Source organism: Myxine glutinosa, chromosome 1, assembly GCF_964187855.1.
Source record: "Myxine glutinosa chromosome 1, kmMyxGlut1.1, whole genome shotgun sequence".
NCBI lineage: Eukaryota > Metazoa > Chordata > Myxini > Myxiniformes > Myxinidae > Myxine > Myxine glutinosa.
Window position 1 is genome coordinate 327,506,662 of NC_136261.1, and position 144,179 is coordinate 327,650,840.

A 144,179-nucleotide genomic window follows, 5' to 3' on the forward strand; every position below is an offset into this window, starting at 1 on the left:
CGCGCCCTGGCCGCGTCCTGGCAGGTGCAAGGCAATTGTGTACATTCAGCGGGAACCGCTACACACGCCCCTCCAGAATCGACCTGCACCGGCAGGGTCAATTTAAGGGGGTCCGGATGACCCGGCCGAAGCGACCCCTGGAGGGTCGTGGGGGGGGGGGGGTCCGATCTGGTGGTGGGTGGTCAAGCGGGGGGAACTGTGGACGGGGGGCGGCCTCGCCGCGGAGGAAGGGCCAACCGTGGTGGTCGGTCGACGTCCACGTGCGCCGGTTTGAGGCGGTCCACAGAGATCCGGTCCGACCGGCCGACGACGTTGACGACGAAGGACTTGTCGCCCCGTCGCAGGACCCGGAAGGGCCCGTCGTACGGCGGCCGGAGTGGCCCCCGGTGCGCGTCATGACGCACAAAGACGTACTCCGCTGTGCGAAGCGCCGGGGGGACGTAGGACTGGGGGCCACCATGGCGGGACGTTGGCACGGGGGCAAATCGTCGGGCCTGGTGTGCGGTCCGAGCGCTGGTGTGCGGCGGACCAGGGACTGGTAGCGTCGGGCACGAACTCGCCCGGGACGCGGCGCGGCTGGCCGTAGACGAGCTCGGCGGCGGACACCCGGAGGTCCTCCTTGGGGGCCGTGCGGAGGCCCAAAAGGACCCACGGCAGCCGGTCGGTCCAACCGTCGTCCTGAAGGCCGGCCATGAGTGCGGCCTTCATGGAGCGGTGAAACCGCTCGCACAACCCGTTGGCTTGGGGGTGGCAGGCCGTGGTGCGGTGCAGCGTGACCCCCAACGAGCGGGTGACCGCGCCCCAAAGTTCGGATGTGAACTGTGGGCCGCTGTCGGACGAGATGTCCGCTGGTGCGCCGAAGCGCGCGACCCAGGTGGCGATGAACGCCTGCGCCACGTCGGCGGTGGTGGTGGAGGTGAGGGGCACGGCCTCCAGCCACCTGGTGGTCCTGTCCACCATGGTGAGCAGGTGGGTGAACCCCCGCGATGGGGGCAGGGGACCCACCAGGTCCGCGTGGACGTGGTCGAAACGCCGTGCAGGCACGGTGAAAGGTGCTAGCGGGGCCTGGGTGTGGCGGTGGACCTTGGCCCGCTGGCAGGCCGTGCAGGCGTTGGCCCAGTCGCGGACGTTCCGTCGAAGGCCGTGCCAGACGAAACGCGCCGACACCAGCTTCTGAGAAGCTTTCCGGCCCAGGTGAGAAAGGCCGTGGATGGAGGCGAAGATGCGGCGCTGCCAGGAAACGGGCATGATGGGGCGAGGCTGGCCCTGGGAGACGTCGCAGAGCAGGACGGTGCCCGCGAAGGGGATGTCGGCCAGGCGGAGGCCTGTGTCCGCCGCCCGGAGGGCCTGCACCGAGGTGTCGGTGGTCTGGTCGGCCGCCATGAGCGCGAAGTCCACGCCGAGGTGGACCGCGTTCGCGCTGGCCCGAGAAAGACAGTCGGCCACGGCGTTGTCTTTGCCGGCGACGTGCCGGATGTCCGTGGTGAATTCCGACACGGCGGAGAGGTGGCGCTGCTGGCGGGCTGACCACGGCTCCGTGACTTTGGCCATTGCGTAGACCAACGGCTTGTGGTCGACGAAAGCCGTGAACGGGCGGCCCTCCAGGAGGTGTCGGAAATGGCGAACGGCCAGGAATAGACCGAGCAGCTCGCGGTCGAACGTGCTGTATTTTAACTCGTTCGGCCGGAGTTGCCGGCTGAAAAAAGCGAGTGGCTGCCAAACCCCGTCCACCCATTGTTCATGGACGGCGCCCACCGCGTAGTTGGAGGCGTCTGTAGTGAGGGCGATGGGCGCATTGAGCACCGGGTGAGCCAGCAGCGTTGCGTCGGCGAGGGCCCGTTTTGCGCTCGCGAAGGCCGCGTCCATGGCCGCAGACCAAACAATGTCATGCTTGGCCGGCTTGCCCCGGACGGCCTCGTAAACGGGCCGCATGAGCTGAGCAGCGCGGGGCATGAATCGGTGATAAAAATTCACCATGCCGAGGAACTCTTGTAGGGCCTTGATGGAACGGGGACGCGGGAACATGGTGATGGCCTCGACCTTGGTTGGCAGCGGCACGGCCCCGGTCTTGGTGATGCGGTGGCCCAAAAAGTCAACGGTCGTCGTGCCGAAGTGGCATTTGGCCGGGTTGACAATTAAGCCGTGCTCGCTGAGGCGACCGAACAGTGTTCGGAGGTGGAGGAGGTGCTCGGCGCGGGACGTGCTGGCGACGAGGATGTCGTCCAGATAGACGAAAAGAAATGGCAGGTCGCGCAGCACGCCGTCCATTAAGCGCTGGAACGCCTGGGCCGCGTTCTTGAGGCCAAACGGCATCCTCAAAAATTCGAACAGGCCGAACGGCGTGATGACGGCCGTCTTCGGGACGTCGGCTGTCCGGACAGGTACCTGGTGGTATCCCCGTATCAGGTCAATTTTGGAAAATATGACCCGTCCCGCCAAACGGGCAGAAAAGTCCTGGATGTGCGGGATCGGGTACCTGTCGGGGGTGGTAGCGTCGTTGAGGCGGCGATAGTCGCCACACGGGCGCCATCCGCCCCCCGGCTTTGGCACGATGTGCAGTGGTGAGGCCCACGCGCTATTGGAGCGCCGCACGATGCCGAGGTGCTCCAACGCGTCGAACTCGGCCTTTACCACGGCGAGCTTGGCCGGGTCGAGGCGGCGGGCCCTGGCGTAGACCGGCGGGCCCGTAGTGGGTATGTGGTGCTCGAGCCCATGCCGCACCGCGACGGCCGAAAACGTCGGCCGCGTGAGGGCCGGGAATTCCGTGAGCAGGCGAGCGAACTCGTTCGCCGTCGGGAGGGCGCACGCCAGTTCGGTCGGCGCGGAGCTGCTCATCGTGCACGCCAGGGAGCTGAAGGTCTCGGCGTTGACAAGGTGACGTCGTTTGACGTCGACCAGCAGCCCGTGCGCGCAGAGAAAGTCGGCGCCCAGCAAAGCCATGGGGACGCAGGCGGTCACAAAGGTCCACTGAAAGCGCTGGCTGCCGAAGCAGAGGGTGACGTCGCGTGGGCCGAAAGTGCGTATGGCCGAGCCATTAGCAGCGACCAAAGAGGGGCCGCAAATGGCGTCCCGCCTGTCCTGCTCGGAGGCGGGTATGACGCTCAGTTGGGCGCCGGTGTCACAAAGGAAACGCCGCCCGGACGCTTTGTCCCGAATAAAAAGCAAGTTGCCCGAGTGGCCGGCGCTCATGGCTGGGAATGAACGCCGGCCCGGCCGTTTCCCGACTTGCCGAAAGTGCACGGGGGTCGGCACGTCCGAGCCTTGTGTCCGAACCTGGCGTGGTAATAACACCACGCCTGGTCAGGTGGAGGCCCCGGCCGTCGTGTCAGAAGCGGTCGGTGCGGCGTGGCGGCCGCCAGTCGCACCGGCAGTTCGGCCTCCAACCGCGCAGGGCGCTCGGGCGTCGCCTCGGACGGCGGCAGGCTCCAGGTAGCCGCGCCGGTGTTGGCCCGCCGAGGAGATCTTATCGGCTTCCCTGGCGAGGGCGCGGGGATCGGTGATCGACGTGCCAGCCAGGGCGAGGCGTACCGGGTGAGGCAGCTGGCGAAGGAACAGCTCACGGAACAGAAAATCCGGAGAGTGCTCACCGAGCAATGAGAGCATATAGTCCATGCGCTCGGACGGGCGCGTGTCGCCGAGCTCGGGCAGGTCGAGCAGGCGCCGTGCGCGTGCCGCCGGTGAGAGGGCGAAAGCGTCGAGGAGGAGCGTCTTCAGCGCGTCATACTTGTCAGCAGCCGGCGGGTGCTCGAGGAGGCTCAGGGCGCGGTCCGCGGTGGCGGAACCGAGCGCTGCCACGACGTGGTGGAAGCGGGTGTCGTCCGCGGTGATGCCTCGCAGGGCGAACTGGGAGTCCGCCTGGGCGAACCAAACAGCCGCGTGAGCCTCCCAGAAGGTAGGCAGTTTACGAGTCACTGCCGTGTCCATGTCGGTAGGTCACCAGTGAAGGAGCTGCGCTCCAATGCGAGTCGAAAGAATTGACGCGACCAAAGACGGAATTCGTCCGAGTTGCTTCATTGAAACAAAACAGCTCAGGTATTCTGACAAGCCCGTTTATCGGGCAGCAATATATATACACATTTATGCCGGGGCGTTTGCCCGGGAAAACCGAGACCGGGCGTGCCCGAGCGCTCTGGGCGAGCCCTGGAAAGGCGAGAGCGGGCATGCCCGGACGCTCTGGGCGAGCCCTGGAAAGGCGAGTCTGGACATGCCCGGGCGTCCTGGACGCGGCCTGGAAAGTCGAGGCTGGGCGGGCACTCTGGGCGAGCCCTGGAAAGGCGAGAGCGGGCATGCCCGGGAAGGACGAGACCGGGCGTGCCCGGGAGGTTCGGGCGTGCCCGGGAACAGTGAGTCCGGGCATGCCCAGGAGAGGCGCGTCTGGGCCCGTCCGGACGAGCCCGGCATGGCGATCGCGCCCTGGCCGCGTCCTGGCAGGTGCAAGGCGATTGTGTACATTCAGCAGGAACCGCTACACTATGCCATATATTCTTTTCACTGGTGCATTTTGACATGAAACATCAAAGGGAAATCGACTGACATGGCACTCCGTAGAAAGGTCAACCGTTACGGAGATATTCTCCATAGAAGTGAAAATTTCTTTCACATTTTCCATTAAATTCAAATCTTTGACATGCAATGTATGGCTTAATATGATAGATATTGGAAAATCTTTTTTTACCACTGTATTGAATATTAAAAATAAAACAATTTCTGTGAAAACCTGAATTTTGCACTTATTTGACCTTAATTAATGACCTAATTAGGCAATTTTGGGAAACACAAACAAGATATTCATATTCAGCACAAAATTCCCTTTAAGAAAAACCTATTTGTTTGCTTTTCCTCAAAAATGCCTCATGCAATCACATTTGCTGGAAATTGAACCAGTGTACTGTGTGGCGGCACCGAGTTCACTCCAAAGAATGAAGCATGCACATCTTCCAGTGGGAAGAAAGACCAACTCACAATTGGATAGAGATTGGCACCAAGACAAGAGGCTGTGGAGGTGCTCCCCATCTCAAAAACTAAACTAATGAAAAGGAACCTTGGAGCATAAAAAAGAATTATATAAAGATCTTTAAAACGTTCCCTGGGAATATTACAACAAACAAACTGCAGTTGGAAGCTGTTAGGGACTCAGTGACGATCCTCAAAATAACTCTCGAAATAAAACAAGATCCTTCAAGATCAAGAGAACAAGAAAACTTCACAACTTTGTCCGTGAAAATGGAAAACTGGATTATCATGACATATGGTTTTATATGCATGGAGGGCATGATTATCTAGGGCACGATTATCACCAAATTCGTCAGAATCCATCCATAATGTTTTGAGATATCCTGCTCACAAACAAACAGAGGTGAAGACATAACCTCCACCTACCTTTAGTGACAGAGGTGTAAATATAGAAATAAATCACAGAACATAAAGGTTACTTCTTGACATTCTATGTTGAATTAAAAAAATACGTCACGTACCAGACTTGGGTGTTAATCCATCATCCTGAAAATGGAGACTGCGGAAATCATGGAGCCCGATTCCACAGAAACCAGAAACGTCCCGGTGCACATTTTGCGATCCGAAAATCTTTTCACAGAAACTGGAAAGTTCCCGAATTACATTCTCTAAGGTGACGAAAACACTTCCCAAAAGAGAAGAACCTGCAATCTGGACATCTTGAGTCTTCGAAAAAGAATTCATAAATGTACAGAAGTCAGCATACATCGCAAATTGTAATTTCTCTTTGGAGAAAGAGAGGAGCTCGGTCCGTAATGGATCTGACTCAGTACAAGCACGAAGAACCTTCTCATTCTCAATTCCGAGCTTATCCATCACTGCTTGGGCTGTTTCTGCCCTCAGGCCTTGGGACTTGAGCCATTCAAAGAAATTCTCCATTTCACCGATGACCTGCCAAGGATACAATGTTTATGTTAATCACAGAAAGGTTAGACATGTTATTTTCTTTACTCACTTTGGAATGTTTTGCGAGTATTGCGTTGTTTTGCGAGTATTGCAAGTATATTGTACAATTTGATCACGTGTCCAGGTAAACATATCCACCTTGAACAACACATTTACAGACAGTTTACCTAAGAGACACCCACACTCACCTCTGAGCTGTGAAGTATGGTCACAAATAAATGATTTACCAGCACGTTATCCTGACGAGCCCAAAATAAGGGTGTAAACTGGATCGGCCGCTCCAATTCCTTTTGTTTAATACACACGAACATATAAAACCTGTTTTATTTTCCTCTCACTGCAATTATCTCACACACATGCACCAAGGAGTCTCCAATTTGCAACAAGGGGTCTCCACTTAATTATTTTTTTTGTATACAAGATCGAGGCTCGTGTAAGAGCTAACATTAATCACATTAAACAAAATGGACACACAAGACGAAATAAAGAGAGCGGGAGACAAGATGGGGAGAGAAGGGGAAGCGCACAAGTACAACATTTGAGAGCAGGGACATCGGGAGATCAGTGGGAGGGAGAGGGCTTGGGAGGAAGTGGGAGAGGTATAAAACCTATGGACACTGCAAGGACTTCCACGAAAGAAGTCGGTATTTCAGACACACATAATCCTGTCATCTCAGAAACTACGCCAGATATGGATCTTCCATATCTGCACGAAGCAGATCACTCTGTGCAGGACGATGTCACAAATTTTCGAAGCTCCACACGGTCTCCACGTTTTCAAAGTTGTCTGTTCACAATTGTATTTTGTCGTAACTGTATTTTATCTTTCGGCGTGTGAACTTATAGTGTGTCCCTTGGATGTTTCTCGGTGTTTATCTCGGTGTTTATCATAAATTAATCGTTTGTTTGCTGCGTGGCGTGTGAGACCATCAGCATCAGGCATCAGGCATCAGGCAAAGTTTGTTTCTTCCTTCGCTGGTTTTGCTAGGTTTTTTGATTTTCCCTTCTCCCCCAAACTTCACTGACCATCTACTATTTGTCTAACGTTGTAACCCCCACACCACCCCCCCCCCCCCCCCAAAAAAAAAAAAAAAAAAAAAAAAGTTTTATTTCCCTTTCTCGTGTGCTTTTGTCCCATCGTGTGCTTTTGCCTCTGCCCACATTTGTCCCATCTCGCCCCGCCCCCATTTCCCCTTTGCCTTCCACCTTTTGCCCTGTTCAAGTGACTCGTGGTCGTCCCTCTAGGCTCCCTCTCACCATTGGTATTTTTGTGAATATAAGATTGTTCTTCACGGTTCTGCTTAAATATGTTTAAACTTTCCCCTGAAATGTTTTATTCAGTCGTATATTACAACACGCTGTTTTTCTTCCTATTTAAAAGGCTCCTTTCAATTTCCTCAACTCATTCCATTTCAAAAAAATATTCAATCTCTAATGATTCCAAATCACTCCATGCTCTAAATTCTCATTCATTCCACCCCTCCTCCATCGTTCTTAAACGGATCGCTAACTTGAAAATCACAACAAACACAATTTGTTATAAATGTTCATCTTTCTTTCATTAATCATCCACTTTCTAAACTCCCCCCTTGCCCCTCCCCTCCAAATCTCCCCACTTGCCCCTCCCCTCCTAAACTAACCCCTTGCTCCTCCCCTCCTAAACTACCCCCTTGCCCCTCCCCTCCTAAACTCCCCCCTTGCCCCATCCCTCCAAATCTCCCCCCCTTGCCCCTCCCCTCCAAATATCCCCCTTGCCCCTCCCCTCCTAAACTCCCCCCTTGCCCCTCCCCTCAACTCCCCCCTTGCCCTTCCCCTCCTAAACTCCCCCCTTGCCCCTCCCACTCAATTCTCTCACACAACCCCTCCCCTTCAAATCTCCCCCTCCCCCCCCCAACCATCCCTCCCAAATTCTCCCTCCTCCCACCTCCTTCTCAAAGCAGCCTCCACCCCACTTCGTCTCCCTTCTATCTCATACCTCCACCTCCCCCAACCTTCTACTTTCCTCTGCCCCCCCTCAAACAACCCCTCACTGTGCCTCATCCCATCACCATCAAACCTTTTGTCCACCTCATCCTTCCCTTTCTTGTAACTCTTCTGTAATCTCTGACTCTTCTGAATCTCTTCTGTAATCATCTCCGTAAATGTTCATTTTGGCGGCCATATTGAATTTTCACTTGTTGCATGATGGGAACTTCATTGAAAGAGTGCCACGTCAGTGTTCCATGAGCAGCAAATCGGATTATTCGTGTTTCGGGCATTGATGGCGGGGGAGAAGGGGCGTTGATGGCGGGGGAGAAGGGGCGTTGATGGCGGGGGAGAAGGGGCGTTGATGGCGGGGGAGAAGGGGCGTTGATGGCGGGGGAGAAGGGGCGTTGATGGCGGGGGGGAAGGGGCGTTGATGGCGGGGGAGAAGGGGCGTTGATGGCGGGGGAGAAGGGGCGTTGATGGCGGGGGGGAAGGGGCGTTGATGGCGGGGGAGAAGGGGCGTTGATGGCGGGGGAGAAGGGGCGTTGATGGCGGGGGAGAAGGGGCGTTGATGGCGGGGGAGAAGGGGCGTTGATGGCGGGGGAGAAGGGGCGTTGATGGCGGGGGAGAAGGGGCGTTGATGGCGGGGGAGAAGGGGCGTTGATGGCGGGGGAGAAGGGGCGTTGATGGCGGGGGAGAAGGGGCGTTGATGGCGGGGGAGAAGGGGCGTTGATGGCGGGGGAGAAGGGGGATAAGGGGCGTTGCCGGGGGAGAAGGGGCCTTGATGACGGGGGAGAAGTCCCGTCTGCGTTTGGCGGCTTGATCGTCGGCGCAGGACGTCTCTTGTAGGTGGCATACACCTGTTCTCCTGGTGACTAAGTCAAGCAAAACACTCTGTATTGTGTATCATTCACACCAGGTACCGAGTCTTGACCGTAAACATCACAAACGAACCTCTCCAATACGGTCTCCATTTCGGTTTCTGTCAAAATGAAAATCTGCCCCGAGATACAATTGTAATATTATATCGATTGTATCGAGATATTATCAAACCAGCAAAACGTCATCATCATCTGTTCACTTCCGGATTCGGGAACATGATCCGTGTCGATCACATTTCAAAATCATAATTGTATTAAGGAATATCTGAAACCTCCTACCTTACGGCTTACCTTACGACACCTGCTGGGACCCCAGAAGGTTTTGTTTCGTTTTATTAAAATATGAAACTATTAAATGGTTACTAAACCCTGTCCCCCATCATGTGACCAGTTCCTCAGCTTTGATTGGTGGACGTGTGAGGGACAATCATCCATCCATGCAGACAAACACTGTTCGAAACGGCATTGCCCTCGAGGCTCCGCCATTTAAAAAAACGTTTCTGTACACCGCCCTTGAGGCTCGGTTTGAAGCCACCGTCTACATTTACAATAGCAGAGACTTAATTGCGATTTCATGAAAACGTTTTTCAAATCTAGTTTACCTTCATAATAGACCGTAGTGAACACACATTCGAGTTAAAAGATTGGGGTTTACAACCTGCCCTTATGAAGTGGGACAGACATCTGTACAAACACACAAACAGATATGTTTTATGTGGTCGATTACCTCAGAGAACGGACACACATTCTGTACTTTTACCGAAACTACACACAAAACACGGAATAAGCGCGAATTACCTGCGTATTTTGATTTTCCTTCGGAGATGACTCACTTCACCGACATCGAGGAACCGCCATTGGAGTGCAAGCAGTGCACGTGGATACGGCTCCTGATTGGTTGGAGTGATATTACTACGCCGACTCGCCTAATTTCTCCGCTGCTCACAACCCAATGGCATTCTTCCACCGAGACTAATGAGTTCTTGTAACTCGAACCGAATGCGAACACCTGGGCTTTGTTCACATGGAGAACTTCACACACACAGCACGAAATACCATTTTATTATCAGGTAGACAAGTCGCACCTCTTCTACTGAAAGAATGAAACGATAGAGACAGACTGACCACGAACTATATAACATGATGTTGTGGCGGGCACAAGGGTCAATAATTCCGCACACCAGTGGGTGGCGCGAGCGTACAGGCGGGGAACTGAAATACATGCCCGAACTGAAATACAGAAACGTTTCGGCCGATCGGCCACGCCCGGGGGCAAGGCGTGGCCTCGGGACATATATGCGGGCTCTAAGCTCGAGCCCGCCCAGTGCTGATATGCGAGCTTGTAATAAAGACTCTTGTTTGTATCCACGCGTTGTGGCCTCCCTCTCTGGCAATCGAGTCGTGTGTGCACAGCACCACAATGTTTGAAAAAGGTGTGGATGGATTCGGAAAAAACTTGGTGGATGAATTGGTAAAGTAACAACTAGAACGGGCACTCGGTAGAGCGCATACCTTCGCCGCAGCTACTGTTCTGTACTTGGCATGGGAGTGTAGGGAACAGAACAGTGAACAGTTTGGTGCTGATTTCATGCAAATCGGATAAGAATTGACCGAGTTATGACAAAAAACGCACATTTTGCAAGGTCGTGACCCCCCTGACCTTTGACCCCCAACCGCTAACAAGGGTAATGTCTTCACTGGGTCATGTCGTATATCACAAGATCGGGCATTGAATTCTGAACATTTTGGCATTAGTTGCATGCCAATTGGATAAAAATTGACCGCGCTATGGTAAAAATACGATTTTGACCTTTTCGTGACCTTGACCTTGACCTTTGACCCGATTGCTCCCAAAATCTAATCAAATGTGTCCCGTATAATAACCAATCATCCCACCAAATTTCATGCAATTCGGTTGAATACTTTTTGAGTTATGCGAATAACATACACACACACACACACACAGACATACAAATAAATACACAGCGATCAAAACATAACCTTCCGCTTTTGCGAAGGTAATAACAAGCAGATTCGATTTTGGTTCAGGTCCGAATCCAGATCCGACCTGTCAGTGGATACAAAAGGTAAACTGTTCACCTGGTAGTGGTAGCGGTGATTTCGCGAATGAAATTACGAGTGCTGTTGTCGTTTTTAGCGGTTTACGTCAAGTTTAGCAGTTCGCAATTGGAATAAGAAGAAGAAGCAGCAATAGGAGAGGTGGATGAAGAAGAAGCAGGTATTAAGAAGCGGACGCGGACAACTTTTGCATGTTCAGATGTTTTCGGTTGTTTGATTGATCACGTGGGTTGAAGGTCATCTGACCGGGCTCGCGGATGTGGAGGCAACGTGGTGTTCGTGAAATACATCACTTTCTATAGTTTGTTGTTGTGTTGAATTCGATTCTCTGGTCCTCACACGACTTACTGAAGTTTGATTACCATGTCCTTACATGACTTACTTTAGTTCGATTCCCATGTCCTTACATGACTTACTGGAGTTCGATTCCCAGATCGTCACATTGCTTACTGGAGTTCGATTCCCAGGTCCTCACATGACCCTTACTGAAGTTTGATTACCATGTCCTCACATGTCCCTTACTGGAGTTCGATTCCCAGGTCCTCGCATGACTTACTGGAGTTCGATTCCGTGGTCCTCACATGACTTACTGCAGTTCGATTCCCAGGTCCTCACATGACCCTTACTGAAGTTTGATTACCATGTCCTCACATGACCCTTACTGGAGTTCGATTCCCAGGTCCTTACATGACTTACTGGAGTTATATTCCCTGGTCCTCATTTGACCCTTACTGGAGTTCGATTCCCAGGTCCTTCCATGACACTTGCTGATATCGAGTGTTCGATTGCGAGATCTTCACATGTCTCTTACTGGAGTTTGATTACCATGTCCTCACATGACCCTTACTGGAGTTCGATTCCCAGGTCCTCACATGACTTACTGGAGTTCGATTACCATGTCCTCACATGACCCTTACTGGAGTTCGATTCCCAGGTCCTCACATGACCCTTACTGGAGTTCGATTACCATGTCCTCACATGACCCTTACTGGAGTTCGATTACCAGGTCCTCACATGACCCTTACTGAAGTTTGATTACCATGTCCTCACATGACCCTTACTGGAGTTCGATTCCCAGGTCCTCACATGACTTACTGGAGTTCGATTCCCAGGTCCTTCCATGACACTTGCTCGAGTTCGATTGCAAGATCTTCACATGTCTCTTACTGGAGTTTGATTACCATGTCCTCACATGACCCTTACTGGAGTTCGATTCCCAGGTCCTCACATGACCCTTACTGGAGTTCGATTCCCAGGTCCTCACATGACTTACTGGAGTTCGATTCCCAGGTCCTTCCATGACACTTGCTCGAGTTCGATTGCAAGATCTTCACATGTCTCTTACTGGAGTTTGATTACCATGTCCTCACATGACCCTTACTGGAGTTCGATTCCCAGGTCCTCACATGACTTACTGGAGTTCGATTACCATGTCCTCACATGACCCTTACTGGAGTTCGATTCCCAGGTCCTCACATGACCCTTACTGGAGTTCGATTACCATGTCCTCACATGACCCTTACTGGAGTTCGATTACCAGGTCCTCACATGACCCTAACTGAAGTTCGATTACCATGTCGTCACATGACCCTTACTGGAGTTCGATTCCCAGGTCCTCACATGACTTACTGGAGTTCGATTCCCAGGTCCTTCCATGACACTTGCTCGAGTTCGATTGCAAGATCTTCACATGTCTCTTACTGGAGTTTGTCGAAGATTTTAATCCACATGTACAGGCAGACACACACATTGTTTTTACTCAGTAAGGCTGTTACAAAGGAAAAATGTATTTTCATTGGATAATTATAAAGGCGATTGATTATTATTGGAGACTATTTAGTTCATGAATTCTGCTCTGAGAGTGTTGTGCCCCAGCCGTGCTGTTGGTGAGATGGCAGCGTGGGGTGAAGGACAGCCAACTCCTGACTTGGAGTGTTTGCAGGAGATGTCTGGAGCACAGCGGCCTCCGTTTTGAAATGATGAATGCAAACACCTTTGTACTCACATCTCGCAAATGTTACATCTCAAATGCCAAACGAAATAGTGTGCCATTTTAAATATTTCAATAGATTTATTGTGTATGTACACAACAAAAAGTGCATGTAAGATCTCTAGCACCGGAAGTGGCCGAGTTTTTTCGATCAGGCTAATGCAGCAAGTGAAGACCTCTTCGTACATGTTGTGGCCTGCTGGTAATTGGAATTGTGGTGACTTTGACATGTGGTGTGATTTGCTGAATAAAACATTTTGAGATGTATGGAATTTTTTCCTTGTGAAGTTTGAAATGGTGGTGTCCACGTGTGTATTTTAACCTTAGGGTGGACGAAGCGACTTTCATACAGCATATGTTGAGTGTTCGAGTTATCTACATAATTAAATATGCGTGTGACATCTTGTGTGGTTTGGCATTCCAGTCGGGCATTTCTAACCTTCATTCCACCCCTCCTCTATCGTTTTCAAACGGATCTCTGACTTGAAAATCACAATAAACCCAGTTTGTAACAAGAACGGCACTCAGTCGAGAGCATACCTCCGCCTGGTTGGCCATATCACTCAATTGTGAAGAATCACTGAAAAAATTAAATAATTGTCATATCCGAATCCATATTCAGATATTCACCGAAATCGAATCTATTTGTCCTCGTCACACACACAACCTCTTCAAGTTTCGTCCAAATCCGTCCACAACTTTGAGATATCCTGCTATGTATCGTTTTTGGCCCTATCTCCCAATGGTGAAGAATCACTTTAAAAAATTCTAGTAGCCGGAACCCGAATCCGTATCTTCACCAAAATCTAATCATTTCGCCCTTGTAACATACACTACATCTCTGCCAAATTTTGTCCGAAACCGTCCACAACTTTGAGATATTTTGTTCACAAATAGACAGACAGACAAAACAAACAAACAGGCAGTGGTGAAAACATAACCTCCATCCACCTTCGGTGGCGGAGGGAATACATGTTCATTTGTCATTAATCGTCCACTTTTTAAACTCGCCCCTCACCTTCCCAAACTCCCCCTCGCAACTCCCTGCCTAAACTCCCCCTCACCCCTTCCCTCCCCCCACTCCCCCCCAATCCCCTTGTCTTGTTAAGCTGGCCGTCTCCGATCCTGGAACTATCACGCTCCTTTGCGGGGTTGAGATTGGCCAGGGTGATTGGTCAAGGTGGGCTCCCAAATACCTTTGCCAATCTCTCAGCAAAGCAGGGAGATAAGTCCCGCTCGAACCACGGACAAGATGGAAATTGCCGAGCGGTTTAGCAACCCGAGGTTCGAGCCTTTAGCAAAAGACTAACCCGATTCAAAGCGGTTCCTATCGTGCCACAGGTATTCAATTGGGGACAGGACGAAAGCGATCGGATGAGAAGAAACCCAGGGGTAAGGCAGAACAAATATTTATTACAAGCAATAATGAAAGAGGAAACGAAAGGAAAGAATATACAAGAGAAGGAAAGAAAAGACACAGGGCAATCCTTATACAGTCTTAAATATCACGCCCAGGACAATACAGACAGACTTACACGAAAGGGGAATAGCAGGAAGGAGGAGAAGGTCCAGGCAGATGGCAGGGGAGGAAGGTCCAGAGCAGATGGTTCCGGCGTTGAGGTCCGCTCCAGGTTCACGCTCCACTCCGGTCCACGCTTTGGTTCCGCGGCGAAACCCGGCAGGCAGTGCGGTTTGTATTGCCGCGGTATTGTCGGCGCGAGCGGACCGACTCTCTCACTCAACCTCTTGTCTGCGCCACGCCTCTCAACTCCTCTGCCTCACGACTCATCCCTCGACGACTCCGTAAGTAGTCCACGCGCGGCGCTTATATTGGGCTGGTAGAAATCAAGCCGCGCATTTATAGGACACACCCACCGGTGAACTCGCCTCGGCCCTGGTTGGCTATGAGGGCTCATCGGTCCGCCCCTTGATGAGACGTTGATGGGGCCACGCCTCGCTCTGACAACACCTCCCCCTTTTCCTCCGCTCTGACTGCATGGTTAATGGCGTTTGGGGCAAGCGACAAGGCGGCCGCGGCCGACAGAGGCGCGCACCCACCTGGAGGGCGGCTGGCCGCAAAATGAAGGGGATTGAACAATGGGCCTAGGTTTTTTGATTAATGCAACGTAGATTCAAACTATTGGGAACAGATCCTTACCTGAAACACATACTACTGAAATAACTATAGAGAAGGTCCTATGGTGTCCTACGTGTTGTACATGGCCTATCTATGGGTGCGATCTTTGCCTTTTAGAAAAATGGGGATATTTACAGGGGATTTTATAAGGGATTATTTACAAATATTTACAAAGTGGAGAGTTCTCCAAACCGCAACAATATATATATACCACTATATCTCCAACAGTGCAGAATGGAAAAAATTGAGACATGGCTCATTGGAAAGAACTCTCCATGGGGAATAAAATATGTTAATGATGACGTCTTCGGTCACGTGGTTCGGCCGCCATCTTGGAAAAACTGAAAAACTTTACACCTCCATATCTCCGAAAGTGCTGAATAGAAAAAATGGAGACATGGCTCATTGTGAAGAACTCTCCATGGGGAATAAAACATGTTAATGATGACGTCATCGGTGACGTGGTTCGGCCGCCATCTTGGAAAAACCGAAAAACTTTGCACCTCTATATCTCCGAAAGTACTGAACAGAAAAAATTGAGACATGTCTCATTGTAAAGAACTCTCCATGGGGAATAAAATATGTAAATGATGACGTCATCGGTCACGTGGTCGGCCGCCATCTTGGAAAAACCGAAAAACCTAGCACCTCCATATCTCTGAAAGTGCTGAATAGAAAAAATTGAGACATGACTCATTGTAAAGAACTCTCCATGGGGAATAAAATATGTTAATAATGACGTCATCGGTCACGTGGTTTAGCCGCCATCTTGGAAAAACCTAGCACCTCCATATCTCCGAAAGTGCTGAATAGAAAAAATTGAGACATGGCTCATTGTAAAGAACTCTCCATCGTGAATAAAATATGTTAATGATGACGTCATCGGTCACGTGGTTCAGCCGCCATATGTCCTAAATGGCCGATAAAAAAGTAAATTCCGGCAAGTCCTCGGTCTCTGACCGATTTTTCATCTGTCTGTCTGTCTGTTTGCAGCACTGCGTCTACACCGTTGCACGTAGAATCGCCAAACTTTGCACACATATTGGTCTTGCCCAGGAATAGACTGTGCCCAATTTATGACGTCATCGGTCACGTGGTCGGCCGCCATCTTGGAAAAATGGCAAAATTTTACACCTCCATATCTCCAAAAGTGCTGAACAGAAAAAATTGAGACATGGCTCATTGTAAAGAACTCCATGGGGAATAAAATATGTTAATAATGACGTCATAGGTCACGTGGTTCGGCCGCCATCTTGGAAAAACCGAAAAAACTAGCACCTCCATATCTCTGAAAGTGCTGAATAGAAAAAATTGAGACATGGCTCATTGTAAAGAACTCTCCATGGGGAATAAAATATGTTAATAATGACGTCATCGGTCATGTGGTTTAGCCGCCATCTTGGAAAAACCTAGCACCTCCATATCTCCGAAAGTGCTGAATAGAAAAAATTGAGACATGGCTCATTGTAAAGAACTCTCCATGGGGAATAAAATATGTTAATGAAGACCATCGGTCACGTGATTCGGCCGCCATCTTTGAAAAACCGAAAAACTTAGCACCTCCATATCTCCAAAAGTGCTGAACAGAAAAAATTGAGACATGGCTCATTGTAAAGAACTCTCCATGGGGAATAAAATATGTTAATGATGACGTCATCAGTCACGTGGTCGGCCGCCATATTTGTCCTAAATGGCCGATAAAAAAGTAAATTCCGGCAAGTCCTCGGTCTCTGACCGATATTTCATTACTTGCCGGAAAAATTTTCCGGCAAGTATGTTGATCTGTTAGTTTATTTGTCTGTTTGTCTGTCTGTCTGTCTGCAGCACTGCGTCTACACCGTTGCACATAGAATCGCCAAACATTGCACACATATTGGTCTTGCCCTGGAATAGACTGTGCCCAATTGATGACGTCATCGGTCACGTGGTTCGGCCGCCATCTTGGAAAAACCGAAAAACTTTGCACCTCTATATCTCCGAAAGTACTCAACAGAAAAAACTGAGACATGGCTCATTGTAAAGAACTCTCCATGGGGAATAAAATATGTAAATGATGACATCAGTCACGTGGTTCGGTCGCCATCTTTGAAAAACGGCAAAACGTTGCGCCACTATATCTCCAAAAGTGCTGAACAGAAAAAATTGAGACATGGCTCATTGTAAAGAAGTCTCCATGGCGAATAAAATATGTTAATGATGACGTCATCAGTCACGTGGTCGGCCGCCATCTTGGAAAAACGGCAAAACTTTGCACCACGAAAGCTCCAAAAGTGCTGAACAGAAAAAATTGAGACATGGCTCATTGTAAAGAACTCCATGGGGAATAAAATATGTTAATAATGACGTCATAGGTCACGTGGTTCGGCCGCCATCTTGGAAAAACCGAAAAACCTAGCACCTCCATATCTCTGAAAGTGCTGAATAGAAAAAATTGAGACATGGCTCATTGTAAAGAACTCTCCATGGGGAATAAAATATGTTAATAATGACGTCATCGGTTATGTGGTTTAGCCGCCATCTTGGAAAAACCTAGCACCTCCATATCTCCGAAAGTGCTGAATAGAAAAAATTGAGACATGGCTCATTGTAAAGAACTCTCCATGGGGAATAAAATATGTTGATGATGTCATCGGTCACGTGGTTCGGCCGCCATCTTGGAAAAACCGAAAAACTTTGCACCTCTCTATCTCCGAAAGTCCTGAATAGAAAAAATTGAGACGTTGCTCATTGTAAAGAACTCTCCATGTGGAATAAATTATGTTAATGATGATGTCATCGGTCACGTGGTACGGCCGCCATATTTGCCCTAAATGGCCAATAAAAAAGTAAAAGTCCGGCAAGTCCTCGGTCTCTGACCGATTTTTCATTTGTTTGTCTGTCTGTCTGTTTGCAGCACTGCGTCTGCACCGTTGCACGTAGAATCGCCAAACATTGCACACATATTGGTCTTTCCGTCTAATATACTGTGCCCAAATCATGACGTCATCGGTCACGTGGTTCGGCCGCCATCTTGGAAAAACCGAAAAATTTTGCACCTCTATATCTCCGAAAGTCCTGAATAGAAAAAATTGAGACATGGCTCACTGAAAAGAACTCTCCATGGGGAATAAAATGTGTTAATGATGACGTCATCGGTCACGTTGTTCAGCCACCATATTTGTTCTAAATGGCCGATAAAAAAGTAAATCCCGGCAAGTCCTCGGTCTCTGACCGATTTTTCATCTGTCTGTCTGCAGCACTGCGTCTCCACCGTTGCACGTAGAATCGCCAAACTTTGCACACATATTGGTCTTGCCCTGGAATAGACTGTGCCCAATTGATGACCTCATCGGTCACATGGTTCGGCCGCCTTCTTGTAAAAACCGAAAAACTTTGCGCCTCTATCTCCGAAAGTACTGAACAGAAAAAAATGAGACACGGCTCATTGTAAAGAACTCTCCATGGGGAATAAAATATGTTAATGATGACGTCATCAGACACATGGTTCGGCCGCCATCTTGGAAAAACGGCAAAACTTTGCACCACTATATCTCCAAAAATGCTGAACAGAAAAAATTGAGACATGGCTCATTGTAAAGAACTCTCCATGGGGAATAAAATATGTTAATGTTGACGTCATATGTCACGTGGTTCGGCCGCCATCTTGGAACAACCGACAAGTTTGCACCTCCATATCTCTGAAAGTGCTGAATAGAAAAAATTGACACATGGCTCATTGTAAAGAACTCTCCATGGGGAATAAAATATGTTAATGATGACGCCATCGGTCACGTGGTTCGGCCGCCATGTTGGAAAAACCGAAAAACTTTGTACCTCTACATCTCCAAAAGTCCTGAATACAAAAAAATTGAGACATGGCTCATTGTAAAGAACTCTCCATGGGGAATAAAGTATGTTAATGATGATGTCATCGGTCACGTGGTTCGGCCACCATATTTGTCCTAAATGGCCAATAAAAAAGTACATTCCGGCAAGTCCTCGGTCTCTGACCGATTTTTCATCTGTTTGTCTGTCTGTTTGCAGCACTACGTCTACACCGTTGCACGGAGAATCGCCAAACTTTGCACACATATTGGTCTTGCCCGGGAATAGGCTGTGCCCAATTGATGACGTCATCGGTCACGTGGTTCGGCCGCCATCTTGGAAAAACCGAAAAACTTAGCACCTCCATATCTCCAAAAGTGCTGAATAGAAAAAATTGACATGGCTCATTGTAAAGAACTCTCCATGGGGAATAAAATATGTTGATGATGACGTCATATGTCACGTGGTCGGCCGCCATCTTGGGAAAACGGCAAAATTTTGCACCTCTGTATCTCCAAAAGTGCTGAACAGAAAAAATTGAGACATGGCTCATTGTAAAGAACTCCCCATGGGGAAAAAAATATGTTAATGATGACGTCATCGGTCACGTGGTTCGGCCGCTATATTTCTCCTAAATGGCCGATAAAAAAGTACATCCCGGCAAGTCTTCGGTCTCTGACCGATTTTTCATCTGTCTGTTTGTCTGTTTGCAGCACTACGTCTACACCGTTGCACGTAGAATCGACAAACTTTGCACACATATTTGTCTTGCCCTGGAATAGACTGTGCCCAATTGATGACGTCATCGGTCACGTGGTTCGGCCGCCATATTTGTCCTAAATGGCCGATAAAAAAGTAAATTTTGGCAAGTCCTCGGTCTCTGACCGATTTTGCATCTGTTTGTTTGTGTTTGCCACCGGCCCACAGGTCACAATTCTAAACTGATCCTCACAAAATTCACCAAGTTGTCTAGGTCGTCCCAATTGAGAAGCCTATTGATATTGAGGTCAAAGGTCATCTGGAGGTCAAATTTCTAAAATCGCCATTTTTAATCCGATTGACTTGAAAATTGAATAACATTTGTATATTGAGTCAATAAATTGGGAAAGGAACTATTTTTGAGGTCAATAGGTCAAAGGTCAACCCAAGGTCAAACTTCCAAAATCATCACTTTTCATCTGAAAAACCGTCAATTCTCATCCGATTGACTTGAAAATTGAACAGCATTTGCATATTGCCTCACTGAATTAGGAAACCAACTATTTTTGAGGTCAATGTTCCAAAATCATCAATTTTCATCTGAAAACCCATCAATTTTCATCCGATTGACTTGAAAATAGAACAGCATTTGTGTATTGCGTGACTGAATTGGGAAACCAACTATTTATGAGGTCAAAGGTCAACTCAAGGTCAAACTTCTAAAATCATAATTTTTCATCTGAAAAATCGTCACACCTTTTGACCCGAGCTTTGATCAAGATCTTAAATTTTAATCTTCATGAAATGGCCAATTTGCTGTATCAATGGAAAACTTGGGGGGGCGGGGGGGGATTTGCAAGTATCGTGCTTTGCATGACGTCTTGTTATGATATTATTGGGAAGGCAAAATAATAATTTTGTCAAAAGGTCAAAGGTCAAACGTTACATAAAATCGGCAGTTTTCATCTGATTGACCTGAAATTTTAAGAACTAGTGAGGTACACGTGCTACGCATGGGTGGGAGGCCAGAAGCAAACAGAAACGGCGAATGCTAAAGCATGAAACCAATAAATTCCACATTCCTGTAGCACCTTCAGTCACACGTCAGACATGGACAGCAAGTTCGTGAAGCACTTCCATGAAAAACGTACCCGTTCGCAAACACACGGGTACGTTTGTTCCACACCCAGTCAATGGCGAATCTGCATATTGTGATCCGCGAATGTCACGTTTAGAAAGTAGAAACCATCACGGCATTCCGTCATTCACTTGAACTCGATATCTCTTTTTTTCATTCCAAACATTGAGACAATGAGCCATGTCTCAAAATAAACTTTTAACAACATTCGTGACATAAACAAATATTTAAATCCTGATGGGAAGTTCCGTACGGTTGGGTGAATACAATTACGAATTCAAAATCGTAATTGTATTCACTCAATTCAAATCATCAATTGATACTTTAACAAAACGATTAAAACGATTAACGTTTAACAATTTAACATTACGATTGAATGACGGTTGTATTGGGATATTATCAAACCCGCGTATTGCCGTCATCTGTCCACTTCCAGATTCGCTGCAGATTCGTAATTCTCATAAAAATCTAAACAGTATTTGTAGAATTTCAACAAAAGCCACATCACTGTTCATATCGGTAAATATTATTCCATCGTGTTTGGAAAAACTGGAAAATTGGAAAACTTGGAAAAATTGGAAAAACAATATAGCCTACTAGCAGAAGTACCCGGCATTGCCGGGCGGGGGAGGGGAGGGGAGAGGGAAGATGAGGGGAGGGGAACGGGGGGGAGGGGAGGAGAGGGGGGGAGAGGGGGGGAGGGGAGGAGAGGGGGGGGGAGTACCCGGCATTCCGTGTATAAACGTGAGGGAGAAAAGGGGGGAGGGGGAGGGAGGGGGGGAAGGAGAGGGGTGGGAGGGGGGAGAGGGGGGGGAGGGGAAGGGGGAAGGGGGGGAGGGGGGATGGGATGGGAGAGGAGAGGGGTGGGAGGGGGGAGGGGAGGGGGTAGGGTGGAGGGGGAAGGGAGGGGGGGAGGGGAGCACGGAGGGGAGAGGGGGAAGGGGGAGGGAAGGGGAGAGCCAGTCAACAATGACGTTGCAGTTCTCATGGTCGGAGAGCAGCACAACAATCGCGACATCGTCCTGAATCTTCGCAACAGCACGAAGCGGATTTTGGAGACTCACCGATCCTGTGACGCCCTCCAGTACCGGCGTTGCCGGGTGGGGGAAGGGAGACCCGTACATTCCCAACCCGTACATTCGCCCTCTCGACTCCAGCTCACTCGGACAAAAGCCTCGCACAAATTACACCGTGAAGGCCCAATGGCCATGTCTATGCCACAAATCAAGTACGTGAGCGAGTCGGGCGCACTGAATTGAAAATATATAGAACGCTCATACTCCGTGAAAAGTGAAGCTACAATATTTTTGAAAAATTTCATTGGTTGCTAGGAGACGGCAGCATGTAAAAACAGTTTGAATATTTGCAATACAGTTTGATCCAGAGGTAAGTGGTATGGTCTTGCTGGTTGGTGGACACGGTACATTTAAGGGAAATGATTTTCTGTCATTCTTCTGAGTGGTTGCTTCTCCTTCCCCGTATTTTTGTTCATTTTATTGTTTTTTTCCACTCTCTTGAGTTGTGGGCCTTCCTTGAGTGGTATTACATTTATCATCATCATCATTGGAATGTCTGTTGTAAAGATACGGACATCAAGTCCGTATCTTGACGCAGAGAGCATCAAGCACCATCTTTTTATACCAGGCAACGGCAACGGCAACGCACCACGGAGGTATATAATAAACTGGAGAGCCAATGACGGCTGTCGGCTGAAGCTAGCGGAAGTTGCTTGGCGGCCATATTGGGAAGCCGATTGTGACATTCGTCCACATCCATCAGGGCAAGTAATACAATACACCGGACTCGAACATGCAACTAAATTGGAAGTTTATTGTTCAATAGTTGTTATTTTTCCTTAGCTATCTGATGCCAATAACTGCAAATGAGGGTTGTATAAATTACAGCACTAGGTGGTTTGCCATTGCCTTCCCACTTCGCAGTAGCAGTAGGTAGGGCAGGAAGTTGTTCAGGGTCCTGGTACGAATCCCGATCCTGGTATTTCACGGGCAGGGCGACTGATCATCCTGGCGAACGTTAAGCCGGCTGTCTTGTCTGCTAGTGAAGGAGCTGGGGCTCCCACGTCGATCGGGGAATCGGAATCGGGGAATGGAAGCTGAATGACAGTTGGAAAGTGCCTGTAGCATACTTTATGATAAATGGATTGTCGGGGAAGGAACAGGCGAATTTGGTGACACAATGTCTACTAAAATTGCATGATATCGGTGCAGAGGTGGTTTCCTTAACTTGCGATGGACCGTCCGCTCATTTGACAATGTTACGTGAGCTAGGTGCCGACATCACGCCGCAGAATGTGAAACCAACATTTCCCCACCCAGCAAATCCCGAAAAGAAAATTTGTGTTGTACTCGATGCATGTCACATGCTTAAACTTGCAAGAAACTGTCTTGGATCCATGAAAATGATGGAGGATGGCAACAAAAAAGTCATCGCGTGGAAATACATCCAGGCACTCTTTGATCTGCAGAAGAGGGAAGGCTTGCGTCTGGGAAATAAGCTCTCCCGGAAACACATCGAGTGGAAGAGCAATGTCATGAAGGTGGACACAGCCGCTCAGACATTGAGCACTAGTGTGGCAGATGCAATTCGGTTTTGCAGGGACACTTTGCAACTATCAGAATTTCAGGGCAGTGAGGCTACCTGCCAATACATTGAAACATTGGACAAACTGTTTGACATTCTAAATTCTCGCAATCCATTGGCACGAAACTACAAGGCACCACTCATGACATCACGAGAAGGACTTTTCCTGCCATTCCTGGATACTGCCTACAGTTACTTGTCCAACATCAAAAACATGAATGGTCAAGTTATGACCAATACGCGTTTGAAAACCCCCTTCATTGGTTTCATGATCTGCATAGAGAGTGTCAAAATTTTGTATTTCACATATGTCAAACCTGCCTCATCTCCCCTGCGATACCTGCTCACGTACAAAATGAGCCAAGACCACATTGAACTTTTCTTTGGAGCGGTCCGCATTGCATGTGGAAGTGGGAATAACCCAACGGCCCGGCAGTTTGTTGCCGCATATAAGCGCCTCTTGATGCGACATGACATCAAGTCTGCAAGTGGGAACTGTTCTGCACAGGACTCAACCAGAATCCTGAATGCGGCTTCCTTCAAGTGCGTTGCAAAGCAGGCTGTGCCTGACGAGAGTCACGACATGTTGGTGGCCAGACGATACGACCTGGAGTTGAGATCGCCGGCAAAAGAGGACCACGACTATGCGGATATTCCAAATTTTGAGCAACTTTCCATCTTTACAGAGTCATGTGTTGGCTATATTGCCGGCTATGTGGTGAGGATGGTGAGGAAGACTCTGAAGTGTAGCCAATGTCTTTCTGCATTGACCAGTAACAACGAAGAATGGCAAACCACACCAATGTACAGCCTGATTGTTACCAAGAACAGGGGTGGCCTCATAGTTCCCTCGCACAGTGTTGTTCGTGTCTGTGAGGCGACTGAACGCTGTGTCAAGAGGCTCCTGGCTGTAAGCAATGGCAAAATGCCTCGTGAAAGTGGGATAAGAGTGGCAATTTCCACTTCTGTCCTTTCTGAGGTCGGTCGGTCTACATTTGCTTCCTTGGATCGGCACATGTTTGACTGTGAGGCAGACAGCAACCATGTGTTTGCTTTAATACATTCTGTATCACAATCATACAGCAAGATACGTTTCCATCATGTTGTGAGAACACTCGATGATGACATGAAGGAAGAGCGCATCAGGAAAAAATATTGCAAACTGGTCCTGTTTGCTCACCAGTGAGGCAACACCAGAGCAAGCTGAAATATAAGAGCGACCTCATCTCTACATGGTGTGGGTGTGTTTTGTGGGTTAACTGTGAATTGTGTGGGTTAACTACATGACAGCGTTTCATGTCATTTATGTGACTGACTCACTGTTGATGTGTTGCTGACCCATGTCAGTGTAGAATAAACTCTGGTTATCATTATATCTGCGTGGTTTCTAACATCTCGGTAATAGAAACATACACATCTTAGTTACAATATAATGACTGAATTAAGTAACATCATATAACATGACAACACATCAGATCTTTATATTGAGGAATATTATAGAACAAGCCAAAGAATGGCAAACGACGATGTACCTCAATTTTATAGATTTCTAGAAAGCTTTCGACTCCTTGCCCAGAGAAAGTCTGGGTCATAATGAAGAAATACAGCATACCTGGAAAATTAGTGAACCTTGTAAAAGCCCTTTACCAAGACTTTCAATGTGCGGTCGTCGACCAAGGTGAAACAACAGAATGGTTCAAGGTGAAGACAGGAGTTAAACAGGGGTGTAACATGTCAGGATTCTTATTCCTACTAGTGGGTGATTGGGTCATGAGAAGGACGATAAAGAACACCGAGCGGTAATTTTGGGCACTTTTTTTTCAAACAAGCTCTAAACCATTGGATTCCCCAGGAAAAATGCGTCTAGAATCAACTTCAAACTTAATGAACACCATTTCCTTAAAGAACGGGATTCTGAGCCCGAATATCAGTTCAAATATTAGTATTCTATATTAATTAAATAGTCGGCGGTCCTAAAATTCGCTCCAGCTGCATCATCAGTGCGCCACGCCTTTGCTTTGACAGGCTTACGATCGGCTTCCCAATATGGCCGCCAGACTATTTCCGGTGGCTTCACGGCGGCTAATGCTGCGAGGTGGCCAATTGGCTCTCCATATTATATACCTCCGTGCAACGCACTAACGCAGACCTCTCTCGGCCCCGCCCCCAGCAACCTCTCTCGGCCCCGCCCATAGCTGCCTCGCTCGGCCCCGCCCACAGCGACCTCGCTCGGTCCCGCCCACAGCGACCTTACTCGGTCCCTCCCACAGCGGCATCACTCCGCCCGACACGGCACGGCCCTACACGATATATTATTCGTACAATGCCGGGTACTTCTGCTCGCTGAAAACAAATCTATGTGAAACATGCTAAATCATGCTAAATGCTAATCATGCAGAAGTACCCGGCAAAAACGCAATCGCTCTGAAATACGTGCGAACGCGTAAATGAGTTAATGGCGGCAACGAACATTACGTGATTGCTCTGAGCGAATCAGCGCGCTGCTCTGCTTCCGGTCAGATTCCGGTCATAATATTTCGCGCTGAGATAAAAATATGGTAAAAACATATGAAATAAATTTTTAGGTCAGCCATGTTCGTCCCAGGCTCAATGGCCATGTCTGTGCCAAATATCAAGTACGTGAGCCTCTCCGTTTAGGAGTCTATCGGTAACATTACACACACACACACACACACACACACACACACACACACACACACACACACACACACAAACTGTGTTTTATATATATAGATTTTACTCCACGGGGTCCTAGGATTACCCACCCAAAATATCGTTGCGATCTGTTCAGCCGTTTTTGCGGTACCTTCGAACAGACCGACAGATGCGCATTTGGTGAATTATAGTAAGATTTGCATAATGGGTAACTGAATTGATTCACCAATCAAAAGCTACATTATTTTTTTTTAGATCAAAAGGTCAAAGGTCAAGGTTGCGTAAAATCACCAATTTTCACCCGATTTACCTGAAATTTGTGGAATTTGTAGATCGGTTCACTGAATTGGCTCACCAATGAAAAGGTACGAGTCGAATGTGTTTTGAGATCAAAAGGTCAAAGGTCGAGGTTGCATTAAAAATGTCAATTTTCATCCAATGGACCTGAAATTTAAAGAATTTTCATGTTGGGTCACAGAATTAGTTAAACAATCAAAAGCGTGAAGCTCTTTTTTTTTAATATCCAAAGCACAGAGGTCAAGGTTGCATAAAATCATCACTTTCCGTCCACTTGATGCGAAATTTTAAGAATTTTCATATTGGGTCACAGAATTGGTTCCCCAATCAAAAACTAGAAGCTGATTATTTTTTAGTTCTAAAGCTCAAAGCATAAACATAATTAATTTTATGTTAGTAAAGCAGCATAAAATAGTCGATTTTAATATTGGGTTTTTTCAAACGGTTTTCGTTATTTTTTTAGCATATGTGATTTGGAAGAAGAAGAAGAGACGTCTGAATACAAACAGATGCAGATGGACTTTGCATTTTCAGATGCTTTCAAGTTAAACTTGTAATAGTTGAGTCAATTTCCTCTTCAAATATCTCTTCTTCTGGACGTTAAAACATCACAATCCAGGGAAAATGAGGAAGAAGAAGAGGAAGAAGAAGAGCATTCTACTTAAAAGCAAATATTTCACTTTCTCTATTTGAGGAAAAAGTTACAAATGCACCTATTCTAAATTTAGCTTGATTTATCCTGAAGCAATAGACAGTAGCCATCTTTTGTTTGTCGACATGAAGGTGTGCTTGGTAAAATGGCAAATTACCCAAATAATTTTTACATTTGAGGAAAAGCTGAATGGGTGCAGGTAAATAGGTCAAGGAAAATTCCTGTGGATGTATGTTGGTAGGGAATATGTTCTTCAGCTGAAGTGGTCGTGTACTGTTGTTTTCACAGGTTTTGATATTCTTGATGTCGCTTTTTGTTTTTGTTTTATTTATTATCGAAATTTGTTTATTTAGCTTCTTGTTGAAAAGAGAATCTGAGTATTCATTAAAAATGGAAAATCTGTTTCCCTTTTTGGTCTTGATGAGGTCAATATTTTCATTACAATTAATTATTTTTTTGTTATTGTATATCTGTCGTTTCAGATTTGCTGCTGTGAACTCGAAAATGATTTGGTTGTATTTGTAACACTCAATTGGAGAAATTTCAAGGTGAAGGTGATGGGCCAGAGTAATACACTGCAAGTGCGAGTTCCTGCGGGTGGGAAGGAGGGGGCCATTTAACAAACGAACGTAAGTAACTGGTTCTGAAAGAATGGCAGGTGCTCACTGTAACAGTAGAAAGGTGTTAACGTTGAAAGATGTTCAACATTGAGTGAAATCACTTGTTTATTTCAGGAGAGATGTCCTCAGAGGTTCATACTCATGCACCTGACTCCATAAATCTTTCTGCCACGACATGTCAGACTGAGCAGTCTTCAGATTGCGACTTTATTGAGGATTTTGCAACTTCCTTCTTCCTTAAATTTGCCTCTTCCACTTTCACTGGGCAGTATACTCCTTGGGATACCTCCAGCTCCACGGGATACAAAATTCCCTTGATCAACATCCTTGTGAACATAGCTCGGAGGGTTTGTTCACCTTGTAATCTTCCTGCTGAAATGGACGAAATCATGAATATACTTGGTGACAATGGTTATCCGGAGAATATAATAAAGTTCCCAACCTTTTTGTACTCGCGACCCCTTTCTCAAAACCCCGAAACACACGCGACCCCCCTGCCATCAGCCGTTTCAGTTTTACAAAATTTTCTGAGAAAGAAAAGGGAAGAAAGAGAAAACAATCATTAATTCATCAATTTTTTGCAAATTTTACTGCAATATTCCTTGCACATTATAAAATTCGGGTAATTTTAGTTAGTTAGTCAAACCAAGCTCATCATTTTTTTCTCACTGCCATCCATCGTCACACAATCCATGATCGTCATCACTAACATATCATCATCTCTCCAACCTATCTAGTGGGATGGTTGGGGTTGCATCTGAGCAGCGAGTCTTGGAATTCGTGGCAGGGTGTTTGTAAGAGCCAATCATGTCATCCTCGACATCCAATCTGTTCCTGGTCTTCGTTTTGATGTGTACAAACAACAACAGGCATTTTAAGCCCATTTTCCCTGCAAGAGCAGGGGTTAGCCTTGCGGTCCCCATGACAATCATCTCCATTTTTCCCTATTTTCTGCATCTCCCCTTGTTAACCCCCTTGCCCGCATTTCTTCTTCGACCATCTTTAGCCAAGGCTTTCTTGGTCTTCCCTGTCCTCTACTTCCTTCGACATTCATTTCCATCACTCTTCTCAACCAGTCATTTTCATCCTTCCTCAACACATGACCAAACCATCTCAAACTGTTTCTCTTCACAGCATCCGTCACAGGCTTTATTCCCATCATCTTTCACAATTCATCATTTGTCTTCCCCTCTCTCAACCATACTCCACACATCCACCGAACCAATCGCATTTCCACCCTTTCCAGCCTTCGTTGGTGCTCTGCGTTCATTACCCATGTCTCGCTCCCATAAATCATAACACTTCTCACACATGCAGCATACACCTTTCCCTTCAGCTTCAACGACACTCTCCTCCTCGTCAGCACACCACTCAGTTCCCGAAACTTCTTCCATGCACATCTCACTCTAGCAACCGTTGCTGAGTCTGATCCACCTTCTCCATTCAGCATGTCTCCTAGGTAACAAAATGTTTCAACACCTTCCAGCTTCATGTCGTCTCCAAGATCCAACTCAACATTTCCTCCATCTGCAGCTCCCTCTGTGCACACCTTACACTTGAATGTAGCTGCCACACTGGTTAATGACACTCTCAAACCACTACATTTTTGATGAACCCACTCAGCGCACATTGTACATTGAATGGAATTCACTCCGACACCCTTCCTGCACACAGCACACGGCCACTTCCCAGTTCTTTCCATCTCACCACATGCTTTACCACTTGCCATCACCTTCGTTTTTCCGATATGCACCTTCAGACCTTTTGTCTCCATACATTCCTTCCACTTGTTCATCTTCTCCTTCAGTCCATCCATACTTTCTACAATCAACACCAGATCATCTGCATGCAACAACTCCCACAGTAAACCCTCCTTTACGTTCCGAGCCAGCACCTCCATCACAGCTACAAATAGTAGTGGACTTAGTACCGACCCCTGATGCACTCCCACCTTCACCTCAAACTCACCACTGTTGCCGTCCTTCGTCCTCACAGCTGTGCGCGCTCTTTTGTACATTGCCATCACGACTCTGATCAACCATTCCTCCACTCCTAACTTCCTCAATGCCCATGTCACTACTTCACGTGGAACCCTATCGAATGCTTTCTCCAGATCAACAGACCCAAGAAACAACTTCTTCCTCTTCTCCATGTACTTCTCCTGCAACTGCCTCACAATAAAAAGCACGTCTGTCGTACCTCTTCCTGGCATAAATCCAAACTGCATTTCGTCAATCTTCACTTTCTTCCTTATCCTCCTCTCCAACACCCTTTCCAATACCTTTATTCCATGCTCCAATAACTTTATCGCTCGATACGAGCCACAGTCCAGAGGGTCACCTTTCCCCTTGTATAGAGGGGACGAGGGTACTCGGTTCCCAATCCATGGGAATGCGGCTTTTATCGGAATTCGGAATTTTACTGGAATTGCTTTTATCGCTTCCTCAACTTCCTTCTCGGTTATCTTCTCTGCCGGTCCGAAAACTGGGTTACTCTCTCTGTTGCCATCCCATTCATTCTCTGCATTCAACAGTATTTCCATATATCTCTTCCATCTTCCTTTAATTCCATCTGGGTCCACAACGATTTGTCCCACTTCATCCTTCAAGCAACTCACCCCCATCACATCACACCTCTCTTTCGCTATCTGCTTTGCAATCCTGAATACCGCTCTCTGACCCTCTTCCAAATCCAAGCGTTCTCCGAACATTTTCCTACATGCCTCCTGCGCCTTTGCTACTTCTTTCTTTGCAGCCTTCTTGGCTGCCTTATGTTATAACTTTCATGCTCTGCCTTTTCTGCCTCCATACCCTTCGCCTTCTGCCACTCCTTAAACTTCTTCCTCTTCTCGTCAATCTTCTTTCCAACTTCATCATCCCACCGCCAAGTTTCCGAGTGCCTCGGTGGTCCTTCAGGCCATCCACATACCTCACCAACGGCTCCCAACAGACTATCTTTCATTGACATCCAACCACTTTCAAGCTCAACCACATCATCCTCTACCATACTCAGCCTCTCTTTTAATGCCTCCCTCATTGTCACCTCTTTCAACCTCCACACCTTCATTCTCGGTTGGTACTTCACCCGCCGAGCTCTCCTCGCACCTTTCACCCTTATGTCGCAGACAACCAAGTGGTGCTGTGAAACAGCCTCCTCCCCCAGGATCACCTTTGTGTCCCGGAGGTGCTCCCTATCTCGCCTACGCACCAACAGGTAGTCAACGGTTGTCGTCGACCCACCTGATGTGTATGTAACAAGCTTATTATCCTCTTTCTGGAACTGAGTATTACAAATCAACAAATTAGCTCCATCAGCAAACTCCAAAATCCTTTCACCTTCTCCATTTATCACACCATATCCGTAACCCCCCATGAACTCCCTCAAAACCATCCATACTCCTTCCCACATGTCCATTTAGGTCTCCTCCGACCACAACAACTTTCTCATCTTTCACGTTTTCCATCAGCTTCTCTATCACACATCAGAACGTGTCCTTCTCTTCATCACTCCGACCGACGTGCGGAGCATATCCCGAGATGACGTTCACCAAGAGCATTCCAATCATCATTTTCACCATCATCAACCTTTCACTCACTCTAGTCACACCCACCACACTGTCTACAAACTCCTCAGAAAACAGGACACCAACACCATTCACGCCTTCTGGGCACCCTTGCCACACAAACTTGTATTTCTGTCCCTGCCTACCCTTCACCATTCTCACACCACTTCCCTTCCATCTCGTCTCCTGCACACAACATATGTCCACTCTTCTTCTGACCAATACTTCCACCACTTCTGCCACTCCTTAAACTTCTTCCTCTTCTCGTCAATCTTCTTTCCAACTTCATCATCCCTTAAACTTTTTTGTGAACCCTTAAACTTTTAAACCCTTAAACCTTTGTGAACCCTTAAACATCCCTTAAACTTTTGTTGAAATGTGAACCTGCGACTTCGGGCTGTACTTCTTCCACCACTTTCACGAGCCTCGATCTTGTGTATACAAAAAAAAAAAAATCTCCCTGTCATTGTCCCTACATTCCATGTCCCAAACCTCAGAAACCGATCTCCATGTGGGGAATCGGACTTTTCGTCGTCATAAATGGAGTGATTTCCACCCTTGCTTCAATCCCCACCTTGAGTTTTGACGAGAGGGAGTGAGGTCCCCCACGGGGTACTTCGGGCTGTACCCTGCCCATATGTAATTGTAATTGTCATGGTTCCCTTCTAGAGACAATGTTTTTTATATGGCCGGATGCCCTTCCTGACGCCAACCCTTTTTCGTCGCCTCTTACGACACGCAGGGATCGATTAAACCTATTCTAAAGTGGGGTACACACCGGGGAGAGTTCAGTCTTGAGAATAAAGAGATACTGTTTCCTGGCTCTCTTGAGGGTGGACACACACTTGTTCCGGGCTTTGTGAAAGGAAATTAGATTGCCTTCCATTGGATTTGCCTTCCAGGAGGCGAAGGCAAGTTGTTTCAGGGCAACTGCCTCACCACAAGATTCCGTGTACCATGGACGAGAGGAAGGCTATGACGACTGAAGACGAGATGGGATAAATCTGTGCATGAGAGAGAGCAATTTACTTTGGAAGAATTCCCAGGATGAGTTGATGTTAGAGGCAGTAGAGATGGTCTGCTCTGCGACCTCCCTGCTCCAGATAATCAGTGCATTATGCTCATTGATGGGTAGTTGTGGTGAAGATCCATTTGCAGTTGGTGAATAAGTTGTTGGGGGGATCGGGACGACCAAAGTCCAGCAATGCTCTGGAGCATCTAGTGGATGTGGGACCGAGCCACCATCACCTGCTGCGCACCTCTCACTTTGCGGCTGGAAGGGCTTTCCAGACTGTTTGGTGAACTCATTCATCTTACTCACTGTCTGTGGCTGAGTTAAGTTACTGTCTTTAAGCCGTTTCGGGATTTCGAAGGTGCCCAGAGTATAAACACTGCTGTATAAACATTATGTCTCTCTCTCTCTCTCTCTCTCACTCTCACTCTCACTCTCACTCACTCACTCACTGACTCTTCTCTTCTCCATCATTCAGTTATTGCCATGAAATAAACCTGGGTGTCTGTCATCACATCTGATTCTGTTGCGTTTTCTTTCCTTTGGACGCAATTTTGTGCGCCGTGGATAGATAATTCGGGGGAAGTACCTCATGAAGCGGTTTTGCATTATTGTGGTGCGTGTTTCCCCCGGCACACGCTCTGCCTGATATCTTGACCACTGGGAATTACATCACAGGCTGCAGCACTCATCAGACCTTCAGTAAGCTACCCTGGCGCAAATAATTATTTGGCTTTCCCGACAAACAATGAACGGCGTCTGTTGACCATTTGCCATTAAATTGGTGACTGTGCGCGTGGAAGGTTTTGGCCTCGTGTCCACCACCCGGAACACCGTCTCAGCCCTCCTGCCCTTCTCAACAACTGGATGTATCTGTTCTTCTTGTACCTACCTATTGGTTAAAGTGACTCAATCTAAACTGATTGCGCACTACAACACTTTTGTTCCTAACTTATATCACACATCAAACTGCCTTCCCTCGGCTGTGCTATCCCACACCTCCCTCAAGATCATCAGGCAAGCAGTGCACATGCACCGCCATTTCAAAACATGCCTCATCCTTTTCTACAATCTTTGTCACCCTCATTATCCCCTCCTAATCTCAGCATCTATCATGATTGTTTCACCGTTTCTTCTCTCTCGCTCTCCCTTTCCCCTTCTCTCTCTATCTCTCGCTCTCCCTTTCCCCTTCTCTCTCTATCTCTCCCTCCTCTCGATTCCTTTCCTGTTCTTTTTTTTTCCTGTGCTGGTTATGGCAACTTGTTAAGCCCCAGTACCCCACTGTTAATTCTGCCTTCCATGACCTCATTCTTGCAGGGAAAATATATCTCGGTATGAAATGCAAATAGCATGTGAATAACATGAGATCTGGAAAAATGGCTTCTAGAAAGGAAATATCACATGATGTGAGTATCGATATCAAAATCGTAGCTCGTGAAATTGTGACTCCATGTGGCAGATTACAGCCCCACTTCATGTTTCAGCAGGAGCTGAATGCAAGACTGTGAAGAAGGAACAGCGAAACTGGCAATGTTGACAAGAGAAGCGATCGAGGAAGAAATCCACAACACTCCAAAAGTGATGTTGAGTATTTCATGGTACGTTCTCTGTGATAAACGAAAATACAGTGCAGATCTAGCATGGTTAAGAATTGGTTAATGGTTAAGGTGGCCGGCAAGAGAAGCCTGGGTGAATTGAATTTCGCTAATTTCCTCAATTAATTTCACTTTCAAAGAACTTTATTTTGAAGGTTAATCTTTGTGGTTGCCGTATTTGTGTTTGGTGTACTTTATTTGTGCCAGACTTCCAGAGACGTCCGTGGAACAAATGAACCTTTTCTTTTTTTTTTAGCAGTTGGAACTGCTGCTAAACTCAATTCTGCAGTCAGTTTTAAATTTTGAAATTTGCCTCAGGTTGAGAGATTCTTGTGCTTATGGCATTTTAGTTCTAAAACGTGTGTGCAAATTAAACAAGCATTCTGAGTATTGCGCTGCAATACATGTCCCCTACCAAAGTTCAAAGTGCCATAACTTTGTCAAAAATGATCGAATATGCAAATTTATGCATGGTTGATGCTGGTTTTCAAACTTGATCTGAGGTATGCTGAGACACATGTGTGTCACGCCTCACGTCGTTGATAAGCCCGCATGGTCGCTCCGTGGAGCGGCCTGCACGTATTGCACTGTGTGAATTATATAAATTATTACCAACTCACGGTCTGAGGTACTGGCGATTCAAGAGATATCCTTTTTCTTTAAAAAAAAAATATTTTCGTTTAATTAACGATATCTGCCAAACCACGTGCCCTATCGCAAAATTCCAAAATGACATTTTAGTAGACTGACACGCTGAACAGATCTGTGAAGTTTCCCCTCGATTGGATCAAAAATGAGGGAGGAGCTCGGTTTTAACGGTTCATGCTTAAAACCGTCATAACTCTGAAACCATCAGTAATTTATTATATTTTTCGGTTCACGATCAATGATCGATGTGTATATTATATATGTTGCTTAGCTTGGCTCCGCCCCTCCTGAAAGAGCGCGCTGTGTCGCGCTTTTGACGTTCGCGAGATGAGGCTGAGGGCGCGCGTTGCGGCTTGAGGAGAACTCCAGAATAAACAAAGTGCCATAACTTTGTCATAAATGATCGAATATGCAAATTTATGCACGGTTGATGCTGGTTTTCAAAGTTGATCTGAGGTATGCTGAGACACATGTGTCACGCCTCGCCTCGTTGATAAGCCCGTAAGGTCGCTCCGTGGAGCGGCCTGCACGTATTGCACTGTGTGAATTATATACCAACTCGCAGTCTGAGGTACTAGCGATTCAAGAGATATCCATTAAAAAAAATTTTTTTTCCTTTAATTAACGATATCTGTCAAACCACGTGCCCTATCGCAAATTCCAAAAGGACATTTTAGTAGACTGACATGCTGAACAGATCTGTGAAGTTTCCCCTCGATTGGATCAAAAATGAGGGAGGGGCTTGGTTTTAAAGGTTCATGCTTAAAAACGTCATAACTCTGAAACCATGTGACGCATGACATCATGCTCGCTGACATTTTTGTTCGTCATGGGTATGCGATTCTGCCTGCAAAGTTTGGCCTCGATCTGTTCAGCCGTTGCAGAGAAAAAGGGGTTTTCATGTTTTCACGAAAAACTATGGCGGCCGAACCACGTGACCTGTGATGTCATAATTACCATTAAAATATTCTACAGACCGAGTCCCCCCTACGGTGAAAATTAGATCTCAATCGGTCCTATTATTGCAGAGAAAATGGTTTTTAAAGGAAATTAAAACTTTAAATGGCACTGAGTTAAGGATCATCAGAATTATCAGAATTCCCAAAGTTCGAAGTGCCATAACTTTGTCAAAAATGATCAAAACGTCGTGAAGTTCGAACTCTATCTGTAACTTATCATGAGGAAACCATGTGCCAAGTTTGAAATCATTAGCGTTAAGCGTTTAGAAAAAGTCAGGAAAGCTGTTCATTGCGTGACAGACTGAAGGACAGACTGAAGGACGGACAGACAGACAGACAGACAGACGGACGGAGGGATGGCGTGCAAACCTATAGTCCCCTGCTGTGTACACCGGTAGGAGACTAATAAAGGTATGAATATTGCTTAGAGACGTCCATGGACGCCCAGAGTACACTTTTTTGTAAGTGGGAACTGCTGCTCCAAGCTCATTTCCGCAGTTTAAATTGGAAATTTTTGCTCAAGACAAGAGTCTGCGGGTGTCATAACATATGATTCTCATAACATAGCATATCATTCTCTTGGTTAACTTCTTCTCCACCCCTCTCTCCTTTTCGACCCTCCCACCCTCCCCCAACCACCCCCCCCCGCCCTCCCTCTTTCTCTGTCCACTCCTTGCTCTTCCCCCACCTAATAGATTGCAGCACTCTCCTCCAACCTTTCTCGCTCGCTCCCACCTCCTCCCGGAGTTTATAGCAACGTTTGGTGAGGCGTTGCTCTCCCCACCCTTCTTCTCTCCCCCCGCTCCCTCCTCTCTCTCCTCTCTCTCCTCTCTCTCTCTCTCTCTCTCCTTTCTCTCTCCTTTCTCTCTCCTCTCTCTCCTCTCTCTCTCTCCTCTCTCTCCTATCTCTCCCCTCTCTCTCCTTTCTCTCCTCTCTCTCTCCCCCTCTTCTTATTCCTCTCCCTTCCCTCCCTCTCTTCCCTTTTTCCCCTCCCCGTTCTCTCTCTCTCTCTCTCTCTCTCTCTCTCTCTCTCTCTCTCTCTCTCTCTCTCTCTCTCTCTCTCTCTCTCTCTCTCTCTCTCTCTCGCGCCCCCTGCTGGTCGTTGGTGAGTCGTGCGTGGGTGTGACAATCATGGCTGCTGTGTGTGAGGAGCTGTGAGTACTGTGTTGTGTTGTTTGCCTTTCCCATCCCCCATTTCACTCCCTCTGTGTACTTGTACGTGCTTGTGAAGTTTTCCCCGTGTTTTCCTTCTTTGTTGAGACAAGAGAGAGAAAGAGAGCGCGCACGGTGAGTTTGGTGCGAGTCCTAAAGGACCTTGTGTTCTTCGGGCCTGTGCTCTGCTTGCCGTGTTCTTCATCATCGTCGTTTATCGGCTCCCTTATTCTATTTCTTTTCATTTTACCTTCGCCTGCAGGTTTTGCTCGCGACAGGTTCTCTTTTGTTTGATTTTGAAACCGTTTCTTTCGTTTCATTTATTTTTTAGCTATGGCGAACGTTCGTTTGCACAATAGCAGGTATGAGTCATTGACTCGCAAACACGGGCTTATTGCTTGCCCGCCTGACGGAGTGAGCGTCGAGGACGTGGTAACCAGTATTGGTAACATTGTCGGCCTGGATAATGTCCTCGCTGCCTCCAGGATGAACCACAGAATCGTGGTTTTTGTATCAAAGGAACACCTCGTTAATGAGGTGGTGGAACACGGTTTGTCCTTATCCCAGGGCATTTATTTAAGTGTTAGTCCGATGGACACACCGGCGGTCCGAATCATTTTGTCGAACTTACCGCCGTTTATAAAGAGCGAGCACATTGTCTCTTCGCTTAATCGTTTCGGCACCGTCGTGTCCCGGATATCGATGATCCCCCTGCGACTTCGAGCAGACGCCTCGCTCCGACATGTCATGACCTTCCGGCGTCATTGTTATATTATCCTCAAAGACAACGCTCAGACGCTTAATGCGACCATGACGCTGTCGCTCAATGGTCATAACTATCAAATATATGTGTCGACCGAAACGACGACCTGTTTCATTTGCGGGCAACACGGACATGTTAAAGGTGCCTGCACGAAGGTAACTGTCCCCGTGGGCACGCCTAAACAGGCGGCACCGGGTAATGCTGTGGACAATCAGCCGTCGACATCGACAGCAGCAGTGAGAGATACCTGTACGAAGGTAACTGTCCCCGTGGGCACGCCTAAACAGGCGGCACCTGGTAATGCTGTGGACAATCAGCCGTCGACATCGACAGCAGCAGCGAGAGATACCTGTACGAAGGTAACTGTCCCCGTGGGCACGCCTAAACAGGCAGAACCTGGTAATGCTGTGGACAATCAGCCGTCGACATCGACAGCAGCAGTGAGGGATTCCTCCGTGAATGATGAAGGTTTCACTGTTGTTACTGCTCGGAAGAAGCACAAACGGCCGAACAATAATGACGAAGCAGCAACGAGGGATTCAAAAAAGATTGTGTTGACTGGAAGCGACAATGGACCCCTCACTGGGGTGGCTCCTTGTGTTACCGGCATAGCCTTACACAATAGATTTGCATCTCTAACTCCTGATGATGATAAAGAATTAATGAATCAGAGTGAAAGAGCTGCTTGTGATGACAATAATGGACCTACAGAGCCCATTTTAGCCTCCGCCTCTGCGGGGCGTGAGGAACCTGAGGAGGTCGTGCCTCAGAATGGCCTGGGCTGTGCGGACATGGAATGCACAGTTTCTGTCTGTGCGGGGCATGAGGCACCTGAAGAGGTCGTGCCTCAGAATGCCCCGGGCTGTGCTGACATAGAATGTACAGTCTCTGTCTGTGCGGGGCGTGAGGCACCTGAGGAGGTCGTGCCTCAGAATGTCCAGGGCTGTGCGGAATGTACAGTTTCTGTCCGTGCGGGGCGTGAGGCACCTGAGGAGGTCGTGCCTCAGAATGTCCCGGGCTGCGCAGACATGGAATGCGCAGTTTCTGTATCAGCTGGGCATGACGCACCTGAGGAGGTTGTGCCTCAGGATGTCCCAGGCTGTGCCCTCAAGACATATACAAGTTCTGTCGTTGAAACGCCTCATATAATTCCGGAGCGTGGCATGACCATAGCGGGTCATGAAGAGGTGAATCTCGCAACACCTGTTGCATCATTGTCTGATTTGCAGACGTGTCCAAAACCTGCAGACATTCAGGGGATGGCACACACAGCATCTGCTGCACCGGCACCTGCTTTATCGTTAGAGGGTGAGACTCACGCTGATCAATTGGACTATGACTCCGATGGAGCCTCATCCCTCACGTCTGGCATCAGCATCGAGGCTTGGAACGAAGTGTTGTTGTCTCATGGGCCGGAGGGTGACCCGGGCATCACACCTGCAGAAATTCTAAAATTCCTGAAAGACACTTTTCGGAAGAGGCGAGTAAAGGTGAAAGATTTCTTTCCAGACCTAAAAATCTTCATAACATCCGCGAAATATCTCGTCCTGAAGTCCAGCCAGTTCGGAGTTGGGGAACGAGAAGTATTCCGCCTCAAGAAGTACATCGTCAAAGCGAAGGAAGAGCTACAAGTAGACCAACCTTCCGCTATATAACCCCTTCCCCTTCTTCTTCACATGACCTTTTCTGTAGCTACCTTGAATATCAATGGGGGGCGGTCCCCATTGCGCAAGACCCAGGTGAAATTACTCACTGAGGAAAAGCATATTGATGTCATGCTTTTACAGGAGACGAGATGCAGTCCTTCGTGCGAAAGCCAATGGCGAAGGTTGATGAACGGCCAATGGTTTTTCAGTAGCTTGGCTTGCCCTAGAGCCGGGGTAGCTATATTCTTCTCATCTTCTTTTTTCCTCCAAACTGACATTGTTTTTGAAGACATAATTAAGGGGTATCTAATTTCTGTGTCTTTCACCTTCAATGGTTACAGGCACACACTTTTTAATGTCTACTCACCCAGTGACAGCACTGACAGGGTCACCTTCTTCACACAGTTAGAAACATCACTCACTCATGCAGATTTTAATAATCTTGTTTGCTTGAGTGGGGATTTTAATTGTACTCTAGACTCTGCCATGGACCGGAACGGTAAAGAACCTCATCTAGCTAGTACCATCCCACTGGCAAGGGTTTTATCTAAATTCTCTTTCGTTGATGCGTGGAGACTTCACAACCCCCTCATACGCCAGTATACATGGTGTCGCTGTCTTGACGGTCGGCTTTCCTTCGCTCGGCTAGATCGTGTTTACATAAATAGTAACTTTCTTAACATGATGGGCAATGTGCAAATTTTACCAATCGGTTTCTCCGATCATCACATGGTCACCTTTTCTCTTCTCTCTCCGATACGGAACTATGGAGCTGCACATTGGATTTTTAATGTGGACCTTTTAGAGGATCAAGCTTTCCTTAAAGCCTTCCGGGTTTTCTGGGGTACACTGCTTTTGCGGAAACCTTCTTTTTCTTCCCTCAATCAATGGTGGGATAATGCCAAGGTGCAAATTAAAACCTTTTGTCAGCAGTATAGATTCTTTTGTTCAAAAGATGAGTCTCTCTTTAAAAGTGTTATTGAAAAAGAAATTTTAGCTTTGCAAAGCCATCTGTCACCTTCCAACACAATGGAAACGAATCTTTCATTGGCCAAAAAGAAAGCTATTCTCAACAGGCTATGTGTAAAACAAGCTAGAGGTGCCATGGTTCGTCTCCGTGTGGAGAATTTGCGTCATCTGGACGTGCCTTCTAGTTTCTTCTTTCGACTTGAACACACTTCAAAGGGTAGCGAGCAGCTCACCTTGTTACGGACTGTGCAGGGCAATATGATAAAGGATCACAAGGGCATTAGAACCCTGGTTAAAGATTACTTCTCTGATCTGTATTGTAGGAAAGACATTGATGACGAAATGGTGCATTCTTTAACCGCGTCCTTGCCCACCTTGTCAGCTACTGCACGTCAAGAGCTGGACAGAAAGATAACTATGGAGGAACTGTTTGTTGCACTACAAGCCTTGCCGAATGGAAAAGCCTCTGGCTTGGATGGACTCCCCGTAGAGTTCTACAAAGCTTTCTGGGATCTCTTTGGGACGGAACTGTTGGAAATATTTTCTGACAGTTTACGACTCAACCAACTGCCACTCAGCTGCCGTAGAGCGGTGCTTGCCCTAATACCCAAGAAGGGAGATCTGCATCGGGTGGAAAATTGGCGTCCGATATCCTTGCTATGCGTGGATTATAAAATCTTTTCCAAGGCTCTCACCAACCGGCTCAGAGTCGTGATTGGGGAGATCATACACCCAGATCAATCTTACTGTGTCCCTAAAAGGTCAATTCACGACAGTATCTTTATTGTACGTGACATGATTGATATCTGCTCTCTCGAACAAAGAAATGTTGGTCTGGTGTTCCTCGATCAAGAAAAGGCCTTCGATGCCATCGATCACTTTTATCTTTTCTCTGTTTTACGGGGGTTTGGTTTTGGTGAATTTTTTATCTCTCACGTACAGCTACTGTATAATAACATTTTTAGTTTAGCAAAAGTTAACAACATTTTATGTCAGCCTTTCCCGGCTAGTAGAGGCATTCGTCAAGGTTGCCCTCTTTCCGGCCTCCTGTACTCCCTCGCGATTGAGCCTTTGCTCGTTCGTTTGCGCGCACGTCTTCCTGGTTTCGTTCCTCAACCAACTGCGAACCCGTTCAAGGTGATTGCTTATGCAGACGATCTTTGTGCAATCGTTCACTCGGATGAGGACGTCTTGGCCTTGGTCCAATGCGTCCATGAATTCAGTTTGGCAAGTTCGGCAAAAGTGAATTGGAAAAAGAGCAGAGCTCTCTACCTTGGTCCGCAAAATGGCGCCACTCCTCCGACTCTGCCGGAGCAACTCGAATGGGCATGGGATGGCGTTCTTTACCTTGGTGTCTTTCTTGGTACCGAAAACTTCATTTTGAGAAACTGGGAATCTCTCATAATTAAAACTGAGAGGCGGCTGCTAAAATGGAAGGGCTTACTCTGCCAACTCTCCTATCGGGGCCGAACCCTCATTATAAATAACCTTGCAGCATCGATGCTTTGGCACGTTTTTATGGCACTGCAGCCCCCGGATTTTATTCTTAAAAAACTGCAATCTATTTTTATTGACTTCTTTTGGGGGGGGAAGCACTGGCTCAAACCTGGTGTGTTAAACCTACCCGTTGCTGAAGGAGGACAGGGTCTGATTGCCATTACCAGTAAAGTTATGGCTTTTCGCCTCCTGTCGCTTCGTCGACTGCTGTACACAGACGTCCCGTGGAAGGCATTGGCTCACTGCCTGCTTCGGCAGGCAGGGAGACTCGGCTACGATCAGGAGCTGTTCCTTATTGGCAGCAAGAAAGTCGATATGGCATCAGTCCCCCTGTTCTACAGGAGTGTGCTGGAGGCATGGCAGGCGGTTACCGTTCGCCGTGATAACAGTAATTATTCCCTTGAAATGTTCTTAAACGAGCCAATTTTTTTAAACCCCATTTTTGAAGGGGTCTGCAGTGATCGTACTTTTATGCAAAAGTTTATTGATGCTGGATGCACCAAGGTTAAAGATTTTAGAACCCCTCCTCCTTACAAGTGGAAACCAGCTGCTGACGTCGCTGTTGCCACTGGAGTTAGGTCCATTCGGGTCATTGGGAGGATATTCTCTGTGATTCTGCGCTTTTTCAAGCAAACCAAGCTAAAATGGGCTCCACAGGTGGAAGCTGGCCCTCTCTCATCCCAACACCCCTTTCCAGAGCTTTTGCTTCTTTTTCAAGGTTTCACCTCCTTTAAGTTGATGGAAAAATCCTCTGTTTATGGCATGTGTGTCAAAACCCTTGTTTCTGATAGACCTGCAGAACCACAAGCGCACTGGAGGAGAATGCTCCAGACTACTCATTCTACTTCGATAAACTGGCTTGTTATGTACAAGGTACCCATTGCCAAACGCTCCGGGGACTTGCAGTGGCGATTGGCACATCACATTTTACCCTCAAACGTTTTGATACACCGAATGTGTCCACATGTCCTTGAAAAGTGCCCTTTTTGTGATGCCCAGGAAACTCTTTTTCATGCCTTTGTTGGATGCCCAAGATTGACACCACTTTTTACTGTTTTATCGCATGTCATTCAAGGGTTGGGGTTGGTTTTTACACACTGTGTTTTTATATTTGGTTTTAGTATTAAACGCAGATGTAGGCACGAATGTTTTTTAGCCAACTTTTTAATTTCTGAGGCAAAACTTGCTATATATGTGTCCAGGAAAAGGAAAATCCGGAACAGTGTTGTTCCAGTGGATGACGCTGTAGTCTTTCTTAGGTCATTGGTGTCGTCTCGGCTGAACCTGGAATTGTCTTTTGATAACTGTGGGGACTTCCAGAAACGATGGTGTGTTCGGCGTTCCTTGTGCAGTTTAACTGACGGAGTCCTTACATTAAACTTGTAATATAGCATTGCTCTCTTATTTGGTGTAATGTGAAATGCTTCGAAATGGTACCTTTTTATGACTGTATATATCAACTTTATTTGCTGTCTGTTTTGATTTGTAACCATGGTTTTCTTTTTCTCACTGTCTGTATTTGTAGAAATGCTCTCATGACCTGTAAATATTTTTTGTTTTACCTGTCTGCATTGGTGGAAAAGGTTTTTTCCTTCAAAAAAAGGAATGAAATCTCTCTCTCTCTCTCTCTCTCTCTCCCTTTCTCCCTCTCTCTCCCTCTCTCAATGTTTCGCTTAATTTAATTAAATGCTTAATTTTGCTCTTGATGTGGTCATAGCTCTTGCATGAGCATTTCCTTTGAAATTGTTTGTGGTTTTGTTTGTGTCTTCACCTTTGGTTTGTAAAATTTTTATACTTGCTGGTTTCCTTTAAATATCCTTTGCTCCTTTTGGTGAATTCATGATCCTTACGGAATGTTTCTTTAAACTGGTTGCTTTGCTTACAACCGCTTTGTGGAATTGCTTGTATTTTTATAATAAAAGGGCACAAAAGTCTCTCTCTCTCTCTCTTTCTCTCTCTCTCTTCTCCCTTCTCTCTTCTCTCTTCTCTCTCTTTCCTTCCCCCTTTCTCCCCTCCGTCTCCTCTTCATTTTGCAGGAATATGGCTTCCACCAAAAGAAGGAAATTGCCAACAAGCGAAATTGACAAAAAACGACTTGCAAAAGCTACATCCAGAGCAGCCTTCCTCTTCAACAGCATGAAGCAAGGTGAGAAGCAAATGCAGCAGGAATGGTTGCATCCAAAGCAACTGAAACTCCTCAAGAGAAAGAAAGAAGACGAGAAGAATGGTCATTTTTAACCCTGGATCAGTCAAAGCTCAATTTCCGCAGTTAAAATTTTACAATTAGGATCAAGACAAGAGTCTGCGGTGTCATAACATATCACTCTCAAAACATAGCATATCATTCTCTTGGCTCACTCCCTCTCCACCCCTCACCTTTTCTACCCTCCCACTCCCCCGTCCCACCCACTCAACCCCTCCCTTCCCGTTTCTCTCTCTTTCTCTGTCCACTGCTCACTCTTCCCCCTCCTAATAAATTGCAGAACTCCACTCCAACCTCTCTCGCCTTCTCCCACCTCCTCCCGGAGTTTATAGTAATGTTTGGTCAGGCGTTGCTCTCCCCACCCTTCCCCTCTCCCCCCTCCTCTCTCTCTCTCTCTCCCTCATCTTGCTCCTCTCCCTTCCCTCTCTCTGTTCTCCTTTCTCCACTATCTTCCCCTTTCCCCTCCCCTTTCTCTTTTTCTCTCTCTCTCTCTTTCCCTCTCTCTTTTTCCCTCTCTTTTTCCCTCTCTCTCTTTTCCCCCCTCTTTTCCCCCTCTCACTTTTCCCCCTCTCTCTTTTCCCCCCTCTTTTCCCTCTCTCTTTCCCCCCTCTCTCTTTCCCCCCTCTCTCTTTCCCCTCTCTCTCTTTCCCCCCCTCTCTCTTTCCCCCTCTCTCTCTTTCCCCCCCTCTCTCTTTCCCCCCCTCTCTCTTTCCCCCCCTCTCTCTTTCCCCCCCTCTCTCTTTCCCCCCTCTCTCTTTCCCCCCCTCTCTCTTCCCCCCCCTCTCTCTTCCCCCCCTCTCTCTTTCCCCCCTCTCTCTTTCCCCCCTCTCTCTTTTCCCCCCTCTCTCTTTCCCCCCTCTTTTCCCCCCTCTTTTTCCCCCTCTTTTCCCCCCTCTCTCTTTTTCCCCCTCTCTTTTTCCCCCTCTCTCTTTTTTCCCCTCTTTCCCCCCTCTCTTTTCCCCCTCTTTCCCCCCTCTTTCCCCCCTCTCTTTTCCCCCTCTTTCCCCCCTCTCTTTTCCCCCTCTTTTCCCCCCCTCTCTTCCCCCCCTCTCTCTCCCCCCTCTCTCTTTCCCCCCTCTCTCTTTTTCCCCCTCTCTCTTTTTCCCCCTCTCTCTTTTTCCCCCTCTCTCTTTTTCCCCCTCTCTCTTTTTCCCCCTCTCTCTCTTTTTTCCCCCTCTCTCTTTTTTTCCCCTCTCTCTCTTTTTTTCCCCTCTCTCTCTTTTTTCCCCCTCTCTCTCTTTTTTCCCCCTCTCTCTTTTCCCCCCTCTCTCTCTTTTTCTCCCTCTCTCTTTTCCCCCTCTTTATTTTGCAGGAATATGGCTTCAACCAAAAGAAGGAAATGTCCAACAAGCAAACTTGACAAAAAATCGACGTGCAAAAGTTGCCTCCAGAGCAGCCTTCCTCTTCAGCAGCAGGAATGGCTGCATCCAAAGCAACTGAAACTCCTCAAGAGCGAGAAAGAAGACGAGAGGAATGGTCATGTTTAACCTTGATCGACAAAGAATCCCAGGGGGTTAAATATCACAGCAAGGTAAGCTTTGGTCTTATTTGCTCCCTCCCACCTCTCTCTCTCTCTTTACTCTCCTCCTCCTCCTCTCTTCCCACCATCTTCCCTCTTCCACCCTCACCCCCTCTCTCTCTGCCCAACCCCCTTTCCCACCCTACCCTCTCTCTCCCACCTCTTTCTCCCACCCCACTCCGCCACCCCCACCCCCAGCTCCGTGTCAGCAAAGCGATGGGTGATATTTGCTCGTGTAGTGGTATGACTAGGTACACTAGGTATAAAATGCAAATAACATGTCAATACCATCAGATATGTAAAATGGCTTCTGGAAAAGAAAATATCACATGACAAGAGTATCGATACCAGTCTTATCTGGTGAAATTGTGACTCCATGTGGCATATTGCTTCCCCACTTCATGTTTCTTAGCAAGAGTAACGGTCGAGGAAGAAATCCACAACTCTCCAAAATTTATGTGAAGTACGTCGAGGTACGTTCTCCTTGTGATAAATGACTACAGTTCAGATATTGTGAATGACCAAGCTGAAAGTATGCTTGGCCTATGTGCTTGAGTAGGTTAAAGTTACACCTGTATTTAGGGATCTGTCAGAGATAAGTGCTATGTAATATGTGCACTGACGAAGGAGTTGATTGTAATCTTAGAGCAGAATAGGGTAAGATGTACTGCATAAAGACCTTCTGTTGCATTGTCTGCCATTATATATTACTAGCAACGGTACCCGCCCTAAGGGTGGGGCTTCAATTGGGAGGCGCAAATGATTGGGTGACCATCGTTTTGGGTGACCTTGAGCTTGACCTTGGGCCTAGAGAGTTAAAAATTGGGCACATGCTATTCCAGGTCAAGGCAAATATGTGTGAAGTATGGCGATGCTATGTGCAACGATGTAGACGTAGTACTGCGCACAGACAGACAGACAGACAAGCCAACCAACCAACATACTTGCCGGAATCTATTCTGGCAAGTAATAACATGCGACCAACGAATATTTTCCAAAATCTTCGATTTTCGCAAGTATCAAAATAACAAACAGACAGAGGTGAAAACATAACCTCTGTCCACCTTCTGTGGTGGAGATAATAACCTGTGGACGTAATATTGTACAAAGCAGACAGATTTTTGTTTTCTGCCACAGCCTTATCAGCTCATCCTCACGTTCATCAGTTCAGAAGTTTTCCATTGTGGTACGGGAAGGAAGCGCGAGGCAGTTATGCACACTCAGATTGGCTCGGCGGGAGCATATTTGTCCAATCACGTGCACACCAATGGACGAATAGCAACTACGACCAACCAGGATCGAACATCTGACAGAGCCCGACGCAATGTAATTTTACATGACCGGCTGTCCACAACAACCCACCTTCCAAGGCGAGACCATTCAGTTGCGTCGCGTCGTTGGTGTGGCCAAGCCCTTAGCTTGATAATTATATTAAAAATCGATGTTTTCACAGAAACAATTTTTGGGGGGCATTGCCTTTATCTGGCTTGCAATTAGTGTACTCAATGTGCTTTTGGTATTGTCTTGAACTTTCTGTACCTAAATTGGCATCTAATGTGTTTAGTTTGCTCAAGTCAGCCTTCTCCTGACGTTTGTTATACTAGGGCATGCCCGTACTATATATATATGTAAAATTATATCCCCCCCCTCTATTTACATGAAATGGTTTGGTTCATTCGCAAAGCCAAAGCGAACGGCTTGCGAGTACGGTGACAATCCCCCCCCTCTATTTACATGAAATGGTTTGGTCCAAAGCGAACGGCTTGCGGAGTTTGGTAAAGAAATCGCCATAGCGTGCACAAACGCGCAGGAAAGCGAAAGAATCGCAAATTAGTTTTAATTAGTTTTAAAACATAGTTTAACGCCAACATAGTTTGCCAACGTGAAATAAATGAATACGCTCTCAAATGTGCCGTCCGAGGCAGAGTCTGTTCGGCACGTTCGGCACACGTGATAGCTCGCTGCTCTCTGATTGGTTGAATCGTTTTTTGGACATAGCTCGGTAACTACTTGTCCGATTAATATGAAACCTTGAAAAGGCACATCCTCGGGTCCCCAGCAATATACCTGGCAAGTTTAAAGTATATCGGACCCGTGGTTGTCGAGAAACAGCGGTCACAGACAAACAAACACACAGAGATTACTGGAATTATAGATAGATGAAACTTGAAAATGATCTTTCTATATTTATATATTTATATAGGTTGGGAAACGTTGGGTTGGGAAACGCCAATGTCTTTTGTTTAAATCCATCAGCGACGCAACCGGAACTTTTGCGAGTTGAATCTAATGTTAAAAAGTTATTTTAAAATAACTAATTCCTGCATCAATAACTATCGATGATAAATGTTAAACTTCTGCCATTTGGTGGATTTTCGCTTTGCCTCTTTTTTTAAACCTGTCAAAAAAGTATGATGATGACATACTGTATGAACTGAGGTCATTGACAGGGTTTCATAATGTAAATGATGTATTTTAAAATACTTCAATTTTATTTTGTATTTGTATATTTTAAAATTATTTATCTTCCATTCTAAAGTTTAGTCCTTGCTGGCATATCTGGGAGATCTACTGGTGAATGATGCAGTCTGTGTGACAGCACATTCTACCTGCTCACTGAGACAAATAGACTTTTCTAATACAGACATGCAGACATCTCCCCATCATGCGGAGAAACTGGTCTGCAGATTTGCCCTGTAGGTGCCAGTCCCTGGGTTTGCACCAAACTTGTCATTGTTCCATGCTCCTGTGAAGCTGGCAAAGCCGAACCTCCGCGGTACAACAGCTAAAGCAAATCCCGTGGCAATTCCTAAAGCAAATCCAGCAAGTAGTGCATATCCAGCAACCACAACCACAGTACTTCTTGAGGGAGTTGCTGGGGAAATCGGCAAACATGATGCAGTAGGGTTAGAAGGGTACGTTGATGTACTGTAAAATGAAAAAAGGTCAGAGGCAGTAGGAAGTGATACTGAAGAGGTTCTGGACAGAGAGTCTGGAGCTGCAACGAGGATGAAAAACAAGCGAGTAACAAATTAGTGACAATTGTATTCACTATTTTGAATAAAAAACGTTGAATATATATATATATATATATAAATTTAATAGAACAAAAACAAAGACCTCAACACTTTTCAAATCTTTCAAGCAGAGTAATCTATTATTGACATTTCCTTGAGGGTAAAAACATCATTATACAAAGAATAATCAATCAAACTAAAATACTCCATATGTTGTCTGTCTGCCTGTCTGACCGTAATACATTCGGTCATTACTTATCCAACCTCAATCAAAATTAACAGTTGGATTAAAGGTCACACGACAGAGATTGGAACGACTTCATTCACCCTCCTTCCTTAAGGAGTTTCTCCTCCTTTCACAAAAACCGTGTTAAGGTGTATAAATAGCTTCTCATGGTGTTCCATGTGGCCCACCTACCAGCAGTAAAAATATGAACCACGAACACATATGATTACCTTTTTAAAACTGTCGCTACTGTTGTTTGACACCGCGCCCCAATTGTAACCTTTATTTCATGCATAACCCTATAGTCCCATAGGGAGCGGGTATATAAGTGCTATAAAAGGAGCCGTGCGTGCATCCGTCAGTGCGTGCTTCTGGGTTCCACCCATTGGTTGGACAGTTCACCTGACTCCACCCACAATTTCTATACTACGGCGTCATGTTGACGATTACTGCTATGCAAAGTCAATGACGTCATATTCATCATCACCATGCCCTCCCTTCAATTTTTCCCTTCAGTGTAAAATGACCAAAGCGACAGTAAAAAGGATTTTGACCCCTTGTGAAGATAGATTCCTCATTCCTGGAATATCATTGCAGCGAGAAGGTCTTTTGGTCCATTACAGCAGTGTGCCTTCCCCAAAGAAAGTCAATTCGACCACTTGGACAGTTATGCGCTGAAACCCCACATTTCCACAAGAGTGCATTAGGCCTGGGGGACTTGCAGAGATATAGGAATAAGGAACTTCAAAACGTTTTTTTTTTCATATATTAAATATTTTCAATGAAAATATGGATTATGTGAAGAGAGCAGATTTGAGGACATGGAAAATGAATGCAGGAATACTCCCATTCCACAAGCAATTAACTGTCATAATCAGTTACATTCAGACTCTACCTCAAATACAGGCCTGGATATTACAAATCAGTGCAGCACACCATCATTTTCATGTCAAAAGAAGGAACTGATAATATTCCCCTGACAGTGAAGTACACAAACCAGTGTGAGATAGAGGAAGATGGAATTGGATTAAAAGGTGTGTGAACAAAAGGAGAACTGTGAGTTCATCACAAAAAGTTGAAAAAGGGAAGAAAAATGGGTGGAGAAATGAACACGACTGTCGGGCAAAAGCTGAGGTGTCCATGTTCTACTGTGGGAGGCCTGAAATGTAGAGCTGGTGCTGTGCAGGGGAAAATAAAGTGGACAGATTTTTCTTCGCAAGAAGACGTGAAAGTGCAAATTGAAGAAGAGAAAACATTGTAAGCGACAGCAGATAAGCTGAAATATAGTGAGCGCATATATAAAGGTATTTGATGGATGAGTCGATTGGAAATGTTGGCAAACAACTGTTACAAACAACAAAGACAACCACAATAATAGTTCAGATGAGGCTGGAAAAAACACAATCAAGGAATCTTCTTTGTTCATGTGCATCATTGTCTGACGGTGTGACGTGCCACTGATGCAATGCACTCTGCTGGTTAGGCCAGCAATTTAAAATTTGTTCTTGGTTCCAGCGATAGGTTGTCGACTCTTTGCAAAGAACACCATGAGATCTTTAACATCCATCAACTAATGGCGGCACACGAGGCGCCTGCCTGTTTAATGTCCATCCAATGGATGCTACACACAATTATATGGATCACCCTGTCTGTGACGCATCGGTATAACAGTTTACACTACTCACAATAAGTTAGGGATATTGTGGGAGTGAGTTTATTTATTTTATAGGGGTTCGTGTTATGGTATTGAAATGAAGGATGCTGTGTTTTTCACACACATTAATAACCATAGAATTAGGACCAACAACTTTTTTCAATATAATTAATACACAAAATCAACCACACTGAAGAACCTGCCAATATCCCTAACTTATTGTGAGTAGTGTATATACAGACTTGGCATTTAATATGGAATATTTTTTTTGTTGGGGTGAACTTACTTTTCAAGATGTCTTAGAACCAAAAGTTCATTGGAATTATGTTGAAATTATTCTAGATTTTGTTAATGTGACCTTTAAAAGAAACAAAAACCACATTTGACATTTCGAAACAAATAAATTGATCCTTGAAAGTGATGTAAACTGATATCGAACTCAATTCATGGACAGTACTGTGTTAAACTTCTGTACGTTTTCCAGAAGTAGCTCTTTATTTTGCACATTAGCCAAATTTATTTTCAACAAAAACAAAAGCTAAATTACGACTGGGATTACGGACAGTAAAATTACAGTTCAGTACTTCGTGTAACCCCCACGAGCATTCAGGAGAGCACGTACACGTTGAGGCATACTGTTCACGAGATTTGCCAAGGTTTGGACAGGAATCGCTTGGCATGCAGTGACAATAGTCTGCTGCAATTCACGCACAGAGGTCGGCTGCTGGTTCAAGTGGTCGATTTGATGCGTTAATTCTGCCCACAAGTTCTCTCTCGGATTCATATCTGGGGACATGGCAGGCCACTCCATATGCTCTACACCACGGTCAGCAAGAAAGTGTTGGATCATGCGAGCACGATGAGGCCGTGCATTGTCATCTTGGAAGACAAAGTTTCCTCGAAAGGCTGCACGAGCAAATGGAAGCAATGTTTCTTCCAGAATGGCCCTGTACTTGAACTGGTCCAGGTTTCCATTCAGAACAACCAGGTCAGTTTTGCCCCCTGCATGAAAAGCAGCCCAAACGGTCACCCCACCACCTCCAGTTTGGACTTTTGTCACTATACAATCTTTGTTGTAGGCTTCATGCACTTGTCTGCGCACTCAGACGCGGCCATCATGACGATAGACCAGAAATCTAGACTCGTCACTGAAGATCACGTGATTCCAGTGTCCTGGCTGCCATTGACGGTGCTCTCTGGCCCACTGCAATCGGTGCTGGTGGTGTTGTCTGGTCAGTCGTGGCTTTCTCAGGGGACGCCTGGCACGATAGCCTGCTTGAACCAGTCGTTGGCTGACTAGCCTTCTGGATACAGGCACATTTGTCAGTTGCTGCCAATCAGCCCTAAGCCGATTAGCTGACTTGGTACGGCCATTGCGGACTAACCGGTGCAGCTGGCGATCATCCCTCCTTGTGGTTCTGCGGGGATGTCCTGGCCTCGGTATTGGAGTAGGGACACCCCTCTGAGCATTTCGTTTCAGGATCTTTGACACCTGACCTTGAGTGATGCCATACTCCCGAGCAATAGCACGGTCTTTCATTCCGTAATTTCGTAAAGCCACCACTCCATGACAAACAGCATTGTCGAGTTGACGGACCATCTCCAGAGGAAGCGGCAATAACTTTTGGAGACGTGCAGCAGTTGTTTTCCACTAATACAGAACGCAACAACCCTTGTATACCCGACTGTGAAGCCAATCGTCAAATGCACCTGTCCGTACATTTTGCCACGCCACCTGTGATATAATCCTGTTGTTGACTTCTTCCTGCGACAGACAATCAGTGACATGGTTCTTTTAACAAATAAATCACCAAAGTGTAAAAGAAACTCACCAGATTGATATACTGAGTTAAGAAAGTAAACCCAAGTCAAGAAAAAAATATATATTCCATATTAAATGCCAAGTCTGTATATAGCTGAACCTAGATTTATATCCAGGCCAGACAGATTAGAGGCCAGTCTCCGGAAAAGACCGACTTCCGGTCCCTCGAGCGACGGGGCTTGCTTCGATCTCTCCACGGCATCAAAGTTTGAGTGTTTTCCCGTTCGTTTCTTTGTGAAATTTCCGCTGCGTATTTTGTTGTGTATGTGTTATTGTGTGTTTCTATTTGGTTTTGGTTTTGTAGTTGTTGCAAATTTGTGTAATTAGTCATTTCTTTGTTCACGCCTCGTGCGCCTCGTGCGGCCTGGTGTCTCGTGCGGCCTCCTCGTCTCGACTTGTGCCCCGCCCCCTATATCTCGTTTTTCTTTCACCTCTGCTCCTGCTTTCTCAAATCCACGTTCTCACTTAGAGACTTTTCCCAGATTGTTTTTCATGGTTTTGTTTAAATATTTATTTAAATATGTTTAAACCGCAGCCGTGATGCTGACGCCGCCCCCCCCCCTCTCCCACCCCCCAGAATTTCCATGTTTTAAACGTTTCCCAGTGTGTACCCTGGATAAGAATAGGTACGCTGTATCCCTCCTGCGTGTCGTAAGAGGCGACTGGGAGGGTTGGCGTCAGGAAGGGCATCCGGCCATAAAAACATTGCCTCAAAGAGAGAACCATGACAATTACAACTACATGTGGGCAGGGTACAGCCCGAAGTGGAGATCGGTTTCTGAGGTTTGGGACATGGAATGTAGGGACAATGACAGGGAGATCAGGAGAAGTGGTGGAAGTATTGGTCAGAAGAAGAGTGGACATATGTTGTATGCAAGAGACGAGATGGAAGGGAAGTGGTGTGAGAATGGTGAAGGGTAGGCAGGGATAGAAATACAAGTTTGTGTGGCAAGGGTGGCCGGAGGGCGTGAATGGTGTTGGTGTCCTGTTTTCTGAGGTGTTTGTAGACAGTGTGGTGAGTGTGACTAGAGTGAGTGATAGGTTGATGATGGTGAAAATGATGATTGGAACGCTCTTGGTGAACGTCATCTCGGGATATGCTCCGCAGGTTGGTCGAAGCGATGAAGAGAAGGACAAGTTCTGGTGTGCGATAGAGAAGCTGATGGAAAACGTGAAAGATGAGGAAGTTGTTGTGGTAGGAGGAGACCTAAATGGACATGTGGGAAGGAGTATGGATGGTTTTGACGGAGTTCATGGGGGTTACGGATATGGTGTGAGAAATGGAGAAGGTGAAACGATTTTGGAGTTTGCTGATGGAGCTGATTTGTTGATTTGTAATACTCAGTGACAGAAAGAGGATAATAAGCTTGTTACATACACGTCAGGTGGGTCGACGACAACCGTTGACTACCTGATGGTGCGTAGGCGAGATAGGGGGCACCTCCGGGACACAAAGGTGATCCCGGGGGAGGAGGCTGTTTCACAGCACCACTTGGTTGTCTGCGACGTAAGGGTGAAAGGTGCGAGGAGAGCTCGGCGGGTGAGGTACCAACCGAGAATGAAGGTGTGGAGGTTGAAAGAGGTGACAGTAAGGGAGGCATTAAAAGAGAGGCTGAGTAGGGTCGAGGATGATGTGGTTGAGCTTGAAAGTGGTTGGATGTCAATGAAAGCTAGTCTGTTGGGAGCCGTTGATGAGGTATGTGGATGGACAAAAGGACCACCGAGGCACTCGGAAACATGGTGGTGGGATGATGAAGTTGGAAAGAGGATTGACGAGAAGAGGAAGAAGTTCAAGGAGTGGCAGAAGGCGAAGGGTACGGGAGCAGAAACAGCAGAGCATGAAAGTTATAAGGCAGCCAGGAAGGCTGCAAAGAAAAAGGTAGCAAAGGCGCAGGAGGCATTTAGGAAAATGTTCGGAGAACGCTTGGATTCGGAAGAGGGTCAGAAAGCAGTATTCAGGATTGCAAAGCAGAGAGCGAAAGAGAGGTGTGATGTGATGGGGGTGAGTTGCTTGAAGGATGAAGTGGGACAAATCGTTGTCGACCCAGATGGAATTAAAGGAAGATGGAAAAGATATATGGAAATGCTGTTGAATACAGAGAATGAATGGGATGGCAACATGGAGAGTAACCCAGTTTTCGGACCGGCAGAGAAGATAACCGAGAAGGAAGTTGAGGAAGCGATAAAAGCAATGAAGGGTAGAAAAGTGGGAGGGCCGACGGGAGTTGTGGGAGATATGTTGAAGGCAGCAGGAAGTTGGGGTGTGAAGAGAATGACAGAGATCTGTAATCTGGTGGTGAAAGAAGGCCGCATTCCAGTGGATTGGGAACTGAGTACCCTCGTCCCTCTATACAAGGGGAAAGGTGACCCTCTGGAGTGTGGCTCGTACCGAGCGATAAAGTTATTGGAGCATGGAATGAAGGTATTGGAAAGGGTGTTGGAGAGGAGGATAAGGAAGAAAGTGAAGATCGACGAAATGCAGTTTGGATTCATGCCAGGAAGAGGAACGACAGACGCGCTTTTCATTGTGAGGCAGTTGCAGGAGAACTACATGGAGAAGAGGAAGAAGTTGTTTCTTGGGTTTGTTGATCTGGAGAAAGCATTCGATCGGGTTCCACGCAAAGTATTGACATGGGCATTGAGGAAGTTAGGAGTGGAGGAATGGTTGATCAGAGTAGTGATGGCAATGTACAAAAGAGCGCGCACAGCTGTAAGGACGAAGGACGGGAACAGTGGTGAGTTTGAGGTGAAGGTGGGAGTGCATCAGGGGTCGGTACTAAGTCCACTACTATTTGTAGCTGTGATGGAGGTGCTGGCTCAGAACGTAAAGGAGGGTTTACCGTGGGAGTTGTTGTTTGCAGATGATCTGGTGTTGATTGCGGAAAGTATGGATGGACTGAAGGAAAAGATGAACACGTGGAAGGAATGTATGGAGACAAAAGGTCTGAAGGTGAATATCGGAAAGACGAAGGTGATGGCAAGTGGTAAAGCATGTGGTGAGGTGGAAAGAACTGGGAAGTGGCCCTGTGCTGCGTGTAGGAAGGGTGTCGGAGTGAACTCCATTCAGTGTACAATGTGCGCTGAGTGGGTTCATCAAAAATGTAGTGGTCTGAGAGGGTCAATAGCCAGTGTGGCAGCTACATTCAAATGTAAGGTGTGCACAGAGGGAGCTGCAGATGGAGGAAATGTTGAGTTGGATCTTGGAGACGGCGTGAAGCTGGAAGGTGTGAAAACATTTTGCTACCTCGGAGACATGCTGAATGGAGAAGGTGGATCAGACTCGGCAACGGTTGCTCGAATGAGATGTGCATGGAAGAAGTTTCGGGAATTCAGTGGCGTGCTGATAATGAGGGGAGTGTTGTTGAAGCTGAAGGTAAAGGTGTATGCTGCATGTGTGAGAAGTGTTATGATTTATGGGAGCGAGACATGGGTAATGAACGTAGAGCAGCAACGAAGGTTGGAAAGGGTGGAAATGCGAATGGTTCGACGGATGTGCGGAGTATCGTTGAGAGAGAGGAAAACAAATGATGAATTGCAAAAGATGATGAGAATAGAGCCTGTGATTGATGCTGTGAAGAGGAACAGGTTGAGATGGTTTGGTCATGTGTTGAGGAAGGATGAAAGTGACTGGTTGAGAAGAGTGATGGAAATGAATGTAGAAGGAAGTAGAAGACGGGGAAGACCGAGAAAGACTTGGCTAAAGATGGTGGAAGAAGAAATGCGGGCAAGGGGGTTAACAAGGAGAGATGCAGAAAATAGGGCAAAATGGAGAAGATTGTCATGGGGACCGCAAGGCTAACCCCCGCTCTAGCAGGGAAAATGGCCTTTTAAAATGCATGTTGTTGTTGTTGTTTGTATACGGTACGTACCAGTAGAGTCTAGGCCGTCCTGCCAGGCCAATAAGGAAAGGATAACCGTCAGATGGCGAAGAAGTGGTGTTCAAGCATGGTTTTGCATACAGTAGGTTCTCAAGAGAAAATGTTGCATATGTTCTGAATCAAGAATCCCAAAGCACAATAGTATTCATATACCAAGGAGGATGAACTACATCAAATAGAGGAGGTGCAAAGTGTGGATGCAATCCCACCTTTTATATTTATAGATGCCGTTGTAGTGCGTGTGATGGATAGGCCAGTACGTCCATATGGGATGAGTACTACTTGGCAGATGAGTTGCTGGTCATGATGGGCAGCCTTTGGGGTAAAGCATAGTTCACTTGAGATTCTGCTGGATGAGTAATTTTCACGATATGCGTCAAGTGGATTTGAAATGTTCCCAAGGAACCAGTTAATTTGCACGTCGTTGATCGGGTGTATGCCGATAACATTGCACCACGTGCACACTTCAACATCAATATGGAGTGGGCTCCTGGGTAGATCCATGTGAAGGTCTTTAGGAGGTGCTGCGAATTGAGAAAAACATGACATTGCATCTGATAAACGAAAAATAAAAGTTGTTAATCAGTGAGTAGCATTCTCATGAATGAGTGAGTAGCATTCTTATGAATTAGTGAGTAGCATTCTTATGAATTAGTGAGTAGCATTCTTATGAATTCGTGAGTCGCATTCTTATGATTCGGTGAGAAGCATTCTTGTGAATGAATTCTTGTGAATAGTGCCATCTCATCGCTCTTGGTGTCCTGATCAATTGTTCTTCAGGGCATGGCCTCACGCCCCTCCTGTGCCTTTGTGATCACCATGTCGGTGGTATCATTGGTGGTGCTCAATGGCCTGTTTCAGGTTAGTTTTTATGTCGTGTCTTAATGCACGATTGCTGGCTTGGCTACGTGTGTGTGCAGTTTCGGAAAGAACAGAGGGGAAATAACAGAGGCAATTGCATACAGGGGATTTACCATTAATCCTTAACTAATTAACATAACCCCACCCCTCATCATGGGAATAATTATACACTTCCACGACATACAATCTAACGGTGGGTACATAGTGGGGTTATGTTACCCACCGGAAGTTCTTCAAGTTCTTCCGCTGAACTTGGGGACGACTAAGAAGAAGACCTTTGTTGGTCGAACGCTTGCCGAGAATTAAAGATCGACCGTCCTGAAGCTATGTCCGCGTCTTTATTCTCCCGATTATATATATATATATATATATTGTTACGGTTTTTAGAACCTTCACTTTGTAAATTTAGTAGTAAATTTCCTGTGTACATTTCCCCTTAATTGGCTGTTAATTGAAATGAGCACCTTAGCTAGTCCATGTACAAGCACGTAGCCAATCGTAGAACCTCTCTATAGTTATTTCATTAGTCTGTGTTTCAGATAAGGCTGTGTGTCCAATAGTCGATCTTACGTTGCACCAAAATCAAATAAGATAGATCCCCTTTCGATGGCCCCAGAACCTCCATTACCAACTGCATTACCTCCATTACCAACTGCATTACCTCCATTACCAACTGCATTACCTCCATTACCAACTGCATTACCTCCATTACCAACTGCATTCGCCGCCATTGCCCATGTGCTCTAACTCGGAGAAGAAGGGCGTGGCCCGCCCATCATCATCAAGAGGAGGAGTCAGCCAGCCCCGATCAACCAACCAAGAATGAGTGGGTTTGGCTTGTGAGGGCGGAGAGAGAACGATCAAGAAGTTTCGCGAACGTTCCAGGGTGTGGCGCTATATAACGTTGTGCGGAGCCCCCACCAGAGTTCTGTGGAGGTGAGCTGAGTTCTGAGGGAGGTGCGCTGAACCAAAGTGAGAGAGTTCTGAGGAGTCCTTCTGTGGAAAGAGATGGGCAGGCAAAGCAGTGGAGAGAGAACGCATGAGGCGGAGGACGTACGAGGCCTGAGGGAAACGCCGCTTGGAAAAGCCCCTGCGCGCGAAGCTCTGACGCGCTGCTGCGCATGAACCAGATTGCGGAGGAGTCGGTGGCCGTTCGCCTCCAGCCTGCCATCCTGAACGGACTCTTCTCTCCCTTCCACCCATCCACCCCTGCCATACTATCCATTCGTGTACGTGAGTTTGTCTTCTTTGTTCTGTCCTGGGTATAAGTTAAGCCTGTGTAAGTATAAGCTGCCCTGTGTCTCCTATCTTTCACTGTAAATTACCTTCGTTCCCTTCTTTTCTTTGGTTGTGTAAATAGTAATTAATAAATACCTGTTCTTCCTTCCTTTGTCTTCTTCATTCTCGTCCGACCATCTTTGTCTTTTACCAATTGATATACGTGGCACGATTCGGCCAACGCTCAGGATCGGGTTTAGTTCTCTGTTAATGGCTCGAACTTCGGACTGCTAACCCGCTCAGCAAATACCATCTTGTCCGTGGTTTCGAGCGGAGTTACCCACCTGCCTTGTGGAGGGATTGGCGGAGGTGTACGGGAATCCCTTGATCAATCACCTCGGCCAATCCCACCCCACGGGGGAGCGGGGTAGCTTCAGGAACGGAGACGGCCAGTGTACAAGACGAGGGGATTAAACCCCCCTCGGTAAGGGGAGTGCCGTCGTCTGATTCCGTAACAATTGGTGCCAGGAGTGGGATTCGGACCCGAAGTGCGCTTAATGCACTCAAAATTACGAGCGGCCGAAATTGTAATAACATCTCAATTTAAGTCGTGCCATGGATGATCAAGGCGACCGGATGCCGGTAGGGGAGTTAGAGGAGGGTTTAGAGTCGACCCAGGACCCCAGGGAGGCAGTGGGAATCATGGAGGAGGAGCACAATACGCATTGGGTAGCGGAGTGTTCAGGCGCACAAAATGGCGGCGGCTCACACGTGGCCGCTGTAGCCGCACCCGCTGCACAAATAGGGGGAATTGATGTGCGGGACCTGATGGCGCAGATTAATGCGGCCATACTAATGGGGAATATAGGATTGGAAAACAGAATGGGGGAGCATTTAGGGGAATTGAGACATGACATGGGAAATCAAATCGGGGGGCTAGAAGCCAAATTTGAGGGTTTAGACAACAAATGTGAGGGGTTAGACAACAAATGTGAGGGATTAAACAGCAAATTGGGAGGAGTAGGAAACAAGTTAGGTAGCAAATTGGAGGGATTCGGAAGCCGATTAGGGGACAAACTGGGGGGCATAATTGGCCAAGCCAAATAAATTAATGAGGGGTTGGCGAGGGGGCAAGCCGCACATGAGGTAATGGAAGCCGAGAGGGAGGTTAACCGCAGGTTGAGCGAAGAGGTCGCACGGGTACGCGACGGGGTAACGCGGGTTGAGAAGCGCTGGTTGAGCGAGTCGGGGCAAAGCACAGCCGGGTGGACCGGGGTAGAAATCGTGACCCGGGGTTTGGGAAAGCCGGCCGCCGACCGCCGAAGTAGAGAAAATTTTAATAAAGCCAGCGGTCGTCAAAGAGAAAAACGAACAAATTGGTTATAGTTGAAATTGGGATTGGAGAGACGGATTTGGTAGAAAAGTACCAGCAGAAGGGAGGAATGGAAATTGCACAAAGTCTAAGTTCACATCCTGATGCCGTACTTGCTAATCCTTATAAAGATTTGCAGGTGCGCGTGGAGAAGAGGATCCCAAAGGTGAGTCGTGCTGTATATGGTGCTAAGAGGTTTTGTAGAAGGATGTTTGGCGAAAAAAGAATTTTTGCGTGCTTGGGATCGAGAAAGCACCCGGGCGTTGGTGGAGAGTCCCTTGTGAGTGGTGCGAGTGGAAATGGCGCTCTTGTGAGGAAAAAGTGTGCGTCGGAGAGTGAGTGTGTGACAGAGTGTGGGAGTGAAACCAAGTGCGAGCGAGAATGCACGTCGTAGTGTACGGAGTGTGACACGGAGAGTGAGTTAGTGGTGGCACGTGTGCGGGAGGGCGCACCGAAGCACGTGATCGGGTGTGCAAAAGAGTGCACACCCAAGGTTGTCACAGAGGATGTGACCGAGGAGTGGGCGCAAGGAGGTGTGTTAAGGAAGTGTGCAAACGACGAGTGTGCGCAAGAAGGTGCGCGAGAGGTGTGGTGTGTAACCGGGAGTGCGGTGGTGGAATGGACGGGGTGTGGGGAATGCATGAGAGGCGCTGAGACGCCGGGCTTGGTGAGTGTAAAAGGGGTTGCGTATGCGTGTGAGCCTGCAAGTGAAGCATCGACGTGGACCGGGCCAGCGTTTTGGGCGACGGATAGCCGACGCGAGCCCTCGGTCCGTGCCGGGCTGTGGGTATTGCGGGGGCCGGCGGGGATCGGTGCTGCGTCGCTTCTCTTCGGAGCGTCGTGCATGATCCGGGCCTGGCCCCGCCCCGCACGGTCGAGTCCGGGCCCTGCCGGGCAAGGCGACCTGTCAGGTTCGAGGGCAGGTAGGAGGGACCGGAGCGGTGCCCCCTTGTGGTTGCGGCGTTCCAGCCGGGCGAGATTGAGCCATCGGGCCGGAGACCGAAAGCCTCCGCGCCGAGATGGTGCGTGGAATCTCGGCCCGAGCAAACCGCCTCCCGTGAACCGAATGCCGGACAGACTCAACCCACGGTAGACGAACCACCCGCATTCATTGCTCGGCTTTGCGAAGCCGAGCTTTGAGCATGTATCGACGTACCGAGAGGCTCAAGTTTAATGGACGGTGATGATGATAGTGTTTTTGATCCGAAATTGGGAATAGGGAATATGATTGGCAAATGGGATTGGTAAATTTGATTGGCAGTAAAGATTGGCAAAGTAATGGGCAGAATTGGAATTTGATGGCAAAATTGATAGTGAGAGATGCCCGATGTGCAAGGATGGTAAATCCACCATCCCTCACATCCCCTGGGCACATGAGCACTACTTATGGGGTTATGGCGGTGTAAACCAAGCCAGGGAGGGTTTGGATAATGTATAGGGATCTAGAAAAATGACAATAGGTAACGGTAGAGGTAAGTAGCGACATTGTACAGGTAGTCGGGGACGTAGAGAGGTTAGAATGGTTGTTAATGACGTCGTATGTGCTTAGTTTAAAGGGAAGACGGGGAGCACCAAGTTAGAAGGAAACCAGGTCGATCAGATGATGCAGTGTGTTTGTGGTTTATTGAATGAGGAATTTGTATGGAAGTTCTTGCTGGTGAGCATGTTGAAATGAGGAATTGAGGGGCAATGCTCGGGAAAGATGTGTGTATGAGCGTGGGAGAATTTGTGTGCCTGAGGCAATGGTTTGGAGAATTGAAAGTGTATGGAGCAGTGTATTGTGAAAAGTGTGAGGTGATTGTGCATTGTATTGAATGAATGAAGAAGCCTGGGAGGAAGGAGGGTGCAGGTTGCACCAGGTTTGATTGCACAGGTGTGCAAGTGAACAGGTGCATGGAGAATGGTTGTGTGTTGTATGGAGAATGGTTGAATGAATGGTATGGAATACATGGAGTATGGAATGGATGGTGTGGAGTGAGTGTGGTGGACAATGTGGAGTGGAGTGGTTGGTGCGAAGGGAGTGTATGGGGAGGATGGACCCCTATCACCAATACCCGGGGAGGGTAGTTTAAGAGTTAGGTCGAGGGTATAGGTAAATTGTGGTTGGGTATTGGCATCTGTGGTGCGTGTGGAAGAATGGTGTTTGGATGGGTGCATTAGTGACGTGGAAATGGCTGGGCGTGTGGCCTGTTAGGGGGATGGTTGGTTGAGCGCTCCGCCACTGTTAGGATGTCGGCCAGGTGAGGCCGCAGGTGGCTCTGGGAGCCGTTAGAGTTGTGGATGGGGCCCTTGGATCCGGAGGACGGACCCGGGTAGCCCTGTGCCAGAGAGGGCACTGAGGGGGTAAGTGCCAGGGAGGGCCTTCCCCAGTTAGATAGGTAGGGTGAGGAGCTAGGCAAGCTCGGGAGACAACTTCAGTGGCGGAGGCGCACAGGTAAGTAGACCTGTTAGGGGAGCCACACGACTCGGCCCCGAAATTGTGTAAAGGCACAGGGAGTTGAACCGGGGGAGTGAGACCCCAAATTGATGAGCACCACAGTTTGGTCAATGGGAGTTTGGTTCTTAAAACCGCATAGAGTGTAAGATGGATAATGGTTTGGCAGGGAAAGACCCCGGGTAGTGTAAAGTGTGTTAATGTCATCTAGGAAGTAGTTAGGATTGAAATCTCCTCGCACCATCTGCATCCACTCACCTGAGGTGACGACAGAACTCCACACCGTGCCATGTGTTGTTTTATTTTTCCTGTGCAAATGTTTTGGATTGTGAGACACATCATGATGTGGGTGAAACATTGTGCTGGTTGTTCCATCTCTCCCTCCTTATGAGGATTGATGATAAATTGGTGATGGCAAATTTGGTTAGACATTGGGATTGGTACGAATTTGGATTAGGGGAGATATGGGAAGACGTGACTAGTGACGAATTTGTAAATGTGTAGATTTTGTAAACATGGGGTAAGGGCAAGGGTGGAGTAGGTGACAGGGGGGATGGCGTACATTAGGAACGAGCTTTCTCACTTCGCTCTCCATGCGCACCTCGCCCTGCATTACCTTGATTGATGTGTACCCTTGTGACCTTACCCCTCGCTAACTCTGCGGCTTTGTCTTCCTTCCCCACCCATGGGCCGTGCTCTCTGGGCACTGAGGGGGAGGGTGCGGGAGCCTGCAATTGTGTGCCCGAATCCCCGCAACCAGCTGCCTGCATCCACGCACCACTTATGGACCACAGTACTGTGGCTGAGCACCACTTATGGACCACACGTTGTGTGGCATGCCTCTGCTGGGACCGGCCAGGTTGGCCAGAGAAAGATCTTGCTTGCGGACCTCGATGAGGTGGCACCAAGCCATACAGGTGGACCACCCAGAGCTGGCCCCTGTGGGCCATAAATAAAAATGGACACGGTTTGTGCTTTTGTTTTATTATGTCCAAATAGGCCGCAAGCAAAGAAGACCAAGAAAAGACAACATCAGGAAGAACATTGGCCAGCAGAGGGAGCGGAGCAGAGAAGAGGAAGACCATCAGTGTGTTTCTTTTGTTTTATTATTGTGTAATGTCGCACTGGATGGTGCGTGACTGTGCTCTTTGATTGGTGCTTTGGTGTTTATTGGTGCTGGTGCGTCGATGCAGTGCATGCTGTCTCCTCCCTCCCACAGGATTCTCTTTTTGTTTCCCTCAAAAGAAAAATAACAGGTCCTGGGTTGCGTTTTGTAAATAATGAAATAATGTCACCTGTAAATAATGCTCCCCACCGTAAATGTTGAGTTTGAAAATTAATTCCGCAATCTGGTTATTCTGTGGGTGTGTATCTGTTAGGTAAGGTGCAACGTAATAGCGGGACATATTTATTTGTGTTTTAAAACTGTCACACTCAGGGTCAGATTAATTGTAGAGGGAATTACACCTGAGTGTCACACTAAGTTAAAGTTTTGTCGGGCCGAGACGTGCCGTGAGGAATGAAGGTGCTGTGTTATGGTTTTTAGAACCTTCACTTTGTAAATTTAGTAGTAAATTTCCTGTGTACATATCCCCTTAATTGGCTGTTAATTGAAATGAGCACCTTAGCTAGTCCATGTACAAGCACGTTGCCAATCATAGAACCTCTCTATAGTTATTTCATTAGTCTGTGTTTCAGATAAGGCTGTGTGTCCAATAGTCGATCTTACGTTGCACCAAAATCAAATAAGATAGATCCCCTTTCGATGGCCCCAGAACCTCCATTACCAACTGCATTAACTCAATTACCAACTGCATTCGCCGCCATTGCCCATGTGCTCTAACTCGGAGAAGAAGGGCGTGGCCAGCCCATCGTCGTCAAGAGGAGGAGTCAGCCAGCCCCGATCAACCAACCAAGAATGAGTGGGTTTGGCTTGAGAAGGCGGAGAACGATCAAGCAGTTTTGCGAACGTTCCAGGGTGTGGCGCTATATAACCTGTTGCGCGGAGCCCCCACCAGAGTTCTGTGGAGGTGAGCTGAGTTCTGAGGGAGGTGCGCTGAACCAAAGTGAGAGAGTTCTGAGGAGTCCTTCTGAGGAAAGAGGTGGGCAGGCAAAGCAGTGGAGAGAGAGAACACATGAGGCGGAGGACGTACGAGGCCTGAGGGAAACGCCGCTTGGAACAGCCCCTGCGCACGAAGCTCTGACGCGCTGCTGTGCGTGAACCAGATTGCGGAGGAGTCGGCGGCCGTTCGCCTCCAGCCTGCCATCCTGAACGGACTCTTCTCTCCCTTCCAGCCATCCACCCCTGCCATACTATCCATTCGTGTTTGTGAGTTTGTCTTGTTTGTTCTGTCCTGGGTATAAGTTAAGCCTGTGTAAGTATAAGCTGCCCTGTGTCTCCTATCTTTCACTGTAAATTACCTTCATTCCCTTCTTTTCTTTGGTTGTGTAAATAGTAATTAATAAATACCTGTTCTTCCTACCTTTGTCTTCTTCATTCTCGTCCAATCGTCTTTGTCTTTTACCAATTTATATACGTGGCACGATTCGGCCAACGCTCAGGATCGGGTTTAGTTCTCTGTTAATGGCTCAAACTTCGGACTGCTAACCCGCTCGGCAAATACCATCTTGTCCGTGGTTTCGGGCGGAGTTACCCACCTGCCTTGTGGAGGGATTGGCCGAGGTGTACGGGAATCCCTTGACCAATCACCTCGGCCAATCCCACCCCACGAGGGAGCGGGGTAGCTTCAGGAACGGAGACGGCCAGTGTACAAGACGAGGGGATTAAACCCCCCTCGGTAAGGGGAGTGCCATCGTCCGATTCCGTAACTACAGACTTGGCATTTAATATGGAATATTTTTTTTTACTTGACATGAGTTTAGTTTCTTAACTCAGTATATCAATCTGGTGAGTTTCTTTTACACTTTGGTGATTTATTTGTTAAAAGAACCATGTCACTGATTGTCTGTCGCAGCAAGAAGTCAACAACATGATTATATCACAGGTGGCATGGCAAAATGTACGGACAGGAGCATTAAACAATTGGCTTCACAGTCGGGTATACAAGGGTTCTTGCATTCTGTATTAGTGGAAAACAACTGCTGCACATCTCCAAAAGTTATTGCCGCTTCCTCTGGAGATGGTCCGTCAACTTGACAATGCTGTTTGTCATGGAGTGGTGGCTTTACGAAATTCTGGCATGAAACAGCGTGCTATTGCTCGGCAGTATGGCATCACTCAAGGTCAGGTGTCAAAGATCCTGAAACGAAATGCTCAGAGGGGTGTCCCTACTCCAATACCGAGGCCAGGACGTCCCCGCAGAACTACAAGGAGGGATGATCGCCAGCTGCACCGGTTAGTCCGCAATGGCCATACCAAGTCAGCTAATCGGCGTTTGGCTGAGTGGCAGCAACTGACAAATGTGCCTGTATCCAGAAGGCTAGTCAACCAACGACTGGTTCAAGCAGGCCATCGTGCCAGGCGTCCCCTGAGAAAGCCACGCCTGACCACACAACACCGCCAGCGCCGATTGCAGTGGGCCAGAGAGCACCGTCAATGGCAGCCAGGACACTGGAATCACGTGATCTTCAGTGACGAGTCTAGATTTCTGGTCTATCGTCAAGATGGCCGCGTCCGAGTGCGCAGACAAGTGCATGAAGCCTACAACAAAGATTGTATAGTGCCAAGAGTCCAAGCTGGAGGTGGTGGGGTGACCGTTTGGGCTGCTTTTCGTGCAGGGCGCAAAACTGACCTGGTTGTTCTGAATGGAAACCTGAACCAGTTCAAGTACAGGGCCATTCTGGAAGAAACATTGCTTCCATTTGCTCGTGCAGCCTTTCGAGGAAACTTTGTCTCCCAAGATGACAATGCACGGCCTCATCGTGCTTGCATGATCCAACACTTTCTTGCTGACCGTGGTGTAGAGCATATGGAGTGGCCTGCCATGTCCCCGGATATGAATCCGATAGAGAACTTGTGGGCAGAATTAACGTGTCAAATCGACCACTTGGACCAGCAGCCGACCTCTGTGCGTGAATTGCAGCAGGCTATTGTCACTGCATGGCAAGCGATTCCTGTCCAAACCTTGGCAAATCTCGTGAACAGCAGGCCTCAACGTGTACGTGCTCTCCTGAATGCTCGTGGGGGTTACACAAAGTACTGAACTGTAATTTTACTGTCCGTAATCGCAGTTGTAATTTAACTTTTGTTTTTGTTTAAAAAAATTTTGGCTAATGTGCAAAATAAAGAGATACTTCTGGAAAACGTACAGACGTTTAACACAGTACTGTCCATGAATTGAGTTCGATATCAGTTTACATCACTTTCAAGGGTCAATTTATTTGTTTCGAAATGTCAAATGTGGTTTTTGTTTCTTTTAAAGGTCACATTAACAAAATCTAGAATAATTTCAACATAATTCCAATGAACTTTTGGTTCTAAGACATCTTGAAAAGTAAGTTCACCCCCACAAAAAAAATATTCCATATTAAATGCCAAGTCTGTGTATATATATATATATATATATATATATATATATATATATATATATATATATATATATATATATATATATATATATATATATATATATAGATATATATATAGATATATATATATATATATATATATATATATATATATATATATATATATATATATATATATATATATATATATACATACACACACATATATATACACACATACATATACAGTCACGTGAAAAAGTAAGTCCACCCCATGTAAAGTTTTGACTTTTTCAACATACAGCTATTTGATCTTCATTTCAACAATATTGATAGATAAAGGTGATATAATACAACAAATATCATGAAACATTTACATTTTGTAGTCCATTGTATAATTTAAATAAACATAAATGCAAATTTCGCATGTGGAAAAAGTAAGTACACACCCTTGGCTCTAATAGTTGTATTGCCCCCTTTGGCAGAAACAACCTCAAGTAGGCGTTTCTTATAACTCTCTACCAGTCTCTGACATCGACTGAGAGAAATTTTTGCCCACTCCTCCATGCAGAATTCTTTCAGCTGTGCGATGTTTGAGGGGTTTCTTGCATGCACAGCTCGTTTCAAATCCCCCCACAACATCTCGATGGGATTTAGATCTGGGCTTTGACTTGGCCATTCCAGAACCCTCCATTTCTTTCTTTTCAGCCATTCCTTGGTGGATTTACTGGTATATTTAGGGTCATTGTCATGTTGCAAGGTCCACCTTCGGTTGAGCTTCAACTTTCCGACAGATGTCCTAACATTATCCTCAAGCACCCTCTGGTACAATGAAGAATTCATAGTGGATTCTATGATTGTGAGCTGCCCAGGCCCTGATGCAGCAAAGCTGCCCCAAACCATAATATTTCCACCACCTTGCTTTGCAGTTGGTATCGGGTTCTTGAGGTCAAATGCTGTCTTTGGTTTTCGCCAAACATGTCTTCTGTTACTGTGGCCAAATAGCTCGACCTTTGACTCATCTGTCCAGAGCCCATTGTTCCAGAAGTGCTGGTCTTTGCCAATGAACGCCGAGGCAAACTTTAGTCTTGCCCTGATGTTCTTTCTGGACAGCAAAGGTTTCCTCCTAGCACACCTCCCATGTAGATCAAATTTGTGCAGCCTCTTTCTAATGGTGCACTCGTGCACTTTGACATCAACAGTGGCAAGAGCTACCTGTAGGTCCCGTGATGACATTCTGGGGTTCTTAGAGACTTCTTTCAGCATCTTGCGGTCTGCTCTCGGGCTGAACTTGCTGGGGCGGCCTGGCCTGAACAAGTTGGCAGTTGTTTGGAATCTTCTCCACTTGTAGATGATCTTCTGGGCAGTGGAATGACTGATTTCAAATTGTTTGGAGATCTTTTTAAATCCCTTCCCAGACTCTTCGGCATCTATAACCTTCTTTCTGAAGGCCTCAGAGAGCTCTTTTGATCTCGGCATGGTGACGCCGCACACTTCAACAACAAAGAGCAAACCAAACTAAATGTCTGAGGTTTAAATAAGACAGGTTCCTCCAAGATCCTCTCTAACGATGTTCTAATCATTTGTACCTGAGTTGGTGCACCTGATTCTAATTTTTGGTATTTGAAGTAGTGATAAATGTAGGGGTGTACTTACTTTTTCCACATGCGAAATTTGCATTAATGTTTATTTAAATTATACAATGGACTACAAAATGTAAATGTTTCATGATATTTGTTATATTATATCACCTTTATCTATCAATATTGTTGAAATGAAGATCAAATAGCTGTATGTTGAAATATGTTGAAAAAGTCAAAACTTTACATGGGGTGTTGTTACGTGCTCCTCCCCAAACCCTGGTCACGGTGTACCTCCGAGCCCCGAGAGGAGTCACGGCAGAAAGATGTGTTATTCTGTGTGTCAAAGATCAATGGTGAAACCACACCAATTGTTACCGACAAACAAGTATTGCATTAAGGTCACACAAGAATAACAGCAATAACAATATTAATCAATTGCACAACCAATATATCATTCCTATGATGGTACCATCAGTTTCGTACAATGTAACTCACTGTGCTCCAAGTGAGCGAAATGAACATTCCCAATGTCTCTATCCCGGCATCAAGCCAAAGTCGATGTTGAAGCGATCGTCAGAACAATGTTGTATCGAGACCAGAATCCCGCTCGGTTGACAGTCACACTGCCAAAGATAGGCAAAAGTGTCCTCAAGAGGCGGCTGGGAAATCACACCTTCAGGTATGGACGTTCAACGGCTCCCAATCGGCGAACCGCAAATTCACACTCAAAATCCACGTGACACACACACACACACCAGGTTAACGTCTGGATGCGGTGTAATGGTTGATGCGAGGTGAAAAAACCTGGAGCGATGCGAAATCAGGTACGAGGTAAAATGGCCAACAGCCCGTTCTCGAGACGTAACGGCACTCTAATGATTCTCTTCGGAATCAACCGCAAAACCTGTTACGCAGGTTTATCTGTCACAGCGATAACAACTCTGTCGCAGGAATCCCTTTCCCAGGAAACCCCAAAGTTCGCTAGTGGCCAGCGTTTGCTCCAGGCCTCCAAACAGCTCGGCTCCTTCTCCGACCTCACTCGCTCCGCCTCTTTCTCCTCTCCTTCTTCCTCTTCTTCTTCGTCCGGTTCCCGATCCAGTTTCTGGTTTCTTTTTAAAACACTAACTTTTAAAACACTAAACGTGTTTTTAAAACACTTTTGTAGCTCGAACAAACGGGTAATCTCAGGGCGAACGGTAGAGGGCGGATTTAGCGCGGCTGGCGATTATTCAGCCGCATTCATTCACTTTGGCCGAACCGCACAAGTTATCAACGCCTTGGCTGCGCCCATGTATCCCTCGTAACCAAGTTCATACAGTGCGAGTGATCCTCTTCAAGCGCGTCCTCTCTCTCCTCTGCCAGTCCTTTGAAGCGCCTCTCCCTCCTCAGAACTCAGAATTCGTAACTTCTTTCAGCGCACCTCTCCCATAACTGAGAACTCCAACTGAGAACTGACGTGGTGGGGCTTCGCGCAATCGGTTTTATTGCCAACCCTCTTAGCCCGATCGATGTTCCAACCACGCCCTGTGATGCAGTGCTGCAGCTACACGCTGTGAGCCCTGATTGGTGGCTCATTCTTACCGTCATCGCCTCGCCGCTGCGCCGACCTCAACCCTCCACCTTCCGAGGCCAACCTCGTGTTAACTCGCTCCCAACACAACCAGGGCTTTTTAGCCGCAATGGATCGAGCCTATGGACGTGGAATGGTTTGTAGAAGTAGGGCCTATCCTCCTGTCTTTACACAACGCAGGATTAACACTGGAAGGGGCCTACTCTCACATATACTAAGATATAACTATACTACAAATGAGGCTACATGTTGCTCGTGTGACTAACTATGGGGGGCAAACCTTTAACCTTTTATTGAGTTTACTGTACAAATCTCAAAACCGTAGCAATATATATATATATATATATATATATATATATATATATATATATATATATATATATATATATATATATATATATATATATATATATATATATATATATATATATATATATATATATATATATATATATATATATATATATATATAGATATATATATATATATATATATATATATATATATATCAGTTACTATGCGATTTCATACCATCAGTGGTTAACTGCCATTAAGGTATCACATCCATCTATGCTGTACCTTAATGGGAGCGATAAGTACCATCTGCCACATGGCACATTATCTCTGGTATCCACTCATTATATGGAATCGCCTGGATGCAGCCGGGAGCAACCAATCCAAATATATCTTCAGTTCTCCGGCTTTCAATGAGCGCACGTAATGACGTCACTGCCATGTACATACGCTCTGCCTGTCAAGCTCTCAAGAGAACCCTCCGACAGAGCAGAATTTTGATCTTCGTTCAGATACTGTCATAAGTGTATGTAAAACTAAGTTACCGACCTGGTTTCGCCCTTTTGGGGGTCATCAGGGCAACGCAGTGAGTCCTGCATACACTTATGACTCTGAAAACCTTTCGGTTATATACCAGTTACGATGCGATTTCATACCATCAGTCATGAACCGCCATTAAGGTATCCCATCCAGCTATGCTGTACCTTAATATGTATATATATATATATTCATATACATATATATTGTCGTGTGGTTGGTTCACTTAACATGTGCGTCACCACGGATGAATCGAGCTTTAATGAGGCGTTATCCAATTCTATGGCGGATCATACACGAGCAGGGGTTCGGGGGAGAATGCCGCGGCTTACCTGATGGTCCGACGATGTCTTCACCCTTGGAAAAGAACTCGCAAACGAAAACGGGATTAAAGTTGGTTGGGAAAATAATACAAGGGTTTATTTAAAAAATATCGGGACAGGAAAAGAACGCGCCTGTTCACTAAACCCCATATATCGGGACGTCCCCGCACAGATTTCAAATACACACATAATAATTTTGATCTTCGTTCAGATACTGTCAGAAGTGTATGAAAATACGATATACCAACAGGGCGAAACCAGGTCGATAACTGTGTTTTTCATACACTTTTGACTGTATCTGAACTAAGATCAAAATTATGCTCTTGACAGGCAGAGCGTACGTACATAGCGGTGACGTCATTACGTGCGCTCATTGAAAGCTTGAGAACTGAAATTATATTTAGATTGGTTGCTCCTGGCTGCATCCAAGGGATTCCATACAATGAGTGGATAACAGAGATAATGTGCCGTGTGGCAGACGGTACTTATCGCTCCCAGTATAGCATAGCTGGATGGGACATCTTAATGGCGGTTCACCACTAATGGTATGAAATCGCATAACAACTGATATATATATATATATACAAATATATACAAATATACATGTCGAAAGATTTGTAGCTCAGGATTCATATTGTAAATGATAGCACACTGAGCAGTAATAAAAGATTTAAAAATTCATTATTAATAGCCTGACGTTTCAAGAACAAACTAGTTCTCTTCCTCAGAGGCGTTGAGTGTGGTGTTAACCGTTAAGTTCCGTTGGGGACGGTTCACGTCATGGATTGGTCCAAGTCACCTTTTTGAAGCAATGTTTTATGGCCGGATGCCCTTCCTGCCAGCAATGTTTTATGGCCAGATGCCCTTCCTGCCGCCGACCCTGTTGGTCGCCTCTTGCGACACACAGGGAATTACCAGGGAACTGGTACTCAATTTGCCGACCTCAGAAGGATGACGGGCTGAGTCAACCCCCCTGGTGTTAATTCAGTGATACGACCAGGATTTGAACCCAGGATCCTCGCATCCCAAGCCGGCACCCTAACCGCTTACCCAACACCATGCTTAATAAAAGCATGGAATAGAGGTTGTAATTGTGAAAGTGGCAAAATAATAATCATTTGCACCATCCTTTCTAAACACTTCCCTTGTGTACTCACAGAAGATGGATATCCGCACCTCAGGTGTCACGGTGATGTTCTCACAACCAGGAGCAGAGCAGCGAAATCTAGCCCCGTCATGGAGCATCGAAAGCTTCAGAAAGGTGAGATCGAGGTGTCCTTTTTCTCTTTTCCTTTGCTTACCAATTAAAGCATTGTCTGTGGGAAATGTCCACATGACGTTTTGCATCTCACACACGTCTTCAGCATAGCACGTGAGTGTGAGGTTGTTGCTTTCCTGACGAACAGGATTTTGAGGTTCGACACGCAGTGCACTCATCATACCTGAAAAAAATTAAGAAAAACAGAATAATGTATGATGTGTTCTCTGTCACAGTAAATAAAAGCAATGGCAACATCGTCAAGACGAGGACACTCAGTAGAACGCACACCTCCACCAGGCTGAACAGTTTACGTTTTGTATCCCAAGTGAGGCTGGATCTGGATTCGGACCTGGGCCAAAATCGAATCGGCTTGTTCTTATCACCGAAACAACGTATCCACCTAGTTTTGTCAAAACTCGTCCACAACTTTTTTAAATATCGTGCTATTTATTGTTTTTGGCCCATCTCTCAATGGTGAAGAAGCACTTTAAAATTTTTAGTATCTGGATCCGGATCTTCACCAGAATCAAATCGGTTCATCATTGGCACACACCCAACCAGTCCACCAAGCTTCGTCCGAATCCATCCACAACTTTTTGAGATATCCTGTTCACAGACAGACAGACAGACAGACAAACAGACAGGGGTGAAGACATAAGCTTTGGTGGTGGAGGTAACTGCAGAGTTCAGAGAACACTTCATCCCATACAGTGTTCAAGTATATAATTCAATTCAAAATAATGATTTTAAAAGTCGTATAAAAAATTAATTTTGGAAGTTTAGCACCGTTGATGTACTCTTGTACACTATGTTATGTACTTCAAATGTACAAGTACTTCAAAACATGTCCAAGTACTTCAAAACTGGAGGTTTTTGGAAGGCGTACGAAGGCGATTTGTGTTCTCCAGTGTTCCCATATATAATTAAATTGAAATGAGTTTAGTTTGGCTGCCAGACAGGCAGCAGAGTAAAATAATTATCTCACTCCTCTCTGCACATGTACAATCGCAACATCTTCAGAGGCAAGGTACTGCTAAACCGCAGGTTGTTTCCGATTCATGTTTAAAATACAATATTCAATTCAAATCAAGTTGTTCGTCGATCATAAACTGACATTTGTGGACAGACGGACGGATGGACAGACTGATGGAGGCATATAAGGCCACCTTCATACTTGGTTTTGCCTTCTTCAATTCATGTAGTCAACAAATTGCCAACAATGGATTGATCTCTTCTCCCAGGAGAGGCTGGAGTACACCCAGGGCAGTCTTCCAGTTTTTTCTTTTGTTTTGTTCCTAATAAACATAAACAACCTCTGATGCTCAGCAAAACTCTATCTTCCTTTGTTTAGAACACTCCACATTGTTGCACACAGTACCACATCCTACTGGAAGACATGCAGCAACTGCCTCACTCACGCTCTGCTGATCCGAAATGGATTCGAGTCTTGTCTCGCAAAAGGAGCATGTTTCTTAATTGTGGAAAATCTCACTCTCACCTTGTCACTCCAGAAGTATTGTTAAATGAACCCACCACTGTATTAACATGGTCAGCCACTGGAAAACGTTCATTCTCTATGTTTCGTTCCAGGAGACCGCATCATCAGTCATGACCTTTCCTGGGTGACCATACAGCAAAGCTGGCCTGCAAAGCTAGCCACAGAATGGGCATCCTCCATCATTCCAAGTCATTCCTTGAAAAATGAGAACTATTCCCAGCCGACAGGACCTTGGTCCTTTTTTTTCTTTCGCTTTCGCTATTCAGTTATCATTTTTATTTGATATCTGATGTACCATACTCGTTACAGGGTGACAATGTCGCCAACCCAGGTCAGAAATCCTATAGAAACCAAGAGAGACCAGTAAGACATTCATATAGCTCTCTATTGGAAATCACAAACCAGCAGAGTTTCCAGTAGAAACCAAACCAGGTTCGGTTGAAACCAATAGAAACCATAAGATGCAATTGGTCTGAAACCCAAAGAGACCAATAAGAACCTTTAAGTTTAACTGGTCCTGCAGAGAAACCATTAGAGTTAACTGGTCTGAAAACCCATAGACCAAATATAATACTTTAATTATATTTTGTTATAAACAAATGCAAAACACACAGTCCCATATTGAATTGAGTTATAGCCATGTTCTTTATAACAGTTTCCCTGTCGAGTCTTTGTTGTGAATGTGAATGCAAGTTATTCGCCATCCAGGAGTCAGATATCTCAGATTGCACCAGCACTGGTACAGTTCACCAGAGGACCCGGGTTCAATTCCCAGTCTGGGCACATAATTTTCCCACATACATCTATATATATATATATATATATATATATATATATATATATATATATATATATATATATTGTTGTGGATTTGAGAATTGTTGTGTTTTTGTATTGTTGTAAGTGTAATGAATTGTTGTAAATATCACCCTCCGTAGTGTAAAGGTCAAAAGGTCGTCCCCGTAGTTACTCCATCGCATCACGTAGCAAATCATAGATCTCCCTGTTCAGTAGTTATCTCCTTATTCTATGTAGTTGAAGGCTCTGTTCCCACTAGTTGACACTGCATTGCACCAGATGACATAAGGTAGCTCCCTTCCATTCCCAAAGCCTCCGTTGCCAACTGCATCGGGCGGTTTTCCGCATTTGCCGCCATTGGCCATGTGCTCCGTCTCGGGGAAGAAGGGCGTTGCCCTCCACTCGTCATGAGAAGGTGGAGCCCAGCGAGCCCCCACCAGCCAATTAGGGCTGGTGAGATGAGACACCATCATGGACGTGGCGCGGCTTGATCGTGACGCGCCTTATAAAAGTGTGTGGGGAAGGATTACAGAGGAGATGCGTCGGAGAGCGAACCCGTCACGCCACGCCCCCCACGAGCGAGAGACGATTTTGAGAGGAGTCCTTGGAGAGCACGCGAAGCACCAGCACGCAGGAGCTTTGGAACCATCGCAGCTTTGAACGGTCGCAGCTTGAACCACCACAGCTTCGGGGCTTTGACGGCAGTTTCGAGCGTGGCTGCGAAGGAACGGCGGCTGCTGAACGCGCCGATCAAGAAAGGGCGGCGGCTGCTCATTCCCGGCCCGACCGTGCTCCGGTTACAGCTGAACCTTCCTCTCCCTCCAGCCATCCACCTCCTGCCATTCCTGTCATCATCCCCCTTGTAAGTGTGCTTGTAGTCTGTCTTTTGTCTCGTCCCTGGGTTTAAGTAAGACTGCAGTCGTTAAGCTAATATTTGCACTGTCCTTCTGGTTCTTCCATCCTTCTGTATTTATTTTATTATCCTTCCTTCTCCTTGGTTTCTTTAATAGTGTACATATTAGCAATAAATCATATTTGTATTTCCTACCTTTGTTCTTCTTTCCTTTACATCCGTTTCGTCCTTGTCTTTTCCCTCATTGAATACCTGTGGCACGATTTGGCCAACGTACAAGAATCGGGTCTAGTTCTTGTTAATAGTTCGTGCCGCGGTTGCTAAACCACTCGGCAATTACCATCTGTCCGCGGTCGCGAACGGGGTTGCACACCTACCTTTCCGGAGGGAGCGGTGCAGCGTCAGGGACCACGTCGGCCAGTCATAGACGAGGGGATTAATCCCCCCTCGATAAGGGGAACAGAGGCCGACGTTGGGTTCCGCAACAATATATATATATATATATATATATATATATATATATAAATATATATATATATATATATATATTGTTACGGTTGCGGTTTTGATGTTATGATGGGCCGAGCGGATGGTCCAACCGCGACCGTTACAGGATCCCCAATTGGCCCGACTCCCCCAACGTTGACCAGATCGCACCACAGATATTCAATCGGGAAACCTCTAAAGCGACCGAAAGAGAAGGAAAAGAGAAGAAGACAGAGTACGGAGGAAGAACAGATTTATTATACACACACAAGCAAAAAGAAGGAGCGACCAAAATTATTTACAAGCAATGGATGGAAGAAGCAGTCACACAGTGAATCGTTAACTTATACTATTCAATTTACTTAACCCCAGGACAACATTCAAGACAGACGACGTTCACACTTACACGGGGGAAATTGCAGGCAGGATTGGCGGAGGTGGGTTGCTGGAGAGGGAGGCAGGGTCAGGTTCCTGCAACCGGCAGGGCTGGAGGTAGCAGCTCTCAATTCTTCGCGTTTTTGGCGGGAAAACCCTCGGTCGCGTCGACGCTGCTGATGCTGTAGACGTCACGCGCTGGCTCGGTCACACCTGCTCCTCTCCTTCTGGTGGAGCCGTCTCCCTCCTCTCAGCGCGTCTCTTCAAAGCTTGTTTCCTCTCCAAGTATCTCTCCTTTTTGGTTTGGAGCGTCTCTCATCTCACAGCTCACAGCTCACAGCTCACAGCTCATCTCTCATGTCCTCTCTCATGTCATCTCTTCTCTCCTCTCCCGAAGCAGTCCCTTCCAGTCGCTTTTATTACTCGGGGCGGAATCAAGCCGCCGGCTGCGAGGGCACGCCTACCGGGTCGCTAACCGTGGTGCTGGTTGGCTGTTAGGGCTGTCCGATTCCTCCTTTGATCATGACGACGTGCCACGCCTGTGAGTTGGCGGCTCCTACCCCCCTCTTCTCCGAGATGAGCACATGGGCAATGGCGGCTTGCGGGATTGAACACCACTCGCACCGCTTTTGAAAGGAACTTTGGAGAGCGGAGATGATTGGGGAAATTGAAAGGGGCCTACGCTTATTTCGTTTGATACAATGCAGAGTCAATCTAGTGGGAAACACATATTTAGCCTACATGGAATAAGGAAATAAACTATTTAAAAAGATATATCGTGGCCTGTGTGTAAGTTTCATGGAATTAACTAGGAGGACGGCTGCGACCATTATTTACATTACGAGGGTGTTACACACAACAAAACCATACTTTTCACATTCGTTACACTTTCTCCAAAATTGTTACACTTCTCAAAACCGTTACCCTTCTCAAAACCGTTACACTTCTCAAATTCGTTACAATATATATATATATATATATATATATATATATATATATATATATATATATATATATATATATACACACTAGCTTGGCTCGGCTCGCTTCGCTCGCCTCACTAAGCGTCGATACTGAGGAACGGGCTTATTTGAACTGAGGCTAATGACTACCTGAGTTGCTGTGTTGTCATGATTTTCACCAATCATAATACAAACAAATTACTTTGCACAAATGTATTTGTTGTATTTGTGATATTACATTTTTATAGGCAATTTAGGTTGAATGTTTTTTTTTTTTTTTCTTTCAAGAAAGAACCCCTCCACACATACATAGGGGAGGGGTAGGTGCAGACTGGAAGTTTGGGACGATTACACCTCACCACCACGTAATTCAAAACACCTCACCACCACGTAATTCAAAATACCTCACCACCAAGTAATTCAAAACACCTCATCACCAATTAATTTAAAACACTCACAGCCATAAACCATGTTATAAAAACACCTCACCACCACGTAATTATAAATACTTCACCACCCATTATTTTAAAACACCTCACCACCATGCGATTTAAAAACACCTCACCACCACATCATTTAAAAACACATCGCCACCACATAATTCAAAATACCTCACCACCACGTGATTCAAAACCACCACAACGTTATTAAAAACACTTCACAACCACGGAAACAAAAGTTTGAGGGAGTCGTTAAGTGAGAACACAGACACTGCCCAGATGTATAGATATAGAGATAAATGACTGTACCCGAGTTGCCGTTTTGTCATGGTTTAAACCAATCATAATTCAAACAATTATTTTGCACAAATGTATTTGTAATATACGTGATATCACATTTTATAAAGAATTGAAGTTGAAAAAAAAAAAAAAATTGGAAAATTTTCTTTAAAAATACCCTTAGGACATACCAACGGGAGAGATATGTGCATTCCAGAAGTTTGGTACGATTTCACAAAAGTTTGAGAAAGTAGTTCAGTCACAACACAAGACAACACAAGACAGACGCTATATATATATATATATATATATATATATATATATATACGTATATATATATATATATATATATATATATATATATATATATATATATATATATATATATATATATATATATATATATACAGTATATATATATATATATATATATATATATATATATATATTATATATATATATATATATATATATATATATATGTATGTATGTATGTATACAGTCACGTGAAAAAGTAAGTACACCCCATGTAAAGTTTTGACTTTTTCAACATATTTCAACATACAGCTATTTGATCTTCATTTCAACAATATTGATAGATAAAGGTGATATAATATAATAAATATCATGAAACATTTACATTTTGTAGTCCATTGTATAATTTAAATAAACAAATGCAATTTTCGCATGTCGAAAAAGTAAGTACACCCCTACATTTATCACTACTTCAAATACCTAAAATTAGAATCAGGTCCACCAGCTCAGGTGCAAATGATTAGAACATCGTTAGAGAAGATCTTGGAGGAACTTGTCTTATTTAAACCTCAGACGTTTAGTTTGGTTTGCTCTTTGTTGTTGAAGTGTGGGGCGTCACCATGCCTAGATCAAAAGAGCTCTCTGAGGCCTTCGGAAAGAAGGTTATAGATGCCGACGAGTCTGAGAAGGGATTTAAAAAGATCTCCAAACAATTTGAAATCAATCGTTCGACTGTCCAGAAGATCATCTACAAGTGGAAAGATTCCAAACAACTGCCAACTTGTTCAGGCCAGGCTGCGCCAGCAAGTTCAGCCCGAGAGCAGACCGCAAGATGCTGAAAGAAGTCTCTAAGAACCCCGGAATGTCATCACGGGACCTACAGGTAGCTCTTGCCACTGTTGATGTCAAAGTGCACTAGTCTACCATCAGAAAGAGGCTGCACAAATTTGATCTACATGGGAGGTGTGCCGGGAGGAAACCTTTGCTGTTCAGAAAGAACATCAGGGCAAGACTAAAGTTTGCCAATGAACACCTCGGCAAAGACCAGCACTTCTGGAACAATGTGCTCTGGACAGATGAGTCAAAGGTAGAGCTATTTGGCCACAGTACCAGAAGACATGTTTGGCAAAAACCAAAGACAGCATTTGACCACAAGAACCTGATACCAACTGTAAAGCATGGTGGTGGAAATATTATGGTTTGGGGCAGCTTTGCTGCATGAGGGCCTGGGCAGCTCACCATCATAGAATCCACTATGAATTCTTAATTGTACCAGAGGGTGCTTAAAGATAATGTGAGGCCATCTGTCGGAAAGTTGAAGCTCAACCGAAAGTGGACCTTGCAACATGACAATGACCCTAAACATACCAGTAAATCCACCAAGGAATGGCTGAAAAGAAAGAAATGGAGGGTTCTGGAATGGCCAGGTCAAAGCCCGGATCTAAATCCCATCGAGATGTGGGGGGATTTGAAACGAGCTGTGCATGCAAGAAACTCAAACATCGCACAGCTGAAAGAATTCTGCATGGAGGAGTGGGCAAAAATTTATCCCAGTCGATGTCAGAGACTGGTAGACAGTTATAAGAAACGCCTACTTGAGGTTTTCTGCGAAAGGGGGCAATACCACCTATTAGAGCCAAGGGTGTACTTACTTTTTCCACATGCGAAATTTGCATTTATGTTTATTTAAATTATACAATGGACTACAAAATGTAAATGTTTCATGATATTTGTTATATTGTATCACCTTTATCTATCAATATTGTTGAAATGAAGATCAAATAGCTGTATGTTGAAATATGTTGAAAAGTCAAAACTTTACATGGGGTGTATTTACTTTTTCACATGACTGTGTGTGTGTATGTATATATATATTATATATATATATATATATATATATATATAATATATATATATATATATATATTATATATATATATATATAATATATATATATATATATATATTGATATATATTGATATATATTGATATATATATATATATATATATATATATATATATATATATATTGATATATATATATATATATATATATATTGATATATATATATATATATATATTGATATATATATATATATATAGATTGATATATATTGATATATATATATATATATATATATATATATATATATATATATATTGATATATATATATATATATATTGATATATATATATATATTGATATATATATATATATTGATATATATATATATATTGATATATATATATATATATATATATATATATATATATATATATATATATATATATATATATATAGATATATATATATATATATATATATATATATATAGATATATACATATATACATATATATATATATATATATATATATATATATATATATATATATATATATATATATATATATATATATATATATATATACATATACACTAGGACATACCGACGTGAGGAGACACTAGGACATCCAATATAGTGTATATATATACAGCTAGTGTATATACACTATATATACACTTTCTACACTATCTCCAATATACACTATATATATACACTAGCTGAGGTACCCGGCTTCGCCCGGGTTGAATAAGAATAAGACAAATATATGATGAAAAGAACATGTATATTTTAGAGCAATATCACAGTACATTTCCGACATGACGTTTTGTCAATTTTCAATTCTCAAAACCTCTTGGTATACAACATTTCTGGTTTTCTTACTTGGTGCCAAGACAAAAAGATTGCTTGGTTTTCCAACCCTCGAGCAGCCCACGTACAGCTGGCCATGGGAAGTACCCGGCATTGCCGGGCGGAGGAAGGGAGGGGAGGGGAGGAGGAAGGGGAAGGGAGGGGAACGGGGGGGGGGGAGGGGAGGAGAGGGTGGGGAGGGGAGAAGAGGGGGGAGGGGAGAAGAGGAGGGAGGGGGAGGAGGAGAGGGGAGGGGGAGGGGGGGAGGTGAGGAGGGAGGGGGGAAGGGGGATGGGGAGGGGGGAGGGGGAGGTGAGGGTGGAGTGGAGGGGAAGGGGGGAGGGGGAGGGAAAGGGGGGGGAGGGGGAGGGGGGGGGAGGGGGGAACGGCTAGCTTGGCAAGCGATAGCAGGCTTTTTACTTTTATTTTTACCTCAATGAGGGCTATATATGTAGTCCGTGCTTGGAGCCTTCAAGTTCAACATAAAGTTTTTTTATGAAAAATAATGCAGATGTATAACAATCCACCAATGCAAGTTCAGAAATGAATGCAGATCCTTTACTTTGCGATACAAACGCAATTCCCGCCATTTCCACTCACGATCGAGGCCTCCACAGTGACCGCGCCTCTTCTTCCTCCTACAACTTCGTCTCACTTCTTTCACTCAAAATGCACGAAATTCTGCCGCATGAAATTATGTAGAGGCCTCGTCGGGGGGATATAAGGTAGATAAGGAAGGCGTTGTAACAACAACAACAACAACAACATGCATTTTAAGGCCATGTTCCCTGCTAGAGCGGGGGTTAGCCTTGCGGTCCCCATGACAATCTTCTCCATTTTGCCCTATTTTCTGCATCTCTCCTTGTTACCCCTTGCCCGCATTTCTTCTTCCACCATCTTTAGCGAAGTCTTTCTCGGTCTTCCCCGTCCTCTACTTCCTTCTACATTAACTTCCATCACTCTTCTCAACCAGTCACTTTCATCCTTCCTCAACACATGACCAAACCATCTCAACCTGTTCCTCTCACAGCATCAATCACAGGCAATATTCCCATCATCTTTCGCAATTCATCATTTGTCTTCCTCTCTCTCAACAATACTCCGCACATCCATCGAACCATTCGCATTTCCACCCTTTCCAGCCTTCGTTGCTGCTCTACATTCATTACCCATGTCTCGCTCCCATAAATCATAACACTTCTCACACATGCAGCATACACCTTTCCCTTCAGCTTCAGCGACACTCTCCTCCTCATCAGCACGCCACTCAGTTCCCGAAACTTCTTCCATGCACATCTCACTCGAGCAACGTTGCCGAGTCTGATCCACCTTCTCCATTCAGCATGTCTCCGAGGTAGCAAAATGTTTTCACACCTTCCAGCTTCACGCCGTCTCCAAGATCCAACTCAACATTTCCTCCATCTGCAGCTCCCTCTGTGCACACCTTACATTTGAATGTAGCTGCCACACTGGTTAATGACCCTCTCAGACCACTACATTTTTGATGAACCCACTCAGCACACATTGTACATTGAATGGAGTTCACTCCGACACCCTTCCTGCACACAGCACACGGCCACTTCCAGTTCTTTCCACCTCACCACATGCTTTACCACTTGCCATCACCTTTGTCTTTCCGATATTCACCTTCAGACCTTTTGTCTCCATACATTCCTTCCACTTGTTCATCTTTTCCTTCAGTCCATCCATACTTTCCGCAATCAACACCAGATCATCTGCATACAACAACTCCCATGGTAAACCCTCCTTTACGGTCTGAGCCAGCACCTCCATCACAGCTACAAATAGTAGTGGACTTAGTACCGACCCCTGATGCACTCCCACCTTCACCTCAAACTCACCACTGTTCCCGTCCTTCGTCCTTACAGTTGTGCGTGCTCTTTTGTACATTGCCATCACTACTCTGATCAACCATTCCAGAATAAAGAACCACTGTAACAGAAGAATCAAAATAAAAGTGGAAGAACATAGGAAATCGGAGCTATTCTGGACCCACAGCCAAACCCGACAAACCATTGCAATACACCCCCGAACGTCTAGCGTCGCCACAAACTACACCATGGAATTGCAGCTGGCGCGGTTTTTTTAAACCATTGATATTAAAATAAAACGGAGCCTAAAACCACCGGGATTGTATGCTGATTCCGAATCTGTGTCTAAAACTTTTCTCCGATGTGTAATTCTTGAGTTATAAGCGGACATCCAGACACACACACACACACACACACACACTCCTTTATATATAGAGAAGATATATATATACAAAGGTGGGCGGTCCGCTTCGAAAGTCCGCTTATCCGCTTATCCGCTGCAGCGGACTAACGTTTTCGAAGCGGATAAGCGAATCAGAACAACCCCCGGAAACCGAAGCGGATAAGCGTAAGCGGACTACCGAAAAATTAAAGCGCATCGCGATTCGCCAAATCAGCTGTTAGCCTGAGCCGTTACTCTAGAATTGTGAATATTTATTTAAGTGAATAATAAGTGAAAACTGAATATTTTATTGGACGCTAGAGCGGCAATAACGTCAAGATGGAGAGATTTCTGACTCTCCAGCCCAGCGGCAGTGCCAGGACAGGCACACGAGCGACGCAAACCAGCAGTCCCAGCACAACGACCAGTCCCAGCACAACGACCTCAAGGCAGCCCTCGACGGTGGCAGCAGACGCGGCCGCCACAAGTCCTTCCAGGACATGGCCGGCGCCAGGTCTGTTGACTAGTAGACTCTCTTGTCAAAGAAAGGACGGGCAAATTGATTTTTCTTTAATGTAACTTGCATATATTAAAATTATATTTAAATTAACTGTAGAGTAGAGTAGAGTCGAGTGGAAAACTTTATTTCAATAAATTTTGAATAAATTTTATTTAAATAAAAATGTATATTTTTGATCTGAAAAGCTTTGTTTGTCTTTGTAGTAGTTAGAAATGGCTATTTAGGCTTAAAAAGCATTAAATTCCCTTTAGAAACGTCAAAAATCGCTTTAAAAACGTCGAAGCGCTTTAAAAAAATCGAATCGAAGCGGATAAGCGGATAAGCGGTAAGCAGACTAAGATTTTCGGCCGCTGAAGCGGATAAGCGAATCGGACTACACGGGCTGGCGGAGCGGATAAGCGGTAAGCGGACTTAAAATTTTCCGAATCGCGCCCACCTTTATATATATATATATATATATACATATACATATATATACATATACATATATATATATATATATATATATATATATATATATATATATATATATATATATATATATACATACATACATATATACAGGAGATTCATTATACAGTCGTGGCTAAAAATGTTGGCACCCTTGCACTTTTTTCAATAATTCACCATTTCTTCCAGAAAACTGTTGAAATTTAAAAATCTTTGTTATCCACATATGTATATCTTTAGTTTGCAGTGGAGCAAACAGAAAAAGCTGAAATAATTGCTAAATGTTAGCTTATTGCACACAGAAATCCTAAAATGGCCCGGACAATATTATTGGCACCTTTAGAAGTTGTAGAAATAATTAGATTTCAAGCAGGTGATTCTCCTTTACTTTGAAATTGAACTCACCTGTGGTGAGTTGCAGGTGCCTGCAATATAAAAATCACTCATTCAACCAGTTTGAATAGAGAAAAGGAGTCATTCTGCTGTTTTGTGTCAGTGTGTACCACAATGAGCATGGAGAAAAGAATGAAAACCAGATAATTGTCTGTGGAGGTCAGACACAAGAGTGTAGCCAAGCATGGATAATCTCAAGGCTACAAGTCCATATCCAGAGACCTTGATGTTCCTGTATCCACCGTACGCAATGTTATCAGGAAGTTTAAGGCCCATGGCACTGTAGCCAACCTCCTTGGACGTGGCTGCAAGAGAAAACTTGATTGTAGATTTCAGCGAAGGATTGTTCAAATGGTGAGAAAGCACCTCGATCAACTGCCAAACAGATTCAAGCTGACCTTCAGACACAAGGTACGACTTATCTCGAACCATCCGTCACCACCTCAATGAAAGCCGACCCAGGAGGACCACACTGCAGCTGACAGAGAGACATGGGAAAGCCTGACTGCAGTTTGCTGAAACACACCTTAACAAGCCAAAATGCTTCTGGAGAATGTGCTGTGGACAGATGAGACCAAATTAGAGCTTTTTGTAAAGCACATCATCTCTATGTTTACAGAAAACAAAATGAAGCCTTCAAAGATAGAACACCTTCCTACAGTCAAACATGGAGGAGCTTCAGTGATGTTTTCGGGTTGCTGTGCTGCCTCTGGCACTGGGTGCCTTCAATGTGTGCATGGCATCATGAAATCAGGAGATTATGAAGCATTTTGAGTGCAACGTTTTTTTTTGTTTTGTTTTTTTGTATACGAGATCGAGGCTCGTGAAAGAGCGAACATTAATCACAAGGAAATACAAACCGACACAAAAACATATAACATCGGGAGCGGGTATACGAGATCGAGGCTCGTGAAAGAAGCGAACATTAATCACAAGGAAATACAAACCGACACAAAAACATATAACATCGGAGCGGTAGACAAGATGGGGAGAGAGGGGGAAGGACACAAACACAACATTTGAGAGCAGGGACCGAGAAACATGGAGACATCGAGAGATCTGAGAGAGGGCGAGGGCTTTGGGCGGGCATGGGAATGGGGGGGGGGGGGGTGGGGAGAGGTATAAAACATATGGACACGGGCCAGGACTTCAGGAAAGAAGTTGGAATTTCAAACAAGGTGGATCTGGGGTGAATTAGCGTGGGTAGAAAAGTTCAAGCTTTTGGATGGGGGAAGATAAGAGATGGTGGTGAACAGCTGTTTTAAAGACCTGGAGAGAGGAGTGGGATTGAAGGGAGTGAGGAGTTTGTTCCAGAGGCGGAGAAAAGAGGAATGAAAGAGTGAAGTGAGCAGAGAGCCGAGATTTCGGCAGTTTAACCATCAGAGGGTTGCTGGCAGATCTTGTGCGACCTGTAGGAATATTTGGTGGACAGAGCACAGAGAGAGCTGGGGTGCAAAGGCCGGAGAGAGTCGGTAGAAGACAGAAAGACCACCTACCTGCCTGCGGTGAGTGAGTGAAAGGCCCTCGGAGATAGCTTCATCGCGGGAGATTCCAATGATTCTGAAAGCTTTGGTTTCAACAGCGTGAAGCCGAGCTAGGTGTGAGGCAGGAGCACCGGCCCATAGGGGAGAACAGTATTCCATTGAGCTGCGGATGAAGCCTTGTATGTGGTGAGGAGCTCAGGTGTGCCGAGGAAGGACTTCGCACGACGGAGGATGCCCAGTCGGCGACTGGCTTTGGAGGGCCAGCTTGGAAATGTGGTTTTCCAAGAAAGATCATGGCAGATAGTGAGACCCAAAAGCTTGAGCGACAGAACTTCTTGGAGAGGATTGTTGAGAAGTAGATGGGAGGGTTGTCCAGTCGATCTTTTCGGAGAGACATAGTAAGAGTGTGAGATTTGTCAGGATTGAAAGACATGTTCCACTTGTTTGACCAGTCTGCAATTTTGTCCAAGTCTTCAGAGAGTGAGGAGGCTGCAGACTGCCGATCTGAGGGAAGAGGAATGGAGCGGCAGAGAGTGAGTCATCAGCAAAGAGATAGAGAGGATTTTCAAGAGAGTCAGAGAGATCATTGATGAAGATCAGAAAAAGCACAGGGCCCAGAACACTGCCTTGGGAAACTCCAGCCTGAACAGAAGAGGAGATGAGAGAACTCCAATCAGGGCCACACGTTGACGACGACTCAAGAGGAAGTCAGCCAGCCATGCGTGGAGATTTCCATGGATACCAAAGGAGGAGAGTTTTGGTGAGCAGAGCGGGGTGCCAGACCGTATCGAAGGCACGTGATATGTCGAGGGAGACAGCTCTAATTTCCTGTTTGGCATTGAGGACCTCCATCCATTGTTGAGACAGCAGAAGCAGCATGTCCAGAGTAGAGTGACCTGGTCTGAAACCAAATTGATGCTCAGAGAGTCAAGCCATTGGAGAAGAGGAAAGATTTCATATCCGAAGCAATGATGGATTCCATGACTTTGCTGATAATTGGGAGAAGGCTGTTTGGTCTGTAGTTGCTAGGATCTGTTTTTGCACCTTTTTTGTGCAAAGCGGTGATGTTGGCTGATTTCCAAGCAGATGGCAGTTGACCTTGAGCAAAAGAGAGGGTGAAGAGAACAGAGAGAGGGTGAGAGAGAGGGGCAGAGCAGGATTTTAGGACCCGTGTGGCTGATGCCGTCGGGTCCAGTTGCAGAATCAGAGTCGAGGGTTGACAGAAACTTTTCCACCTTGTCAGGAGGAAAGGACACGGAGTCCAGGAGCAGCTGGGTATGACTGGGTATGGTGGGTACAGAGAGGGATGGGTTTGGGACACAAGATTTAGAGGCAAACACAGAGTTGAGGCATTCAGCTTTTTCACGTGCGGAGTCAGCTGTGTAGCCGTTTGAGGTAAGGGAGGGGATGGAGGGAACAAACACAAGAAACGGATTTGACCAGGTGCCACCAGGATTTGGAAGAGGAGACAGATAAGAGAGTTTGGTCTTGAGAACGGAGAGATATTGTTTCCTGGCTCTCCTGAGGGTGGACACACACTTGTTTCGGGCTTTGTGAAAGGAAATGAGATTTCCTTCGTTGGATTTGCTTTCCAGGAGACGAAGGCAAGTTGTTTCTGGGCAACAGCCTCACCACAAGATTCCGTGTACCATGGACGGGACGAAGGGTATGACAACTGAAGACGAGATGGGATAAATCTGTGCATGAGGGAGAGCAATTTACTTTGGAAGAATTCCCAGGATGAGTTGATGTCAGAGGTGGTAGAGATGGGAGACCAGTCCAGATGATTGATGCTGTTGAAGACCGTGCCAGTTGGCCTGAGTGAAATGCCAGTGAGCAGGCTCCCTGAGAATGGTCAGAGAGATGTCCACTTTAACAAGGACATGATCAGATGATCCGATTGGCGCAGAAGAAGAGCAGCAGACATTTTCAGGGAAGTTAGTCATAACCAAGTCCAGAAGAGAAAATGCTCCGTTGACTGAGATCCGGGTCGGGAAATTGACAGATTGTGTCAGTCCCAGTGAGTCGCAGAAGTCCTTTGCTGAGGAGCCATGGCTGGTGAGGGAGGTACCTACACCCAGCCAACTGGCATGATGACAGTTGAAATCACCACATATGAGGAAGAGAGAGTTGGGATGAGTCGATAGAAGTTGGTCCATATTATCAGACAGCGAGATGTAGATGGAGTCATCACTGTTTGGTGGACGGTACAACACACATTTGAACAAGAGGTGGGAGCGAAGGGGAAGCCGTAGCCAGAGGTATTCCTGGGGGTGAGGTGGAGAGAGTACAGTGCAGGGCGAGTGAGGAAGAGCGTTTTTGATAAAGATAGCAACCCCACCTCCAGGACGAGGCTCAGGTCTATCATACCGGAGGAGGGAGTAACCCGGGAGAGATACTAAGGAATCAGAGACATCATGAAGGAGGAAAGTTTCTGTTAAGCAGATCACGTCTGGTTTGACAGAAGCAACCTGTATGGAGAGATCAGTTAAGTTTGAACGAAGGCCCCGGATGTTTGAGGTCCATACCGTTAATGAAGAGGAAGGGGGAGCATCGGATACAGAACAGGGGGGAGGAGGGGCAGGGTAAGATGTGGAAGAGGTGGAAGAGGTAGGGAGAGCTGTTGAAGGTGTGTCAGAGATTTCAGAATCGCTCGGAGAAAGGGAAGGATGGGGCAGACAAAAGGTTTGATGGTGATTGGGTGAGGCACAATGAGGTGTTATTTGAGGAGGGGGAAGAGCGAGGCAGAAGGTTGGGGGAGATGGAGGTGAGAGTTGGAAGGGGGAAGAAGTGGGGACGACGCTTTGAGGAGGGGGAGTGAGAGGGCAGAAATTGAGAAGAAATGAGGGTGGGGAGATTTGAAGGGGAGGGGCGAGGGGGGAGTTTGGGAGGGAAGGGACAAGGGGAGGGATTTGAAAGGGATGGGATATGGGGGAGATTTGGAGGGGAGGGGTGAGGGAGGAGTCTAGGAGGGGAGGGGCGAGGGGGAGTCTTGGAGGGGAGGGGAGGGGAGGGGTGAGGGGGTAGTTTAGGAGGGAGGGGGCAAGGGGGGAGTTCAACCCATTGTGAGAAACTGCAGTCAAGTTCAACTTGACTGCAGTTAAACTGTCAACGCAGTCAAACGCAGAAACTGCAGTCAAACTGTCAACGTTCAACCCATTGTGAGAAAGCTGGGTCTCCATCGAAGGTCATGGGTCTTGCAGCAGGACAATGACCCCAAACACAATTTAAAGAGCACCCAGGAAATGGTTCAAGACAAAACGCTGGACTGTTCTGAAGTAGCCAGGAATGAGTCCAGATGTAAACCCCATTGAACACCTGTGGGGAGATCTGAAAACAGCAGGTGGGAGAAGGCACCCTTCAAATCTGGGAGAACTGGAGCAGTTTGCGCAAGAAGAGTGGGCCAAACTTCCAGTAGAGAGGTGCAGGAAGCTCATTCATGGCTATAGGAAGCACTTGACTGCAGTTATTTTGTCCAAAGGTTGTGCTACCAAATATTATGGGGAGGGTGTGAATAATTTTGTCAATGCCATTTCTATTTATTTTCTGATTTAAAAGGATATTTTAAGTTCTGAATCAAAAACAAAAGTTCTGTGATATTAACAGTGAAATATAGAATTGTGGTGACAAAATAATTTAGTGAATTTCAACTTATTTTTAGGGAAAATTGTGAGTTATTTGAAAAAAGTGCAAAGGTGCCAATATTTTTGGCCACGACTATGTATATATATATATATATATATATATATATATATATATATATATATATATATATATATATATATATATATATATATATATGTATATATGTATGTATATGTATATATGTATGTATATGTATATATGTATGTATATGTATATATGTATGTATATGTATATATATATATATGTATGTATGTATATATATATATATATATATATATATATATATATATATATATATATATATATATATATATATATATATATATATATATATATATATATATATATATATATATATATATATATATATATATGTATGTATATACTAGCTGAGGTACCTGGCTTCGCCCGGGTTGAATAAGAATAAGACAAATATATGATAAAAAGAACATGTATATTTTAGAGCAATATCACAGTACATTTCCTACATGACGTTTTGTCAATTGTCAATTTCTCAAAACCTCTTGGTATACAACATTTCTGGTTTTCTTACTTGGTGCCAAGACAAAAAGATTGCTTGGTTTTCCAACCCTCGAGCAGCCCACGTACAGCTGGCCATGGGAAGTACCCGGCATTGCCGGGCGGGGAAAGGGAGGGGAGGGGGAAGGGGAGGGGAGGGGAACGGGGGGGGGAGGGAAGGTGAGAAGAGGGGGGAGGGGAGAAGAGGGGGGAGGGGGAGGAGGAGGAGAGGAGAGAAGAGGGGGGGATGGGGAGGGGGAGGGGAGGGATGGGAGGGGAGTGGGAGGGGAGGGATGGGAGGTGGGTGGGGGGGAGGAGAGTGGGAGGGGAGAAGGGGAGGGGGGGAGGTGAGGGGGGATGGGGAGGGGGGGGAGGTGAGGGGCAAGGGGGGAGGGGAGGGGGAGGGGGGGAGGTGAGGGGGGAGGGGGGAGGGAGAGGAGGGAAGGGGAGGGGGGGAGGTGAGGGGCAAGGGGGGGAGGGGGGAGGGAGAGGAGGGAGGGGGGTTAGGGGGGAGGGGGTGAGGGGGGAGTGGAGGGGAAGGGGGGAGGAGAGGGGGGAGGGGAGGGGGAGTGGAGGGGGGGAGGCGAGGGGGAGTGGAGGGAGGGAGGTGGGAGGTGAGGGAGGGGGGAGGGGGAGGGGAGGGGGGAATGGAGGGGGAGGGGTGAGGGGGGCTGAGGTACCCGGCTTCGCCCGGGTTGAATAAGAATAATAAGTTGAATTTAGCTCTTTCACGAGCCTCGATTCAGTATACAAAAAAAAAGAAAGAAAAAAAAGAATAATACAAATATATGATGAAAAGAACATGTATATTTTAGAGCAATATCACAGTACATTTCCTACATGACGTTTTGTCAATTTTCAATTTCTCAAAACCTCTTGGTATACAACATTTCTGGTTTTCTTACTTGGTGCCAAGACAAAAAGATTGCTTGGTTTTCCAACCCTCGAGCAGCCCACGTACAGCTGGCCATGGGAAGTACCCGGCATTGCCGGGCGGAGGAAGGGAGGGGAGGGGAGGAGGAAGGGGAAGGGAGGGGAACGGGGGGGGGGGAGGGGAGGAGAGGGTGGGGAGGGGAGAAGAGGGGGGAGGGGAGAAGAGGAGGGAGGGGGAGGAGGAGAGGGGAGGGGGAGGGGGGGAGGTGAGGAGGGAGGGGGGAGGGGGGATGGGGAGGGGGGAGGGGAAGGGGGAGGTGAGGGTGGAGTGGAGGGGAAGGGGGGAGGGGCAGGGAAAGGGGGGGGAGGGGGAGGGGGGGGAGGGGGGAACGGCTAGCTTGGCAAGCGATAGCAGGCTTTTTACTTTTATTTTTACCTCAATGAGGGCTATATATGTAGTCCGTGCTTGGAGCCTTCAAGTTCAACATAAAGTTTTTTTATGAAAAATAATGCAGATGTATAACAATCCACCAATGCAAGTTCAGAAATGAATGCAGATCCTTTACTTTGCGATACAAACGCAATTCCCGCCATTTCCACTCACGATCGAGGCCTCCACAGTGACCGCGCCTCTTCTTCCTCCTACAACTTCATCTCACCTCTTTCACTCAAAATGCACGAAATTCTGCCGCATGAAATTATGTAGAGGCCTCGTCGGGGGGGATATAAGGTAGATAAGGAAGGCGTTGTAACAGAAGAATCAAAATAAAAGTGGAAGAACATAAGGAAATGGGAGCTATTCTGGACCCACTGCCAAACCTGACAAACCATTGCAATACACCCCGAACGTCTAGCGCCGCCACAAACTACACCATGGAATTGCAGCTGGCGCAGGTTTTTTAAACCATTGATATTAAAATAAAACGTAGTCTAAAACCACCGGGATTTTATGCTGATTCCGAATCTGTCTAAAACTTTTCTCCGATGTGTAGTTCTTGTTATAGGCGGACATCCAGACAGACACAGACACAGACACACACACACACACACACACACACACACACACACACACACACACACACACACACACACACAGACACTCCTCCTTTATATATAGAGAGAGATATCTATATATATATATATAAGAGAGAGATATCTATATATATATATATATCTATATATATATATATATCTATATTATAATAGCCGTAGATGATTCTGTCTGTCTGTCTGTCTATCTGTTGGGTGTCTGTCCGGGGTGTGGCTTACTCGGTTTGCAGAGTAGCTCCACCCATAGCTCCACCCATTCTGGGAGTGGCTATAAACAAATATCCACCATTTTATTAACTCGCATAGCTTTGAGTCCTGTTTTGTAGGCCCGTGGTGTCTTGCTCTCCCCCAGTTTTATTTCAAATCAAATTCGATAAATCATTTCATTTTTCACAGTCGCTAACATAGTTTTAGACTCGGTTGAAAAAAAACGGGAAGAAAATCCGATGAAAGTTGCCGTTTATAGAACGAAATGAATTCTCAAAGGCCTGTAACTTCAAGGCCATTGAGTCTCTCTCACGCCTTTATCTCCAATCTAACTCACCATATGATTTCATTTTTATCGATGGTTTTACTTTTAGACTCGGTGTCAGCAATAATTGAGAACAATCCACACACGCGGGAAAATGCAGAGATATATTTTTTAAAATCGCGTCATGGTGTATCATACACCGCCCAACATGACACCGCCGGCAATGTGTCGATATATATTAAAAATTCGCTTTTGCTTTTCCGTTAAGATATATTACTTTTTCGTTTGATGACAGTCGTCACAAAAACGTCAACAATGATGCCGACATATATTTCTTCGTTTTTATTTCATTCAACATATTAGCCGGAAGTAAAATATGTTTCAGGAAATTACCGAGAGATATTTCTTCGTTTTTTTTATTAGTTATGTGCGCATACACTTTAAATAGGTTTATTTGAAATCTTTAATTTTCCACAATATAATTTACTTGCCATTTATCATTTGATGATTACGAGACAAATTCCTCTTGAGGATCGTGACAATTCATGCGTTGCGTGGAAACTTCCATTTCCAAAATGAATGAGACGATCGATGAAGAACGACTCGGTGTCACCAACGCGGGAAAATGCAGAGATATATTTTTTAAAATACACCATATCACCGCACAACACCGCCCAACAGCCAACAAGTATCATACACCGCCCAACAGCCAACGAGTATCATACACCGCCCAACATGACAGACAGCAACATGTCGACATTATCGCTTTTTCTTTAAACCGAGTGAACCGAGCCGAACCGAATACACCGCGTGAATTCACCGAGCGAATTTCAGCCAATTCCACCTATTTCTTCGTTTTTATTTTATTCGTTACCAGCAGAAGTACCCAGCGTTGCCGGGCGGGGGAGGGGGGAAGGGCACGTACACTTTAAACATGTATATACATGTGGGATGTGGGATATATACATGTGGGACATGTGTACGTGTGTGTACGTGTGTACGTGTGTGTGTGTGTGTGTGTGTGTGCGCGTGCGCGTGAATATGTGTGTGTGTATATATGTGTGTGTATGTGTATGTAGGCTAACCCCCGCTCTAGCAGGGAAAATGGCCTTAAAATGCATGTTGTTGTTGTATGTGTATATACATGTCTGTGTGTGTGTGTTTGTGTGTATATGTGTCTGTACGTGTGTGTGTGTGTCTGTTTGTGTGTGTGTGTGTGTGTGTGTGTGTGTGTGTGTGTGTGTGTGTGTGTGTGTGTGTGTGTGTGTGTGTGTGTGTGTGTGTGGAGATGTATATATGTGTATATATGTGTATATGTGGATACATATGTGTATACATATTTGCATATGTGTATATGTGTCTGTACGTGTGTGTGTGTGTGTGTGTGTGTGTGCATGTGTGTCGATGTACGTGTGTGTGTATGTGTATATGTGTGTGGGTGTATATGTGTGTGTGTGTGTATATGTAAACATGGGCCGGTGTGTGTGTAAAGTGTGAGGAGGTATTGGAGAGGAAAATGCAGAGATATATTTTTTTAAATCGCGCCATGATGATAAACGAAAATACACCGCCTAAAATAACAGTCGACATATATTTAAAATTCGCCATACACATCCATGCGGGAATCCCACGGGCATGGATGTGTGTGACATTTCGACATATTGAGTTACATGCTGCGCCTGCACATTCAGTTATATAAGATGGTTACTGGCAATTGATCACATCCACAAATGATGTAATCCACACAATTTATGTACTTTACATAACGTTAATAGGAATACATGCCCGTGTAGATGGGAAATACAGTTTGTTTGAAATAAATCACAAATATCAGAAGAAAGTTTTTTAAACCATTTTATATAACTGAATGTGCAGGTGCAGCATCGAACTCAATATGTCGAAATGTCACACACATCCATGCCCGTGGGATTCCCACGGGTGACCCCGCTATATATATATATATTGTTACGGAACCCAACGTCGGCCTCTCTTCCCCTTACCAAGGAGGGATTAATCCCCTCGTCTTTGACTGACCGACAGGGTCCCTGACGCTGCCCAGTTACCTCCGGAAAGGCAGGTGCACAGCCCCGTTCGTACCGCGGACAGATGTTAATTGCCGAGCGGTTTTAGCAACCGCGGCACGAACTATTAACAGAAACTAACCCGAATCTGAAACGTTGGCCAAATCGTGCCACAGGTGTTCAATGGGGAAAAGACAAAGACGAACGGATGTCAAGAAGAAGAAGAGGAAGACAGCAGTAGGAAATACGAATATGATTTATTTGCTATTATTTACAACCAAAATAAACCAAGGAGGAGGAAAGATAATAAAATAAAATACAGAAGAAGAAGAGGACACAGTGCAAATTAGCTTACCTCCTGCAGTCTTGCTTAACCCCAAGGACAAGACACACAGAACAAACTCACGTACACAGAAGGATGGAATGGAGGCAGGAACGAAGGACTGGAAGGAGAGAGGAAGGTTCAGCTGGAGCAGAGGGTTCGGGCTTGATCCCGCACGGGACGTCGGGCTGGACTTCGACGGCCACCGATGCCACCGATCCTGGTTCCCGTGTGGTAACGGGTCGAAGCTGCCTGGTGGAGCCAACGCTGCCTGGTGGAGTCAACGCTGCCTGGTGGAGTCAATGCTGCCTGGTGGAGTCAACGCTGCCTGGTGGAGTCAAAGCTGCCTGGTGGAGTCAAAGCTGCGTGGTACTGCTCGTGGGGCTTCGTCACTTCCCTCGCTCTGGACTCATCTGCCGCACCTCTCTCTCCGACTTCCTCAAAGGCTTCCGCGCGCGCTTTTATAGCGCGCCTCCAGATCAACCCGCGCCACGCCCGAGCTGGTCTCTCACCGGTCCTGATTGGCGGGTCGGGACTCGCTGGCTCCACCTTGTGATGACGATCGGCGGCCAACGCCCTGGATTCGGCGGCTCCTCCCCCTTCTCCGATCTGACCGCGTGTTCAATGGAGTTTTGCGTCGAAAACCACAAAGCAGCAGCGGCGAATGCAGAAAACCGCACGCAGAAAACCACCCAATGCAGTTGGCAATTGATGACAAAAGGGGTATTCGAAGGGAATCTACCTTATTTGAATTTGGTGCAATGGAGTGTCAATTAATGGAAGACAAAGCCTTAATCTAATACACATAATAAGGAGATAACTACTGAACAAGGAGATCTATGATTGGCTATGTGATTGTATATGGAATAACTACGGGGACGACCTTTAACCTTTACACACCAAATGGAGGAAGGAGGGTGATATTTTACAACAATTTCATTGCACTTACAACGATAATAAAAAACTACAACACCATTCTCAAATCCACAACACTGCACCCTCCTCCTCTTAGGCACTCCCGGGCCTATTAAACTTTTACCTTTAGTGTGGCATGTAGGTGTAGTTCCCTCTACATTTAACCTGACCCTGAGTGTGACAGTTTTAAAACACAAATAAATATGTCCCGCTGCTGCATTGCACCCTATCTAACAGACTTACGCCCACAGCTAACCAAATTGTGGAATTGTCTTCAAACTACAACATGAACGATGGGGGAGCATTATTTACAGTTACGCTACTTGTATTTACAAAACGCAACCCAGGACCTGCGATTGTTCTTTTGGGGGGGGAGACAGCCTGTGCTGCATCGACGCACCAGAAAGCACCATCACGCCCCAATCGGTGCACAGTCACCACAGTTCAATAAAAAAAGACAACAAATCCCTGGTGCCGGTCTTCCTCTTCGGCTCCCTCTGCTGGCCATTGTCGTTCTTCCAGATGTTTTCTTTCTTCTTTGCTGGCGGCCTATTTGGACATAATAAAATGACATGCACAAAACGTGTCCACTGTTCTTTTTATTTATGGCCCACAGGGCCGACTATGAGTGGTTCACCTGTATGGCATAGGTGCCATGTTACCAAGGTCCGCCAGCAAGATCTCGGGCCATCATGGCCGGTTCCAGTAGAGGGGCCATGCCCCCACCCGTGGGGTCCATCAGTGGGGCTCAGCCACAGACATGTGGTCCATAAGTGGTGCATCGATGCAGACAGCTGGTTGCGGGAGTTTCGGGCACACAATGGCGGACTCCCGCACGCTCCCCTCGGCGCCCAGTGGCGCACAGTCCTCGGGTGGGAGACAAGGGGGGGGGGGGGAGAAGACAGGTGAGCAAGGGGTAAGGTCACAAGGGTGCACATCGACAAGGCAATGCAAGACGAGGTGCATACGGAGAGCGAAGTGAGAAAACTCATCCCTACCGTACGTCACCCCCCCTGTTACCTACTCAACCCCTGCCCTTACCCCATATGTACAAAAATCTACACATTTACAAATTCGTCACTACTGTCTCGTCTTCCCTATATCTCCCCTATACCAAATTCGTCCCCACAATCCCTCTAACCGAATTTGCCATCACCCAATTCATCATCAATCCTCATAAGGAGGGAGAGATGGAACAACAAAGCACAATGTCACACCCACGTCATGATGCGTCTCACAATCCAAACATTTGCACAATAAAAATAATCAAAAACCACCTGGCATGGTGTGGAGGTACGCCATCTCAGGTGAGTGGATGTAGATGGTGCGAGGAGATTCTTAATCCTAACTATCTTCTAAATGACATTAACTCACTTTACACTACCCGGGGTCTTTCCCTGCCAAACCATTGGCAATCTTACTCTATGTGGTTTTAAGAACCAAATTCCCATTGACCAAACTGTGGTGCTTCATCAATTTGGGTTCTCACTCCCCCGATTCAACTCCCTGTGCCCTTGCACAATTTCAGGACTGGGTCGTGTGGCTCTCCCAGCAGGTCTACCCACCTGCACACCTCCACCACTGTAGTTGCCTCCGAGCTTACCTGCTCCTTATCCTAACCTATCTACTGGGGAAGGCCCTCTGGTGCTCTCCCCACTCGGTGCCCTCTCTGGCACTGGGCTACCTGGGTCCGTCCTCCGGATCCTCGGGCCCCATCCACAACTCTAACGGCTCCCAGAGCCCACCTGCGGCCTCACCTGGCCGACATCCTCACAGTGGCGGAGTGCTCAACCAACTACACATACTAACAGGCCACACGCCCAGCCATTTCCACGTCACTAATGCACCCATCCAAACACCATTCTTCCACCACGCACCACAGATGCCAATATCCAACCACAATTTACCTGTACCCTCTACCTAACTCTTAATTACCCTCCCCGGGTATTCGTGATGGGGTCCATCCTCCCCATCCACACCTTCGCACCATCCACTCCACTCCACAGTTTCCACCATACTCACAGCACGACCATCCATTCCATACTCCATATATTCCATACTCCATATATTCCATACTCCATGTATTCCACACAACCATTCTCCATACACCTGTAGTTGCACACCTGTGCAATCACTCCTACTGGTGCTTCCTGCACCTTCCTTCCTCCCTGGACCATTTGGTCAACACAACACTCAATCACTATTACTCACTCATACACTTTTCACAATACACTTCTGAATACTCTTTCAATTCTCAAACAACCACACGGCATCATCTGAACTACCTGGTGCCCTGCTAAAACTCGCGCTTCCCCATCGCCCCTTATATTATTGCGCTCCCTTGTCATTATAACCTAACTACCCTCTCTATGTCCCCGACTACCTGTCCAATGTCGCTACTTAAACTTACCGTTACCTATGGTCAATCTCTAGATCCCTACCATTTTATCCTAACCCTCCCGGGTTAGTTTTCACTGCCATAAACCCCATAAAACTATTGCTCCTTTGCCCCCTTTGTGAGAGATGGCAGAGTTGCCATCCCACCACAACGGGTATCTCTCACTACCACCCACCCCCCACCCCCCCCCCCCCGGTCCTCTGACTCTACGAGCCCCCTTCGCAAGAGGTACTGGGTCCTGCCTCGGCATCTAGAGCCGAGGCGATCCACGAGGGTGCCTGCTCGCCAGCATAAGGTCTTATCCGGTCGGCATGGACGATCCGAGGGAGGGCCCGTGGCCCCATTTTGATCTTAACGACCACATCACAGACTTGCGACAGGACGACTCCCGGGCCTTGCCAGGGGGAGGTGAGTTTTTGGCACCTGCCCTTCCGCCTCCGGGGATTAAAGAACCAAATCTTCATCCCCGGAGCATACTGACTCCCCTGGCTCCGGTCGTCGTACCTGCGCTTCATCTTGGCCACCGCCAGATGGAGCTTGCGGCGGGCGAAGGCATGGACCCTCTCCATGCCTTCCTCCAGATGACGTGCGTAACCCTCCCTCGGCGGGATATCTGTGGTGTCTGGCACGGGACCGCATAGCAAGTCGGCGGGAGCCTGCAGCTCCCGCCCATACATAAGCAACGCTGGACTGCATGCGGTGGCCCCGTGCTGGCTGGTTCGGTAGGCCATCAACAAGTACGGGAGATGTTCGTCCCAGCCATCCTGACGGGTGGTGGTGAACAGTGCCAGTTGTTGGATCAATGTTCGATTGAATCTTTCCACCATCCCGTCAGATTGTGGCCGCAAGGGCGTGGTCCTTGTTTTCCGAATTGACAGGAGCCTGCACACATCTTTTAGCAATTGGCTTTCAAAATTTCTACCCTGATCGGTGTGCAGCTCCTGTGGAATCCCGTGCCGACATACAAATCCTTCCACGAAGGCCTGTGCCACCACCCGGCTTCTTGGTTGGGGAGGGCATAGGCCTCCGGCCACTTGGTGAAATAGTCCATTACAACGAGGATGTACTTATTACCTTGGCGGGTGCGGGGCAGCAGTCCTAGAATATCCATAGCCACCCGCTCAAGGGGGGCCCCCACCTGGTGTAATTGAAGGGGGGGCCCTCATCCTCAGTGCTGGTCCCTTTTTGGCAGAAAAGGCGTCGCATCTCCGACACCAGTCCTGTATGTCGCGCCCCATATTAACCCAATAGAACCTCCGGCGGACCCGAGATGTTGTCTTTGTCCTGCCCAAATGGCCACCGGAGCGGGTGCCATGCACTTGTTGTAATATTACGTTCTTAAATTTGTCAGGGACTATCACCAGCCAGGAAGTTCTATCAGAGGGAACCTCCACCCACTTGCGATACAAGATGTTGCCTTTCAATTCCAGAGTCTGCCACTGAGCCCAATATGCCTTTGTTTGCACCCCGAGGGGGGGGTGACCTCTTCCCCCTTTGGGCTTTGCCCCAATTTGATCCACTTGAACACCGGCCCCAGAACGGGATCCTCCTGCTGGGCCGTGCTCCATGCCAAAGTTCCAAATTCTTCATCCGCGGTTAGTGGCAAAATTGGCCCTCTCACCCGGGTTGCCCGGACGACGAGAATCGGGGCAGAATCGCCCAATTGCTCCCTCTCCTCGTGTCTCGCACAAAATTTGCAGTTTTCCCCCAGACAAGGACGCCGAGAGAGTGCGTCCGCATTACCATGGGCCTTCCCGGCCCTATGGGTCACATCAAAATCGTACTGCTGCAACTTTTCCAACCACCTTGCAATTTGGCCCTCCGGTTCCTTGAACCGAAGGAGCCATTGCAAGGAGGAATGGTCAGTTCGAACCGAAAATTTCCGCCCGTACAGGTACGGGTGGAAATGGTTCATGGCAGCCAGCATAGCCAATAACTCTTTGCGAGTGACACAATAATTTCGTTCGGGCCTACTTAAGGGCCGACTATAATAACCAATCACTCTCTCCACGCCCTCCTGTGTCTGAGACAAAACTGCGCCCAATCCTTCCTGGCTCGCATCCGTGTCCAGGGTAAATGTCCCGTCGCTAGTGGGGTAAGCTAGAAGGGGTGCGGATGTCAAATACCCCTTCAATTTTAGGAAGGCCTCTTGGCACTCCCTTGTCCAATTAAATCGCGTCCCCTTCTCCATAAGCCGGTGGAGGGAACGGGCCAACTCTGCAAATTTCGCCACAAAGCGCCGGTAGTAGGAGCAGAGTCCCAAAAATCCCCGCACCTCCTTGATGGTACGTGGTGCGGGCCACTCCTCTACCGCTGTAATTTTGCCTGGGTTCGTTTTTACCCCCTCGCGACCAATAACGTGACCTAGATAGGCCACCTCTCTTGCAAACAAAGTGCACTTACTCGGGTTCAGCTTCAACCCTGCCTGTCTGAGGCACCCGAACACCTGGTCCAAATTAGCTAAAGCCTGGGGGAATGTTTTGGCATGTACTAGGACGTCATCCAGGTATACCAGACATGATTGCCATGGCATGCCGCCTAGTACATGTTCCATTAATCGCTCAAAGGTGGCGGGGGCGTTACACAAACCAAACGGCATCACAGTGAACTGATACAGCCCCTTACCTGTGGAAAATGCCGTTTTCTCCTTCCCTGCCCGATCCATCTCCACCTGCCAATACCCACTCTTGAGGTCCAAAGTTGAGAACCAATTTGAGCATGCAACGGCATCGAGGGTATCATCAATTCTTGGCAGGGGATATGAGTCCTTGAGTGTCACGTTGTTTAGCTGGCGATAGTCCACACAGAAACGCGTGGTCCCATCTTTCTTTTTAACCAGCACAACAGGTGACATCCAAGGACTTCCCGAGGGCTCGATCACGCCTGCGTCGAGCATCTTTTCAACCTGCTCGTCAGCTTCCGCCCTCTTGCTCCAAGGGAGCCGTCGGGCGGCCTGACGAATAGGCCGGGCCTCACCAGTGTGGATCTGATGTTTCACCAGGCCCGTACGTCCAATATCCTCGGTGGACAAGAAGAGATCCAAATGGGATCCAACCAGTTTGTGTAAGGCCTCCCTCTGGGTACCTCCCAACACTACACTACTACGATTTACCATCTCGCAAATGGGATCGGGCCAATTCCTACTACTTATTGAAGGCTCCCCCTGGGGCCGGCTCGGCTGGACGTTCTCGCCCCTCACTGACGCGACTTCTCTAACTGGGGTGCAGCCAGCTACCTTCGTGCCCCTCACTATAGTGCGTGGTTCTGTACTAATATTAATTACTCGGACGGCCACCACCGGCCCGTCCGTTTTTACAAGGGTGCGGTCCACGATTAAACCAGGTATGGATCGTGCTGCCACCGGTTCGACCAGACCGCAGGACTCCTGCCATGTCGGGCGACCTGACCATCGGGCCGGCACTATTGCCTCGGCCCCCGGAGGGATGGTCACGGCCTCAGGAGCCTCCAGCTCCACCCTCTCGGCCGTGCTCACCCCCTCCAATGGTAGCTCTTCCACTCCCACTTGCAGGATCCCCGGGCTCAAGTCGATTTTACAACCGCTGGCAGTCAACAAATCCAACCCTATTAAGCATGGGTCGCACACCTCCGCCACCCAAACCTCTGTCTCCTTTTTTACCGATCCCAACTTGAGGGTCACAAAACCACGCCCTATGATCGGGGCCGTTACCCCGGTAGCCAGCTGCAAACTATGATTTTCCAGACGCTGGATTTTACCCCAGCCGTCTGCACTCAAATTAAGGATCACGGGGCTCATGATCGTGGTGCTGGCTCCCGTGTCCACCACGGCGTCTACCCCCACGCTGGTAATTTTGCACCGAATTGTTAAGCTACCTGTTCCAATTTGGCCACAATGAATGACCTGTCGCGTCAATGAGGGCTCCTCTCCATCCCCTACTGCCGAACACCGCCCTACATGCCCGGAACATTCTAGTTTCCCGGGCCCTGGCGGGGGGGGGGGGGGGGGGGGTGTCTGAGGTCGGCTCGGCCGATCTATACTGGGCGGAGTTGAGGGCATCGGCTGGCGGGGAACGTCCCGGCGCGGAGCTCGGCACTCCCACGCACGGTGACCCAGCCGAGCACAATTATAACACCTCACCTGGTAAGGTGCTTGCCTCCGGTATTCCAAATTTCCCCCCCTGTATGTCCGAATTGCGGTACTTTGTCGTGGACTACCGGGTGCCACAGCTGGAGCCGCCTGCCATGGTCCAGGTCCCGCTAGGCGCCGATCCACCAGCCTCCGGAGCATGCTCTCCAGGTCAGGGCCCCCGTCGGGGGTCAGGGCCCCTAGGGGGGCCGCCCCCCATCACGGGCCCTACCTGACGCACCGCCACTGCGTGGCGCTCGCCTCCCCGGGCCAGGGGCCTCGCTGCTTCCCAACGGGCTGCAGCGTCGGCCGCCTGACCCATGGTCTGCGGGCGCCACATGGCGAGCTGTTGTCGGAGCTCCAGATCCGGAAGGGCCTGGATAAAGTGATCCAGCGCCAGGCTTTCCTGGGAACTCACTGCCATGTCTGCGTGTGCAATCCCGACTGCGCGGCGAATGTCGTGGGCAAGCTCCCCGATGGTCTCCTGGGGCTTGCGTTTTCGCTGAGCAAGCTGCGCTTTAACAAGCTCGCTTTGCTGTTCAATGCCAAATCTGTGAATTAAGGCCACGCGGAGAGCTGACAGGGTGAGAGCACCCGGTGGTAAAGCTGTCAGCACCTCCGCCGCCACACCGCGCAGTGCCCCCACAAGGTGTACTCCACCTTCGTCCGGATTCCAACCATTGCCTCTGCACACATACTCAAACTGCACCAGGTACGCCCTCAAATCACTCTTGCCGTCGTACGGCGCAAGTGGGACCTTGTGGGCGCCCAAAGGCCTAACCCCGCACGTCACTCCTTGTGGGATCAACGCGGGCCCAAACCGTTCGGGCTCCCACAGTACGCTATTCCCGGGGGGCTCCTGCGCATCCCCCGTCCCTCCAAACACTACCCCTCTTGGTGTCGATGCCTGGGTCGCCCTTCCGCAACCCGCTACCCACTCCATACCCGCACACCCTTGCTCACCAGCACCCCCCTCACTCCCCATAGCCAGACCTCCTTGCACACCTCCTTTCTCCATACCCTCCGGACCAGTCATACACCTCACCATTGGTCCTTCACGAACACCCGGGTCGACACCACCCCCCAAGCCGACTGAATCTCCCCTCACACCATATACATTTCCGAGTATATCGCCACTCACCTCGGCACCTCGTCTCCGCTCCGCCTCTGCCACCTGCAAACTCTTTATTTGATTAGTGAGCACATCATCACGATTTGAGCACAGACCTTGCACATATTCCATCACTTCCTCCTTTATCTCCTTCTTAGTTTCCCTCCGTCTCTTCTTAATTTCACTCACCCCCTCTTCCACTTCCTCTAATTTCTCCTTTACCTCCCTCATTTCCCGGTGCGCCCCTCGATCTCTTCCTCTAATGCCACCTTGATCGTTTCTATGTGCGTCCTTACTTCCCGTTCTTTTGTCTCCATTACTTCTGTTACCTCGTCAAACCTCGCTGTCAGTCCCTCATGTACCGTCTGACACTCCTTCTTTATGACTGCTACGTCCCTCTTTATTTCCTTCTGGGTCGCCTTCAACCCCTCGATCACAGCTGTATTCTTTTGTACGTGTTCCTTCAACTCCCTTTGTCCCACTGTCAGCTGCCCCACCCCCTGCGTCAACTCCTCTATGCCACCTTGTAACTTTGCCGTCCCCCTTCTCACCTCTTTCTCCATACGCTCCTCACCTCGCTTTACCTCCTCGCGTACCCCCGAGACATCCTCGCCCACACCTCGTCTTATCTCCTCCCCCATCTCCTCCATTTCTTTAGTAGATGCCGCCCTCATCTGTTCCAATTCATTCCTCTGAGCATCCATTTTACCTTCCAACCCGATTTTCACCTCCTCTATCTGGTTCCCCATCTGTTTGATTTCCTGGGCGGATTGCTCCCCTATTTCCCGCAATTTGTCTTCCATCTTGTCTTCTAGCCCCGTTAACCCATTCTTCACCCCTTTTATCCCATTGTCTAACCCCTCAAATTTATTGTCCAACCCCTTAAAATTATTGTTTAACCCCTCAAATTTATTGTTCAACCCCATAAAATTATTGTCTAACCCCTCAAATTTATTGTCCATATTGTTTAACCCGTCTCTTAATTGCTCACTAGTACCCCTCGCTTCGTCCCTCATTGCCCCCATTTGGCCCCCCATTGCTCCAATTTGCCCCCCCCCCCATTACTCCAATTTGGCCTCCAAATTGCTGCCCCATTCTATCCATTTTTGCATTCAGTTGGGTCAGGAATAATCTGAGGTCAAACCCGATTTGCACAGCATCCCCAGCCGCCACCGCGGGCTCGCCCTCCACGGCGCCGCCATTTTGTGCCTCTACAACCACGTTCGCGAGGGCGCCATCTTGCGCATCTGATACCCCCGCAACCACATATTCATTGCTCTTTTCCTCCCTCTCCTCCATATACATTTCCCTGGGGTCCTGGGTCGCTTCTACCCCCTCTAACTCCCCAACCGGCATCCGATCACCTTGACCATCCATGGCACGATTTTAAATTTAAGATGTTAAATAAAATTGCGGGCCACTCGTAATTTGAGCGCGCTAAGCGCTTCAGGTCCGAATCTCGCTCCCGACACCAATTGTTACGGAACCCAACGTCGGCCTCTGTTCCCCTTACCGAGGGGGAATTAATCCCCTCGTCTCTGACTGACCGATGGAGTCCCTGATGCTGCCCAGCTACCTCCAGAAAGGCAGGTGCACAGCCCCGTTCGTACCGCGGACAGATGTTAATTGCCGAGCGGTTTTAGCAACCGCGGCACGAACTATTAACAGAAACTAACCCGATTCCGAAACGTTGGCCAAATCGTGCCACAGGTGTTGAATGCGGAAAAGACAAAGATGAACGGATGTCAAGAAGAAGAAGAGGAAGACAGCAGTAGGAAATACGAATATGATTTATTTGCTATTATTTACAACCAAAATAAACCAAGGAGGAGGAAAGATAATAAAATAAAATACAGAAGAAGAAGAGGACACAGTGCAAATTAGCTTGCCTACTACAGTCTTACTTAACCCCAAGGACAAGACACACAGAACAAACACGTACACAGAAGGATGGAATGGAGGCAGGAACGAAGGACTGGAAGGAGAGAGGAAGGTTCAGCTGGAGCAGATGGTTCGGGCTTGATCCCGCACGGGACGTCGGGCTGGACCTCGACGGCCACCGATGCCACCGATCCTGGTTCCCGCGTGGCAACGGGTCGAAGCGGCCTGGTGGAGCCAACGCTGCCTGGTGGAGTCAACGCTACCTGGTGGAGTCAAAGCTGCCTGGTGGAGTCAAAGCTGCCTGGTGGAGTCAAAGCTGCCTGGTGGAGTCAAAGCTGCCTGGTGGAGTCAAAGCTGCCTGGTGGAGTCAAAGCTGCCTGGTGGAGTCAAAGCTGCCTGGTGGAGTCAAAGCTGCCTGGTGGAGTCAAAGCTGCCTGGTGAAGTCAAAGCTGCCTGGTGGAGTCAAACCTTCGTGGGGCTTCGTCACTTCCCTCGCTCTGGACTCATCTGCCGCATCTCTCTCTCCGACTTCCTCAAAGGCTTCCGCGCGCGCTTTTATAGCGCGCCTCCAGATCAACCCGCGCCACACCCGAGCTTGTCTCTCACCGGTCCTGATTGGCGGGTCGGGGCTCGCTGGCTCCACCTTGTGATGACGATCGGCAGCCAACGCCCTGGATTCGGCGGCTCCTCCCCCTTCTTCTCCGATCTGACCGCGTGTTCAATGGAGTTTTGCGGCGAAAACCACAAAGCAGCAGCGGTGAATGCAGAAAACCGCACGTAGAAAACCGCCCCATGCAGTTGGCAATTGATGACAAAAGGGGTATTTGAAGGGAATCTACCTTATTTGAATTTGGTGCAATGGAGTGTCAATTAATGGAAGACAAAGCCTTAATCTAATACACATAATAAGGAGATAACTACTGAACAAGGAGATCTATGATTGGCTATGTGATTGTACATGGAATAACTACGGGGACGACCTTTAACCTTTACACACCAAATGGAGGAAGGAGGGTGATATTTTACAACAATTTCATTACACTTACAACGATAATAAAAAACTACAACACCATTCTCAAATCCACAACAATATATATACAGACTTGGCATTTAATATGGAATATTTTTTTTGTGTGGGTGAACTTACTTTTCAAGATGTCTTAGAACCAAAAGTTCATTGGAATTATGTTGAAATTATTCCAGATTTTGTTAATGTGACCTTCAAAAGAAACAAAAACCGCATTTGACATTTCGAAGCAAATAAATTGATCCTTGAAAGTGATGTAAACTGATATCGAACTCAATTCATGGACAGTACTGTGTTAAACTTCTGTGCGTTTTCCAGAAGTATCTCTTTATTTTGCACACGAGCCCAAATTTTTTTTAAACAAAAACAAAAGTTAAATTACGACTGGGATTACGGAGAGTAAAATTACAGTTCAGTACTTCGTGTAACCCCCACGAGGATTCAGGAGAGCACGTACACGTTGAGGCATGCTGTTCACGAGATTTGCCAAGGTTTGGGCAGGAATCGCTTGCCATGCAGTTACAATAGCCTGCTGCAATTCATGCACAGAGGCAGGCTGCTGGTCCAAGTTGCCGATTTGACGCGTTAATTCTGCCCACAAGTTCTCTATCGGATTCATATCCGGGGACATGGCAGGCCACTCCATATGCTCCACACCACGGTCAGCAAGAAAGTGTTGGATCATGCGACCACGATGAGGCCGTGCATTGTCGTCTTGGAAGACAAAGTTTCCTCGAAAGGCTGCACGAACAAATGGAAGCAATGTTTCTTCCAGAATGGCCCTGTGCTTGAACTGGTTCAGGTTTCCATTCAGAACAACCAGGTCAGTTTTGCCCCCTGCATGAAAAGCAGCCCAAACGGTCACTGCACCACCTCCAGCTTGGACTCTTGGCACTATACAATCTTCGTTGTAGGCTTCATGCACTTGTCTGCGCACTCGGACGCGGCCATATTATAGACCAGACATCTAGACTTGTCACTGAAGATCACATGATTCCAGTGTCCTGGCTGCCATTGTCGGTGCTCTCTGGCCCACTGCAATCGGCGCTGGCGGTGCTGTCTGGTCAGACGTGGCTTTCTCAGGGGACGCCTGGCACGATAGCCTGCTTGAACCAGCCGTTGGTTGACTAGCCTTCTGGATACAGGCACATTTGTCAGTTGCTGCCACTCAGCCCTAAGCCGATTAGCTGACTTGGTACGGCCATTGCGGACTAACCGGTGCAGCTGGCGATCATCCCTCCTTGTGGTTCTGCGGGGACGTCCTGACCTCAGTATTGGAGTAGGGACACCCCTCTGAGCATTTCGTTTCAGGATCTTTGACACCTGACCTTGAGTGATGCCATACTGCCGAGCAATAGCACGCTGTTTCATGCCGGAATTTCGTAAAGCCACCACTAAATGACAAACAGCATTGTCGAGTTGACGGACCATCTCCAGGGGAAGCGGCAATAACTTTTGTAGATGTGCAGCAGTTGTTTTCCACTAATACAGAATGCAACAACCCTTATATACCCGATTGTGAAGCCAATCGTCAAATGTACCTGTCCGTACATTTTATCACGCCACCTGTGATATAATCCTGTTATTGACTTCTTGCTGCGACACACAATCAGTGACATGGTTCTTTTAACAAAGAAATCACCGAAGCGTAAAAGAAACTCACCAGATTGATATACCGAGTTCAGAAAGTAAACCCAAGTCAAGGAAAAAAAAATATTCCATATTAAATGCCAAGTCTGTATATAATACATCGTGGATATATAGCTCGGATAATTCCAATTGGATACCACCTCCTCCCTCCCAAAGGAAGAAAATTCCCAGATGGGTGAAATTTTGCTTTTCCCAAAACAGGATGGAATCGAACAAAACTTTCAGAGGCACAACTTAAGGGTGGCTTCCCAAAAGGTTTCAACTTCCTCGGAAAATCCTCCAGGAGGAGTCGATTGTATATAGTCTTGAACGTCCAGGCTTTTGTTTTATCGATAAGTAGAAAAAGGCTTAGTGGTACTAATCTGAAATTGCAGACACCTTTGCGCCTTATATCAACACAAGAGATTAAAAGTTGAACACGAAGTCAAATTAGGTTATCATCAAAGCAATATCTCAGAAATGTCCCGTCAATTAAAGCTCTGTCAATGAAAGCATTTATTTAGATCTCAGGAATGGAAAGTCATCGGAAGAGCAAATCTTGCACAATTAATATGGATTTATCCCCTAAACCTAAAGCCATAAATTCAATGCTAGGTGTGTGGTATATGTACCTTGGATTATTGAAAACACCCCATTACATGAATAATCTATTGTACATCTTTGTAATGAACACAGTTAACTTCCGTGGCATTTTCAAGAATAAGTGAATGAAACAAGAGCTAAAATTAATCAGGAACTTATGGGATGAATGGGGAGGATGATTGAGTGGGGGGGAGGGGGGGGGTGGGAACGTCATTAGAAAGCATGAACTCTTGTTAAGGATGATGGGAAAATCGCAATCCCTTTAATATTAAGTTTGGCCTGCGAATTATCCTGCGAAGTAATGACCATGCAGGGGTAGGAAAAAGGTTTGAATAGAAAGGCGGATGGTGGTCGCTCGTATGCAGCCTGTGGCTGTTGGCTGCATCATTTTATGTGGGCGCAGCTGTGCCGCTGATGCAATGCCCTCAATTACCCGTCCACTGGTACTCATTTTGCCGACCTCGGAAGGCTGGTACTCATTTCGCCGACCTCGGAAGGCTGGTACTCATTTTGCCGACCTCGGAAGGCTGGTACTCATTTTGCCGACCTCGGAAGGCTGGTACTCATTTTGCCGACCTCAGACGGCTGGTACTCATTTTGCCGACCTCAGACGGCTGGTACTCATTTTGCCAACCTCAGACGGCTGGTAGTCATTTTGCCAACCTCAGAAGGCTGGTACTCATTTTGCCGACCTCGGAAGGCTGGTACTCATTTTTCCAACCTCGGAAGGCTGGTACTCATTTTGCCGACCTCAGAAGGCTGGTACTCATTTTGCCGACCTCGGAAGGCTGGTACTCATTTTTCCAACCTCGGAAGGCTGGTACTCATTTTGCCGACCTCAGAAGGCTGGTACTCATTTTGCCGACCTCAGAAGGCTGGTACTCATTTTGCCGACCTCAGAAGGCTGGTACTCATTTTGCCGACCTCGGAAGGCTGGTACTCATATTGTCAACCTCGGAAGGCTGGTACTCATTTTGTCAACCTCGGAAGGCTGGTACTCATTTTGCCGACCTCAGGCTGGTACTCATTTTGCCGACCTCGGAAGGCTGGTACTCATTTTGCCAACCTCGGAAAGCTGGTACTCATTTTGCCGACCTCGGAAGGCTGGTAATCATTTTGCCGACCTCGGAAGGCTGGTACTCATTTTGCCAACCTCGGAAGGCTGGTACTCATTTTGCCAACCTCGGAAGGCTGGTACTCATTTTGCCGACCTCGTAAGGATGGTGCTCATTTTGCCAACCTCGGAAGGCTGGTACTCATTTTGCCGACCTCGGTAGATGGCAGGCTGAGTCAACCCACCTCGTGTTAATTCAACAGCACGCAGGGGCTCACACTCGGGACCCTAAGATCTCAAGCCAGCCACCTTAACCGTTGAGCCAACACCAGGCTCAGAAAAGAGGGTCAACGCTTAGGCCAAACTTTCAGACTCACTGGAGAAAAGATGAAAAATGAGACTTGACAAATGTTTTCTTCTTTGAGTAAGGGGGGGGGGGGGGGGGGAGTAGGTCGGTCGTCCAGACTAACCTCCTCCACACTAATTCCTATGTTTCCAGCACTACCTTATCTTTTCTAAACACACATTGAAATTAGTTCAAGAAACCTCCGTCTTCATGGGAAAGCAAAACGAATGCTAATACGCCGTATCCCACCGTGGTTGCTCACATAAAGTGATTTTTCTTGTGCCTAATGAAAGCAGAGACTGTCTGTAAGGTTTGAGCGATGGCAAACTTTTGGGAGTGATCCTCGTAATGAAGGAAGCTTTGGGAATGTCTTTACGCACAGTGCTGCGTAAAGAGCGTGTGCCTTGTGCATTGCAATGCGTTTACGCGCTTATGAAGGGCGTACGCGATGTGCATGTCAAACACACAGACCTCAAAACGTGCGCCTTAAATTTACCAACAGGTTCATCAATCATCTGTGAGTTCAAAGATAGAGGGAATACATCGAGCCCTCAGGGGAAATTGATACTTTTTGCAAAAGGATGTTTATTTAAAAGCTGATAAATGTGGGGAAAATTCACAACTTGGTCCTCGAAACGAAACAAAAGAAATGGAGGACGAATCGTCTTTGGATCCGGATGAACCTCGCTCTGGCTTCTGATACCCACCTTAAAACGAAGGTGTGTCGATACAAGTAAAGACATCAAATCGTACAATCGGCTTAGACGAATTGGGAATTCACCTAAATATCAGAAAGGCAACATCATCTTTAAAAAAAAAAAAGGCTTATTATGGATTAAAACGCGACGGATAATATGGCGCACACAGCACAAAGAAGTTGCACATGTACGTGGGGTGTATACTTCAATACACGTGTACGATACGAATCGTTGAAAAAGCTCCAGTTTCTTCAAATTGTGCATCATTAAATTGCGCATTTTACGCACATTCGTAAAAAAATTTAAATCGGCGAATGGAAACGCGAGACGAAGTTGCACCTGCTGTGAGCACGAGCAGAGGGAGCGAGGAACCAGCTGCCTGTTGCACAGACATACCGCAGGGATGCAATCACCACCAGACAGAGCATGAACGGCCTGGGTACACGGAATATATAGTACAAGAACAGGACGTGAGCAGCATATTATACAGAATCTGTGGAACCTGTGTGTGGACAAAAGCGCCCACTAACCCCTCCCATCCTCACTCCCGCTCCACGAATGGCCCCTCACTGACCCACCGCATCCTTTCGTTGTATCGCCGAGGCCAATTACTCACTCCTTCAATAGGAATTCACCTACATGGCCAAGACAAAGGAACGAGGCATTGTTAAAATATTCATCTTGAAAGTTTGGGAGAAGTTAATAATAAAGGACAAATACAGTCACTTCGATATAAAACAGTTAAAACACATGTGATTGTTAAACAGCCGATTTGAAATGTTTTTTTGTTTTTTTAACTGCACCCTCAGCTGCTACGAACAGCGCATGTAGCAGACAGTTCGCAGACAACTCACTTGAAAGTTGGAATATCTATCTACTCCATGCTGATGAAGACCAAGTTGCCTGAAACATGCACATGGATGATGACTCCAAGCCTCTTCCTCAAAAAAAAAAAATTGTGGACTTGTTGTTCCCAAAGGGGGCAGCAGCGAGTAGTGTCTGTGAGATCAGCCTGTGATCTGCAGAATGTGTTGTTCTCTAAAAGTACTTGTCTAACGACCTCATTTAATCCTGTGTTGTGGTATTAGGCCAGCAGGAAGTTTGGCCCAAGTCTTTCACGCATGGACTGGCCGGGCCTGATATTCACCGACTACTCCGACTATTACTAATCCTCATGCCGAGCCAAGAGGTGCAGCAACCGCCTTGGGGGTTCACCTTTTGTACTTTGTTCCCTTGGAAAAGGGGGAACGTGAGGTTCGGGCAGGGATTTTGGAATTTTCCCCCTACTCTAAACAAAGGACACTGGAATCTTCAATATCACCAAGATGATAGTTTAAAGCTGTCAGGATTCAAACCCAGGCGAGGCAGGCCATCCTGCCCCCTCCATGCCATTCTGCCAGCACATAATCGCCTGGAGTTGATTTTTTTTTTTTTAGCAGGTTCTGCTCATGGAAGAGCCGTTGCAGGCAGACAAAAACACGAGACAACATCTGCCAACCTGACTTCAGACAGTGCCGGTGGCTTGTAGGGAGTGACATGAAGTCGTGGCCAAAAATATTGGCACCCTTGCACTTTTTTCAAATAATGCACCATTGCTTCCAGAAAACTGTTGAAATTAAATAATCTTTTGGTAGGCACATATGTATTTCTTTAGTTTGCAGTGGAACAAAACAAAAAAAGCTGAAATAAATATTAAATCAGCTTATTCCACACAAAAATCCGAAAATGGCCTGGACAATATTATTGGTACATTTTAGAAGTTGTGAGAAATAATTCGATTTCATGCAGGTGATTCTCCTTTACTTTGGACTTGAACTCACCTGTGGTGAGTTGTAGGTGCCTGCAATATAAAAATCACTCATTAAACCAGTTTGAATGGAGAAAAGGAGTCATTCTGCTGTTTTGTATCACTGTGTGTATCGCAATGAGTATGGAGAAAAAGAAAATCAGAGAAATGTCTGAAGAGGTCAGATACAAGATTGTAGCCAAGCATGGACAATCTCAAGGCTACAAGTGCATCTCAGTGTCCACCGTATGCAATGTTATCAGGAAGTTTAAGGCCCATGGCACTGTAGCCAACCTCCCTGGATTTGGCCGCAAGAGATAACTTAATTGGAGATTGCAGTGAAGGATTGTTCGAATGGTGGAGAAAGCACCTCAATCAACTACCAAACAATTCAAGCTGACCTTCAGACACAAGGTACGACAGTTTCAACTCGCACCATCTGTCGCCAACTCAATGAAAGGCGGTTCTATGGTAGGAGACCCATGAGGACCCCACTGCTGCGAAAGCCCGACTGGAGTTTTCCAAAACACTCCTGAACAAGCCAAAACCATTCTGGGAGATTGTCCTGTGGACAAATGAGACCAAATTAAAGCTTTTTGGTAAAGCACATCATCTCTATGTTTACAGAAAACAAAATTAAGCCTTCAAAGAAAAGAAAACCTTCCCTACAGTCAAACATGGAGAAGCTTCAGTGATGTTTTGGGGTTGCTGTGCTGCCTCTGTCATTTGGGTGCCTTGAATGTGTGCATGGCATCATGAAATCAGGAGATTACCAAGGCATTTTGGAGGGCAATGTTGAACCCAGTGTCAGAAAGCTGGGTCTCCGTCGAAGGTCATGGGTCTTGCAGCAGGACAATGACCCCAAACACACTTGGAAAAGCTCCCAGGAATGGTTCAAGACAAAACGCTGGACTGTTCTGAAGTGGCCAGCAATGAGTCCAGATGTAAATCCCATTGAACACATGTGGGGAGATCTGAAAACAGCAGTTGGGGGAAGGCACCCTTCAAATCTGGGAGAACTGGAGCAGTTTGCACAAGAAGAGTGGGCCAAACTGCCAGTAGAGATGTGTAAGAAGCTCATTCATGGCTAAAGGAAGCACTGAATGCCGGGTCCAAAGGCCGTGCTATCAAACATTAAGTCATGGCTGTCAATAATTTTGTCAATGCCATTTCTTTTTATTTTCTGATTTAAAAGGATATATTGTCCTGTGATTCCCCTCGGTGAAGACCGGAAAATCACGGATAGCCAAAGCCAGCTTTAACTCCAAAGGCGTTCAGTTCAAATCGTGGATTTTACTATATATATGCGCGGGCGGAGGAAAGAAGAAGCTGACACCTGTCGCGCTCGCCGGCAGTTCCAAAGCATGCAGGAAATAAACTCACACGAAAAATGGATTTAGAACATACAGGGAAAATAATGTAAGGATTTATTCACAACGGAATCCCGGGACAAAGGAAAACGTGACTATAATAAATAAGGTTCCCATATGGAGCGCTCCCACACCAGACGTATAATACGGACGAAGGGAAAATAAATGGAAAGGAATGGGTGTGTGACTTATTGCACTTAGCTCAACCAGCTCGGGGTCTCGTCAGGAACAGTGTTGGCCCCAAACTCGCCCGGTGCGTTGGCGGGAACTTCCCGGCTGTTGGCGTGAAAACAGGCCTCCGTTCCCTCGTGTGCTCGCGGCACGTCCACGCCCCCTCCAGGCAGGTCACGTGAGTCAGCGAACGATCCACAGCTCCCCTCGTTCCGACCACAGGTCACGTGCCGCACACCGTCGCTCGCCAAAGTCCGGAACCAAGAGGAGAGAGTCAATGGCAGAGGAAGGCGTGAGGGCAAGCGAAAGAAAAGGCAAGAGAGAAAATGTCGGTCCGAGAGTTCTTTTATTGACAGTCTCGTGACGTCATCTGTGCCTCACCACCAATGCCCGCAGGCCACAACTACTGTCTATCGCTCTCCACCAATGCCCGCAGGCCACCCTTTGACGTCATCGACCTGCCCTATCAATCAGCGTGATGCCCCGTGATGTGCCTTTCTCTTCACCAATTCGCGGGAAACTTCTTGCCCTGCCCCTGGCCAATCACAAGTCCTTCCTTACTCAGTTCTTCCCATTGGTCAACTCCCGCCCAATAGCGAGTCCTTCTGGGCCTGGCTTTCGGCCTGCCTGTGCTGTGTGTGTTGCTGTTCAAGTTGGTGATGTAGCTGGCTGCAATTCCATTGGCAGTGCTCCAAACTGGTTTCCGGTGTTTTATTGAGGGGGAATTTAATTAGTATGGGTGGTGCTTTTAAGGGTGGGATTCCTCACTCGTGTTTATGTGTGGTGCCATCAGGGACAAAGGATAGATCACAGAGGTTTGACTAACAGGGGAATTAGCATAATCCCTACACTAGTTTACACGCCCCATTCCTTGTAACGGGGACGAATATACACTTAATTCGAACACACGGTCTAAACAGGTCCCTGACTTACTGTACATCAAAGTGGTTCTTTCTACCCACGATCATCGGAGCACCTACCAATGCAGATCTATCTGAATCTATGTATCACTACCCCAAAATTCATAACAATATTAAATTCTGAATCAAAAACAAAGATTCTGTAATATTAACAGTGAAATAAAGAATTGTGGAGACCAAATACTTTTGTCAATTTCAGCTTATTTTTGGAGAAAATGGTGAGTTATCTGAAAAAAGTGCAAGGGTGCTAATATTTTTGGCCACGACTGTAAATATACGAGATGATGCCATTCTGGACCAGTCTTCTATCACAAAAACAAGAAACTTTGGCGTAGGAGGAGGCACTGAACTGAGCCGAACCATCCCCAGTATTCAACACCCATACATACAAGGTACCTACGAGTCTTGCCAATATCCCTGTACCCATTTCTCGCCAACACATCAAGGTACCTATCTCATTCCAATTTGAATCCATCCACCTATACCACTGCTACTAACCACTCTTTACATCTTCCATTCCACTCAAAGACACTCCTTGCTTCCTCTCACTGAGCCAGTTTCCAATCCAAATAGCTATTCTACCAGCCGCTCCGCAAGCCCTCACCTTAGCTAACAACCTCTTCTGTGGTACATCATAAAATGCCTTCTGAAAGTCTAAACAGCACACTCATCCACTGCACTTCCCTCATCCACTCAATAAGAAACTACTTCATAGAACTCCATCCAATCAATTTGTTAAACATGAACTCCCTTCGGTAAATCCGTGTCTCCATGCACCGACATCTTGATACACACATATACACCACAAACCGAAGATGGATACTTCGAGACCTGGGAGGGCTTCGTTCCACCTTCTGAAACCTGCATTTGGAGATAACTACCAATGACACATACACGACACAGGGACTATAGGTCCCCGTGAGATCCCAGGCCTGCTTCGCAGAGGTGATCCCAACTGCATCCGTAAAGAAGTCCGAGGGCCCCGATGGGAGCAGATTACCTTTTTTTTTTACAATGATATCCTCTGGTATTCATTTGTTGTTTTGTGGCTGCCATACTTTATTAACCTCCGAACACCTTTGGTGGCGGAGGTATGTTTTCACCTCTGTTTGTTTGTCTGTGAACAGGATATTTCAAAAAGTTGTGGACGGATTCGGCCGAAATTTGGTGGAGAGGTTGGGTGTGTTACAAGGACGAAATGATTAGTTTTTGGTGAAGATCTGGATCTGAGAATTTCAAAAATGGATTCTTCACCATTGAGAGTTGGGTCAAAAATGATGCAAAGCATATTTCAAAAATTAAGTTGTGGATGGATTCGGGTAAAACTTGGTGGAGAGGTTGGGCATGTGACCAGGAAAAGTTGATTCAATTTTGGTGAAAATTCCGATTCCGGACCAGAGAATTTTTTGGTGATTCTTCACCCTTGAGTAAGTGAGCTAAAAACGATATGTGTACATCATAAAATCTCAAAAGAGTTGTAAACGACTTATGACAAAACTTAGTGTACGAGTTGGTGAGGAGACAAGAACAAGCGATTGTATTTTGATTCAGGTCCAGATCCAGCCCATCAGTGGGACACAAAACGTCTGTGTGTCCTTGTTTGTTATCTTCATTTGCGGATTTCAGGAGGTGGAACGGAGTCCTCCCAGGACCCATAGTATCCATCTCCATCTCAATGAGGGATCACGGTTCATGGACCAAGATGTTCAACTTTTTCAGAGTTTTGTTCCAAGGGCTCTCTTCAAGATCGTCACCAAACCCCAGATTGCGTCCAATTGTAGTTCATTTGTGGTAATATTCCCAGGGAAGGTTTTCAAAATCTCAGTGAGGTTCTTCTTCATCATTCCTGTTGCTCCAATTAATCACTGGTACAATTTCGATGCTCTTCAGAATCCAAGATCTCCTGACCTCATTTTTCAGGTCCGGGTATTTGATCATTTTCTTTATTTTCTGGGATGTTTAGGCCAAAATCGCTGGGTACTGATATCTCAATCAGCAATGCTGTCTTTTCCTTTTTGTTCCGGAGTACAATATCCGGACGCAATGCTTTGTTTTCTATGTTCATGCTCGATGGAATCATCAGGTTGTACGAGAGAGCATGACGTCCTCAATTTCAATGATTGCCCTTGGTTCGTGTTTCCATGAGCTTTCTGGGACTGGGATGTTGAAATTTTTGCATACAGTGTATACAGAAAGTCTACACCCCCTTTCAAATTTTTCACCTTTTGTTACCTTATAGCCTGGAATTAAATTGCATTAAATCATACTTTTTCCACCTTTATTTACACATTGTAACCCACAACTTCCAAGTGAAAAACATTCTACACATTTCAGATAAGTAATTAAAAATTCAAAAATAGAATATCTTGATTGGACAAGTGTTCATCCCCCTTATACTAGCAATTGTAAATTATCTCAGGTGTAACCAATCAACTTCAAAATCACACACCAAGTTAATTGGCCTCCACCTGTGCTAGGTTTTGGTGATGCTGATTATTTCAGAATAAAATCAGCTGTTCCTTTAGGTTTCCTCTGCTGGGTACTGCATTTCACAGCAAAGACTCATTCATGAGCACCAAGGGGCTTTCAAAAGACCTTCGGGATAAAGCTAAAGAAAGGCCCAGATCAGGGGACGGGTATAAAAATATTTCAAAGGCCTTGAATATCCTTTGGAACACAGTCAAGACAATCACTAAGAAGAGGAAGGCATATGGTATCACCAAGACTGTGCCCAGATTAGGCCATTCCTCCAAACTGAATGACCAAGCAAGGAGGAGACTGATCAGAGAGGCCACCAAGAGGCCAATGGCAACTTTGAAAGAGCTACAGGCCTTTATGGCAAAGACTGGTCACTGTGTGCATGTGCCAATAATATTCCAAGCACTCCACAAGTCTGGCCTGTATGGTCAGGTGGAAAGAAGGAAGCCATTACTCAAAAAAGTCCACCTTGAGTCCCGTTTGAGGTATGCAAAAAACCACGCCGTAGATTCTGAAGCCATGTGGCTAAATGTTTTACGGTCTGACGAAACTTTTTGGCCTAAATGCAAAACGTTACGTTTGGCGCAAACCCAACACAGTACATCACCCAAAGAACACCATCCCTACTTTGAATCATGGTGGTGGCAGCATCATGTTATGGGGATGTTTCTCATCAGCAGGGACGGGGCAGTTGTCAGGATGGAAGGGAAAATGGATGGAGCAAAATACCAAAAAATCCTTGGGGAAAACCTGCTACCCTCTGCAAGAAAGCTGAAACTGGGACAGAAGTTCACCTTTCAGCATGACAACGACCCGAAGCACACAGCTAAAGCTGCACTGGAGCGGCTCAGGAACAAAAAGATAAATGTCCCTGAGTGGCCCAGAGGTCTGACCTAAATCCAATCGAAAATCTGTGGCATGCTGTCCATCAACACTCCCCATGCAACTTCACTGAGCTTGAACAGTTTTATACAGAAGAATGGGCAAATATTGCCCAATCAAGATGTGCAAAGTTGTTAGAGACCTATCCCACAATACTCACAGCTGTAATTGCTGCCAATGGTGCTTCCAACAAGTATTAACTCAGGGGGTGGACACTTATCCAACCAAGATATTCTAGTTTTGTATTCTTAGTTAATTTTCTGAAATTTGTTTTTCACTTGGAAGTTTTGGGTTACGATGTAAAAGTAAAAGTTGAAAAAGGTTGATTTAATGCAGTGTAATTCCAGGCTAAAGGCAACAAAAGGTGAAAATTTTGAAAGGGGGTGTAGACTTTCTATAGGTACTGTATATGCCAATAAATCACTTTGCATACTTTGTTGTGCGATTGTGCGTAAAGTTGTTCTGATAGATTTTTGCATCCCGAGAGCAGGTGACTAATACTTTCTGTTTCTGTTTTGTAGAATCTACATTTGACCGTCTGGCTGAGTCCTGCCATCTTTTTAAATCCATTGGTGTAGTGTCCTTCATCTTTGGCATTTATTATGATTCATTCGCTATCCCAGAGAAGCAGACCTCTTCTTAGCCATTCCAATGAGCCTTCTTTGTCGAGCCCCACTCTGTCCAATTATTTTTTGTATTTTCCTGCTCTTTTGTCATTCTCCCAATTGGTGTATATTTCTTGATATTTATTTTTATAAATTTATTTGGTCTTTTTTGCAATTGTTGGGGCTGTATTTGTTGCTGTTTCATTTTCCTGTGCGGCATCTTCTATTCAAACCTGTTTTTGGAAATTATTTGCAAGGTGATTAAGGGATACTTTTTCAAGTTTATTGTGTTCATGTTTGGTTACAAATTGCGTCCGATCGTCTGAGCATTTCACATACTCAGCTAGTCCTACACTTGTCGCTCTGTGCACCTGTTTGAGTTCCATCAGGCCGCTCCTTCCCTCTTGTCTCGGAAGGTACATTTTTGGGGTACACTTGTTTTTAATGACCATGACTAATGTTGACATCCCTAAATTAAATTGAAAATGATATTCTGGCAGTTTGTGGGTGTGGCCTCGATGTCATCCATTCCCACCCCCTCTGAGCCCAAAACCACAACACTTATGTGAGAAGTGCGCTGTCCCATGGACATCGCTCCCCTCTGAAATGAGCTCTATCCTGATGAAGCAGCACTTACAAGGAAGGAAGAAGATTAATGATTATGGACATTGGAAAAAGAGAGGAGTCCCCTTTGGCATTCTCTGGGGAGGGCTTTATTCGACCATTTTCTGCAATCAGTGCCCGCACCTCCTCCCCCAACTTGGCCATGCTTTGAAGGTGGCATGATACCCTTTTTGGATTAATTTGTGAAGGCCCATCAGTGTGTGCTGAATGTTCTGGTGGGTGCGTCGCTCCATGTGGTGTCCTCCCTCTCGGACAGGGTGGTGGTCATGGGATGCTGTTTCTTCCCTGATTCGGAAGAGTAGGACTTGTGTGAAAATTCTGTTGCTTGACGAAGATGTGCATTTTTAAAGGGGTTTGTTATAAAGAATTTTTTTGTGAGCAACTTCACTGTATTGTCTTTTTCCGAAGCTTAAATCATACCCCTGCTAGTTTTGAATAAAAGTATGAAATTTTCAATTTTGTCATGCATCTTAAGTAATTTTTGTATATCCATGTGCTAGTTCGGCCTCCATAATGCTCAGTTATTTCACAGTCAATTTGACTTTGTGATCAGGGACACGTCTGCCTGAGCTGGAGTGGCTTCCCTGTGACCCTGCCTAAGGGGTGTAGTTTCCCCATCACCTATGCTAGTTGAAATGGCTTTCCTGGGGCCTGGCTTTCCCAATACAACAACAACAACATGCATTTTAAAGGCCATTTTCCCTGCTAGAGCGGGGGTTAGCCTTGCGGTCCCCATGACAATCTTCTCCATTTTGCCCTATTTTCTGCATCTCTCCTTGTTAACCCCCTTGCCCGCATTTCTTCTTCCACCATCTTTAGCCAAGTCTTTCTCGGTCTTCCCCGTCTTCTACTTCCTTCTACATTCATTTCCATCACTCTTCTCAACCAGTCACTTTCATCCTTCCTCAACACATGACCAAACCATCTCAACCTGTTCCTCTTCACAGCATCAATCACAGGCTCTATTCCCATCATCTTTTGCAATTTATCATTTGTCTTCCTCTCTCTCAACGATACTCCGCACATCCGTCGAACCATTCGCATTTCCACCCTTTCCAACCTTCGTTGCTGCTCTATGTTCATTACCCATGTCTCGCTCCCATAAATCATAACACTTCTCACACATGCAGCATACACCTTTCCCTTCAGCTTCAACGACACTCCCCTCATCATCAGCACGCCACTCAATTCCCGAAACTTCTTCCATGCACATCTCACTCGAGCAACCGTTGCCGAGTCTGATCCACCTTCTCCATTCAGCATGTCTCCGAGGTAGCAAAATGTTTTCACACCTTCCAGCTTCACGCCATCTCCAAGATCCAACTCAACATTTCCTCCATCTGCAGCTCCCTCTGTGCACACCTTACATTTGAATGTAGCTGCCACACTGGTTAATGACCCTCTCAGACCACTACATTTTTGATGAACCCACTCAGCGCACATTGTACACTGAATGGAGTTCACTCCGACACCCTTCCTACACACAGCACAGGGCCACTTCCCAGTTCTTTCCACCTCACCACATGCTTTACCACTTGCCATCACCTTCGTCTTTCCGATATTCACCTTCAGACCTTTTGTCTCCATACATTCCTTCCACGTGTTCATCTTTTCCTTCAGTCCATCCATACTTTCCGCAATCAACACCAGATCATCTGCATACAACAACTCCCATGGTAAACCCTCCTTTACGTTCTGAGCCAGCACCTCCATCACAGCTACAAATAGTTGTGGACTTAGTACCGACCCCTGATGCACTCCCACCTTCACCTCAAACTCACCACTGTTCCCGTCCTTCGTCCTTACAGCTGTGCATGCTCTTTTGTACATTGCCATCACTACTCTGATCAACCATTCCTCCACTCCTAACTTCCTCAATGCCCATGTCAATACTTTGCGTGGAACCCGATCGAATGCTTTCTCCAGATCAACAAACCCAAGAAACAACTTCTTCCTCTTCTCCATGTACTTCTCCTGCAACTGCCTCACAATGAAAAGCGCGTCTGTCGTTCCTCTTCCTGGCATAAATCCAAACTGCATTTCGTCGATCTTCACTTTCTTCCTTATCCTCCTCTCCAACACCCTTTCCAATACCTTCATTCCATGCTCCAATAACTTTATCGCTCGGTACGAGCCACACTCCAGAGGGTCACCTTTCCCCTTGTATAGAGGGACGAGGGTACTCAGTTCCCAATCCACTGGAATGCGGCCTTCTTTCACCACCAGATTACAGATCTCTGTCATTCTCTTCACACCCCAACTTCCTGCTGCCTTCAACATATCTCCCACAACTCCCGTCGGCCCTCCCGCTTTTCTACCCTTCATTGCTTTTATCGCTTCCTCAACTTCCTTCTCAGTTATCTTCTCTGCCGGTCCTAAAACTGGGTTACTCTCTATGTTGCCATCCCATTCATTCTCTGTATTCAACAGACAGACAATTCAACAATTTCCCAATATTGTGAACCATCTCAACCAATGGTCCTGAAGTTTAAAAATAATGAACTGATCAAAGTAGCTTTTTGTCCACTTCAAAATAAAACATTTTATTCCAAATTCTTACGACTACAGTGGCCTGGAAAAGTCTTCACTCCTATCAATAAAGCCACATTTAGATGAATTACGAATTATATAGAAACAATATTTCCAAATGAGCTTTTAAATTCATAACTGAAGAGATCAAACTAAACACAAAGAGGTTACTTGTCAAAAATACCTGCAAAAACATGCACAAATCAAATTTCACTGGTTGTAGAGTATTCAACGCATTAGGTCAGTACTTGGTGGAAGCACCTTTTGCAGCAATGCCTGCCACGAGTCTTTTTGGGAAGGTCTCTTTGCAGAGTGAGATGGTGAAATCTTTGCCCATTCTTCAGTCTTGCCGTAAATGTTCAATTGGGTTCAAGTCAGGACTTTGATTGGGCCGCTCAAGAATATTTATTTTGTTATTATTCAGCAACTCCGGTGTGGCTTTAGCTTTGTGTTTCAGATCATTGTCCTGCTGAAATGGGAATCAACCTGCCTACCCAGTTTCAGATTCATGGCTGACCAGCAGCTTTTTCATGTACTTTGCATCATCCATTGTACCCCTTCCAGCCTGACAAGCTTGCAAGTCCCTGCTGATGAAAAGCAGCCTCATAACATGATGCTGTCATCACAATGTTTGACAGTAGGGATGGTGTTGACTGTGTGATGTGCAGTTAGGCTTACGCCAGCTTACACCAGACATAACTCTTTGAACCAAGACCAAAAAGACCAAAGACAAACCCAAGACAATTTTTGTTTTGTCTTACCACAAGTTTTCTCCACATGCTTGCAGTATCATTAAGATGCTTCCGTTTCCTTCCATTTGACTTCCGTTTCCGGTCCCTCGAGCAAGGAAGCGACTTCGACCTCTGCACGGCAGCAAAGTTAAAGTATTTTTTCCATTCGTGTCTTCGTCAATTTCTACTCGTTTTTTATTGTGCATGTGTTGTAGTGTGTTTTCCAGTTGGTGTTGATTTGCAATTCATGCAAACGTTTGTATAATTTAATCGTTTTCTGTTCCCACCGCGTGCACGGCCTGGTTTCTCTCGGCTTCCCTCCCCCCATCGGTGTTTTGTGAATTTAAGTTCTTTCCTTCGCTGTATTGCTTATTTCTTAGATTTTCTCTTCTCCCCCTAACTTCCCCGAACACCGACCACTTGTCTAACATTTAAAATACCGTCTGGCAAATACCGTAATTAATCGTGTTCTGCTCCTCGTGTGCGGCCTTGTACCCCCGTCGGTGTTTGTTAACTTATGTCCCCTACTTCGTGTTTGCTTGGCTCTTAGATTTTTCCCTTCTACCCCGAACTTAATACTCTTTGTCTGACGTTTTAAACCCCCCCCCCCCCCCCAAAATAACCAAAAACATTATTTTCCTTTCTCCACGTGTGCTGTTGTCTCATCCTGTACTTCTGTCCAGGTGTGCTGTTCGCCCCGCCCCCAGTATCTCCTTGCCATCCACCTTTTGCCCTGTTCACGTGACTCGTGGTGGTCCCTCTCGGCCCTCCCCCCGTTGGAATTTTGTGCATTATGATTGTTCACGGTTCTGTTTAAATATTATTTAAATATGTTTAAACTTTCCCCTTCAGTGTTTTATTCAGTGGTATATTACAACACGCTGTTTTTCTTCATATTTAAAAGGCTTCTTTCAATTTCCTCTCCAACTCATTCCACTTCAAAAAAAATAAATTCAATCCCTTATAACTCTAAATCACTGCATGCTCTAAATTCACATTCATTCCATCCCTCCTCCATCGTTCTTAATCGGATTGCTGACTTGAAAATCACAATAAACCCAATTTGTTATCAATGTTCGTCTTTCATTAATCATTCACTTTCTAAACTCCCCTCTTGTCCCTCCCCTCCAAATCCCCCCCTTGCCCCTACACTCCTAAACTCCCCCCTTGCCCATCCACTCCTAAACTCCCCCCTTGCCTCTCCACTCCTAAACTCCCCCCTTGCCCTTCCCCTCCTGAACTCCCCCCTTGCCCCTACACTCCTAAACTCCCCCCTTGCCCCTCCACTCCAAAACTCCCCCCTTGCCCCTCCCCTCCTAAACTCCCCCCTCACTCCTCCCCTTCAAAACTCCCCCCCAACCCCTCCCATTCAAATCTCCTCCCATACCATTCCTCTCCAATTCTCCCTCCCCCTCCTCCTCCTCAAAGCTGCCTCCTCCCCTTCTACTTTCCTCTCGCCCCCCCCCCCCCCTCAAACAACCCCTCACTGTGCCTCATCCCTTCACCATCAAACCTTTCGTTCTCCTCATCCTTCCCTTTCTTGTAACTCTTCTGTAATCTCTGACACACTATCAACTGCTCTCCCTACCTCCCCCTCTCATCCTTCATCTTACCCTACCTCTCCCCCCCCCCCCCCTGTCCTGCACCCGATGCTCCCCCTCTCTCTTCATTAACGGTATGGACCTCAAACATCCGGGGCCTTCACTCAAACCTGACTGATCTCTCCATACAGGTTGCTTCTGACAATCCAGACTTGATCTGCTTAACAGAAACTTTCTTCCTTCAAGATGTCTCTGATTCCTTAATATCTCTTCCTGGTTACTCCCTCCTCCGGTATGATAGACCTGAGCCTCGTCCTGGTGGTGGGGTGGCTATCTTTATCAAAAACTCTCTTCCTCACTCTCCTTGCACTGCCCTCTCTCCACCTCACCCCCAAGAGTACCTCTGGCTACGGCTTCCTCTCTGCTCCCTACTTTTGTTCATATGTGTTCTGTTCCGTCCTCCAAACAGTGATGACTCCATTTACATTTCACTGTCTGACAACATGGACCAACTTCTATCCACTCATCCCAACTCTCTCTTCCTCATATGTGGCGACTTCAACTGTCATCATGCCAGCTGGCTGGGTGTGGGTTCGTCTCTCACCAGCCATGGCACCTCAGCAAAGGACTTCTGCGACTCACTGGGATTGACACAATCTGTCAATTTCCCGACCCGGATCTCAGCCAATGGTGTATCTTCACTTCTAGACTTGGTTATGACAAACTTCCCTGCTAATGTCTGCTGCTCTTCTTCTGCCCCAATCGGTTCTTCTGATCATGTGCTTGTTAAAGTGGACATCTCTCTGGCCATTCTCAAAGAGCCTCCTCAGCGTCGCCGAGTCTGGCATTTCACTCAGGCCGACTGGCACGGTCTTCAAGCAGCCATCAATCATCTGGACTGGTCTCCCATCTCCACTGCCTCTGACATCAACTCTTCCTGGGAATTCTTCCAAAGCAAACTGCTCTCTCTCATGCACAGATTTATCCCATCTCGTCTTCAGTTGTCTTACCCTTCCTCCCATCCATAAAACACTGAATCTTGTGGTGAGGCAGTTGCCATGAAACAACTTGCCTTTGCCTCTTAAAAGGCTAATCCAACTGAAGGCAATCTCAGTTCCTTCCACCAAGCTCGGAGCAAGTGTGTGTCTACCCTCAGGAGTGCCAGGAAGCACGATCTCTCCACACTCAAGAATGAACTCTCAAACCTGTCTCCTTCCTCCAAATCCTGGTGGCGTCTGGTCAAATCCGTTTCTGGTGTTTGTTCCCCCTCCATCCCCTCCCTTACCTCAAATGGCTACACAGTTGTCACCGCATGTGACAAAGCCGAATGCCTCAACTCTGTGTTTGCCTCAAAATCTTGTGTCCCAAACCCATCTCTCTCTGTTCCCACCTTACCCAGTCGAACCCAACTGCTCCTGGATTCTGTGTCCTTCTCTCCTGACAAGGTGGAGGAGTTTTTGTCAAACCTCGACTCTGATTCTGCAACTGGACCAGACGGCATCAGCCCACGGGTCCTAAAATCCTGCTCTGCCGCTCTATCTCACCCTCTCTCTGTTCTTTTCACCCTCTCTTTTGCTCAAGGTCATCTGCCAGCATCCTGGAAATAAGCAAACATTACCGCTTTACACAAAAAAGGTGCAAAAACAGATCCTTGCAACTACAGACCAATCAGCCTGCTCCCAATTATCAGCAAAGTCATGGAATCCATCATTGCTTCGGATATCAAATCCTTCCTCTTCTCCAATGGCTTGATCTCCGATCATCAATTTGGATTCAGACCAGGTCATTCTACTCTGGACATGCTGCTTCTGCTGTCTCAACAATGGATGGAGGTCCTCAATGCCAAACAGGAAATCAGAGCCGTCTCCCTTGACATATCACGTGCCTTCGATACGGTCTGGCACCCAGCTCTGCTCACCAAACTCTCCTCCTATGGTATCCATGCCAATCTCCATGCATGGCTTGCGGACTTCCTCTCTGGTCGTAGACAACGTGTGGCCCTGAATGGATTTCTCTCATCTCCCCTTCCTGTTCAGGCTGGAGTTCCCCAAGGCAGTGTTCTGAGCCCTGTGCTTTTTCTGGTCTTTATCAATGATCTCTCCGACTCTCTGGAAAATCCTCTTTATCTCTTTGCTGATGACTCCACTCTCTGCCGCTCTATTCCTCTTCCCTCAGATCGGCAGTCTGCAGCCTCCTCACTCTCTGAAGAATATGAATGAATGAATGATCATTTTTTAAAGGCCATTTTCCCCGCCAGGGCGGGGGTTAGCCTTGCGGGCCCCATGACAATCATGGTTCCCTGTTTGAGGCAATGTTTTTATGGCCGGATGCCCTTCCTGACGCCAACCCTTGGTCGCCTCTTACGATGCGCAGGGATACGGTGTACCTATTCTAAACCGGGGTACACACCGTGATCATTCATCCCAGCATGCTGGTACTCAATTTGCCGACCTCGGAAGGATGACAGGCTGAGTCAACCCCCCTGGCGTTAATTCAGCGACCGATCGGGATTCGAACCCAGGATCCTAGGATCCCAAGCCGGCACCCTAACCGCTAAGCCAACACAATGAATGAAGACCTGGACAAAATCACAGACTGGTCAAACAAGTGGAACATGTCTTTCAATCCTGACAAATCTCACACTCTTACTATGTCTCTCCGAAAAGATCGAGTGGACAACCCTCCCATCTACTTTCTTAACAATCCTCTCCAATAAGTTCTGTCGCTCAATCTTTTGGGTCTCACTATCTGCCATGATCTTTCTTGGGAAAACCACATTTCCAAGCTGGCCTCCAAAGCCAGTCGCCGACTGGGCATCTTCCGTCGTGTGAAGTCCTTCCTCGGCACACCTGAGCTCCTCACCACATACAAGGCTTTCATCCGCAGCTCAATGGAATACTGTCCTCCCCTATGGGCCGGTGCTCCTGCCTCACACCTAGCTCGGCTTCACGCTGTTGAAACCAAAGCTTTCAGAATCATGAGAATCTCCCGTGATGAAGCTATCTCCGAGGGCCTTTCACTCACTCACCGCAGACAGGTAGGTGGTCTTTCTGTCTTCTACCGACTCCTCTCCGGCCTTGCTCCCCCAGCTCTCTCTGTGCTTTGTCCCCCAAATATTCCTACAGGTCGCACAAGATCTGCCAGCAACCCTCTGATGGTTAAACTGCCGAAATCTCGGCTCTCTGCTCACCTTCACTCTTTCATTCCTCTTTTCTCCCGCCTCTGGAACAAACTCCCACACTCCCTTCAATACCACTCCTCCCTCCAGGTCTTTAAAACAGCTGTTCACCACCATCTCTTATCTTTCCCCATCCAAAACCTTGATGTTTTCTTCCCCCACTAATTCACCCCAGATCCACCTTGTTTTAAATTCCAACTTCTTTCCTGGAAGTCCTGGCAGTGTCCATATGTTTTATACCTCTCCCACCCCCCCCCTTCCCATGCCTACCTCCCCCCTCCCCCCCAAGCCATGTCCCTCCCACAGATCTCTCGATGTCCCTGCTCTCAGATGTTGCGTTTGTGTTCCTCCCCCTCTCGCCCCATCTTGTCTACCGCTCCCCATGTTATATGTTTTATGTGTCGGTTTGTCTTTCTGTGTGATTAATGTTCGCTCTTTCACGAGCCTCAACCTTGAATACAAAAAAAAAAAAAAAAAAAAATGCTTTTTTTTTCAAACTCCAAAGGAGCTTTTTGAGGCACCTTTTAAGATAATGGCTTCTTTCTTGCCGCCTGTCCACAGCTTTGTGAAGGGAACGGGATATTGTTGATTGATGACCACTGACCCCCATCACTGAGATCGATCCTTGCAGATTTTTCAAAGCCATTGATGGATTTACAGTGACATCCCAAACCAGTTTCCTGCTTGCCAGGCTGCTGAGTTTTTAGATGGGAGACCTGATCTGGGTAGAGTCTGGGTGTTATGATACGTCTTCCACTTCTTAATGATGGATTTCATCATACTGAAAGGGATAATAAATGACTGAAATCTTCTTATAGGTGGGGGCGGAGTGACATCACTTCCGCTTCGTAACGGCGTCACGTGCCCTAGAGCGATGAAAACAATCACGCCGCGCGCTTGCAGTGTGTGTGCTTTGTGTTTGCAGACTTGCGCAGGAAAGTGCTAGATTTTGTGTTGTTGCAACGGTTTAACTTACGACTTTCGTCACATTCTACTGGCCACTTATATCAACATGTCTTACAACTATTTTGACAATCTTCCAAGCGAAGCTAAAGAGAGATACGAGACCAAATTATCGGCAATTGGCTTTGCAATTTGTCCGTACCGGTTACCGGCAAGTGCGTGGATCAATGACACGACGGCCTGGCCGGATGTTCAGTTCGCCGATGTGTCCATGTACCTCACGAGCACACCAGGTATGAAAGTACATCCGGGTACTTTCACCCTCTGACACCTGACAACCGAACGGCCGATGAAAGCAAACACGCGTAGCAATGCGTGCGTACATGTTTGTATGTGCGCGATACACACAGCAGTTACTTACTTATATTTTCAGTAGCTGTGATGTAATGAAAATACTAACTGAAGTTGAAAGCAATAGTTTATATTTAAACTTACCCAGCCATGCAAGTGCAGTGGGCAACTTGCACTACTCCGTCACTGTTTGTGGCTAGCCATGGCGATGTGAAGGGTCATAAGCCCGCTGTGATGGACGGACATCAGCTTTCAAGATAATCAACCCTGTTGCAGACTTGACATGATGTACTGTCTGCACAAAGCCAGCAGTGAAGTACCGATGGGCCTCCAGTGACTTAGAAGCATATTGCTGTAAGCTATAAGTTGTTGCTGTATATAAGTTGTATAGCTGTTGCTATAAGCTGCCCGCCCACTGCACTTGCATGGCTGGGTAAGTTTAAATATAAACTATTACTTTTAACTTCAGTTAGTATTTTCATTACATCACAGCTACTGAAAATATAAGTAGGTAACTGTTGTGTGTATCGCGCATGTATAAACATGTACGTACGCATTGCTACGCGTGTTTGCTTTCATCGGCCATTCGGTTGTCAGGTGTCAGAGGGTGAAAGTACCCGGATGTACTTTCATACCTGGTGTGCTCGTGAGGCACATGTACACATCCGCGAACTGAACATCCGGCCAGGCCGTCGGGTCGTTGATCTACGCATTTGCCAGTAACCGGTATGGACAAATTGCAAGGCCACTTGCCGATAATTTAGTCTCGTATCTCTTTTTAGCTTTGCTTGGAAGATTGTCAAAATAGTTGTAAGACATGCTGATATAAGTGGCCAGTAGTATGTAAGTTAAACCGTTGCAACAACACAAAATCGAGCACTTTCCTGCGCAAGTCTGCAAACACAAAGCACACACACTGCAAGCGCGCGGCGTGATTGTTTTCATCGCTCTTGGGCACGTGACGCCGTTACTAAACGGAAGTGACGTCAATCCACCCCCACCTGAACGGTGCTTCTCCACCACTTCATGTCTGACCTCTTTGAAAAGCTCCTTGGTCTTCGTCATTGCCTTGTTGTTTGACCATGTGAGTTTCACCTTGAATGAATGAATGATCGTTTTAAGGCCATTTTCCCCGCTGAAGCGGGGGTTAGCCTTGCGGGCCCCATGACAATCATGGTTCCCTGTTTTGAGGGAATGTTTTTATGGCCGGAACCTTGAATCTCCTCAGATAAGTGGTGGAGCTTAATTTTTAAGTGAACTCACCGATTACACACAGGTGAAACCGAATGCACCTATTTTGTAAACTTTCAAATAATTAATTTGCTCCTGAAGTGATTTAGGGTTAAGGCAAAGGGTTTGAATATTTATGAAACTGAGAATCATCTGATATTTGTGTTAATCCAACTTATTCACATTTTTTTCTGCATTTTTTTGCGTTATTACTTTGGTGTAATTTGTGAAGATTCAATATATTAAGTTTGATTTGAAAGCATTGTGAAATTAGCTCAGGTGGCAACAAATGTAAAAACTTTGGAGGGGTGAGTACTTTTGCAGGCCACTGTACACAAAAGACAAATGAGTCAAAGAAAAAAATGAAGCTTTCCATTTTCTCCAAGATTTTATTCCAAAATTTTATTTCACAAACACATTCAACGTACCACACAAGGGCTGGCAGGATAGCTTAGAGGTATGACAATTTCCTAATGCATCTCAACCGGGTTCAAATCTCGACCCAGCTATAAACCGTCACCCTGGTGTTTCGCATGCAGGACAATTCATTAACGGGAGGGCCGTTGCATCCACCAGCACTGATCGTTGGTGGACAATGAAGATCCCACAGTCTTTCACGAAGAGTGGGCGGCTCGTTATCGCAAATAACAAATCCGTGCCCAAATCACCTTCAGTTGAACGTCAGCTGGTTCCTGAAAGATTTGGGCCAAAAAGGTTCCCCGACTGACTCCACACGAATGTGGGAATATTTGGGGGCAGTTAAACTAGTTGCAGTAGTAATAGTAGTAATATTCGTCAAATCACACAAACTATACAGACGAGAGTTAAATTCACCTAATAGTTGTTTAACCATGATGTATAAAAGTTAAAGCCCGTTCAGGTCCATACCTCACCGTTTGACAGCAGTGCATCGAGTTCAATACACTTTGAAAGGCATGACGACTGCACATTGAGAAAAAAGGAAATCTCACAGCTTTCTAAGAACTGGATAAGGGTGAAATTTTCATATAATACGTATTGGACCAGTTTATAAAAATAGTTTTACTGTGCAACATGTGAGAATATCACTGAACAATGGTAAAAAAATATTATATTAACAAATAGAAACATGAAATAACAAGGAATCTAAACTTTAAGGTTCTTCTTTTTTTAAAACAGAATTGATCGGCACACATTGTTTGTACAACAATGCAAATGTACACGTCCAGTATTACCAAAAGTATTGGGACAGCACATCAAAGCTTTCAATGAACATTCCCAGCCTGCATGTACATGAGTTTTTCTGACTCAGACCTTTATAAAGGTGTCTTGTTGTGATATTTTGAAACGACACGACTACCGGCTTCAATGCAATAACTACAGGGAGCACACACATTTACCAGCCTGACAAGCACCTTGTTGTAATTGCTGTTAGGAATCGATTTGAGGGGAACATTCAAAATGTGCAGTGGCCCTAACTTGAACCCAATTGAAGAACTCTCGAAATGTATTGGAGTGACACCTGGGAGCCAGAGTCAACTGACAGTCCATGGTACTGCACTTGCGCTTTCTCCAAAGGATGACTGGCACACCACTATGTCTGAGAGCTACCAAGTACAAATTGACACCATCTTACAAATGTTCACCAAATACATTCACCATTCACCAAATGTCTGTCCGTCTGTCTGTCTGTCCGTCCGTCTGTTCCCAGGTACCGCAAAAACAGCTGAACCGATCGCAGCAAAATTTTGGGTGGGTAATCCTGGGACCCCCTGGAGTAAAATAGGCTCAATTGTTTTTCCAATTTTTTTTCGCAATTTTCCAGTTTTTCCAAACAGGATAGAATAATATTTACCGATATGAACAGTGATGTGGCTTTTATTGAAATTCTACAAATACTGTTTAGATTTTGATGATTTGCGTGTGATATGATTTAACGGATGTTTATATAAATCGTTTAAAAAAAAATTTAAAGCCTTAAATTTCGGATATTTTGCCTTTTCATTTGGGCCTCCCAATTGAATCCCCACCCATAGGGCGGGTACCGATGCTCGTATTATAAATGGAATAAACGGTTGGGAATTAATAACCTTGCATATTTCCTGGATCTCCGAATACTTTTGGTAATTATTTGGCTACTCGCATTCATTTGGATAGCTTTGTCCCATCTGCCAGCACTGGATGCTTGATGGACATTAAACAGACACCAGCACCCATGGTGTCTTTCGCAGAGTCGACGAGTCATCCCAAACAATTCCAAAATTCCTGCCAGTGGTTTGTGAAAGACTTGGGCCAAATTCGTTTTCCCTGGCTGACCCCACAGTGACTTGGGAATCATGAGGTCTATTAAAGAAGAAGAAGAAGAAGATTCATTTGGATAAATGGCAAGTATTGCGAATTTTTGTGGGGGTTCTCATCAAACAAACAACAAACAAACAATAGAAGACCGAGTCCTGATTCAAAAACTCGAATATAACTTATTTATCAATGTCATTGACTCTTATATGGTCAAACTATGTTTCAAACACGTTTCATTCAAGACCGAGGTAAGACGCATCAGCCCTTTCGCTACAGATACACAAACAATTATAATCGGGATTTTTTTACTTCATTGTGATTATTCAAACTGGAAAGGTACAATGAAGATGGCTGCCATTTAGACAGTAAATTCTCAACGAAATTACAACTACACCTACAATGCACCACGAGTCTGTGAATGGTTCAACGCTCTCTGACGCAGTGGCCTCTTCACCGTCCAAAGCCTGGTCGCTCGCCTTTCCTTTGAACAAGGATTATTCCCCTTGAGTGTCTGTGTCTGCCACACTTTGCCAATGTACTGTGCCCTTGCAAGTCCCAAAGGGCAGCACTTCACAACGTGAGCATCAGGCTTCCCCCATTCAACATGGCTTTTCGTGGCACCGCAGTTAACGCTACCACAAGTACTTGTCCACACACCCAAATAGCATTTGAAGCAGCACTTGCATCACGTACCATTCAAAGACTGGATCAGACAAATTGAATTTTGTTTTACCGTTTAGAAGATTTGGACTGTATGTGCCAGTGAGAGATATGTGGAACAAAGCTCAGCGACGATGCGATGCAAAATCTGCACACGTACATGGACGCACGGAGGCAGCAGGACAGCCAGTAATATTCTCACCGAGCAGCCAAACCACATCTAGTGCTGTGCTCGACTTGACTGCAGAGACTGTGAAAAGATTTTGCAAAGTGAGATGGATATAATGGCAGCAATAACACATCAAAAGTTAACGAAATAAAATAAGGTACGGTAAGTGGGTAGACCTTATTCAAAATTTTTACAGAAAAAAACTGTTCAATGCAAAACTCTAACTGGTTATTGAAGTTGATCATGGAAGTTCAACATTCCATGATCAAGTGAAAATATTGTTTTAAAGGGAACTCAAATAATTAGCAAATCATCTCATTGAGGTTGTTGCTGTTGTTTTGCATGCAGACTGTAGTTGCTTGGCTGAATCATTTCTGGAAGCGCCGCTGTTCTGCAGTGCCTCCGTTACCAGCAAGCTGTACTCATTTTGCCGATCTCGGAAAGATGACAGGCTGAGTCAACCCACCTGATGCTATTTCAACGACAAGACAGGGGCTCATACTCAAGACCCTAAGATCTTAAGACAGACACTTTAACCTTGAAGCCTCTCTCTCCGACTCTCTGGAAAATCCTCTCTGTCTCTTTGCTGATGATTCCACTCTGTGCCGCTCCATTCCTCATCCCTCAGATAATCAGTCTGCAGCCTCCTCACTCTCCACAGACCTGGACAAAATCACAGACTGGTCAAACAAGTGGAACATGTCTTTCAATCCTGACAAATCTCACACTCTCACTATGTCTCTCCGAAAAGACCGAATGGAAAACCCTCCCACCTACTTTCTCAACAATCCTCTCCAAGAAGTTCGGTCGCTCAAGCTTTTGGGTCTCACTATCTGCCATGATCTTTCCTGGGAAAACCACATTTCCAAGCTGGCCTCCAAAGCCAGTTGCCGACTGGGCATCCTCCGTCGTGCGGAGTCCTTCCTTGGCACACCTGAGCTCCTCACCACATACAAGGCTTTCATCCGCAGCCCAATGGAATACTGCTCCCCGCTCTGGGCCGGTGCTCCTGCCTCACACCTAGCTCGTCTTCACGCTGTTGAAACCAAAGCGTTCAGAATCATTGGAATCTCCCGCGATGAAGCTAACTCCGAGGGCCTTTCACTCACTCACCGCAGGCAGGTTGGTGGCTTTTTGTTTTCTACTGACTCCTCTCCAGCCTTGCTCTCCCAGGTCTCTCTGTGCTCTGTCCCCCAAATATTCCTACAGGTCGCACAAGATCTGTCAGCAATCCTCTTATGGTTAAACTGCCAAAATCAAGCCTCTCTGCTCACCTTCACTCTTTCGTTCCTCTTTTCTCCCGCCTCTGGAACAAATTCCCTTGCTCTCTTCAATCCCACTCTTCCCTCCAGGTCTTTAAAACAGCTGTTCACCACCATCTCTTATCTTCCCCCATCCAAAACCTTGATCTTTTCTACCCCCGCTAATTCACTCCAGATCCACTTTTTTGAAATTCCAACTTCTTTCCTGGAAGTCCTTGCAGTGTCCATATGTTTTATACCTCTCCCACCTCCCCCCAAGCCCTCTCCCTCCCACAGTTCTCTCGATGTTCCTGCTCTCAAATGTTGTGTTTGTGTCCTTCCCCCTCTCTCCCCATCTTGTCGCCCGCTCCCCTTATTTTGTGTTTTATGTGTCGATTTGACTTTTTGTGTGATTAATGTTCGCTCTTTCACGAGCCTCGATCTTGTATACAAAAAACAACAACAAACAAACAAAAAAAAACAACAACAAACAAACAAAAAAAAACAACGACAACAACAGGCTTATCTCATTGAGGTGACTAGCACTCTGCACACATAGGTGGTTATTACCTCCACCAATGAAGGTGGATGGAGATTATGTTTTCTCCCCTGTCTGTCTGTTTGTCTGTCTGTGAACAAGATATCACAAATAGTTGTGGACGGATTTGGACGAAACTTTGTGGACAGGTTGGGTGTGTGACAAGGACGAATAGATTCGATTTTGGTGAAGATCTGAATATGGATTCGGATACGATAACTGTTTAATATTTAAGTGATTCTTAACCATTGAGAGATCGGGCGAAAAGCGATATATAACATGATATTTTAAAACAAATTGTGGAGGAGTTATGACTAAACTTGGTGGATGAGTAAAGTTGGTTCGGTGACAAGAACGAGCCGATTAGATTTTGGTCCACGTCCAAATCCAGATCTGGCCTATCAGCGGGATACAAAACATAAACTATTCAGCCTGGCGGAGGTATGTGCTCTACCGATTGCCATTCTAGTTGAAGGATGTATTCAGTGCTGTTGATATCAACAAAAAAGTACCAACACAAATAAAAGTAAATGTTGAAAGTTAAAGACAGGAACACAAGGAAATGCAAGAAAAATGAGAGGAAGAAAAAAGCAAGTCCATCCACACGACGTGTTATATCACAAGGCCAAGATTCATTGGAACTGAACACGAGAAGCCAGGACATAAATATAACTATAAACTGCAAGTTGCGCAATTGTGTTTGAACGGGATAAACGTTGTAACCACAGCATGTGCAATGGTGAATGACATCTCATTTAAGAGCTCTTGGGTCCAGACAGTGCATGCGGACATCTAACAATTCGATATTCACGCATTTTCAAGTTATATGCATTTTGGTGCTTAGCACAAACGGGCAGTGTTTCGACTCAGAGTCGCTGGTTTACACACCTATCTGAGGTTAACAAAAAAATAAATAACCACAAGCTATTCAGACAATTCCGTCTAACATATAAACATCACATCTCGTTTCTTTAAAGTGGGACAGAAAATTGTGAAATTTGCCAGTCAAAGGACCACAACCCTCTGATCTCCCATCAGAAATGTTTAAGTGTTCACGGAGTTGCTGTAACACCTGCGTTTTCATCAAGACAACCACTTGGATACAAGGCACCAACATCAGTGTTAAACTTCATGGACCACAGATTGACTGCACCTCTGCAAATGGCATCTAAAGACTCACATGCATTTCATCATATCCATGTGATCGGGTGGAGACTGGGTGGTCACATCCATGAACACTTGCTCAATGTATGAACCAACAGCACAGATCTCTCCAAGCTAAACTTTCTTGGACACTCATTCAGTCACACGTCGATCTCCAGTACAGTTCTCAATTTCAGCACCACAGACAGTCTAATTGAAAACGCAAAGAACAAAACCTAATCTTCACGATCAGCATCTTGCCCCCGATCGCATTAATGAGCGCTTTTCATTTACTTGGACTTTCCATCTTTCACAAAGTTTGAATCTTTCCCCTCATGTTTTTTCTGCCTTTTTGGTCATTTCATCTGCCTTAAATTATTTCTCCTGTTGTTTACCTCTTCTCTCTTTTTCCCATTTCCCAAACCTTGTTCTCTCTTCTTTTCCCATTTTCTTTCATTTTTTTTGATCTACCGTTTTTAATCATCATTTTTGTTTGTTTATTTACTATCTCTTTTTTCTCTCAATCCCTTTTTTTATTTCTTGTTTCCTTATTATTCTACCTGTTCTCCCCAAGTCCCCTCACATTTAATTCCTGAATCGTGACACTTTCATGAGGTGTCAAAACGAGTCATTCCCACCCCACGTGTAACAATATCCCTGACCTAGCTCTGACGCACGGACACACAAAACATGGTCCAGTGGAGTACTTCTCTCCCCTCTCGGATGATGCATTCACTTCACATTTCTTTCGCTTGAATTTTGCAGGAGAAAAAGCTCACAACATTATTGCATCTATCGTGATGAGGCTGAAAGCCAAGGCCTGTTATCCTCACATCACAGATAGGCCAGTGGCCTGTTTTTTATGCTTACTGCTTCTCCTCCGGTCTTGCTCCCTTTGCTCTCAGCTTGATAACCCTCCCCAGATCCTCCAAGATGCACTCATTCTTCCAGCAACCTCTTCCTGGTTAAACTCTCAAAGTCCAGGCTTACTACAATCACTTCAACCCTTTTGTTCCTCTTTTCTCCTGTTTGTGGAACTGCTTTAGAGAGGTGGTTCAAGCCGGCAGTACACCATGCCAACACACCATCCATACCCACAATATTTTCTACCTCTAACAATCCTACCTAATTAAACCAACCTTCTTATTTGCAGGTTTGTGTTTCCTTCCCTTTTTTCCTTCATTCCCTTGGTTATTGCCCCATCACCCCCAATGTAATTATTTTGACTTTTTGACCTCTGTCTACTACGCTCTTCCATGTCCTTAGATTTCATATACCAAAGAAAACTCCCAAATACACGGTAATTACAAGCAGATGGCACACATGAATGAAGACACTCACACAGTCACACACCCCGAGAACCTACACATCATCACAAATTATGGTGACGGCTCCATGGTGACACCCATGTGACCATCTGTACAGCAGAAGTCATAGGGCATGTAGAAGTACCAAGGCTCAGAACAATCTCCAGCACAGATGTTGGCACTGCATAATTAGTAGGATCATCGTTTTTGCACTTTTGCGTCCTGCAATACCTCAGGTGTGCGACAAGCTCACGGGTAACGTATAAACGTTTCAATACAAAGGACCTCCAAATTTTTGGAATGGGTCTTCAGAACTGGATGTGTCCTCATCACTTGCCGCAATGCTTCTGATGTGGGTGCTTCGATGAACTCTGTCCTCTAATTTGCCCACAGATTGCACACACACACACACAAAGCCAGAGATACGTCAAGGAGTTGTGTGTGGTTAAAGCAGCACATGGACAGTGGGGATGGAGCTCTTGACTGCTCCAGGTGGTGGGATTGCTGTGGGTGAAGTCTGGGCTGTCCCAACAGAAAAGAGGTTAACCCCGGAGAGAGGTGGAAGGACATCGGTGCCGACTTTTATTTCTGTTGCTGGATGCTTTTAAACGTGTCGCTCGGAGTTGGAAGGAGACGTGTTGTATTACATCACAGTTAATTAACCAGTAATTATAACTCGATGGATACCAGTTTTAAACAGGTTGTTCTTTTTTCTAGTGTAACATTATTTGAAATGCTCACAATGTACTGGACGGAGTTTGAAATGCCCCCCCTCAACCCTCGGAGAGAGCTGGCTTAATAATTGAGGACCCTGACGTTTTGAGCCCATGTCATGCCGATATAATAACACCAGGTGTGAGGGTTAACTCGGCATCTGTCATCCTTCTGATGTCGGCAAAAATACCAGGTTACTGCGAAGAATGAGCCGTTCGAGTAGCATGCGGTGGAGTGGTGACCTGTCCAGGATTGTGGCCTCTACCCAAGGAAAATCTGCCTCTACAGCCGATGTGTCTGAAGATGTGAAAGGATTGGTTCTTCTCCTTCAACCCGCTGGAAAAAATATTGTTGCTTTGACATTCTCAAGTCCGAGATGCTTCTGTATAGGTATTACAGAGAATCTAATCACCCCCATCTCTGATAGGTACCTTACTGCCAAGCTTGGTGTCATCCTTGTGTGGTTGCGTCAGAGCCCTCGCTCTGACATCACCATATCCAGCGCTCACTGTAGCCCTACAACTGCCTACGCTCACAACACCCTGCCCCCAGCCCCCCCCCCCCAACCACAGCCTGAACTCACTGCACCCACACCACTGCCTGCTCTTGCTGTACACTCACCATTGCCTGCGCCCACTGCATAACCAACCACTGCCTGAGAATGCTGCACCCACTGTCTGCGATTACTGCACCCCACCACTGCCTGTGCGCACTACATAACCAACCACTGCACAAACACCACTGCCAACCTCCCCTGCAAATTAAATCCACAAACATAACCAACTTTTATCCACAAAATTTTCACATCCCGTTAACTCCTGCAAAGTTCGAGAGTCAGAGTCCTAGTAGTGTTCATTTGTTTTATACCGTGTATCCCTCCACACCCACACCCCCCCCACCCCAGACCTTTCCCTTCCATAGATCTACCGATGTCTCTACTGTTGTTGTGCTTATGTGCTTCCCTCTCTCTCTCCCACTCTTGGCTCACGCTCCCTTTATTATGTGTTTCATGTGCCCGTTTATGTTTTTGTGTTTAATGTGTTAGCTCTAACACGAGCCTTGATTTTGCATACAAAAAAAAGAAGTAGTACTAATCCATTCCTTCAAACTATCAATTACAATCCTGTGTGTCATTTTTATTAATTTCCAACAGCAAAGATGACCCTCTGTTGCCAATATCTCTGGTAATGCCCACATCAAACATTTATAAAGTTGTTTATCATCTTCCTCCATTTTGCTTGTTCCCCGATCGACTCACTTCCCAACCATGTTCTCACTACCTTTCTTAATCAAACAAAATAAACATGCCGCTCCACGAGCTGCTAAATTTTCGATAAGTTTGTTACATTCCTTTTTAACCTTCCATTAGTGTGTGGGGGCTTTGGACACGGTTAGTAACAGGAAAAAGGGGGTCGAGATTCCCCGCCACACTAACGGAGGGTGAAGAAAGTGCACTCTCACTAACACTAACAAAGAAGTTTAGAAACTTTATGTTGTGATGTTCCAACTATCTCACATGAATCTTTCTCGGTTCTTAAAAAGTTTGGTTGCTAAGAATTTTTAAACACAAGAGACTTCAATGAATTGAAAATTATGGATTGGCAGTAACAAAACAAAACAAAAAAAAACAACCAAAAAACCCCGTAGACCAACATCCAGACCTTTCGGCCAAGTTTAATTACTTGTTGATCTTTTTAACGAAAGTAGATCGTTGCGGAAAAAACAAACCACAATTGTGTAATCAGGTCCAAAAACGTTTTCACTCATCTCAACACACCTTGGGCTCAGTTTTTCTTTCAAACAGCATGGATTAACCATTTCTGAAGATCGATAAAACTCACATCCAGCAATCCAAAATAATTGCTACTTCTATAGCAGTGTCAAACAAAAACAATAACCAATGTATAGAAAGCTTCTTGCAAAACGATAATGATGGTTTCATTCGAGGATAAACAAGATGTTCCGATTTAGTTGACCTCTCGCGGTTTGCAGGATGTTAATCTCCATTTTTTGCCAACTCATTGCATTTACAGGAAAACCGTTATCTATTTTGATCAGTAAACCTTGACCACACAGGGAACTGCCTGGCTCCCTCTCGCTATAAATTATTGTGACACTTACTACTTCCAGAGACAATTGTTAATATACTGCAGATCCTTAGCTTGGCGGATGGACCTTATCTCTCGAAACACACTCCTCCGCTTTGCAACACGAAAGCCTGAATCTGTACAGAAATGATCAAAAACTTCAAGTTTCCCAAAGAAAAATTTCCCACTCATTAAATAAACGAGTTTTGCCAGACCACGTGAGTCCGAGATAAATTTCACTGACATGACAACAAGCTTTCCAGGATGGAAATAATACTCGAATTTTTAAAACAAAAGCTACGAAGTTATCCAGCAATTATTAACTCAATATATTACAATTTACAAAACGAGAATGAAAGCAAGATATGAAAGAAGGCAGACTTCAACAATGACATAAAACCTAGTTAATAAAAGTCAGGAAAAAACATTAAAAAGAAAAAACATGTCGGGATGGAATCCCAAAAAAACAATCAAACAAGGAAGGAACAACAAGGAATGACACCACAATACAACACCACATTTTTGTTAGAGGTGGCAAATAGCAACAATTGAATGAAGATGTCTAGTTGAAGGTAGTTGTAGGTTTGTAGTGTGGATTGGTGTAAATGTGTATTTTATTTGTTGTGGGATTGAGATGGAAAAATGTCAAAAGATTTCGTGATGACAATCCGTAAACTGATTGGTTGTTGGATTGTGGTGCCATTCCTTCCTCCCTTGTTGGGTTGTTTTTTGAGGATTGCATCCTTACATGTTTTTTTCATTAAAAAAAAATGTTTTCTCTGACTTGTTTAACTATTTTTCCCGATCTAGATGCCAATGATGTCATCATCCAGTAAATTATTTTGACAGCCGTTTACATGGGGAACGCTCCACCACCACCCCTGACCCACACCTCCATCAATGATACATCTCATACAAGTCTCTTCCCTAGTTCCCTTAATATACAACAACAGGCATTTTAAGGCCATTTTCCCTGCGAGTGTCCCTTAATATCCTGTCCAATATTCCCGTCCATTCTGTCTCCACTCAGACACTCTACTACACTATTGTCCTTCACTTTAGGAGTCATGTATTTAATATGACCCTACTGCAAAGCCGCAATGAGCTGGCGAAGCCAAAGCCTCTTGCCACTATTTTACCCATCACTATGGCATCAGTAGGTTAGGTAGTTGGTAGGTGTAGTAGGTACCGTACCTAGTTCAAAATGACACCATTTGCATTCTGGATGAGATTAAAATTTACAAAATTGACTTCTTGATTAATTCGGTGAATTCCGTCTCAACTTCGGATATTTCCGGATGTGAAAAACTATCCCCTACGGACGCGAGATTTCTAAAAAATAATTCTTCGTCAATTTTAGAATATTTGACGCCGTTTTCAGCCTCCGAAATGCGGTACCGGTAATAAGCTTTTTTGAAATATTTTTTCAAATGCTCGAATCTCATTGGTTCCGGTGTTTGGTGAAGATTTTCATTGAAGATAACCAGGGCCCGTGCGGGCCCGGGGAACAAGGTTGGTCTTAAAGTATTTTAATTACAAATTAGAGGTGCATACGATTGTGAATCAAACAAAGACGGGTGAAACAAACTCCTATTGAACTTTTTCGCAATTTTTTCTGCAAACTTCCGCATCTGCAAGATGGCGGCCTCCATGGAGCGATTTGGTGCGTCAAAGCTTCAAAATTCTCAAAGGATTCAGCAAAATCTGGCTTTTCAACATAATACATACGCGTTCATTCACAACACCGACTTCGCCGGCTATTACATCTGCCACCGAAGGTGGAAGGAGGTAATATTTTCACCCCTGTCTGTCTGTCTGTCTGTTTGTCTTTGTTTGTGAACAGGATATCTCAAAAAGTTGTGGACCGATTTCGACGAAATTTGCTGGAAAGGTTGGGTGTGTGACAAGGACGAAATGATTAGATTTTGGTGAAGATCCACATCCGGATCTGGATCCGAGAATTTTTGAAAGTGATTCTTCACCATTGGAGGGCTAAAACCGATATAAAGCACATCTCACAAAGTTATAGCAAGGCTGATTGACAAGGATGCAATCCTGAATTTGGCAAGGCTGAATCGATTCGATTTTGGTGAAGATCCGGATATGGATCTGGACACGGGAATTTATATATTTTTGTTAAGTGATCCTTTACCATTGAGTGACAGGGCTAAAAACAATATATGTCACGATATTTCAAAAAGTTATGGACGACTTATGACAAAACTTGGCGGATGTGTTGGTTAGGCGACGAGAACGAGCCAATTAGATTTCGGTTCATCTCTTAATCCAGATCTGGCCTATCAGTGGGATACAAAACGTACACTGTTCAGCCTGGCAGAGGTATTCGCTCTACAGAGTGCTGTTCTAGTTTTGTATGCCAAAATGGCAGAATTTTTATTTCACAACTTATTTCCTTTCTCTGCTCCTTCCCTTCTATTTCACCCACATACTCCTATATCCTCCCATTCTTCCTTTCCTTCTCTCTCAAACTCCACTCACGTCCTTTCCTTCTACTACCGTCTGACATTCTCTTATTTTCCTCAATTTACTATGCAGCTGCACGTACACAATAAAGTGATACCTCCATTCTTATCCTCTTCCCTTCTCAATGTTGGTATTTCCAATTTCCTCCCTCCCCTGTGTATGTGAAATAAATAGACAAAGAAGTCACATGATCACATTTATTTACATAACGAGGAGGTACCGTATGATTTGCTTGAACAATAGTATGCATTGGCAGACCATTCTGGGCCCTTTTCCTTCTGAAATTGCGCATTTTGTCGCGCCTTAAAATTCACGAGGCATAGCAATCCACAACAGACTTTGTGGCAGACAGTGAGTTTTACGGGAGAGTTTCTCACTCTGCGGGTGTAAATGGCGTTCAACAGGTTGTAGTATATTGCGGTTGTATCTTTTTCAAAATCTGAATTTTTAATGGTACAGATGCAATGCACAAGAGACAATGTCGCTTCCTTCTGTTGGAATCATTGTAATTGCTTCAGCCCTTATTTTGCTCGGCTGGATGACATTTATCAACAATGCTGTGGATGAACAATTTGGCAATTTTACAATCTCTTGATTTGGTGCTACCGCAATGTATTCTGGTGTCTTTTTCATTCTTGTTAGTTATGGAAAAGCTCAAGCTCTTACATGAGCCTCGACTTTGTGAACAAAAAAGAAAAAGAAAAAAAATAAAGAAAAATAATAAAAGGTATGGCTTTTGAAGGCTTCCAACTTCACTCTTTAGCAGATTTTCAGCAAATTATTTTGTACACATTTGATGGGGCAGCCATTTGTTTCCCCATCCCATCCTTAATTATGAGTACCACTGTACTCCATAATACTAATAATTTCCAGTTTCAGGATCTTATAAAAGCTTCAAAACTACAGTGCAATCTTATTTTTTATACAAGTGCCGTCTTACCTCAAGTACATTGGTTGCCTTGGCGAAAAATCAGTTTCTACGTTGTGTGGCATTTTGAAATGGAAAAATACATGCAGAGCGAGTAAGCACATTGAAATTCGCACAGTGAAACTCCATTATACTTTGAATTCATCAAAAATTAGTGACATTCACATCTCATTAGGTAAAACAACAACAAGCAACCAACACATGACATGAGGGACAAGTAGAGTATGAGGCATCAGAGTACTTTTACATGAATGGATAAGGACATTAGACAACTAGATGGTATTCATAGAATACTTACCCTGCACAGTCAACTTGGTGTGAGCCAACTCTTCTGTTTTTAAAGGTTTCTTTCTTTGATCCAATATGGCTGCCAGACCACGTGAGTGATTACATCATAAATTTATATTCTCCAATATAATTGTTGCGTAGATCACACTCAATAAATTTCAAACTGACCAGACTAAGCGTTGTCCCTGTCGAATTATGACATCATAATTAAGGCACCAATGACGTCATCGTTAACACCTATTCCCCAAATGGAGTTGCTTACAATGAGCCACGTTTCAATTTTTCCATGGAGCGGTTTCAGAGATATAGAGGTGCGAAGTTTTTCAAAGATGGCGCCTGTACCACGTGACCTATGATGTCATAATTTATTAAAATATTCTGCACGAGGGGTCACTCACTCCTATGGTCCAAATTTTGTGTCCATCGAACTAACAGTTGTAGAGAAAAATTTTTTTATACTGATCAGATCAAGCGTTGTACTTGTCGAATTATGACGTCACAATGAAGGCACCGATGACATCATTAACATATCTTATTCCACATCTAAATATGACATTGCCTGTGGATGGATGGAGAATTAAGAATCAAGATAGTTCTTGAGTGAACCCCATTGTAAAAATAAGCTTTAAAAACCCTTTTCCTTGCATGGATGCCACAGGAGATGTACCACTTGCCAATTAAGCATTCTGCTCCGAAGCACAGATGAATTTTTTTTTAACAACTTTAATCTCTCGTTACTAAATGCGGGGATGTCAAAATGTTATCTGTTCAAGATACATACACACGTTTCATTTGTATGTTAGGCCAATAAACTTTAAACCCCTCGTATAAGCATAGATATTTTGATGAAATTTGCTGTCTTACTCGAGCAGTTTATGTGGACATGGAGAATATCACAAGATGATAAAATGCAGAAAAAACCCACAAATAAATTTTTTTTAACATACAAGAGATGAAATTGATGTGTTTCTGAGAGGGTGAAACAGCAAATAATTTATATGAAGTGAAGAAAAACAGCACGAAGAAAAGTACTACTAGGCCTGATTAACCTCAAAAACAACACTTTTGCAATGCTTAGAAAAAGAAAAAAATTCTGAAAGTATTGTCCCTTCACCCAAGATTACATGATCTAAAACCCTTCTCGGGCTAACCCTAAGATTAGTTGAAAAA

The 144,179-nt window shown here is 46.0% G+C and overlaps 2 protein-coding genes across 4 annotated transcripts in view; both read right to left on the minus strand.

Annotated features, from left to right (window-relative positions):
* Window positions 1–47,435: 47,435 nt before the first annotated feature.
* On the minus strand, window positions 47,436–110,328 carry LOC137419504 (uncharacterized). Its single transcript, XM_078769753.1, has 4 exons — window positions 110,214–110,328; window positions 71,397–71,681; window positions 55,790–56,104; window positions 47,436–47,981 (listed from the first exon to the last, which is right to left on the minus strand). Exons 1-4 carry the CDS (start codon window positions 110,266–110,268, stop codon window positions 47,647–47,649), a joined length of 990 nt encoding a protein of 329 aa, XP_078625879.1. The 5' UTR covers window positions 110,269–110,328; the 3' UTR covers window positions 47,436–47,646.
* Window positions 110,329–129,542: 19,214 nt separating this feature from the next.
* The window catches only part of CDC14A (cell division cycle 14A), a 197,164-nt gene continuing 182,527 nt past the window's right edge, over window positions 129,543–144,179 (minus strand). For all 3 annotated transcript variants that reach the window (XM_078769756.1, XM_078769754.1, XM_078769755.1), the window contains one exon: window positions 129,543–132,360. In XM_078769756.1, the coding sequence (XP_078625882.1) occupies window positions 132,309–132,360 (52 nt within the window). In that variant the 3' untranslated portion in view covers window positions 129,543–132,308. The remainder of the gene's footprint in view (window positions 132,361–144,179) is intronic.

Bases quoted from the DNA above. Each gene is read 5' to 3' on its own strand.
- LOC137419504 (XM_078769753.1), bottom strand. From the start codon at position 110,268: ATGTCTGTGCAACAGGCAGCTGGTTCCTCGCTCCCTCTGCTCGTGCTC. The intron at 71,682-110,213 runs GTGCAACTTCGT...AATTTTTTTCAG, and splicing joins TCTGCTCGTGCTCACAGCAG to GTATGATGAGTGCACTGCGT. The intron at 56,105-71,396 runs GTGAGTACACAA...CTCAATTCGCAG, and splicing joins GGTGCGGATATCCATCTTCT to CACCTCCTAAAGACCTTCAC.